Here is a 144,179-nt window from a genome sequence, read left to right as displayed (position 1 = left end):
AAATAGAAGGAAACCACAAACCATGTGTGGGGTCCCCTTTTCCCTCATGGTCTGTTGGCCACCAGTCCATGAAGACAAAGGGGCAGAAATGGCAGCAGAGAGCTTTGTATAGCCTGTGAGCATGATGGAAATAGCCTTCTGGGATATAGCTTCAGTGAAGTAGCTTTATTCCAGAGTATACAGGGGACATATAGGATTTGGGATGGTAGCTGTGGAATCACCTAATTTGTATTAAGTGTCATGCTCCTATCATATAGCTGGATTAGTAGCAGCACAGCCCTATAAAAATAGCTAGAGCATGTCACCTAATTACCATGTGGGTATCAGGAGAAAAGAATTTGCAGGGAACTGTGTCAAGGGTCATGCTAGAGAAAAGTAGGCATCTAGGCCTAGAGACATTCTTCAAATAAGGTCAGCTAGAGATTAGGAAGCCATCTACCACAACATGGAAGGAGTCCTCTTTGTTACTTGGGCAGGTTCTTACTGTGTACATAACATTTGAGAAAACTTGTGTTTTCCTACATTTTGTTTTCTCTTAGGCCCATAGTGGACTTCTTACAAGCCTATGAGGGTAATGTGAGAAAACAGATTTTGTAGGTTTGTAAATGGCATAGAGGTGAAGAGAGGAGCACACTGGCAGGCGGGAGTTCTGGACTGAGGGGGTCTTCAAAGATGTCTGGTGAAGGGAGACAAACTTAAGAAAAAGAAACTTTTGCTCTACTCTGAATGGAAAACACACAGCTCTCCCACCAGTCTACGATCACGGATCACGGCATTAGCATTTTAAAAATGGCGATGCTAATAGTTTCCTGTTGTGCTTTAGATGAGACTTGCAGGCGACTTTTCTCCTCTGTTACTGTCATTTTCCACACTAGGGCCTCATGACTGCTCCAGCACTGAACATACTAAAGAGCAACTCCCTGGATTCTTGGTCTCTGCCGAGGTGTTGTCTGCCTTAGCTCTTTTTACTATGTTGCTTACCCTAATTTATTTACTAATTTATTCTTTCAAAAGTTATTTTGCCTGTGTTTAAAATGTAGATGGGATGAACTGCAATGCTTTTCACCTCCTACCAATTGATAATCCAATTACTTGCAGCCAAGTGAGAGAGAAAGACCTTGGCTGCCTGGTGCAGTTATAATCTTTGCAAATGCTATTTTGAGGCCCAGTTTGACGCAGAAGCTGACAAGCTGGAACTCCAAAGGCAATATTAATGTTAACGTGCTGTCACCTAGAAGACTCAATTTGCATATATCTAAGCAAACACAGGGTCTGTCCTGAGATTTTATTTTATTCTATTAACATCTGAAGACTAAGTTAGCTCACTAAACCCACTGAGCAGCTTTTCATTCTGTTCCAAAGTGTTTTTATTGGGCACTTAATGTAGCTGTCTTTTGAGAGATAGATGAAAATATGACTTGCAGTGTTTTAAAGGAACTTGTAAGTACTACATGTCCAGGCTCTGAATTGAATCTGAATTACTAATGTTAATTTTACACTTCTGCACGAGTTGGAGAGTTGTGTGAATTCATTTAGTTTCTTTTAATCTGTGCTGTCTCTGCAAGCAGAAATATTAATATTTGAGATGTATCAAGAGGGCTGAAAGACTTAGTCAGTGTCAGTGCTTGCACACAGTAATTTCTCAGCAGATATTAACTCCATGTGCTTACATTTACACAAGAGCTGTATATGTCCGCATTGAACTGTCCTCAATCCAATTATTTTTATATACTCTATACGTGGCAGATATGTGTGTATACACAAGTTAATGCATTTATTTATGTGTCATACATGCCTAGAATATAGAAAAGATAATACAATAACATTTATTTGCAAGAAAATTGTGCAGATCCAAAGGGAGATAGATAGTGTGATATAAATACACAGAAAGAAGTTCTTGTTCATTTATAAGTTTTACTAAGACTTAAGAATAAAATGTAGAAGAAATTCCTGATACAGACACTAGGAATGCATTAGATGAAGAATAATGATAAGAAATGAATTTGGATCTCTTTTGATTTAAAAGAATGGCCTTTATACCTTACAATGTTAATACAAGCAAAACCCTGTCATGGAGTACTTGCCTAGTATGTAAAATGTTCAAATTTCATCACCATCATTTCAAAACATATAGACATACCTTGGATTATAACACCAGTTTCAAAGACGACTATCCCCAAGGTGGCATATATGCATCATAGGATACTATTTTGCCACAAAAAGAAAGAAATCCTGTCAGTTGTGGCAAAGCAGATGAACAAAGATATCACTTTAAGTGAACAGAAGGATAAATTCCACATGTTCCTAGTTATAAATGTCAGTTAAAGAAAAACAAAGATCTCTTAGACATATGAGTAGAATAGTAGTTACCAATGGCTATGAATTGTAGAAAAGATGGGAATAGATAGGGGTAGTTAACGAATATAAAAATACAGTAAGAAAGGACTATTATTAGGCCGGGTGTTAGTGGTGCACGCCTTTAATCCCAGCACTCGAGAGGCAGAGGCAGGCAGATCTCTGTGAGTTTGAGGCCAGCCTGGTCTACAGAGCGAGTTCCAGGACAGCATCCAAAACAATACAGAGAAACCCTGTGTCGAAAAATCAAAAAAAAAAAAAAAGAAAGAAAGAAAGAAAAAGAAAGGACTATTATTGCTTTGTAGCATAGTAGGGTAGAAATTTGTGTAGCCAGAAATAATTTATTGGGTATTTCAAAATATCTAGAAGAAACAACTTTTAATATACTCAACCAAAAGCAATAAAATTGCTTGAAGTGATAGCTAAGCTATTTGATTATGGCCTACTACATTCATGTGCTGAAATACCATGCTACATTTTATGAAAATGAATATTTACTATGTGCCAACAAATGATTGGTAAAATGAAATATTTCTCAATATTGTGCTGAAATCTAAAAAATAAATTATCTTTAAGCAGTGGAATATTTTCTATCCCAAACATTAAGGTACATGAATAAAACAACAATAAAACACCACATTTCCAACCTGTTTTTAAAGACCAAATGTGATTACTGAAAACTCACAGAACTAGTAATATAAAATGCATATATTTTACATTTCATTAAGAACATTAAAGACATTTTCATATGACTTTCTGAATTTTCTTTGGCTTTTGAGATATTAGAAATACTTTTAAATGAACCTCATTTTCAGAGTGGTTTTGAAAAATATGATGATAAAATAAAGATGTTTCTTTGGGGAATGTCTGGATTCAAACTTAGATTTTCATTCTAGCCCTCATGAGAAATGATGGTGAGACCTCAATGGGTGAGTAGGTCAAGAAGGTGGATCCCTCTAAAATGTGATGAGTCTTCATAATGAGGGCTTATGTCACTGAGGACACAAGGATTTTGTGACCTGTGGCCCCAGAACTGTTCCTTTGATGTCTTACTTTTCAACCTCCAGAACCATAAAAGAAGATTTGATAGTCATATAAACTTTCATTGTTTAAAAACTGTCCAGTCTATGGAATCCTATAATAGCACCATTAAGATTAGGAAATTGAATGCCCATTCCTGATAATGAACTTGATGTCTATAAACATCCTGGAGCCTTCATCCAGTGTCTGATGGAAGTAGAGGCAAACACCCACAGTTAAACACTGAACTGACCCCTTGGAACCCAGTGACAGAGAAAGAAGAGCGATGAGCAAATTGGCAAAGAATGGGCTGGCAAAACCAGCAGAGACAGCTGATCTGAACAGGGGAGAGCTTTTGGACCCCAGACTGACATCTGGGAGGCCAGCATGGGACTGATCCAGACCTCCTGAGTGTGAGAGTCAGTGAGGAGGCCTGGGCAACCTATGGGGCCCTGGGCAGTAGATCAGTGTCTATCCCTGGCATACAAACGGACTTCGTGTGTCTATAACACAAAGAGGGATGCTCTCTCAGCCTTGACTCTTAGAGGAGTGCCTGGACCCTGCCCTCAGTGAAATGGCAGACTCTAGATATCCCCCATGTGGAAGGAAGTGACAATAGGGTGGGAGGCTGGGGGGATTGTACGGGAGTGAGGGAGGAGGGGAGGGAGAGGGACCTGGGATTGACATGTGAAGCAAGCTATTTAAAATTAAAATAATAAAATAAAAAAATCTCAAAACCAAAAAAAAAGAAACTGCATAGTTTATTTCCTAGTAATTATCCAAGTTTCTTAGGATCAATTCCTCTAAGTAAATTTCTTTTTGTTCTGTGTCTCCTTAGAGCATGTTCATACATGTGTACATTTATTTAATTTACCAACCAGTTATTGCATTTTGATTGCCACATCAAAGAATTAATTGAATATATGTATTCCCAGCACTGAGAACAGTAGACGGGGTTGGACGAACTCAATAAATTCCACTGCAATCTTTTTTTTTAATTTTATTTTCCAGTTTAAATTTGGATAAGAAACAAGGTTGCTTCACAAGTCAGTTCAAGGTCCCTCTCCCATTCCCTCCCTTCCTCCCGAGCCCCCCCCCCGTTATCCCCTCATTTCCCCAGGGAGGGTGAGGCCCTCCATGGGGGTGTGCATAGTCTGTCATTTCATATAGGGCACTGCAATCTTTTTAACCATGCTGTTTTAATATTAGCTAGAGACAGCTAGCAGTTCCATCTGGTAAAGAATTTCCTTGTATATGTTATGAGTCAGTCCCTCTCACTGGCTGTCTAGGAAAGACCTACTCTCTGTCATTTCAAGAAACTGCTAGTAGATGAAATAATAGAGTGGTTTTGAAAAGTGAGAAGATTCATTAAATGTGTTTCTTTCAAGAATGTCTGAACTCCAGCTTATATATTCTTCATTCAAGCCCTCTTCCAGAGAAACAAGATGGTATTAAACTTGACTTTGAGTTCTTGAATTAGTTTTATGAGAATTACTTCAGTCAAGTTTCTGCTTCAAACACTTGGTATCATGTTGAGAGTATACTCTCTTGGAGGGGTTGTCTCCTGATGGGAATCAGAAGACAAGAACCAACCACAGGGTTTATGGTAATGGGTCTGCTTTAGAGGAACAGCTGCTCTCTTATCTCTATCTTACTTTTAAGGAATAGCTGTAGCTTAGCAGTCATTCCCTCACATTCCCAAATTGAATCTACAGATGACATATTGCTTTTGTCCTTACTGTATTGTTTACTGTCTTCTGGACTTTTGTATCCATTAATCTTTATTATTCTAACTCATTTGTCTAATTATCACCATGTCATCTGAAGAATCTATTATAAAGGGCATGCATTTAAACACTGTGATTCTTTTAAATTAACCTTTGAAGTGAATTATCCTTCTAGTAACATTAGCCTCCTTGCCTGTCCATTAGATGGTAAGACGAGTCTTACAAAAGCACTCTTCTGTCTGCTTTGCTTCAGCATTTAGTGATTCTTCTACTTAATCCATATATCACATTCCTCTGTCTGACTTTCAATGTCATCTATTACCTGTCACCACTCTGTCTACCAAGTCAGCTTCCTCCCAGCCCCAGGCTATCATGCTTACACAGACCCACTATCCAAGTCCTGACAGCTACTCACTGCTTATGTATGCCCCATTCTGCTCCTTTTTACTTCAATGATTCATATGGTTAACAGCTTGGAAAAACCTTTCTTACTTTTTATGATGTATGTGTATTATAAATCAGTGTGAGTCCAATTCAGACAGTGGACAATTCACCTGTAACAGAGCCTCCTCAACTACAAACGCATGGCCTGATTTCTTTCTTTGTGAAATTAGTTTCCAAAATCAACTAACTCAAGCTTTTATTATATTTAGATCTTGCATGAGTATTATTGAATTCTGCTTTCTATTGTATAACACAATACTGTGCATACAGGTTTTATTTTGAGAATAGCATTTAGGTTTTTGACAATCATTCTCACTCTAACATAACTTGTCTAAAAGACATTCTGTGAGAAAATTGTAAGACTAGTGTAATACCTTCAGGAGAGGTACCTTTCAGTATGGGTCTCCAATCCATTGCACTGTTTAAAGAGTTGTTCATGGAAAACTCAGAAGAGAAGGCTTTAATCATACATAATAACAATATTCGCTACCATTGTCCCAATGTTATGAGTATATCTGTGCTGAAGAGACCAGACAGACCATAAGTAGAGAAAGTCCTGAAGGCAGAAGCTGTGAATGCTAAACAAAAGGCAATGTAAAGCAGTAAGAAAGGACTGTGGGACTGTATAATGATCACTTGAATCATATTTTTATGACAGCAGACTAATTCATACTCACTGATTTCTTATATGGAAAATACTCACCATAAAGATAATTTAGGGTTCAGAAAACGAAACTCTAAAATTAAATACAGGAATAAATAAGAGATGTACATATAAAACATATGTGTAAACATATACTGTATACATGATATGTAGAGGTCAATTAATACAAGTTAATATGTCTCAGAACATGCACTGTGTTGGAAAATTGACATACTTAAAACACAGCAATCCTAAAGAGCAAACTCATTTTTTCTCATGTTAAAGAGATGTAGAAAAATCTTACCCACCCAAGGATACCCAATAAGTAGTGCAGTGTATAATTGACAGGAGTCCAATTCTGACTGAATTCAAGTCCCTATCAGATATTGCTTCTATGAATAACATAAAAATTTGTTAATCCACTCTGAAATTATAAGGAAATATCCAAAAAACATGTGATTATCAAATTATTGAAGGAACAGCTTTGGCTGACGAAGGCAGGCATAGAAGAAATGCTATGGGGTTTCTAAGCTGGGGGACAGAGTTTAAAGGAGGGAATTCACAAAATATTGCAATCTAACAACTGAGTTTCCAAGTATTATCAAAGTCAGGGGACATGTCAAAGAACACACAATGGTTTAAACTTACAGAAGATGTCATGTCACACCATTTATTGATCAAAGGGTAGACATTACTCTGTAGATTATGATGAGCCACTGGGATGCCAAGCATGGGAATGTAATCAGATTTGCATTTCTGGAAGGGAGAGAGGATGGTTACGAATAGGTCAAGAAGATGGATGTGGAAATATTTAGAATGTGAGATGATGTCATCCTTAACTAGAGTCACACAGAAAGAAATATTTTCTGAGGGAGATTATTTGAGTCTAGTAACTAGCTACTTATGGTAAAACAAGGAGTTGATAGTATTGAAATTGTTGTAAATTAATTCCACGGTGACATATCAGTAACCTAGTCCCAATCTGGAACTTTTCTGCAGCTGGTCTTGTCCCTCTTCCTCAGTCTACAGAGCTGAAAGACACACCAAGTTTTAATTCCCTTTCTGAACCACACTTTGAGTACCTGTAATCACAGAGTTCTTTCCTGGTTCAAACTATTTCACATCATCCACCTAAGCAGTGACTTTAACCCCCTCCCCCCTCTGTATAGTGAATCAGAGACTGGCAACATTTTTGCCTTATAGATGAACAGTTAGTTCTTCAAGGATAGGTAAGGAGTTTGAACCTATGATCAAACATATTAGGGCTGAACTTTGATGCTACTACCTGGGGAATTGGCAGAGATCATTAAAGAACATTGTAAATGCAAGAGAAACAAGTTTTATGGAACAAATATAAATTTTGAGAGACCATGGCACCCAATGGTAGCATATAGGCATTAGAAAAGAAGAAATTGACTTGTAAATGGATTGGAGAAATATGTGGACACAATTCTCAGATACCACAAAAACATGGCCCACGGAATCAACTAAGCATAGCTCATAGGGGCTTACAGAGACTGAAGTAACAATCAGGGAACCTATATGGGTCTGAACTTGGTCCTCTGCATATATGTTATGGTTGTACAGCTTGGTGTGCCTGCGGGACTTCTAACAGTGGGAGTGGGATGTGTCTCTACCTCTTCTTGGGAAACTTTTCCTCCTGCTGGGTTGGCTTATCCAGCCTTGATATGAGGGTCTCTGCCTAGTTGTATTGTAAAATTTTCTGCTTTGTCCATTTGATATCCCTGGGAGGATTGCTCTTTTCTGAAGGGAAACAGAGGAGAGGTGGATCTAGGGTAGAGGGGAGATGGTAGGGAGTAACTCGGAGTAGTGAAGGAAGGGGAAACTATGGCCAGGATATAATAATATATGAAAGAAGAATAAGTAATCAATTATGCAAATAAATAAGTAAATAAATAAAATAACGGAACTGTCTTTTATTGTAAAAATCTCTTTGTGTATCATTATATTTTATTTTAATTAATTATATAAAAATTAAAAAGACAAAAATGTAAAGTAGTTTTTCCAGCCTTCATCTCAAGAAGAAAAGATATTCAAGTGTTTTAGTAAACACTTATGTTTTTTGGATGATCAAACATTAAGAAAAAACTTGAGTGAATAGGAAAATCATAACAGGAAGGCCTTGAACAATGCTTCAAAAGGTCATTTGTCAATATTTCCTTCCTAGAGCACAAAATAGCAAATAGTGGACTGTTCCATAAAGTTTGTTTTGTGTGTTCACGTGTGTGTGTGTGTGTGTGTGTGTGTGTGTGTCCTTTTAGGTTATTTCTATAAGTATTTATTCTCTTATTTTACATTTTAATTATAACATAATTACAAGACTTCTCCCTTTCCCTTTCCTCCCCCAGTGTTTCCCTTGTTCCCCTATTCCAACTCCTTTCGTGGTTTCCATTCTCAAATTGATAGCCTGTTTTTCTTTGGTTAACATATATATATATACACACAAATATATGTGTATATATGTGCATTACTATGCATATATATGTAACTAGTATATATGTATGCACTAATATATAAATACAACCTGTTTAATACATTATTGTTTGTTGTTCTTCATAAATAGCTTATAATTTAGCACTTATTAATAAAAGTAAAACATTCTCTTAATTTCATCCAAAACACTGCCTGAAGAAAATTATAACATCTTGCTACTAACATTCTGTTCTTTTGTGAATTATCTTATTCACCATAGAGTTCCCCAGACAAGTTACTAGATGAATGAAAAGAACAAAATCCCAGGTTAGTAGTATCCAAGATTTCAATCTGTTTTGCATTGATCAAACAGCCCTTTCCAAGTATCCCAATGAAACAGAACTGTAGATAGAGTGCCCCCTTTTACTGATGTGTATTTTATTAGTGTAGTTACCTAATATAAAATACACACACACACACACAAACACACACACCACACACACACCAAAAAAATCTATTTGTGGATTTAGGTAATTTTCTCCTTTCCTTTCCTTCCTTCGTTCCTTCCTTTGTTCCTTCCTTAGTTCCTTCATTCCTTCCTTCATTCTTTCCCTCCCTCAATCTATCCTTCCCCTTCCTTCCTTCCTTCTTTTTTTCTTTTTGAATTCTCTTGCCACTTTATACTCAAGACAGTCTTCTAGAAAAGTCTGTACCATCAGGAAGATAAATGCCCTTCTCCCAGCCTCAACAGAAGCCTAACTTTGGACACATTTCTCCAAGTTAGAAAATAGTCTTCTGTCTGATAGACAGGAGAAAATTTGGATAAAGTCAATTACTAAGCACCAATGGCTTTCATCTCCTCACGTTATTGCCTCCTGTTTCAGCTGGACTGAATATGCAGAAAAGGTCTATGTTGTCTCCTTTATTGCTGCAATAGAATGAGACCAGTCTGAGTTTATGAGACTCTGCTTCGAAACAACAATGAAACCCAAACAACAACAGAACAACAAATGTAAACAGCACTGAATTAAAGGATAATTATGAATTAAGCATCTTGAGGCAGTAAGATTGTTGACTTGCTCTAGCTAGTCAGTTTTGAAACTCTAACACTTTAAAACAATCACGTGTGAATTAGTACGACAAACTTGGAATTCCTTCACTGTAGAGATCATGTCCTACCATGCTGCTGCATCCAGTTCTCTAATGAAATCTTGTTACACTCGTTATGCCTGTTTCCCTCAGTGATTGTAAAAATCAAATGTTTGTAAAAATTCAAGTTATGATGCAATAATCATCTCCATCTTTTCTTAGCAATGCCACACCAAAGATTTAATAAGTTGCAAGAAGAAGAGGTTTATTTTGGTTCACAATTCTTGTTCGAGATTGAAGGACCACTTATGGTTTTGACCTTCCAGACAGAGTTCCAGATCAGCTAAACGTCACATGACAAAAAATGGGGACACACCATTGTATATGTCTTCTTTTGTCTTTCCTTATTATAAAGTAAAATTAAAGAAATTAGAAGCCATTAAAAGATTAATGTCTTAATATTTATTCAAATATGATGCATGAAGCCTTTTCAAATGAAGAAGAAGGAAAGCTATAGAGGAATGGGAATTAAAAATTAAGCCAACAACTGCCATCATGTGATTCCACTCTATGACCTGATCTCCTTCCAATTGTGGATGAGCATCCTCAGTTCTAAACCCATAATCAGATTAAGTTTCTACTCTGTAAATAACTTATAATGAAGATTAAACTTGAATTTGAAGATCCTATAGGGGCCACAGCCACACCCAAGTCTTACCAAATTTAGGCAGAGCCATAATCAGTTTTTAATTCAAAAGGTGTTGTAGCATCAACACATTTAGAAAGAAAAGGATATGACTGAAATTGTAGCTTTTGTTTTTAATCTTTTATTTTCTTGATTCTTCATAATATTAGTCATATTGTCCCAGTAAAGAAATCACAGGTGTTCCAGAAGCAGTATAATCACGTTGAATTTTCAGATAATATACCTTTTGTTAATATGTTACCTAGATTTAGAATTGTTCTTTGCTTATAATCACTATCATCATCATCATATTATTATTATTATTATGGTTCTCAATAATGAATCTTGAGCAATATGTGAATGCTCTACCCTTGAACTATATCTCAGCTAGAAAAATCTGCACACCCCTAAGCTAAAAATAAGGGGAAAGTTCAATTGTTTTTCATAGGAAACACAATGTTCCAAAAAGACAAATTTTAAAATAATGATAATTTTCTTTTTCCTTTATTACGTTAAAACAAAAGAATAATAGTACTTTAAAAGCAAATAATGGTCACATACCCGTCTGTTCTGCACACTCCAAGTGCATTTATCAGCAACAAAGTGGGTAGAATGTCAGTAGATTATCTGTTTGCAAATTACATGCATTCTCCCCTTAAAGTTCTCAAGATTTAAAAATGCTGCTTGCATTTCCAGACAGTATATTTAATTTGCAAATTGATAACATTGAAGAACAGCAGGATCTTTGTAGTTTGAGTAAATCGTGTACTTTTTCAAATGATGCTATCCCAATCTGCTAAATTCTTGATGAAGTAAAATTAAAGAAACAGAAGCCATTAAAAGATTAATGACTTAATATTTAATCAAAATGATACATGAAGTCTTTTCAAATGAAGAAGAGGGAAAGCTATTGAGGAATGTGAATTAAAAATCCTCAATGGGAATCAGGTAGAACATGGAGAGCATAGAGGCATTTTACAAGATGAAACTCCTGTCTGATACTATGGTGAAGGTTATGGGACATTCTGCATATATCAAAATGTTGAGTGTCATGGCACACAATGTAAACCTGAATTTATGCCCAAAAAATTCATGGAGAAGATGAAGGGATCACAGAATGCCTGTGGCAACAAAGGAGTCACCTGTATGACAAGCACAGGAAAGATTTCACTGAAGGGGTTTTCTGTTTATGGCAGGGTACTGCCTTAGGCCATTATTTTAAATGAAAAAGATATGCAGAGTCTTATTGTAATTCAAAATATAAACAATATTACTGTACAATCCATGCTGGTGTAACAAATGTGTTGGGAATAATAAAGAAAGTGTCCGTAAAGAAATTAAAAATAATTTGTGTAGACATTCTGCTCTTAAGAAGTGGAACCTCCCTAGCCCTTCTCTTCCTGAGCTGCAGTTAGTGTCATCTGAAAGTAAACCGTGGAGATGAGACTAAAAGACGAAACCTGACAGATGAGAAACCTTACAAACAGTGTGCCAGTGAGCCGACAGAGATTTGTGCTAACAGAGCTGTGGAGCTAGCTCCGCCTCTAACATGCTTGCTGTGCAATCGAAGATTGAATTAGATCCCCAGGACACACAAAGGCCAGGTCTGGTGGTCCGCAATAGTCATCCCATGGCTAGGAAGGTAGAGACAGAAGGATTCCTGGAATGCCTTGTGGTGTAGTCCATTTGGCATCTACTCCTGACCTGATGCAGTAAGAATTACAGCTCACCACTTTGGTCTCTAAGCTCCAGTCACCACAAGTCTGCCTAATCATTTGGGAAAGCATCATGCATATCTCTAGTAAGGGACACTCTAGAAAAGATCTCGCCATTCTTCCTTACATTTGTTGATCATTAACAATGGAAATTTCACATCCAAGATGAGCCTTAATCACTGTCATGAATGAAACATTTGAAAAGGAATATTAATGGTTTATCAAGGTTTACATCTAAGTAAAACATGGTCTTTATTTAACAGTCTGCTTAAAAACATGGCTCAAATTTGTCATGTTTCCATAGTACTCTGTTAACATATGTTTATTTGTGCTTACAAAGATGTCAGCAGTGGGAGAACTGGGTTTTGGGTTTACAATTGTTTTTACTTTTCACTATTTTTCTGTGAATGTGAAATTACCCTTAAAATCAGTTATAAAAATAATATTCAGAAACCAATTTCATGAAATATTGGTTTGATATCTTCCTAAATACCTCTCTAAATAGAGTCAGAAGTCCAAATGGATAGAATATGGAAGAATGGCTTCAGAAAACATAACTACATTAAAACTATGATACTATAATATTAATTTTGCCTGAATTTTAACAAAATAGTAAAACTGAACAGAAACCTAAAATAAAGATGAACTCACTCACACACACACACACACACACACACATGTCATTAATAACATTTGTATCTGGAAACTGTGTGTTAAAGATGTGATCCCCAGCACATGCCACTATTGGAAGTATTGAAACCATTCTTAGGTGGGAGCAAGTGAAAAGACATTAGATCACTAGAGACATGCTTTGATAGGGCTATTGAAAGTCCAGAAACTGCCTACTACTTTTCTTATTTGCCTTCAGGTTGTCATGAGGTAATCAGACATTTTCACCTTGTATTCCTGCCATGAGGTCCTCCGGTACCACAAACACAAAGCAACAGGGGTAACTTGCTTATCATGGACTGAGAACTCTATAACTACACTATAAAATAAAAGTTTTCTCTTAGTAAGTAGTTTTATCAAGTATTCCGTCATAGTCAAAGCATGCAGATCAGTGCAGCCATGAAATGTGTTAACTTACAATCTCCTGAAGTTAAAGTAATCATAACAAAACTACACTAACTACAGAACTTTTTTTTATTTTCCAGTTTAAATTTAGATAAGAAATGAGGTTGCTTCACAAGTCAGTTCCAGGTCCCTCTCCCATTCCCTCCCCTCCTCCTGTGCCCTCCCCCCAACCCCCCCGCGTTATCCCCTCATTCCACCAGGGAGGGTGAGGCCCTCCATGGGGGTGTCCATAGTCTGTCATTTCATATAGGGCAGGGACTAGACCCTTCCCCAAGAGTTCAGGGTGAGAGTGCACCTCACATTGTCCTATGGGAGTCGAAAGTCCGTGTGTAAACTTAGGATGGGTACTGATCTGCTGCCCAAGGCTCAATAGATTCCCTAAGCCTCCTCACTGACACCCAGATTCAGGGGGTCTTTATCAGTCCCATGCTGGATTCCCAGGCTGATGCCTGGGATTCAAGAGTTAACCTTTGTCTGGTCAGCTGTTTCTGGGGGTTAAACCAGCCCAGTCTTAATCCCTTTGGTCATTAGTCCTCCCTCTCTGTTACTGGCTTTCTTGAGTTCAGCTCTGTACTTAACCAAGGGAGTCTGCCTCTTCTTCGATCAGCCACTAACTTAAGTTTCTGTTTCCCAGACTCTCTGGCCATAGGATTGTAGGCTGGCACTCCCCAGATCTATGTCTAAAATCCATATATGAGAGAGTACATGCCATGTTTCTCTTTTTGTGACTGGGTTACCTCACTCAGGATGGTTTCTTCTAGTGTCATCCATTTGCCTGCGAATCTCATGATTCCATTATTTTTTTCTGCTGAATAGTACTCCATTGCGTAGATGTACCACATTTTTTCTACCCACTCTTCGGGTGAGGGACATCTAGGTGGCTTCCAAGTTCTGGCTATTACAAATAGAGCTGCTATGAACATAGTGGAACAGACATCTTTGTTGTATGAATGGGCATCTTTTGGATATATGCCTAAGAGTGGAGTTGCTGGGTCTTGTGGTAGGTTTATTTCCATTTTTCTGAGGAATCTCCATACTGATTTCCAAAGTGGCTGAACCAGTTGGCACTCCCACCAGCATTGGAGGAGTGTCCCCCTTTCGCCACATCCTCTCCAGCATAAATTGTCATTGGTGTTTTTGATTTTAGCCATTCTGACAGGAGTGAGATGGTATCTGAGAGTTGTTTTGATTTGCATTTCCCGGATGGCTAAGGATGTTGAGCACTTTCTCAAGTGCCTCTCAGCCATTTTAGACTCCTCTATTGAAAACTCTCTATTTAGTTCTGCAGCCCACTTTTTAATAGGGTCCTTTGGTGTTTTGGAGACTTGCTTCTTGAGTTCTTTGTAAATTTTGGAGATCAACCCTCTGTCAGATGTGGGATTAGTGAATAATTTTTCCCATTCTGTGGGCTGCCTTTTTGTCCTGCTGACTGTGTCCTTTGCCTTACAGAAGCTTCTCAGTTTCAGTAGGTCCCATTTATTAATTGTTGATCTCACTGTCTGTGCTACTGGTGTTATGTTCAGGAAGCTGTCTCCTGTACCAATTCATTCAAAGGTACCACCCACTTTCTCTTCTAAGAGGTTCAGTGTGGCTTGATTTATGTTGAGGTCTTTGATCCATTTGGACTTAAGTTTTGTGCATGGCGATAAACATGGATCGATCCGCATTCTTCTACATGCCAGTCTCCAATTATGCCAGCACCATTTGTTGAAGATGCTTTCTTTATTCCATTGTATATTTTTAGCTTCTTTGTCAAAGATCAGATGTTCGTACGTGTATGGGTTAATACCCGGGTTTTCAATTCGATTCCATTGGTCTACCTGTCTATTTTTGTGCCAATACCAAGCTGTTTTCAGGACTATAGCTCTATAATAGAGCTTGAGGTCAGGGATGGTGATGCCTCCGGACGTTGCCTTGTTGAACAGGGTTGTTTGGGCTATCCTGGGTCTTTTGTTTTTCCATACAAAATTGATTATTGTTCTTTCAAGGTCTGTGAAGAATTGTGCTGGGATTTTAATGGGGATTGCATTGAATCTGTAGATTGCTTTTGGCAGGATTGCCATTTTCACTTCATTGATCCTACCTATCCAAGAGCATGGGAGATCTTTCCATTTTCTGAGGGCTTCTTTAATTTCTTTCTTTAAAGATTCAAAGTTCTTCTAATACAGGTCTTTCACTTGTTTGTTTAGCGTTACCCCAAGGTATTTTATATAGTTTGTGGCAATTGTAAAGGGTGATGTTTCTCTGATTTTTTTTCAGCCCTTTTATTATCTGTATATAGTACGGCTACTGATTTTCTTGAGTTGATCTTGTAGCCTGCCACTTTGCTGAAGGTGTTAATCAGCTGTAAGAGTTCCCTGGTAGAGTTCTTTGGGTCATTGATGTAAACTATCATATCGTCCGCAAACAGTGAATGTTTGACCTCTTCCTTCCCAATTTGTATCCCCTTGATCCCCCTTTGTTGTCGTATGGCTATAGCTAGAACTTCAAGTACCATGTTGAAAAGGTGTGGAGAGAGTGGACAGCCTTGTTTTGTTCCTGATTTTAGAGGAATTGCGTTGAGTTTCTGTCCATTTAGTTTGATGTTGGTTGTTGGTTTACTGTATATAGCTTTTATTATGTTTAGGTATGTCCCTGTTATCCCAGCTCTCTCCAAGACCTTTATCATGAAGGGGTGTTGGATTTTGTCAAAGGCTTTTTCAGCATCTAGTGAGATGATCATGTGATTTTTGTTTTTCAGCTTGTTTATATGGTGGATTACGTTGATGGATTTTCGTATGTTTAACCATCCCTGCCTCCCTGGGATGAAACCTACTTGATCGTGGTGAATGATTGTTTTGATGTGTTCTTGGATCCGATTTGCCAGTATTTTATTGAGTATTTTTGCAACAATGTTCATGAGGGATATTGGTCTGAAGTTCTCTTTCTTAGTTGTATCTTTGTGTGGCTTGGGGATCAAGGTTATTGAAGCCTCATAGAAAGAGTTTGGCAAAGACCCTTCTACTTCTATTGTGTGGAACACTTTGAGAAGAATTGGTATAAGCTGTTCTTTGAATTTCTGGTAGAATTCTGCACTGAGGCCATCTGGACCTGGACTTTTTTTGGTTGGGAGACTTTTGATGACAGCTTCTATTTCCATAGGGGTTATAGGTCTATTTAAATTGCTTATCTGTTCTTGATTTAGTTTTCGAAAATGATAGCTGTCCAGGAAGTCATCCATTTCCTTTAAATTTTCGAATTTTGTGGAGTACAGGTTTTCCAAGTATGACCTAATGATTCTCTGGATTTCCTCAGAGTCTGTTGATATGTCCCCCTTTTCATTTCTGATTTTGTTAATTTGCGTGTTCACTCTCTGCTGTTTGGTAAGTTTGGACAAAGGTTTGTCTATCTTGTTGATTTTCTCAAAGAACCAACTCTTCGTTGCATTGATTCTTTGTATTGTTTTCCTGGTTTCTACTTTATTGATTTCAGCCCTCAATTTGATTATTTCCTGGCGTCTACTCCTCCTGGGGGTGTTTGCTTCTTTGTGTTCTAGAGCTTTCAGCTGTGATGTTAATTCTCTGGTATAACTGTTCTCCTGTTTCTTCATGTGAGCACTTAGTGCTGTGAACTTCCCCCGTAGCACTGCTTTCAAAGTGTCCCATAGGTTTGGGTATGTTGTGTCTTCATTCTCATTGAATTCGAGGAAGTCTTTAATTTCTTTTTTTATTTCCTCTTTGACCCAGGGATGGTGCAGTTGAGCATTATTCAATTTCCATGAGTTTGTAGGTTTTCTGCAATTTGTGTTGTTGTTGAATTCTAATTTTAAGGCATGGTGGCCTGATAAGATGCATGGAGTTATTCCAATTTTTTTGTAGCTGCTGAGGTTTGATATGTTGCCAAGTATGTGGTCGATTTTTGAGAAGGTTCCATGTGGTGGTGAGAAGAAGGTATATTCTTTTTTATGTGGATGAAATGTTCTATAGGTATCTGTTAATCCCAGTTGGGTCATTACTTCTATTAGACCCTTTGCTTCTTTGTTGAGTTTCTGTCTGGTATTCCTGTCTAGTCGTGAGAGTCGTGTGTTGAAATCTCCCACTATAACTGTGTGGGGCTTTAGATGAGATTTAAGTTCTAATAAGTTTTCTTTAATGAATGTGGATGCCTTTGCATTTGGGGCATAGATGTTCAGGATAGACACTTCATCTTGGTGGGTTTCACCTGTGATGAGTATGTAATGACCTCCTTCATCTCTTTTGATTGATTTTATTTTAAAGTCTAGTTTGTTAGATATTAGGATTGCTACCCCTGCTTGTTTCTTGGGTCCATTTGATTGAAAAAATTTTCCCAACCTTTAACTCTGAGGTAATGTCTGTCTTTGAGGGTGAGGTGTGTTTCTTGTATGCAGCAGAAGGAAGGGTTCTATCTTCAAATCCATTCTGCTAGTCTGTGTCTTTTTATGGGTGAGTTAAGGCCATTAATATTGAGGGATATTAATGACCATTGATTGCTCATCCTTCTTCGATTTGCGATGGTTGTTGTTGGTGGAATTATGTGTGGAATTTCACCCCTTTGTTCTTTTGGCTGTTGGTAGAGAGGGATTCTCTAATGCTTATGTTTTTCTGGTTGTAGTTAGCTTCCTTGGGTTGGAGTTTTCCTTCCAAAATTTTCTGTAGGGCTGGGTTAGTGGACACATATTGCTTGAATCTAGTTTTGTCATGGAATATCTTGTTTTCTCCGTCTATAGTGATTGAGAGCTTTGCCGGGTATAGTAGTCTGGGCTGGCATCCGTGGTCTCTTAGTGTAGGTAGAATATCTATCCAGGACCTTCTGGCTTTCAGAGTTTCCATGGAGAAATCAGGTGTAATTCTGATAGGTCTGCCTTTATATGTTACTTGACCTTTTTCCTTAGCTGCTCTTAATATTCTTTCTTTATTCTGTATGTTTGGGGTCTTGATTATTATGTTGCGAGGGGATTTTCTTTGTGGTCCACTCTATTTGGTGTTCTGTAGGCTACTTGTACCTTCATTGGCATGTCTTTCTTAAGGTTGGGAAAGTTTTCTTCTATGATTTTGTTGAATATGCCTTCTGCCCCTTGAGGTGGATTTCTTCTCCTTCTTCTATACCTATTATTCTTAGGTTTGGTCTTTTCATGGTGTCCCATATTTCCTGGATGTTTTGTGTTAAGGATTTGTTGGATTTAAGGTTTTCTTTGGTTGATAAATCCATTTCTTCTAGTGTATCTTCAACACTTGAGATTCTCTCTTCCATCTCTTCTATTCTGTTGGTAATGCTTGTATTGGTAGTGCCTGATTGTTTGTCCAGCTTTTCTATTTTCTGACTTTCTTCAGATTGTGTTTTTTTTAAATGTCTCTATTTCAGTTTTCAACCCTTGCAGTGTTTGCATTGCTTCTTGCAATTTTCTGTTTATCTTTTCATCCGTTTGTTGCCTTTTATGAATTTTTTGGTTTGTTCTTTCTTCCATTTCTTGCATTTTTTGGTTTGCTTTTTGTTCCATTTCTCGCATTTTGTGCTTTGTTTCTTCTTCCATTTCCTGCCTTTTTTGGTTTGTTTCTTCTTCCATTTTTTTTCATTTTTTGCTTTGTTTTTTTCTACCATTTCTTGCATTTTTTGCTTTGTTTCTTCTTCCATTTCCTGCCTTTTTTGGTATGTTTCTTCTTCCAATTCTTGCATTTTTTGCTTCATTTCTTCTTCCATTTCCTGCCTTTTTTGGTTTGTTTTTTCTTCCAATTCTTGCATTTTTTGGTTTATTTTTCTTCCATTTCTTGCATTTTTGGTTTGTTTTATCTTCCATTTCTTTGAGGGATTTTCCTATATCCTCTTTTAGGGCCTCTATCATTTTCATGAAAGTGCTTTTAAGGTGGTTCTTCCGCTTCATTCGCATTGGAATGTTGGGGTCTTGCTGGTGTGGAGTCTCTAGAATCTGGCGGTGTCATATTTGTTTTTCTGTTGCTGACTGTGCTTTTGTATTGTCTCTTTCCCATCTCTTCTTCTAGTGGGTGTAGAAAGAGCCCCTTACTGGTCTGGGGACCAGAGTTCCCTTTTGGTGGGTGCTAGCAAGTCCAATAATCTGGTGGTTCTTCTATTCCTTGTCGAAATGCTGGTCCCGTGGGTGGAGAAGTAGAACAGGAATCTGGGGCGCTTAGCCTCCTACCTGGTCCCCTGGACCCTATGCTGCGTCCTGTTGTACCTGATCCAGAACAGCTACTCCCCTGGTCTCCCTGCCTCCTCTGGTTTCCTGGTCTCTTTGGTGAGAGAGAAGATCTGGAGTCTGGGGTGCTTGGCTCCTGCTGGGATGGGGAGCTCTGTGCAGTTCCCAGGCGATCTGCAGGCACTGGAACACAGGCCAGGAAGCCGGCCTGTTTACCTGATGCTGCCAGAGGAACAGGTGCTTCCCTGGACTCCCTAACTACAGAACTTAAATGATATTTATTCACAATTTGCAAAGGAAACTAAGGAAAAGAGAACCTTTATTTCTCATCCTTCTCCCTCCAAGTTTTTATTATAAATAATTCCATCTCGTTCTTTATTCATATCCAGGTTTTAACTTCTAAACGTTTATAACATACAGATTGTTCTCTGTGGTGGGTTCTTTTTATTTTTAAATTATATTGTGACTAGAATCCTCTGTGTATGAAAATCTTATTTTTATGTTTAAACTATGTTAGTTTATGTAGTGTCCTACTAGTTTCCTCTCATCGCCTTCCTTAGTTTTTCATCCGTGGGCTAAATTTTGCAGTGTCACAGTTTTTTAAAGAATGATTATGTTTGCATGTTCTCTAATTTTATCTTGCTTGAAAAATGCTTGTTTTCTGCTTTCATACCTGAAGAGAGCTTGGCTGAGAACACACACCTTGGCCTGTTGGCATGCATCCCTGCATAATGTTCTAGCTGTTGTACCTCTCTTCTGGCACTGTATTTGTTCTGGAGATGGGTGAAGCCATCTTTCTCCACTGAACGTACTTTATTTCATCTTCCATAATGCTCCATTGACTGTTGCTTTATCCTTGAAAACCAATAGCATCATCAGAACAGAATGAAGATGGGTTGAGATTTATTATTTTTTGGATATAAGCCTCATTTTCTTCCAATTTTTACTCAAAAAATTTCAGACATATGCAGCTGGAGTTTTCCTGTCCCATTCACCAGTTCTTAAATAACTGTAATGGAGTCTTGGCCAATAGCTCAGGCTTGTTACTAGCAAGCTTTTACATTTTAAATTAACCTGTATTTTTATCTATGATTTGCAACATCACTCGGTACCTTCTTAGTGTGGCATGCCCATCTTCTCCTACATCTGCTGACTCTGCCCTTCCTCCTCACAGCATTCTGTTACTCTGGCTCTCCTGCTAATCTCCTCCTGCCTAGCTATTGGCCAATCAGCTTCTTTACTAAACAATCACAGTGACATGTGTGAATTCACAGTGTAAATTAATATTCCAAAGCAAACATATATATACATAATCCTTATCTTTTGCACATATCTTCTTCATTATTGTCATCTTTCTGCTTTTGCCTCCTTCTTTTAGATCTAATGCAGAATCTGACTCTGTTGTCTACAGCTTGACTTCTTTCAGGACCATCACTGTAACTTCTCTTATGTTTCCAGGTCTATACATGGTAACTATAAACACAGGTGTTCTTTGCTTTGGCAGAAGAAAAATCATCTCTGAATCCCATACTGATAGTAAGGAAACTGTTAGGAGAGACCCCTCTTATCGTCATTAGAATATACTCTAATTATCCATCTCTGCTCCCTCTCAAGTCACTTAAGGAGCTTCTCTAACCTGACCTTCTCTAGGATAGAGAAAACTGTTCTGAATGACTGATTGTAGCTGTGTTAATCTTTTGCCTTCCTTCTCTCTCTGCTCCATTCACAGGACAATGGTTACAACTTCCATTATCTAATTGCTTTGTTAATTTAGCATTAAACATCTGCTTAAAAAGTGAAATTTTTTTAATGTGTGCAGAGGCATGGGATAGTTATCATAAACATGATAGTGAATTTATGGATCATTGTTCACAGTTTCTTCCTATTCCTTTAGAATTCTCTATTCTTTTATGTTTCCCTGCCTTCTTGCTCAAGTAACTATTGATCTCTTTTTATCGATTAGTTTTAAGTTTCTTGAGTGAATTTGCTTGAATATACTGTGATGGCTGTTCTTGACTGTCAACTTGACTACATCTGGAATGAACTATAATGCAGAAATGGAGGACACACCTGTGAAAGATTACTTTGCATGGTCTGAAATAGGTGACTCCACTTCTAGTCTGGACCTTTGAGATATGAATACACATGTTTTTGATCTGGATCTTGAGTGAAGAAACACCTTTAATCTGGGCCATAACTTCTGGATATAAAAGAACAAAGCTTTTGTTCTACACACACACACACACACACATACACACACATTCTATTGGGATCTGTTATTCTAGAAACACTGACTAATACATATTCATATGCTATACTATACCATACCATACTATGTGAGTTTCTGTTTGTGTCTATCATTCTATGATTATGAAGTTTGTGCATGAGGTAAGATGTATAGGTAGTTGATTATTTCAGAGTTATATTTGTGTTTTGGAATAACTTTTGCTTAATAGGGCCCTAGAATACAGCTTACCAGGCTCCTGTATATATATATGAATCTGCTCTAAGCAACATGTGGAAGAAACAGAACAGATATGTTCTGTTCAGTAATGACTAGAAAATGCTCATGTTTGTCAAAATGTATAAATTGTCCATCTTGGAGCTTAGAAAATTCTAGATAGAATAAACCAACTTCATCAAACAAACATCCCAGTTTAAAAAATACCCAAAGTTAAAGATATGTACATCTTGAAAACAGCAAATAAACAACTCACAGGGGAACATCATGAAGATAAACAATTATGGGAGCTAGAATGTAGTGGGGTAACATATTTATCATGCTAAAAAATAAAAAGAAACCATAAATATTGTCAACTAGGAATCTTACATACAAAAAAGTTACTTTTAAAAAGAGAGAAAATTATATTCCCAGACAAATAAAAGACATTTTTTTAGCAGATGTGCCTCATAAACACACAAAAAAACGTTTTTTAGAAATAACTAACATCACATGATAGTTTGACTCTGCACAAAGAAATGCAAGAAGGGCCAGTGGAAACTCTATGTATTATAAAATCGTAAATGAATGTTTTTCTCTATTCTCCTATCAACTGGTCTGAAAAGAAATGCATGGCATATATTTCAGAGCCTATGAGGTATATGGATGTAGTGTTTGGAACAAAGACAGCATCAAGAAGTTTTGTTAGTGCAACATTGTAGGAAGAGACTATAGATAATAAATTAATAACTGCAACTGTGCGTTGTTGGACTTCTGCCATTACCTGATGCATAGCACTAGGACCACAAAACCAGGGAAAAGGGAAGAGGGATGCCAAATAGAAATGTTGGAATATCAAACTATTATAAATATGAAACCAATTGTGATCCATTATGTATGTTTTGTAATCTATATAGCAGCCATTAAACAACATGACACCCACAAAATGTAATTAAAAATCACTTAGAAATTTTAATGATACCTAGAAATATTTCAATCTGTTATCGAAAAAGAATAATAAGGATGAATATATATATATATATATATATATATATGACATGAGAAATGTAGAAAACCAAAGGTAGTTGTGGAGTCAACTATATCAATACTGATTGTGAATGGACTGAATAATCTATTAAGAGACAGATTACCAAACTAGAAAATAATGTTAGGCTGCATCATACTTCCATGTGAATGCAATGCCACCCCAAATGTCTTTCCCATGTTCCTGACTAAGGTGCATTGAATGTGAACATGTCTGAACACCGGGGCCCAAGTTGTCAGTTTGGGAAAGACTGTGTAACACACAGAGGGTGGAACTTTCTGGAGGAAGGGTCAATGGCAGTAGGCCCTCAGGTGTTATAGACTAGGCCTGCTTTCTGTTCACTGTTTTCTGAGCAGTATGGGTGCAATGTGATCAGGCAACCTTCTGTTCCTGCCACCGATCTTCCCTGCCTGCTGCAGTGTCTTATTTTCTACAATAATGGACTCTATCCTTTTGGAATTGTAAGCCAATATAAAACACATGTCCACCTTAAGTTTCTCTCATACTGGTGCTTTTTATCATGCTAACAGAAAAGAAACTACGATAGATGCTTCATCAGTTAAGAACAATGGCTGATCTTGAAGAGGACCTGAGTTTGATCCCAGCCATCCATGTGGGTGGCTCAAAATAGCTTAAAGGGAATAAATTTCTCCTTCTGGCCTCCATGGGCACCTACACACACACACATACACACACACACTGGGAGAGAGAACTAAATAAAATAACACTGTAAAACATAAGAGAAAAATTAATTTAAAATATTAAAATTACAGACCACTTACAGAAACTGTTAAGATATGGTTAATCTTCTAATTTTCATGGCAACCTTGAACTGGAAACTAAAATTCTGGGATTCTCACAGTTTCATTAGAGTGCCACATCAATGTTCTACATCCTGATTCCTGATTCTGGCTCAATGTCATTGTTCATGCTCTCTCTCTCTCCACCTTCTTGTCACAACATGTGTGCACCTATCTTGAGTCCAGTGATTGTGGCTAACTACTACCTTCCCATAAAACTTGTGTTCTTCCTGGGGTCCTAAAACTGTGATAACAACTCTCTGGAAGATGGGACAATAAACAATAAAGAATAGGCATTCTGGCTCTAAAATGGACCAGATAATATTTGGTCAACTTTCACTTTCAGAAGTAACAGCTATGACATTTACATTGCATGTTTATTGGTTATTAATGAAGTTATGTCCTCCCAAATTATGGATTTTCAGAAATAAAATCCTTAGTCCCAATCATGAACTTATGTTTTATGAATCCAATTAGATATCCCAGAAAAAATTTCAATAGACTAACCACCTGTTTTAGAGCTTTTGGGGCCTTTAATCATTGAGTGAGAATTTATGAGATGATAAGTTTTTTATTCTAATATTCCAAGCTATTATTATCTTATGGTTTAAATGGTCATTCAAGGACAGACACAATTCTATTTCTTAAACTTATTGTCATGCTAACCATATTCTCCAGCCCTAAAGTGGAAATAATGTGACTTGATATAGAATCCTCTGGTTTCACTTTCAACGAAACATATTTAATAAAGTAGAATTTAAGAGACCCAGATTGAAGAGTTCCAGACTGTTTCAAAATGTCTCATATTTCCTGTTCTTAAAACGCTTATGTGAGGTTTGAGAGATAGCTCAGCAGGTACAGGTACTTGTAGCACTAATCCGATGACCTGAGATTAATCTCAGGATCTCATATGGAAAGAAAGAAATGACTCCTAGAATTGTCTTTAGACAGCTACATACAAACCATTGCACAAGTGGCCTCCTCAGCAGCAATGAAGCAGTTTACCGTGAAGTCAGGGTGTGGCACCTCATGCTTAAAATCAGCATTCGCCAGGGTAAGGCAGGAGGATCACTGCAGGCCAGAGTGACATACAGAGTTGTATCAAAAATAAATGAATGAATAATTAAAGCAAAAACTTGTCCTAGTGTTAACTTTATTGGTTGTCAAGAAATATTAAAAATAATAGCTTGAACTTAGTCAGTAGCTATTAAAATTTTAAGAACAGTACTCTTAGCTGCTAAGAGCACTTAATGTTCTTGCAGAGGAGCCAGGTTCGGTTCCTAGCATCCACATGGTGGCTCACAGAGATTTATAACTCCAATTATACAATATCTGATGCCTTCTTTTACCTTCTGTGGGCAATAGTACACTTCTGAGTGGTTCCCAGATTTAGAGACTTCAAAGGACCTTGGCATCTTTCTGTTTTTGTGACTCATAGCTGAGTTGAGTTCTCCAACTTAGGCTTTACACCAGACTTCGAAGTGTCAGACAGGAATCCAGAGAGCACCACAGGTACCTGCTTTGTTCACAAACCTTCCATTTTTTTTGCTAGAACTTAATTCACTGGAGAATATTGGACTATGTACCTTTAAAAGTCTGTATATTTGTAACCAATATAGGTTCTTGTATCATTAGACATTTTCACACTTATTAATGTGTGAAATGTATGTTTGTCTGACATATGCACACCATGACACATATGTGGCGGTCAGGGTCAGGAAAAGCCTGTGGGAGTTGGTTCTGTAATTTTGTCATGTGACTTCTGGTGTTTGGACTGAGTCCATCAGGCTTGATTACAAGTGTCTTTAACTTCTGAGTCTTCTTGTCAGGCCAAAGCCCTTACAGATGATAGATGCTATGTTTATAATAATCTTTGAGTGTTTTATGGTCTTTGAGAAAATTTAGAACTGTCTATTGAAGTGTGATGTTAATTAGTCTTATCAATAAAAACACGGAGTCAGATATTGGGATGAAAGCTGACAGACCACAGAAGCAGAGCTGCCAGCCGCTAGAGTTCTTGCCTCTATGGGATCCTCATACTAAAAGGAACAAGATCCTGCTTATACCCCACCTTATCACTTACTCTCTCTGTCCAGCCTTATTTCCTTTCTGTCTGTACAGAGCTCTAAACCTCTATGGTTAACTAGGGTCTAGCTCTACCCTCTGATCTCTAGGAAAGCTTTATTTGTCAAAATACAAGCAAAATATCACAACAGTTTACAGCACTTATTTTTCTCCAGAATCAGTCTTATCCCCCGTTTAAGAGACTTCATTTAGCATGGAAAAATGTCTATGGAATAATACAAAACATTGTGTGTGTTTGGGAGAGGACACAGAGTTAGCCGAAGACAGCATGGCATGTTTGAGCAGCCTGATGTATCTTCCAATAACCAGCCTCTGGGTTATATTCAGTGACTTTATCTTTTCCCCAGTATTGAAGCTCACATCACAGACTGATAGGAACAGAACCATCGACAGAGGTCACTTTACAGCAAACTAACGTTGGAACATCAAAAACGGAAGGCAAGCTGCTATGAATCACACATTGAATGACATTAGAAACTGTGGATTGAGCATCTGTTAATGGTAGATAACCAGTGCTAAGTGATCTACACAAATTGCTTGACAACAAGGCACATGGTAAAACGTGAGATTTATCATACTTTATTTCTTCCTGAATTTGTCCCAAATGAATACTAAATTCAAGAAGACAAAATTCTTTCAGAAGTGCCTCCATAATCATGGCTTATTTCTCCAAGAAAGGCAGATACCAAAAAAAGAGAAAGAAACAAAGAAAGAAAGAAAAAGAAACATATTTTTAGGAAAATAGAATGTTATCTGCATAGTTTGTTAGACTGCATCTTAATATTGTAGTAGAAACAGCAAGAATCTTTCAGCTGGATGGTAGTGCTAGGCCTTCAAATCATTTGGTTTTGAAGAAATATTTTCAAAATCAGAAATTAGGGCACACAGAGTCTGAAGCTTCAAGTATAGAGCCTGCATGGATCTGCACCATGTCCTCTAAATGTATGCTATGGTGGTTAGCTTGGTGTTTTTGTGAGACTCATAATGGTAGGGTGGATGAATCTCTGACTCTTTTGCCTGCACTTGAGACTCTTTTACTCCTTTTGAATTGCCTTACGCAGCATCAATATGAGGACTTGTGCCTTGTCTTACTCTTTTGTCATGTTTGGCTACAGTCTTTTGGAGGCCTACTTATTTTTCTGAAAAAAGGAGAGGTAGTAGACCTGGAAGAGAGGAGACATGGGGCTAACTAGGAGGAATGGGAGGAGGGGAAACTTTGGTTGGGATGTATATAAGAGAAGAATAACTTTTCAATTTAAAAATAAAAAATAAGAAAAAAATCCTTGAACAGAATCTCCTGGATAACCTCACCTACCAGGAGTTTTTTGCATTTTTCTTGTTTGGCTTTATTGTACCATCCTATGACATTCCCTAACCCCTACCTTTGTATGCAATTCACAATATTTTTTGTACTTGGGTCTTTAAAGTTCCACCATTCAGCCCAGATCCCTGTTAGCACTATTTTTTGTTTGGGTGTTTTTACCTTAGTGGACATGGCTCAGTAGATGTTGCCTCAACCTCCAAACTTTTCCTTGCCTCCTTGTTCCCACTTTCTAAGCTAGACTATCCACTCTACCATCCATATTCCATCAAGAGATTCATATTAGCTTTCTGAAGGACCCTCGGTGTTCATTGCAAATCCTTTTATTTGCGTTCCAGTGAAATTGTTGTGCCCTACTGAAGACTATTGCCATCCACTTACTTTCCCAAGTATTCTTTCCCAAGTATTCAATAAGATTCCTAAAAATTGTTCTACACTTTGCCTTCCTTCGTAAAAATGATTTCAACCCGTAATACATTCTAAAAAGTTTTTAAAGTTTTGTTTATTTTCATTTACATGATATATGTATGATTGTTTCAGTTCAGGTGTATCTTTTGCACATGAGTGCCTACAGAGAAGAGGGAATAAGATCCATAAAAATGGAATTGCAGAGGGTTGTAAGCAACAACACTGGCTCTAGAAACCAAGCTAGGGTTCTCTGGAAAAGCAGTAGACGCTTTAGTAAAGTAAGTGTATTTATATTTTGTGTACATGTATATCTGTGTATCATGTGCATGCCTAGTGCCCATGGAGGCCAGATGAGGCTGTTGTATCATTGGAATGTAGAGCTACAGACAGTTGTAAGCCACTATCTTGGTTCTTGGAATCCAATCCTCTTCCTCTGAGAGAGCAACAAGTACTCTTAATCACTGAGAAATCACTCCAGAAACTGCTAATATTAATTTCAGTAGTAATATTTTCCTAGCTCTTTACAATATCATTGTTCTAAAAAGCAAAGTGCTAAAAATATGAGTTCATTGTTATTCCATGTATTTGCAAGATTCAAACTCTGTTTATGGCAATCTTAGAATCAAATTGAAGACCCAGACATAAATTCACACACCTGATATTTGATAAAGAAACCAGAAATGCATAATTGAAAAAAGAAAGCATATTCAACAAATAGTGCTGGTTAAACTGGATGTTTGCATTTAGAAGAATGCAAATAGATTCATATCCCCCTACACAAAAGTCAAGTTAAATAGATCAGTGACCTCAATATAAAACCATATACACTGAACTTCATAAAAGAGAGTGGGAACTCTCCTTGAACACATTGCCACAGATGACAACGTTATTAACAGAACACAAATAGCAAATTCATTAAGATAAACAATTAATGCCCCTCAACAGAAGAATAGATAAAGGAAATGTGGTACATTTGTACAATGAAGACTATTCACCTTCAACGACCTTGTGTTGTTGAGACATGGTTTATTCCAATGCCCTTGCCAGTCTCTGAGTCCTTTATGTCTTGCACTATAACAAGTTCTGTGTAAAAAATAGTTCAGATTTGTTGTTTATAGTTATGGATTTTATTGTTCTGAGTCTCCTAAAGATTGCATATTATATTTAATATCTGGATGACAGTTATTCTGGAACGCTGTCTAACCTTCTTAGATGCTCTTTAATCTTAAATGATAGAACTTGTAGGCCTAAACAATATATTGAATGGTTCAAATGGTTAGCAAGCAATAAGCTATAAAGGAGTAATATCAAAAGTATGTTCAGAAAAGATAGTCAAGCATGAATAATCAACAACAGGAAGAAGCCAAAGTCAAAGTTAATATAGTAATACACTTCCTAGAAATAGTTGTTAAATAAGAATAGCATTGTAATAGACAGTGGGGATAAGTAACAGTATGCATCTGTGTCATTTGGGTACCTGTATGTGGTCTGTAATCACTGAATCCTTAATTTCCATAATGAAAAATAAATATTTTTTGTCCTAAAATTTTATCTTTCCAATTATGCAGTCTGCTTTAATACTGTAGACTTGGTAAACTTTCCATAATACTAAAGAACCAATATCATGGGTCATTCATTTGATGCCTGTAGCTGTGGCTTTGAAAACACTCTCCAAAAAGATAAATGGAATTTATTTTCATTTTTGTCATTTTTAATTTTTTAATTTAATTAATTAATTTATTTAATTTTTAAAATTATTTTATGTATAAGTACATAAAAATATATTTGATAATGAAATATAAAGCTCAACATGAAGCTTTGCAACGTGAATGGCTACTCTGACTATAAAGATCATCGTTGAGTTGTATAAACTTTGGGTCTGATTAATTTTGATGCATAGTTTTCTTATTTGAAAGTTCATTTTCATAACGTTTTAATAAAACTAAAAAGAAAAAAGAAATGTAAACATCATAGATACTTGTTTTCCTTACAATTTCATTAGAATAGGTAAGCCATTTTCTTATTCCTTCTAGTGCTCAGTATTCTGTAAAATGAAGGTAGTATGCCAAGATTCTCTCCTTTCTTAACCATGTAATGGTCATTTCCCTAATAGCATGTCTCTTTTTTACCTATTTCTTTTCTCTAAAGGTATACTTCTAGTCCTGTATGTAAAACTATATAAGCAAAATAAATTGATAATTGATCTAGACAAAATAGCCTAAGAGAAGGTAGCATTTTTATCTATCATTAGAAACATGTTTAAATGCAGTTGTTTATATATGTGTATGATCTCCCTCTGCCATAACAAACTTCTCAGTTGATGTACAGTGTAAGGTCCCTATAATTATATTTCTATAATTAAATGTAAAATGTGTCTTAAGGATGGAGATAATGGGGAAGATTAGTTCCTGATTCACACTGGAACGGTGTTCTCTAATCAACCCAGTCAGCTAGTGATCTAACCATTAGCTAAGGTAAGGATTATCTGTATGGCTACCACACTAGGATTCTTGAATTGCCTTGCTCATTAGAACACCAAAGCCAATCAGAAAATTATGCCCTATCTTGCTTTCTAATTTGCCATTATTATCACATGTAAAATGACTGGTAGTGTTTGTTTTCCTGAGTTACAAAGTGGAAAAGTAAGGAATCAAGAAGTGTGAGTTTACTAGAAGTTCATAGGTACTGATCTACCATGTCACCTCTATCATATATGCCCAGACATTCTAGAGTGAAATGATTATAAGTAGAATTAAAAGATTAACTATTGCATTCTTCCCAGAGGGCCATAGCTCTGCTGAAGATTTGTGCAGGGTTGCAAACACCTGACTCTAGATATGTCCCTAAGACTCAGCACCACAAGTGTAGGCTTGGACTAGTATCTTCATAAATAACTTATCATCCCTATAAAGAAAGAGTAGACTCCAGCTAAAGTGATGGCATTTCTAAAACTAAGTTATTAAATGAGACAGAAAACTAAGGTATTATAAAGGAAACTAATGTGATCACTTTTATACTATTTCCTGACAAAAATTATTGTACTCCATTCAGTATCCAGTGTGAACTTTTTTACGAACAAATATACGTTTTAATTTTGGGAAATTCAGGCTTCAGTAATTGTAGAATTATTTTAGTTAACTTTAAACAAAAATTTTGTATATTATTTTGTAGGAGTTTGTGGAGCCACTCTTCCTTAAAAATGATTATGTTGAGGTCACTTATCAAAGTGCACTATAGCACTCCAATAGTGCTCTTAAGATTGACTTATCCAGATGGAAGCTGTTTAACTAAAATTGATTCTCAAAGAATAAATGCTTGTGTGAAAAACATCCCATATGTTTTATGTTCTCAGAAAATTAATTATCACAGTTTCTGTCGATCTTTGGAACTTACTCATTTATGATAAAACATTACTGTACCATAGTAAACTTAACAAGACCAGCAAAATGATATATACTAAGAACAATATTTGTTGTAGCTGAATTATCCTACTTATTCATAATGTTGTTACTTTCCAGTCTGGAAATTTTCTCAGTTACTTACATTGATAATAGATCCGGAACTCCATGTCTTTTCATGGTTCTATAAGCTGAGTAGATAGTCTCTTACCTAGTGTGTAATACACACACAAACACACACACACACACATACACACACACAAAATACATATATATATATAGTTATACATATATATTGAAATATGCATGTGTCCAGATGTTTATTTTGTTATTTTTTTTAAAAATCTCAAATTTATCTTCGAGTAAAATTATCAAAATTGCTTTAGAGTACAATCCAATGGGTACTTTTTAGCCTTATTTCTCCTTTATTAAAAATATGAACAAAGTAGTATATAAATTAATTGCAACACCATATTCTTTTGGGGACCCCCTTATTATCTTCAAGTTTACTTTCCACATAGACCTCTATTATATCCTAGTTGCTTTACTTATGTTCATTGGCTTCCTTCTCCTCTTTGTTAGGGGGCTTCTGAGTTGTTGCTTCTAGGAACTCTTAGCTCTGTTATGATTCAGTTGAATGACTCCTCCGACTTACTCTGTCTTCCTGATGAACCACACTGTGCCACACAATTTGCTTAATCTGCTGGCTGTGAAAATTTTGGCTCATATGTTCCGTTATCACAGAAACTTTGAGGCAGAAATAATTATAAGTTATGCAGACTGAGGTAATGAGAGCTTAACATAGAATGGCAGTCAAAACTCTTTTCACCTTGAGGAAGAGTCCTATTTTCTCTTTCCTTCTTGGTGTTATGACACTCTTGGCACTCAGTCCTCAGCTCCATTCACACCTTCTCAGACTTGCTCATCTGAACTGACCTTGTTCTTTCTACAAGCCTGTTGTAAGTACTCAGTAAATATTTATTGAATGAATGAAAAGTTAATAATCATGGGAATTTCAAATCTCCAAGTACGGGAAAGTAAATCACAGATGAAAGTTTTGACCTACATTTTTGGCAACTTAGAAAGTTGTATTCTTCAATGATAAAAATATGAAGAATGCAGTCACAAAAAGGAAGAAATCTCTGAGCATTGCTATAACAGGATATCATAATATCATTCATAAAATGAGAACAACATTTTTCCTGCTATACTACAGAAACTTCTTGAACACCAAGCCAGCTATGGTAAAAAGAAAACATTGAAACTGAAGTTTTAAGATGACAACATGGCAAGTAAGATTTTTGGAAAAGACATTTTGATTTTTCAGAAACATAATAGTACTAATCAAACTAAGTGAAGGAATTCTAAAAATATAAATCAAGGAGACTGATAAAATTTATTTTAGCTTTGAAATAGTGACTTCTAATTGTAGAAAAAACTTACAATTATTATATAAAGGAATTAAATTAGAATAGGATTAATACTTTCACATACATAATTACAGTAACTTGGGTGCCGTCATTTTCAACAATTTCTCAATAGCTTGATATTTAAAAATTGATACTTAGAAAATTGATAATGTATACTGAAATTCTTTCATAATCTATCTTTAATGTATTTATTAGGCAAAAGGCATTTTAATGAAAAATTGTGCATTCATTCTTATATCTGTCCACTGATTCTATGGTTGTCTATTTTTAATTAACAATATTAAAACTACTGTATATTGTCTGGGGAAAATCATGGTTAAGATAGAAAGATGATCAAGCATCACTCTATTAAACAAATAGCTCCAATACTAATAACTTTGAGATGTAGATGCTACAAGTGCATTCAATAGAGCAACTGTGTAATTAGGAAAGGTGAAATCTGAGAATGGCTTTGAAAGATAGGAGGGAATTTACTTAGCACACAGGCCCAAAGCTGGCATATGCAAAAACTTTAATATAGGAATTTTAAGTCAAATGGAACAAATGGAATTCTAATATAGGAATTTGAAATCAAATGGGATTTTATAAAATGAAATTCTTCACTCACTCTAAGAAATAGCTTGGGATAAGAAAAACTAGAGATAGGAGAGTATTAAATAAACTGAGAACAGAACATCACTCCTAAGGAAATTTGTGAAAAATACTTGATATTTTGTGGAAAGAGGTTCAGAACAAAAAAGTCAATTCAGTTCTACCAGAAATTCAAAGAATAGCTAATAACAGTTCTCCTCAAAGTATGCCACACAATAGAAGCAGAAGGGTCATTGCCAAACTCTTTTTGTGTGGCTTCAATAACCTTGGTACTCAAGCCACACAAAGGCATGACTAAGAAAGAGAACTACAGTTCAATATCCTTCATGAACATTGATGCAAAAATACTCAATAAAATGCTGGCAAATCAAATCCAAGAACACATCAGAAAAATCACCCACCATGATCAAGTAGGCTTCCTCACAGGGACGCAGGATGGTACTTTATAAGAAAATCCATCAATGTAATTGGCCATGTAAACAAACTGAGAAAGAAAAATCACATGATCATCTCACTAGATGTTCAAAAAGCCTTTGACAAAATCCAACACCCCTTCATGATAAAGGTTTGGAGATATCAGGAATAACAGGAACACACCTAAACATAATAAAAGCTATATATAGCAAACCAACAGCCAACATCAAACTACATTGAGAGAAACTCAACACCAGGAACACGACAAGGCTGTCTACTCTCTCCAAACCTCTTCAATATTGTACTTGAAGTTCTAGCTAGAACAATAAGACAACAAAAGGAGATCAAGGAGATACAAATTGGAAAAGAAGAAGTCAAACTTTCACTATTTGCAGATGATATGATAGTTTACATAAATGATCCAAAAAAATTCTACCAGAGAACTCCTATATCTGATAAACACCTTCAGCAAAGTATCAGAATACAATATTAACTAAAAAAAATCAGTATCCCTATTATCTACAGAAGATAAATGGGTTGAGAAAGAAATCAGAGAAATATCACCCTTTGCAATAGCCCCAAGCAACATAAAATACCTTGGGGTAATGCTAATCAAACACGTGAAAGACCTATAGAACAAGAGTCTTTAAAGAAAGATATCATAAAATGGAAAGATCCCCCATGGTCTTGGATAGGTAAGATCAACATAGTAAAAATGGCCATCTTGCCAAAAGCAATCTACAGATTCAATGCAATCCTCATCAAAATCCCAGCACAATTCTTCACAGACCTTGAAAGAACAATACTCAACGTTATATGGAAAAACAAAAGACCCAGGATAGCAAAACAACCCTGTACAGTAAAGTGACTTCTGGAGGCATTATCGTCCCTGACTTCAAGCTCTATTATAGATCCATAGACCTGAAAACAGCTTGTTATTGTCACAAATATAGACAGGCAAATGGATGGAATCAAATTGAAAACCCTGATGTGGATCCTCACACCTAGGAACACCTGATTTTTGACAAAGAAGCTAGAATACAATACTAAAAGAAAGCATCTTCAACAAATGGTGCTGGCATAACAGGATGCAGGTGTGTAGAAGACTGCATATAGATCCATGTCTTTCAACATGAACAAAACTTAAGTCCAAATGGATCAAAGTCCTTAACAAATTTGGCCACACTGAACCTCTTAGAGTGAAACTAGGCGGTATCCTCGAAGGAATTGGTACAGGAGATTACTTCCTGAACATAACACCAGTAGTACACACACTGAGATTGGCAATTAATAAATGGAATCTCCTGAAACTGCCAAGCTTCTTTAAGGCAAAGGACACAGTCAACAAGACAAAATGGCAGGCCACAGAATGGGACAAGATCTTCACCAACCCCATTTCTGACATAGGACTGATTTCCAAAATATACAAAGAACTCAAGAAGCTAGTGGTCAAAACACCACATAATCCAGTTAAAAAGTAGGATACAGAACTAAACAGAGAATGTTAAATAGAGGAATCTAAAATGGCTGAAAGACACATAAGAAAGTGCTCAACATCCTTAGCCATTAGGGAAATGCAAATCAAAACAATTCTGAGACACTGTCTTGTTCCTATCAGAATTACTGAAGTAAAACACAACAATGACAGCTTATGCTGGGGAGGATGTGGAGAAAGGGGAACACCCCTTCACTGCTGGTGCCAACTTGTACAGTCACTTTGCAAATCAGTATGGAGATTCCTCAGCAAAATGGGTATCAGTCTACCACAAGACGCAGCAATTCCACTCTTAGGCATCTACCCAGAAGATGCCCATTGATATAACAAGGACGTCTGTTCAACCATGTTCATTGCAGCATCATTTTTTTTTGGTTTTTCGAGACAGGGTTTATCTGTGGCTTTGGAGGCTGTCCTGGAACTCACTTTTTAGACCAGGCTGGCCTCGAACTCACAGAGATCCGCCTGCCTCTGCCTCCTAGTGCTGGGATTAAAGGCGTGCGCCACCAACGCCCGGCCTGCAGCGTCATTTTTAATAGCCAGAACATGGAAGAAACTTAGATGCACCTCAACTGAAGAATGGATGGAGAAAATGTGGTACATTCACACAATGGAGTACTACTCAGAGGAAAAAAATGGTATCTTGAAATTCAAAGTCAAATGGATGGAATGAGAAGAAACCATCCTGAATGAATAACCCAGTCACAAAACGACAAACATGATATGTACTCACTCCCCAGGAGAAGGGGAAAGGGAAAAGATCTCCTGAGCTAATTGGGAGCATGGGGGGGATTGGAGAAAGAGAAAGGGAAAGAAGGATAAAGGAGGACATGAAGGAGCAGGAAGATCGAGGCAGGGAAGAATAGAGGAGAGCAAGAGAAAAGAAGAGAAGAATGCCTTTTATCAAGATTTATTTTGTATATGTGTGAAAATTTCAGAGTAAATCACAATGCTATTAAGAAGAAATAATGTAGCAATACTGCATAAATTGTTGCTTAAAAGGAAATGTTTCATTTCTTATGATAAAGAGGTAGAAACTCAAGAAAATATTGAGGTGTCTGTATATATGTACTACATAAAACACAGATTTTTCTTTAACTTCTAGTCTGTTAGCAATTTTATTCTTTAATTCTTCATTAAACACAACTTATTTGGGCTGAACTTCATGCCATAGACTGGACAAAGTTCTGGGGGTAAGACAAAGACACAAGATATTACAAATTTGAGTATTGTACAGGTGTTAATCAGAAAATTCAAGCAAGAATAGAAGCTCAGAGCAGTTACTATTGTGCTAGAAGTATTTTGAGAGAGTACTGTGAGTTCAAATAGGACTTAATAATAAAAACCCCGAGCCAGCTATAGAGATGTTAGATACCTGCGCCTCTAGCCACACCCATGCCACAGCCATACTTTACCTTGCTAACTTCTCAGCTCTCCTCTCATGTTATCACCTGCTCTCTCTAAATAGCCAACTCACTTCCTGACTGTCTGTACAGACCTCCAGACCTTTATGGTTAAATAGTGACTAGCTCCATCCTCTGACCTTCAGGCAAGCCTTATTTGTTAGCGTATAAACAAGGTATCACCACAAACAGTATATTACAAAGACATTTAGAAGGAAGCTACATGAAGAAAATACATTGACTTGAACTAAATATGAACATCAGCTAGAAAGCCCAGGATGGTTTAGGAGCAGGGTGAGGAGCTGAGGCAGCATATAAGAAGATGTGCAGTTATAGAGTAAAGCAGGGATACTTTGACTAAAGCATACATCAGTGGGATGATAAGAGATGACACAGTAAAAGCAAAGGGATGCTAGAGTGTCTCACAAACCGTTCTCAAGAGGGCTTATGGAAATCTGCAATGAACTGTTAAAAATGTTCAGCACATTACTGCTATCTAGAGACACAGTTTTGGCAAGATCATTTCTTGATTTAGGTTTAATTTTTTAAAATAAATATATATCTTTCTACCACTTTATTGATTATTGGACCTGCTTCAGTTAATCTTACTGAATGAAGACACTTTCTCTCATAATGTGCATGCTATATCTATCATAGATTTGGGGACTCAACTTTTAAAAGTTTTTTAATATTTTGAGATTATATTTGCATCATTTTCCCTTTTCTTTCCTCTTTCCAAACCCTCCCATGCAACCCTCAAACTATAGTTTCTTTGAATTTAATTGTTACACAAATACACACACCACACACCACACACATACACACATACACATTTCTAAGTACACAAATACAAACTGCTCAGTCTGTGTAATGTACTTATATGTATACACAGATTCTAAAACACTTCATAGACATTTCTTAATGAATTTACCTAGGAGCTTTGTATTTATTATGTAAATATCAAAGCTAGAGAAACACAATAATCTTCAAAGTAAAAGGACTCTAGGGGAAGAGACAAAAAATAAAGGTACCAACTAATTTGCCCTAATTGCATGTGTCCTCTGAGGATGATGAGTGTAACAGGTCAGCCATCTAGGAGGAAACCACAATGGCTCTCTAAGGATCAGAAGCTGCAGTCCAAGCGTGTTTCATGCCTCAGAAGACAGAATCGGAGTAAAAGCCTGTTAACTAATTTTAAAAAACAAGAACATAGCTCAGGATTTTGCCTCTGCTGTTTTGTCGAAGAGGTTGAGGTATGCAGTCTTCAGGGATTGTCGTTGTCGCAATTCACTCTCAATTCTGGTTGTCAGAGCCATATAGAATGCTTCGAGTTGCATGAGGAGCAGGTCTAGTAAGACATAGGAATGAGCACTCAATTTTGACTGCTCATTTCTGGGCTAACCTCATCTTCATCATCACCTACTACTCTTCTGATTCTCAGCTTGCTTTTGTATTGCTGGTCATATCGTCAGCATTTGCTAATTGTATGAAATAATATTTTAATATGACTTTTTTAATGTTTCCAGAAGAATGTTTTTCTCTGAATTTTTATTCTTTATCCTTAACTAGCTAACCTTTCATGGTTAAAATCTCTCTTTCTTCATAAAATAATGGTTATAAGAAAATGTTCAGTTTTAAAAGTGCTTCCACTTGATATTGACAATGCAATGCTGACCTCTGGAAACATGACTTTAGATATTCTAGATGAAACACTGCAGTCTAGTAATCACTGACTGGAATTATGGCCACGCAAATACAGAATGGGCAGAGCAGTGTGCTGAGCCACAGCAAGCGTCACTCTCAAAGGCCTAACCAGAGTCCATAGCAGGCAGGAATTTTCTGGCACCATAAATTTATGATGAAATGAATCCTCCCTTCCGTATTCATCCGTATGGTACTGAAGAAACTAACTACAAAAGCCCAGTGTGTATTTGGACAGCAACTCCAGTGGTGTTAACAGCCACCAATGTTGTGACTAAAGCCATAAGATAAACATGAACGTGGGAGCAAACTGGTGTCTCTCAGCCATTTTAGACTCCTCTATTAAGAATTCTCTATTTAGTTCTGTAGCCCACCTTTTTAATTGGATCCTTTGGTGTTTTGGAGACTTGCTTCTTGATTTCTTTGTAAATTTTGGAGATCAGCCCTCTTTTGGATGTGGTGATAGTGAATATCTTTTCCCATTCTGTGGGCTGCCTTTTTGTCTTGCTGACTGGGTTGTTTGCCTTACAGAAGCTTCTCAGTTTCAGGAGGCCCCATTTATTAATTGTTGACCTCACTGTCTGTGCTGGTGTTATGTTCAGGAAGTTGTCTCCTGTACCAATTCATTCAAGTGTACCACCTACTTTATCTTCTAAGAGGTTCAGTGTGCCTGGATTTATGTTGAGGTCTTTGATCCACTTGGACTTAAGTTTTGTGCATGGTGATAGACATGGATCTATCCACATTCTTCTACATGCCAGCATCCAGTTATGCCAGCACCATTTGTTGAAGATGCTTTCTTTTTTCCATTGTATATTTTTTGCTTCTTTGTCGAAGATCAGATGTTCATACATGTATGGGTTAATATCAGGGTGTTCAATTCGATTCCATTGGTCTACTGTCTATTTTTGCGTGAATACCAAACTGTTTTCAGGTTACAGCTCTATAATAGAGCTTGTGGTCGGGGATGGTGATGACTCCAGATGTTGCTTTGTTGAGTAAGATTGTTTTGTCTATCCTGGGTCTTGTTTTCATACAAAATTGATTATTGTTCTTTCAAGGTCTGTGAAGAATTGTGATGGTATTTTAATGGGGATTGCATTGAATCTGTATATTGCTTTTGGCAGGATTGCCATTTTTACTACATTGATCCTACCTATCCAAGGGCATGGGCGATCTTTCTATTATCTGAGGGCGTCTTTAAATTTTTCTTTAAAGACTCAAAGTTCTTGCAATACAGGTCTTTCAATTGTTTGGTTAGTATTACCCCAAGGTATTTTATGTTGTTTGTGGCAATTTTAAAGGATGATGTTTCTCTGATTTCTTTTTCAGCCCTCTTATCTTCTGTATGTAGTAGGGCTACTGATTTCCTTGAGTTGATCTTGTAGCCTGCCACTTTGCTGAAGGTGTTAATCAGCTGTAAGAGTTCTCTGATAGAGTTCTTTGGATCATTTATCTAAACTATCATATCATCTGCAAATAGTGAAAATTTGACCTCTTCCTTTACAATTTGTATCCCCTCAATCTCCTTTTGTTGTTGTATGGCACTGGCTAGATCTTGAAGTACAATATCGAAAACGATGGAGAGTGTCGAGAGCCTTGTCTTGTTCCTGATTTTAGAGGAATTGGTTTGCGTTTCTGTCCATTTAGTTTGATGTTGGCTGTTGGTTTACTTCACAAAGCTTTTATTATGTTTAGGTATGTTCCTGTTATCCCAGATCGCTCCAAGACCTTTATCGTGAAGGGATGTTGGATTTTGTCAAAGGCTTTTTCTGCATCTAGTGAGATAATCATGTGGATTTTGTTTTTCAGCTTGTTTGTTTATATGGTGGATTACATTGATGTTGAAACATCCCTGCATTGCTGGGATGAAACCTACTTGATCATGGGGAATGATTGCTTTGATGTGTTCTTGGATCCGATTTGCCAGTATTTAATTGAGTATTTCTGCATCAATCATCATGAGGGATATTGGTCTGAAGTTCTCTCTCTTAGTTGTGTCTTTGTGGGGCTTGGGGATCAAGATTATTGAAGCCGCATAGAAAGAGTTTGGCAAAGACCCTTCTGCTTTTGCATGGAATACTTTGAGAAGAATTGATATAAGCTGCTCTTTGAATTTCTGATAGAATTCTGCACTGATGCCAACTGGACCTGAGCTGTTTTGGTTGGGAGACTTTTGATGACTGCTTCTATTTCCACAGGAGTTATAGGTCTATTTAAATTGCTTATCTTCTCTTGATTTAATTTTGGCAAGTGATAGCTATCCAGAAAATTGTCCATTTCATTTAAATTTTCAAATTTTGTGGAGTACAGCTTTTCAAAGTATGACCTGATGATGCTCTGAATTTCTTCAGAGTCCATTGTTATGTCCCCCTTTTCATTTCTGATTTTGTTAATTTACATGTACACACTCTGCTGTTTGGTAAGTTTGGACAAAGGTTTGTCTATCTTGTTGATTTTCTTAAAGAACCAACTCTTGGTTTCACTGATTCTTTGTATTGTTTTCCTAGTTTCTAGTTTATTGATTTCAGCCCTCAATTTGATTATTTCCTGGCGTATACTCCTCCTGGGGAGTTTGCTTCTTTGTGTTCTAGAGCTTTTGCCTGTGCTGTTAATACTCTAGTATAACTATTCTCCAATTTCTTCATGTGGGCACTTAGTGCTATGACCTTCCCCCGTAGCACTGCTTTCAAAGTGTCCCATAGGTTTGGGTATGTTGTGTCTTCATTCTCATTGAATTCTAGGAAGTTTTAATCTCTTTTTTTAATTTCTTCTTTGACCCAGGAAAGGTGCAGTTGTATATTATTCAATTTCCATGAGTTTGTAGGTTTTCTGCAATTTGTATTGTTGTTGAATTCTAATTTTAACACATGGTGGTCTGATAAGATGCATGGAGTTATTCCAATATTTTTGTAGCTGCTGAGGTTTGATATGTTGACAAGTATGTGGTCAGTTTTTGAGAAGGTATCATGTGGTGATGAGAAGAAGGAATATTCTTTTTTATGTGGATGGAATGTTGTATAGATGTCTTTTAATCCCAATTGGGTCATAACTTCTATTAGACCCTTTGCTTCTTTGTTGAGTTTCTGTCTGGTATTCCTGTCTAGTGGTGAGAGTGGGGTGTTGAAGTCTCCCACTATAAGTGTGTGGGGTTTGTATGTGATTTAAGTTTTAGTAATATTTCTTTTATGAACATGGATGCCTTTGTATTGGGGGCATAGATGTTCAGAATTGAAACTTCATCTTGGTGGATTTCACCTGTGATGAGTATGTAATGACCTCCTTCATCTCTTTTAATTGATTTTAATTTAAAGTCTTATTTGTTAGATAATAGGATTTCTACCCCTGCTTGTTTCTTGGGTCCATTGGGTTGGAAAATCTTTTCCCAACCTTTAACTCTGAGGTAATGTCTGTCTTTGAGGGTGAGGTGTGTTTCTTGTATGTGTCAGAAGGGTTGGTGTTGTCTTCCAATCCATTCTGTTAGCCTGTGTCTTTTTATGGGTGAGTTAAGGCCATTAATATTGAGGGATATTAATGACCATTGATTGCTCATTCATCTTTGATATGGAATGGTTGTTGGTGGTGGAATTATGTGTGGAATTCCACCCCTTTTTTCTTTTGGCTGTTGGTAAAGTAGGATTATCTAATACCTGTGTTTTTCTGGTTGTAGTTTACTTCCTTGGTTTGGGGATTTTGTTCCAGAACTTTCTGTAGGGCTAGGTCAGTGGATACGTATTGCTTGAATATAGTTTTGTCATGCAATATATTGTTTTCTCCCTCTATTTTGATTGAGAGCTTTGCTGGGTATTGTAGTCTGGGCTGGCATCCATGGTCTCTTAGTGTTGGTTGAATATCTATCCAGGACCTTCTGGCTTTCAGAGTTTCCATGGAGAAGTCAGATGTAATTCTGTTGGTTTGCCTTTATATGTTACTTGGCCTTTTTCTTTAGTTTCTCTTAATATTCTTTCTTTATTCTGTATATTTGGGGTCTTGATTATTATGTGGCAAGGGGACTTTTTTGTGATCCATTCTATTTGATTTTCTGTAAGCTTCTTGTACCTTCATTTTCATGTCTTTCTTTAGGTTGGGAAGGCTTTCTTCTATGATTGTGTTGAATATGTTTTCTGCTCCTTTGAGGTGGTTTTGTTCACCTTCTTCTATACCTATTATTCTTAGGCTTGGTCTTTTCATGGTGTCCCATATTTCCTGGATGTTTTGTATCAGGAATTTGTTGGTTGATGAATCCATTTCTCCAAGTGTATCTTCAACACCTGAGATTCTCTCTTCCATCTGTTGTATTCTGTGAGTACTGCTTGTATCTGTAGTACTTGACCATTTGACAAGCTTTTCTAATTCCAGCCTTCATTCAGATAGTGTTTTTTATTGTCTCTATTTCAGTTTTCAACACTTGCACTGTTTGAATTTTTTTCATGCAATTTTCGGTTTATCTTTTAATCCATTTGTTGAATTTCATGAATTTTTTGGTTTGTTTTTTCTTCCATTTCTTGCATTTTTTGGTTTGCTTTTTCTTCCATTACTTGAACTTTTTAGTTTGCTTTTTATTCCATTACTTGCCTTTTTTGGTTTGTTTTTTCTTCCATTATTTCCATTTTTTGGTTTGTTTTTTCTTCCATTTCTTGTATTTTTTGGTTTGTTTTTTCTTCCATTTCTTCCACTTTTTGGTTTGCTTTTACTTCCATTACTTGCCTTTTTTGGTTGTTTTTTTCTTCCATTTCTTTCATTTTTTTGGTTTGCTTTCTCTCCCATTACTTCCACTTTTTGGTTTGTTTTTTCTTCCATTTCCTGCATTTTTTGGTTTGTTTTTTCTTCTTTTTCTTTGAGGGATTTTCCTATATCCTCTTTTAGGGCCTCCATCATTTTCATGAAAGTGGTTTTAAGGTCATTCTCTTCTGCTTCATTTGCATTGGAGTGTTGGAGTCTTGCTGGTGTGGTGTGTCTAGAATCTTGTGGTGTCATATCTGTTTGTCTGTTGTTGAGTGTGTTTTTGTATTTTCTCTTTCCGATTCATTCTTTTAGTGGGTGCCAAAAGAGCCCCTTACTGGTCTGGTGTTTAGGGGACCAGAGTTCCCTTTCAGTGGATGCAAGCAAGTCAATACTCTGGTAGTTTTCCTCTTCCTGGTCCTAATTCTGGTCCCATGGTTGGTGAAGAAGACCAGGAATCTGGGGTGCATAGTCTTCCATCTAGTCCTCTAGTCTAGTTGGAAGAGAAGACCTGGGATCTGGGGTGCTTGGCTTTTGCCGGGATGGGAAATTCTGTGGCAGTCCCCAGGCAATCCCCAGGCACTAGAATGAGCGCCTGGCTGCAAGGCCTGTTTTACCTGGTCCTGCCGGACCCCTGGTCCAGCTGTTCCCTTGCACCTGCTGGTCCCCTGGTGTCGTTGGTGGAAGAGAAGATCTAGGGTGCTTGGCTCCCGCAGGGATGGGAGGCTCTGTATGAGGCCCCAAGCACTGGAAGGCAAGTCTGGATGCAGGGCCTTGTTTACCTGGACCTGCTGGTTTCCTGGTCTCACAAGTTTTTTTAAATCTGTGTATTTTATATAAAGGTGTAGACTCCCCTTTGGTGATGTAGTATTTATGATTTAATAAAGCTTGCCTGAAGTATCAGAATGCAAGTCTAGCCACAGTCATAGGAGCTGGGCAGTTATAGCATGCACTTTTAATCCCAGGACTCTGGAGACAAAGGTAGATAGATCTCTGTGGGTTCTAGGCCACCTCGGGTTACATGAGAGTGAATAATTTTAACGAAGTGGCAGAGCTCACACCTTTAATCCCAGAATTAGAGAAGAGCATAATACTTAGTATTAGGCATTCAGTCTCAACCTTACTGAGGATTTGTGTAGCCAGGATCACCCATTAAGTCTGAGGTAGAGCTAAGAACTAGTGGCTAGCTACTTTGATTTCCTGATCTTCAGCTTGAATCCAGTATCTGTCTCTGGGTTTTTAATTATTCGTGGTACACTCCCCCATCCTCCTCTCCAAGTCCCTGTTCCCCAATTCTTCCTTACCAGTGCCCAATCTGCTCCTCTTCTGTCTCCACCCAGGAAAGGGCAGGTCTCCTTTGAGTATCAATAAAACATGGCCTTATCACACTGCTGTAAGATTTATCACCTCCCCATGTATCAAGCCTGGGCCAGAAGACCCAGAATGATAAGGAAGTTCCTAAAAACCATTAAAAGAAACAGATATAGCCTCTGTTCCTGATGTTAGGAGTCACATAAGAGGAAGAAACTACACAACTATAACATGTATTCAGACTGCCTAGGGCAGTCTCACAGAAGCTCCCTATTTGTCCATTCAGTCTCTGTGAGTGCTCAGGTTAGTTGATTGTGTGAGCCTTCCCAAGGTGTTTGCCTCCTCTGGCTCCTACACTCATTTCTTCTCCCTAACTAAGCAAGTGGAAGACCCATATGACAATAACTTCAAGTTCTTAAAGGAAAAAATTTAAGTTGTGAAGCAACCTTGTTTCTTATCTAAATTTAAAATGGAAAATAAAAAAAATATTAATAATAAAAAAAATAAAAAAATGAAAAAAATAAAAAAAGAAGATAACAGAAGACAGAAAGATCTCCCTTGGTCATGAATCAGTAGGATTCACATAGTAAAAAATGGTCATCCTAGCAAACGCAACCTACACTTTCAAAGCAATTCCCATTTGAATCCCAAACTCATTCTTTACAGACCTTGAAAGAACAATACTCAACTTCTAATGGGAAAAAAAAACAAAACAAAAATCTAAGTTAGCTAAAACAATCCCGTATAATAAAAGAACTTTCAGAGGTATCACCATCTCTGATTTTAAACTCTACTACAGAGCTAAAGTAATAAAAACTGCTTGGTTTTGGCATAAAAACAAACCTATGAATCAATGGAATCAAATGAAAGACCCAGATGTAAACACACACACTTATCGACACCTGATCTTTGACAAAATATCCAAAATTATACAACTGAAAATAGAAAACATCTAATTAAATGTCAGCATGTAGAAGAATGAAAATAGATCCATATGTATCACCTTGCACCAAACTCAAGTCCAAGTGTATCAAAGATGGAAACATAATTCCAAATATACTGAACATGATAGTTGAGAAAGTGGGAAATAATCTTGAACACATTGGCACAGAAGACAACTTCCTGAACAGAACATCAATAACACAGGCATTAAGGTCCGCAATTAATAAATGGAACCTCATGAAACTGAAAAGGTTTTGTAAGGCAAAGGACATCATGAATAGGACAAAACAGCAGCTTACAGAATGGGAAAAAATCTTCAGCAACCCCACATCTGGCGGAGAGCTGATTTCCAACACACATAAAAAACCCAAGAAAGTAGACATCAACAAACCAAATAATCCAATTAAAAATGAGCTGCAGATCTAAACAGAGAATTCTCAACACAAATATCTCAAATGGCCCAGAAAGATTTAATGAGATGTTCAACATCCTTTAGCCATCAGGGAAATGCAAGTTAAAATGAGTCTGAGATTCAGACTAAAATCAAAGACACAAGTGACAGATAGTGGTGGAGAGGATGTGGAGTCAGGGGAACACTTCTCCATTGCTGGTGAAAGTACAAACTTGTATAGTCACTTTGGAAGCCAGTGTGGGGGTTTCTCAGAAAACCTACCTACCACAAGACATATACCCAAACGATGCTCAGTCATACCACATGGACACTTGCTCAATAACAACTTTTTTTTTTAAATAGCCAGAACCTGGAAACAACCTAGTTGTCCTTCTGCTGAGGAATGCATAAAGAAAATATGGTACATTTACACAATGGGGTATTACTCAGCTGTTAAAAATAAAGACATTTGGAAACCAGAAGACAAATAGATGGAACTAGAAAAAAATCCTGAGTGAGGTAACCCAGACTGATAGGGAATGACACGGTATATACTCACACATAAGTACATATTAGCTGTGAAATAAAGAAACAGTAAGATAAAATCCATAGACCCAGAGAGACAAAGTAACAAGGAGACTTCATGGTGGGACACCCAGTTCTCTCCGGGAAAGGAAAATACAAGAGATTCCGTGAGTGGACTGAGGACAGATGGGGACAGGAGCATGAGTGGTCAGGTTGGAGGTGGGAAGTAGAGGCAAAGTGCTGAGGGGTATTACTGGGACAGGGAAAGCTAGGGTTGAGCTGAAGAGTTGCCCCAGGAAATCTCCCAGGAGTCTACTGGGAAAGATTTAGCTTACACTCCTCACAATAGTGGATAAGTAGCTTTTACTGATCGTCTCCTGTAACATTTCTATGCAAGCATGTATATGTCCTATTGAATACAGAATATTTTTGAAGCAGGGTCTCACTACGTAGTATAGTCTCACCTCCAACGAATCCTGTATCACCTGCCTCTGTTGTTCAGGGATTACAGGAATGTTTTGTTAAAACTTGCCCAGATCTTGGAAACACTGTTCAAGTGTGCTTACAACCTGGTAATTTGGAACTATGGTTTCACATTTCCTTCTGTCACTGTGTACTGGATTAGGATGAAGCAGCAGCCTCTTCTAAAATATTAAGTTTCTCATTAGTTGATTAAAAATTAAATTAATTCTAAAATAGTAATGAAAAAGAAAATATCTTTTGTACAAAATAGATAATTTCAATAGTTTTTTTCCTAGGGATGGACAGAGAAAAGTGTTTTAAAAACAACTTAATAATTCAAAAATCTTTAAAGTTTTCTTTTTATTATATTTTTAAAAGAAATGAACCTAAAATCTTTCTGTATACACCTCTATACTCATGTCAACTTAAGTCTTCATATGGAATTTTGGCACAGACTTAAACAATACTAAATATGCTTTCTAGACAAAGGCATCTTGCAATCAAATAGCCACATGTGCTAATAGAAAAATATTTATTTAAGATTATAATGCACCACCAAGCAACCGTACAAACAAGTCATATAAAACCTGTGCAAATTAATGATTTGCAAAACAATATAGAATAAGTCATTTTAGTATACCTGGGGAGTTAATATCTTACCACCATCCATGCTGTTAGCAAGCCTATCACCAGAATGTGTATCTAGGTTCTGAAGACCTACGTAAGTGTTGTTTTTCTTATAGTATAGAACAATTAACTTATCTCCCATTAGGCAATATTCCATATAGAAAACCCTTTTTTCTCACTCAATACCTAAGTTTTGAGTTAGATCAATGTACTTATATTTAGCACCTGTGCAAAGGTACCGGGAGGATGTCCTTGAGGAAGCTTCACAGAATCTTTTAGACTTCAAGGCAAATAGTTCCACAATATGACTACACTCTTGGAGCTAAAATACCTTTCTCTGTCAGAGATGGTTGGAGAAAAGGAATAATATGTTGTCAAAATTACAAGTGTGCAGCATTGACTTTTCAGTATGACATCCACTTTGTTTATTGTTTTTTTAATTTGGACCCACTTATGATATTAAAAGAAGTTAGTTAATTGATGTGTGGATGCTGCTCTGCAGGCTTTGGCATAATCAGAAATTCTAATCTTATGGGGCTGAGAGAGCCTTATACTTGCAGAAGAGGGAAGGCAACGAAGTGTCGAGCTCTCAAGAGAAATGGAGATTTATCACCCCATTGGTCAGGCAGGTGAAAGATGGATGGGGCAGTTTAGTGTCATTCCAGTGAATTCCGTGAAGTAAATGACAGCCTCTGGGTTGTGGGTCAAAAAATATCTGAGATTTATCCACTAAAATATGAGCTATAATGGGATGGAATTCCAGAGTTGTAATCTTTCAGTTACAGACATAGCACTGTGGATGAGTCCAAGATGTATTCTATTGTAGTTTTTCAAACCAGCTGAATGCACTCTATGAACTCCATGCTCCTATAAACTGAACAGACTCCCATCTCAGGCTCATGCCTTAGCACTGTGTGCTGCCTCAGCTGTTATACTCTGAAGTGTCCCTCGGGTCATTAGAGGCATTTGCTTAACTATATGCTAGTAAAACCAGAGTGGCCCATCTTCTGCTTCCTGAAGCTGGACCTCTCTTAGTGTGTTTAGTTATGGGCTGTGTCTGAAATCCATGAAGAGCAACAAACCCCAAGGGGAAGCCAAGAAGAAGCAAGGAGCCTGTTTGCTGCTGCATTCTCTTGTCAGTAGTGTTTGTTATTGGGTTATAAACACGGACTTTAAAGTCCTCCTTGCTCTCAAATTCCATAAAATCAACCGGGGATGATGATTCTGTTCCACACTCATCCTGCAGAATGACCTCAGAATTCCTCAATGAGAAAACACCAAATAAATAGAATGACAACAGTAACAAAATACCTAACTTAAAGATGCAAAGACATTAGCTTGCAATTTATATAAATCGACAAATATCTATATGTCTTTACCCATATTAAGAATGTTTTGGTATCTGTCCACTAGCCATGCTAAATGGTAACAGAAATACAAATTTCTGTCCACAGAGAGTGCATAAATATATGTGCTGCAAAGTTTTGAAGATGTCTTAAGGAAGGCTTTGTTTCTTACTCTGTTATGAAGGTTGCTTTTTTATTTTATTTTTTCTTTTAGCTCACTATCAACATCAAACAGCTAATTCCACCTGTCATTTAGAAACATTGTGCAAAATATGATGAACTATTCCTTCACAGACCTGGAAAGGCTAGGTCTTGTTTATGTTTTTCTTGGCAGTTATTTATCTTCAAAGCTACTAGAACATTCAATTTTCCTCTTTGCTCTCACACATTTTATTCTTTACAAAACAAAGTCAAACAGTATACATAGACTACTAAAGTGCTATGTGTATACAATAGAATACTATTCAAATGTTTAAAAAGAATGAAGGGTTGACACTTTTTAAACTGTGGATGAACACTGAATACATGCTAAGTATAATAAACCAGTCACAAAGGCACAGCTATTGTTTCTTCTCATATGTGGTACCTGGCGTAAGACTGAGATATATAGAGATAGAAAGTAGATTGGTTGGCTGCAGAATGATGAACTAATATGTTATTCGGGTTTGGTGAGTAAAGCTTAAGTTGGTAAAGAAGGAAAAGTTATAGAGCCCTATGGCAGCAATACCTGCATGAAAATAAATACACTGAAAATTTCTAAGACGGTATGTTTGTGATATATATATACATATAAATATACATACATACATACATACACGCATACATTGCCACAAGAAAATATTATGCTCCTATAAAGTTTTATAGAAGCTCTAATTCAACCTTGGAAATATTTTTTAGTTTTAATTTGTATTTTTATTTTAGCTTCATAAAAAGGGCTATTTCAAGAAAATTGGGGGAAAGGATACTGACCAAGAAAATATATGAAAAGCATTTTGCACCATGAGTAAAATGCCGAATATGGTGTTGTGGTTGGAAAAATCTACAAAAGACAAGTCAGGAAGTTAGGGTTCTAGCTTCAAACGTAGAGAGGATTTGGAGTTGAGAACAAAGGAAGTAGCCTTTGTGAAGGGCTTATAGAGCTAAGGAAAAGCACTGGGGAGGGGTGCTTTGTCATTTAGGGACACTAGAGCTCAGGAGAACTCTGGAGGGGTGCCTTGGGAGTGAAGGCTTCTGCAGAGGAAGAGCACAGGCTATGGTGCCTTAGGAGTGAGGGGTTCTGGAGCTGAAGACATGGGCAATGGTGCCTTGGGAGTAAGGGGTTCTGGTTTTGTATTTCCTATATCTACTCATGGAAATGATAATTCACCAGTTATCTCACTTTCTGCAATACTTTCATAATCACTCATTTATTTTCCTTCTTTAGTTTGGTTCAAAATTTTTGCTTTTCCTATTGTAAGAGCCTTAGGAACAAGTGATACTTCACATGTTTCTGAATTCCTTATCAGTCACGACTGACACTTTCTGAATAATAAACACATAAATGCTAGCTCAGCAATGCAGGTGTCATGCTGTTGGAACATAGAGTTTGGAGAAATAGTAATTTGTTCACTAAATAGAAAATTGAAATGTATAGTAGTTGTTTAGTTGAATTATATAATTATTCTAGGAAAGTGTTTGAACGATTTTTATGTGTACATGCTGAATATAATATAAATTTTATAAATTGAGCCTATCACAAAGTAACAGATGAAGAGCAGAGAAATACAATTTAAAATAAAAAACAAACAGCTACAATGTAGTTAATCATTTCCTAAATGTCAGCCTGTATTAAATACTTTTCATGAACATTGGCAAATTTTCACAACAAATTCAGAGGTTTTCATTTTTCAGCTAGAAAAATTCAAAGATATAATGTAAAATACTTTGTCCAAATCCAAAATGAGGGTTGGGTTATTTTTTACCCCTCTCCCCAGAACCTACACAGCTTGAAAAACCAATGCATGTTTCCTGACATGGGGTGTGACAATCACACAGAAGTCTCTGAGTATTTACTTTGCATCACATATGACTTCTCAACTCAAAAGATGTGATGATGGCATCATGGCTGTCTGTGACTGTCTTGGTTATGGATTTCAACTTTTTTTAAGGAGTGAATATTTTAGGTGTTGTCAGTAGTGGAATTATCATTTATGATTCTTTGACTATGTACAAGCTGAAGGGTTTTTGTGAAATACAATGAAGGCACAAAGATATTTAAAATGAAAACACCCAACCGTCTATGGAAAAGAAGAGCCCTTAAGATCCCTTATGAAAATCCTGCAGAAGGACCTGAAATGTCTGATTTAAAAAAGAAATGGGTAAATATAAATATGTGTAAATAAAGGAACTGAATAGCCTTTATACTATGCTACTTATATAGTTATGCTAGAGAAAAAAGGAATCTTCAGATCAGGTCCAAGGGGCTCATTTGACAGGATTTTTATTATGACACAAGTTCAGCCCTTTATACAATAGTTCATACTCCAGACATGTCACTTACCTGACAGATGTGCATGCACTGATGATAAGTGTCTAGACTGTTTTACTTCTCTGGGTTTGTTGTATAGGTTTAACAACATTTAGCCCATGGTTCATTCCTGCTGTGGCCTCCAGCTCCACACAAACATAGCAGTTGCATGGATCCTTCTCTGAATGGTGAGCCAATCAAAGTGTGGCATGTGCTGGGCTCCACAGTCTGAGTAAAACAAATAAGGGCTACTTCTCTACCTCTTACTCAGCAACTTAAAAATAAATAGGCCTTGGCTCATCAGTAAGGTTTTATGAGGAAATAGAGTGAAATCTTGTTTGTCTGTCATATAAGCTAGCTGGTAAAAATCCATTTATATATTTGTCATCTAAATATTTACCTTTTTTGATTTACAAATAATTTAACTCATATTCTTATGCCATTAATAATGATATTTATGCCTGTGTATCATCAGTAAGAGCAGTTTTGCTAGACAGAGGAAAATAAATGTATCAGAGGATTTCAAGTATTTGCTGATGAATGCCTTTTAAAGTGTGAAAGAAACTCATTCTAAAAAAATTCAAAAGACTGTTAATAACATAAATGCCAGTGCTAATAATATCCGATGTGACTGTAATCTTATTTCTTAAAGACTTTTGGCCTCATAGTCTTCAATTGGTTAATAAAAATATCTTCTTATAGATTTAGAGGCATCTTTTGTAAAGTGTCACTTTCTAAAACATTGAGGATTATTAAAACTAGGATTATTATTTAAATAAAATACTATTTTTAAAACTATACATATATATGGAAATTGTCTCCAGTGTTATTATTTTATCCTCAAATTTAGTCACTTTGCTATTTGGAAAATATATATTACAGTATATTTATTTTTCACAATGATGTGTTTCATACTGACATTTTACACAAATGTGTCATATATGACCATATTTCTCCCCATCATTCTATCATGCCCTTTCCAACACCTAAACAGCCCCTCATAATTTTCTGTGTGTGATGCTGGGAATGGGCCTAATGCATGCTGGACAAACATTGTCCCACTGAGCCTGCTTCTACTTTAATGTCACACATGCATAGCTATACGCATATATGTACATATACACACAGACTCATACAAGACTCATACATAAATGTGTGTTCCAAATATGAGATAAACCACACAGTACCTGCCTTCCCTTCCCTTTTCTGTAAATGATGTGATTTTTTTCTTCTTCATAGATGAATGATTATATGTGTGTGTGTGTGTATGTGTGTGTGTGTGTGTGTGTGTGTGGTGTGTTTCTTTATCTCTTTGACTCTCTGATCCCAAAACTTTCCTATTGTCAGCAACACAGCAATAAACATAGACATCTACATATCTTTATGGCACAGTGACTCAGATTCTTTTGTGTATGCTCCTGGGAAAGGTGTAGCTAAATATTACAGAATCTCTACTTTTAAGTATTGTGAGAAATTGCCAGGCTAATTTCCATATTTATTTAATATCCTCTGCATTATCACTAGAATTTGTCATTCTTATGACTGAAGTGAGACAGAATCTCAGCAAAGTTTGGACTTGCATTTCTCTGATACCCAATGATGTTGAATTTTATTATAAATTTATTAGCCATTAGGTTAAACATTATTTTTTTAATTTTTGAGAATTCTACTATATTTTGATCATATTCACGATCAGCTCTTCTCCCTAGGTTCCCCTGTATCCACCCTCACCTGTTCTCAGACTCCAGCTGGTGCTGTCTGCATTCCTCTGAATGCGAAGCCGTATACTCGGGAATGTTCTTTTCTTCTTCCTTATTGATGAGGTTTCATTATGTGGTCCAAACTAGCATCAGACGCTCAGTCCTTGTGACTCCCATTCCTGAATGCTGGCATCAGAAGCATGTCACTGTTTATATGTGTAATTTTAAAGTAAAATATATTTAGGAAGCGAATGAACTTATTCAAAAACTGGAATTAGTTATTAGAAATAGAATTTTATCTGAGTGGGCATGTATTTATGAACATGTAGCAAAAGATGGGTTTGTATGTATTTGCATGATTTAAATGTGCAATTTTGAACATAAACTTCCAACAAATTTGCCTAAATGACTTTTAGGCATCCACAGGGAAAGACACAGAGTTGTGGTTGGAAATATGACCCAGTTTTTCAAATTAGCGTGCATGGAGTCTGGCAGCTGAATCTTAGCAAGGCACATTGAAAATGTAGCTCTAATTGTTTACAACTAGTTCTGTTCCTATGTTTTTTTATAATATTAACATTTAGAAAGCCCCCAAGGACATATTTGTCTAAATTGAAGGACTTAGATCCACATGGTTAGGTGACAGTCTTTTCCTTGCTCTGAAGATGTTATTGTCATAAAAACAAACTTCTGTTTTGTTGCTTATTTAAGTGATAAAATTAATGCATAGTCATTTCTTAAAAGTTGAGAATACCCAAAGATTTAAAGAAGAAAAATATTCACACATTGTCCCACTTAATCAAAATAAAGTCACAAATAACATTTTGATGAATTTTGAATCCATTTATGTTTAAACTACTGAAATTAAAATTCACATAAATTATCCAACTGACATTTTAAAGTTAAGAGTATGCCATAATTATCTTCAAACATTTCATGCAGGGTGCATAAACACCATTGTATCACTTAGATTTCAATTAGAGTAGAATCACGTATATGTTAAGCAACATTTCCATAGTGCATACAAATGTAATATGTATATATATATATATATATATATATATATATTGCTGAGAAGGAGTAGAAATGGTCTTTGTGCTCATGTGCTCTTGCATGTGTATATGCATGTGCTACTTTGTGTGCATTAAAGGTATATGTCAATGTCTGGTGTCCTCCTCTGTTGTTCACCATATTTTTGAGTTGGGGTCTTTCACTAAACCTGGATCTACCAATAGACTAGAGTCAGGTTGGGGAGCTCAGGAAATCTGCTTCCCTCAGGGGTTGCAGATGTGCATCACCATAGAAGGTTTTCCAAAATCATTGCTAATTAAGTATGGTTTTAAGACAATTTCAGACATGTATGCAATGCATACAGACCACTATCACCAGTTTTTAATGAGGTGCTGGGATTTTGAGGTCAGGTTTTATGCTTACAAATTTTGTGCTTTATGCACTAAATCCTCTCTCTAGCCCTGAATGGAAAATGGTCTTTAAGAAGCTCTTCTATATTGATACAGAGCTCCAGGTCAGATTGACAGTAATATAGAAGCAAAAACATTGATTAGTAGCCAGGGAATAGAGATAAGCTATAGCCTTTGAAGTAGAGCAGCACTTAGGAAGCTTCTCTAGATAACTCCATTGGTCTCCCATGGTCTCTAAGCTTCCAACCTTGGTAATGCAAATACCTGCATACAAATGCTGGTGTCTACCTCAAAAGTAAAGCACACACTTGGTCCAGGAATTGAAAGAAATGCTCTGGGCACTGCAGAAGACATGACATGGAGGCAGAACCAGATATGGGGGACCTGGTATTTTTAACAGAAGGAACATTTGCTTCTCCATGGAGGGTATCCTGCCTGGCACTAGTCCTATGCCCATCAGGGGCTCAATGTGTCTTCTAAACATCACAAAAGGTATCCTCTCATGGCACTCCAAAGTTAGAGTCACACAGAATGGCATTCTTGGAAAATAAAGCCATTTTTAAATGGGCACATTCCACAACAAAGTACTTTTCATTTTAATGTCAGTAAGTCACTTTATGAAGTGCATATGCTCTTCATTACAATGCTCACACACTTACTGAGTTTGGGAACCTAGATGTTCAGTGGTATGCTGGTATATACTCCATTGCATCCTAACTTGCCTTTGGACGTCTTGGTGCTTGACATTTTTTAGTTGTCAAAATCTATTAATTTTCCTGCCTTGGAAACTATTTTTAACTTGTCTTCCCCTCAGAGCTCTGATAAAGTGTGAAGGTCAGATAAAAAGTGTCCCTGGATACATGAAATTCATTGGTGGCACTCTGCTGTGATCTGTGAGCTGGCTGGGTAGTCACTATCCTATGTGCCTCTCTGTATCTTTCACATCTCTGATCTTGAGAGAAGACAAATCATTATACTTATTGTATCAGATCTGCAAAAAGACATTGGGACACAGTAGGTGAGCAAAAAAAAGCTTCTTGGAATTAATGAAATTATGCCACTCTGTAAACCCAAAAGATGGATTGTTTTTCTTATGTTACTTTCCTTATTTAAAAGATATACTCTGAGTGTGGTGCTACAAATTCCTCCCCCAAATTGACCAGATAAAATATTTAGCCAGTTTGATGGAAGAAACGCATTAGAAAATATTTTCCAATAGAGTCAAACAATTGACTGGTATATATTCAAATAAAATCCATTTCATCTGAAATAGAATATCTCAAAATTTTCTTATTTGTCTTGAAGATTTTTTTGAGACAGAATATCACTCTGTAGTCTAGGTTGAGCCAAAACTCAATATGTAGCCCAGACTGTCCTTACACTCACAGCAATCCTCTTGCCACAGCCTTGATCATGCTGGGATTATGATTGACGATTAAAAGTTCAACAAACAATTTTTATACAGTGTACTTGTACAAAAACTGAAAAACTTTATACAATTCATTATGGTATTTTGGAAATGCTTCATATGAGATAAATATCAGTACTGTTGTTCATTCCAGTGTCTCAGATTCACATTGAATTGTTGTTCAGGACATTTTTTCAAACACCAATTTCAACCTAAAAGCTATGAATAAAAGCCCAGAATATGAAAAACTTTAAGCTTAAATATTTTGTTTATTGTCACTACTATTTGTGTAATTAAAATGCTCAGTTTGTGCAGTTCTAAGATGTCAGTTTTAGGAACCTGAAAACGTGAGGTGTTTGTGAAGAGGTGAGAACGAACTTCTTACAAGCTGGAGAGACAATGTCTGGTCTGCCTGACATTTTGGCAACATTGCTTCCACATACTTTCAGATTGGTTTTCTACTAAAATAAATGAGCTTTAAATTTGTGTTTCATTGGTCATTTTTAGTTTGCAAGCTCTTTATAATAAATTTTAATTACAGAAATAAAAGAGTTACGTAAATGTTGCTTTCTTTGTTAGTATTTTAGATGCTAATAACTCACTTTTTTCATCAGCCAAAATATCAATTCTAAATTTCTTTTTTCTTTAATAATACTTTTTAGTGCTAACACCAGTTTTGTAAAAGTATAATCACTCGTTTTTAAGTTTACTGTTCCTTTGTTCTATTTTAAAGCAACCAGGAGGAATGAATCTCAAAAACAGTAAGTACTCATACACCATTGAGAAAAATTGGACACACCCATTATAAGCAAATGCCTTCTTCAGGGTCCATCCAGGAAAGAATAACTTAGCATCTGCCTTTCCTCAGCGGAATTTGGAGACGAAGAGCCTTAAGTATTTTCTTTCTTAGCTTTTCCCAGCAGTTAAACTTCACAGTTTACTTCTGGCAGTGAGATTCTGGTATAATTTATCTATGCCAAAGCCTCTTCCCCAAGAAGGGAGACAGGAGATGATGCTCTAGCCAAGAGGAGATAATTCCCAGCAGGAGAGATGGGCTGTGCTTAGAAATACCTACAAAATTCTAGCACATCTTCTTACACTACTCTGATGATTTTTTTCTTAAGGGGCATTTATGCATGACTGCTTTGGCTATTAACTTAAAATCAACAATGCATATTTCCCTAACAGTAAATAGCAAACCCTAATTCTTGATTTTATACATCCATATGATATGATCTTGGTTATCAGAATTAAGAGATAGCTAAAATATGGCTTCTAGCATTATTGGTCTTCAAAACATTGCCTCCCATTCCCATACTCAGAACGAATATTCTGTGTTCCTCCTTATTCCTGGTTTTCCTGTCTCTTATCTTGAGATTGTAATTTAATGGTATGGATTCCTATTTCCTAATATCATATCATGTTCTTTCCCCTAGACTTCGGGACAACGTCATTGCCAGGTTCATTTCATTTTGATTGTTTGGATCCCCTTTTACTTGGTACCCCAGAGGACTGATTGTCACTCATAGACTAGCAGGCTGATAGACATAGTACAAAAGAACTAAGAGGAAGGGAGTATGACAAATGATGCTTATTACTATTTTAGCATCAGACACTCTCTCTCTAGATACATTCTTGTTTACTGTTTTCCCTAGAATATGCAGCCATGCCAGGAACATAGACAGCAATCAATACATTTCCCGAGAAAGTACAGGCAGTCCTGCCTGAAACAGAAAGAGGCTCTGCATCAGAAGTCAGCCTCCAGCTGAGTTCTCCTAAAATGAGCCAGGTGTCTTATTCTTGAATTGTGTAGCCGTTTGGGCTGGGAGATCAACAAAACACAACAGAGAAAGATGTTATTTACTGTACTCTGCATCACTCCTTCTGCCAGGTGAAATGTAGAAGCTACAGGGACAGTGTCATCTTGGTGCTCCCTGCCTGTGTAAATGGTGTGGCAGTTCTTTATATACATTTTCCTCTGATTACAGAATGACAGCTTCAATTCTCTTAAAGTCTCATCCAGTTGCCTTTAACTTCAGTGGCTCTGATCGGATTCTGAGGTGTCATATCAGAGTCACCTCCTATTGTATGTTCAAAATGCCACTTCTCCATGCACTGAAGATATGAAAGGAATGGGGTCAGTTAAAGAGACGAGGAGAAAAGTACCAACCATTCCAATATGTAATAGAATCCACTAAACTCTCATTTTGCTACTTATGCAGTTTGCAGGAAATAGGAGGGAAGGTACATAATTCCTGTTAGATATTTTATAAACGACAACCCAAAGCAAGTGCAATTATTCTCCATTGTGAAACCTGCATCCACGTAAATGTTGAATGCAACACCTTATTTAGGTCCTGAACTATTATACATAGGAGTTGATACTGATTTATATGCCATCCAATTGTCATCTGGAAAATGTGAATTTTGTATGCTCCAAGATCTGAAAGTTTTTTAACACCACTGTGATACAACACATGGAGAATTCATACCAGGGAGCTTTGTTTCTTGTGCCAAGTGAAAAATGCTATATAATGTTACACACAAGGTTTGTTTTTAATATTCTGTCTATCATCCATCTGTTTATACATTATTCATCTATCAAACAATATATATGTACATCTGGATTCATAGAAACTGAGAAATAATCAGCAATATTTGGAATGAAAACGAGGTCTTAGGAATGTGTAAACCTGAGGGCCAGAGAGTTATCAGAAAGGATTGTGGTCCCACTCTAAAGGACTGGGGATCGGGAAGTACAGTGCTTAGGGTAAAGGAGGTTACCTCCCAGACTAACTATCCAGTCAGAGTGTGGGATTGTCCTTTCCTCTGATATCCTCTGCTATCCAGGCCCTCAATGGGCTGAGGGGTACATGCTCAGATTGCATAGCACAGGACACTTTGCTCACTTTGGTAACTTAAATGTTGATCCCTTCTGAAACTTCCTCACTGACTCATTCTAAATGATTCTTAGGTGTAGACAGCCCACAATCTATTCAATTTTATCCTTAATATTGACTATCTGATCTTTCATGCTACAGAGAGTGAATCTGGTCAGATTCTAAATCCCCGTAACATGAATGCATTTGAGTTTCTGAGAAGATGAATCATTCTTTCCAGCACTGAAATTTGGAAAGCATTCTTCCTGTTTCATATAAAGGCAAAATAGTACAAGGTAGCATAATAAATTTCCCATAATAAATATAACAGTAAGTTTCAGATAGCTTTTGGATGAAGGTCAACATCATTGCCAAAGAATGGTTTAGTTGACAAGATCTCAGCAGGCCTCAAGAAACCTTGTCTCTAAATGGAGTTTCAGTATCTAAATTTAACCAAGAAGAAATCTAGTCTACAGGAGAATGGTTTCCAATAGTTGTATTAATTGGCTAGTTAGAAATTAGCAGGCTTGAAGGTCTTTGAGGATGGACCCCTCCCTCATAATCACTTCAGGGTTACACCTACTGTGTTCCTAGTCACACAGATTTTTAAGAAAGGAAAAGTATCACAATTACCCATCCATAAGATTTATATTTGGAATTATCAAGTGTATGTTGGGATCCATTAAGTGAAGTAGTTTTCTTATGGGGAAGCATAGCTATATTGTTTCTGACTTGCTTTAACTCTTTTGTTAATGTGCATCTATGATTTCTGAACTGTCAGAAATATTATAAGATTACTACCTAGCAAAAGTCTTAGTAGTAAAGAATACAGACACATAACTATTCCCTCCCTCAAGAATTAACCTAAATGAATATGCCAGTTACTTAATAGGAATATGTTCCTTAGTATAGCTGCCTCTTCCAATAACTTCAAAACACAGTCTGTACCCCACCAAAACATGTAGACCAGCAAAATGATTAATTTATCCTGTGTCCATTCTCACTCTTTGAGAGTCTTTTCTTCCACAATAGTTCATTTGGTCACTGCCCACTCTCATTAGTTAGGATTCCTCATATTAATTTGTAGTCCATTCCGACTGTTCCTCACACTATACTTTGTTAAGTTTCATCTGATTTCATTCAATAGAGAACACATGAACTGGTGTAAACAAGATGAAGATAGAGGTCCACTGGTATCATATTTCATAGGATAGACAAACAGATCAATCGAATATTAAAGATTACGCTATTAGCCACACATTCATATTGTCAATAGATTTTTAAAATTTTTATGTGCATTAATGTCTTGCCAGCACTTTTGGATCCCCTGGAACTGGAGTTACAGACAGTTGTGAGCTGCCATATGGATGCTGGAAATTGAACCTGGATACTCTGGAAGAGCATCAGTGCTCTTAACTGCCGAGGCATCTTTCCAGGTCCTAGTCAATTGATTTTTAATAGACGTGTCAATGAGGAAGTAATCCTTTTGAACAAGTAGATATGTATTCAGAGACAATGAACTTCAACTGCTCCCTCATATGATATACAATAATAGTTTGAGAGCTAACACAATAACGTTTCTGTAAGAAAATACAGTAAAATATCTTAGTGACACAGAAATATTTTACATATTTTATAGACTAAGAAATGACCTTAAATGAACAAAAGATACTGTAATTTCACCATCCACAATTTTTCCTCACCAAAAGATGGATAGAATATGCAGAATCCAGGGCTACAATCATCTCAACTTTTTCATTACCCAGACAGAGAACTGCTGTCATCCTAGGAGCAAACTTATAAATGTAGGTGAGAAAATATGCAACTTCTTTTCAAGGGTCAATCACCCAAGTGTCTAACTACTTTAATATCTGCTCTAGTGGATTCAAATATTTCTAAGCATTCACCCAGTCATGCTACTCCACAGTTTCTTTAAGTAATTTCTACAAACAAACCTATTCATGAACCTTTATCAGCATTGCTAAATGATCCTAAGCCAGTCATAATTGAAGTCAGCCTTTTAATTATGAACTTTTTCCTTTATGCCAACCACGTTGCAGGAGAGTACTTAACACATGAACTTACTGGGTAACCCAAAGAAATACAGAGAACTACTTCTACTGTTTAGAGGAGTTTAATGCTTCAAGATGAAACATTTCTTTCAAACAGAATTAGTTTCCTGTGTAGATAAAAATAGAGACAGTGACAAATGTCTCTGACTGCCAGAATCAAGGGCTGACCTTCAGAGTACATTTTACAATCCTACAGCTGCCTATGCGGAAAATAATTATTGAACTATTGGTTTTGGCAAGAGAAGAGTAAACTTTGAGTCTAAGCTCCATTTCTTAATTGTACTTTGTCTAAGGTATGTATGTATTTTAGCCTCTGTCACATAAAATAAAACAGAGGTAGCAATTTTATTGGCCTTAGACTAAATTGGAAATTAAATAAGTTAATAGTGATAGGAACAATTTATAAGACAAAAGTAACAGAAAATATTTACTAAGTTTGATAGCAGACCCTCAGGGGGAACCTCTCTTCATTGCCACCCCCAATACCAAGGAGACAAAATAAGCAGATTCATGTTGAATGCTTTTCTTTCCTTCCTCCTGAAGACCCCCTCAGACTACCCTACCTTAATCCCATTAGTAAGTGTAAGTTCCCAATACACAAGAAACGCATTTAACCACAATACCAGGTCCAAAAAACAGTTTCCGACCAGACAATCAACAGGCATCACATTCTCTGAGAATCCAGAGAAGAAACAAAAATCAAAGAAGAAAATACACACCCCATGTCTTACAAAACCAGAAATCAGCACTTAAGCCTACAATCAACACAATCCCAGACGCCCAGACTCAATCAAACACCACAGTAACAGCCAGAGCATTACGCATTCACTGGAGCCAAGCTATGCTACTACAGCAGACCCTGAGTATTCTAACACAGCTGAAGCGCTAGAAAAAGACCTTAATGTTCATGAGGGATATAGGCCCTGCTCTGGATGAAATGACAGACTATGGACACCCCAATGGAGGGCCTCACCCTCCCTGGGGAAATGAGGGGGTAATGGGGGGATTGGAGGGAGGGCACGGGAGGAGGGGAGGGAAAGGGAGACGGACCTGGAACTGACTTGTGAAGCAACCTTGTTTCTAATCTAAATTTAAACTTAAAAATTAAAAAAAAGAATAATAAAATAAAAAAGACCTTAAAACTGCCTGTATGAAGATGATAGAAGGAAATTAATAAATCCCTTTTAAAATCCAGGAAAACACAATTGGTAAAAGGAAATCAACAAAATGCTTCAAGACATGATAATATAAATAGAATGAATGAAGAAAACCCAAACTGAGGGAATTCTGAAAATGAATAACTTAGGAAGTCAAACAGAAACCACAGAGGCAAGCTTCACGGATAGAATACATGGGCTGGGAGAGACCGTCTTAGGCATTGAAGATACGATAGATAGAAGAAAGAAATAGAGTCACTCCTGCCTGTTGCTTAACTACTCAGATAGGGGCTAGCCAACCAGGGTCACCAAGGCCCAGGCTGGGGGTAAGACAACCTGGGGCAACCTGGCACCTTGGGGTGCCAGGCATGCGGACCTAGTTTCTATAAGGAAAGATGTGGTGGAGAAACGGAAGAGATACAGAAACGGAATTATTCGTGCGCCATGGAAGGAAGCCCAAGGAAGAAACGAAGATGGTGAGGCATGGACAGATGTTAGAGGCCGACTTGCCGCCTGGATCCATGGTGAAGGCTGTATGTAGTAGGTTAAGGGGCATGTCTGCTTGCGACCTGGGGCCATGATGATGTCCAGAATCAGTTGCTGCCCAAGGGCCACATCGGGGACACTGGTCCTACAGTTTTCAGGGTCTGGCTTGATGTCCATGGACCCTGTGCCCTACGGGACTCTACAGTACCACGCTGATTCCAGTGGGTTGGGCTGCCTCCTGGTTCTGTCATGCTGCTACTGGGGCCTTACTGATCTGGGCAGCTTTTGCTATCACCTGGGGCCATGGTGACAACCAGGCCTAGGCTGATGCCAAGGATTATGTCTGGCTCTGTGATCCTTCCGCAGTCAACGTCTACGTTGATGCCCTTGTCCCATGGTGCCACTAAAGGCCACATGAAGCTTAGGGTCTGGGCCACAACCTGTGGCCTTGTTGGTGTCCAGGGGCCATAATGCTACCAGAGCCATCCTGATGTGAGTGGCCAAGGCTACCACTTGGAGACAAGCTGCTGCCTGAAGTTGTGTCTGGGTCTGTGGTCCAGCTGTAGTTTTTATCTGTGTTGAAGTCTGTGACACAGGTTGCCACTAGGGCCAAGACAAAGGCCTGGGTCAGAGCCTGAGACTTGGATGAATTAAGGAGGGCCACACCACAACAAGGGACTTACAGATACAGGTGGTGTGTGCTGCCACCCAGCCATCAGGGCCCAGGATGCTCTCAAGGGCCATATCTGGTTCCATGGTTCTATAGCAGCCAGGGTCCAGATTGACATATCTGGCTGTTGTTGCTACCAAGCACCATGAGGATGCCAAGGGTCAGAGTCCAGGTAGATGCCCAAGGGCCAGGATACATCCAGAAGACCGTGAGAACCTTGCAAGATGAAATTAGAGGGCCATACTGAGCTGACCACACCCTTTCCTGGCCCTGGGAAATCTGACATTGCCTGTCACTGGACACTACAGCAAGATAGTTGACTCCTACACACTGGAGTGATGACCTTTACCTCTCACCACAGGGTAAACAGATCTTAAGGGTATGCAGGTAGGAGAGCTGACTCCACCCCCTCACCTGAGGCAGGTAGCCCCAGGGGGCTGAACTGACCATCTTGGCTACCATTGAGGCCCACTGCCAGACCTTGGGTTGACCCACCCTACTTCTACAGCATGGAGCACTTGGTGGATCTGGTGAAGGGACTGGTCCTCAGGAATGATACCAACAAGATCTCTAAGACTCCCAGAGGAGTTCTAGTGAGGATCCAGTGATGATGGTGTACCAGAAACCAGAGGCCTTTAAACAGACCAGGGACTCATTTCAATTGAACATTTGCTAGTAAAATTGATGAGACAATTTTACTCTATGGCATACTGAAACCTCTAATGCTACCAGGACGAATGAAGATGTGGTGGAGAAGCAGGAAAGGAAAAGCAGGGAGATTTTTCTGTTGTTGTGTTTTTTGTTTTGTTTTGTTTTTGTTTTAGGTTTTCTTTTTGTTTTGCATTTGCTTTTGCTTGTTTGCTTGCCTGCTTACTTTGATTTGTTTCCTTTTATGGGTGGTATGGCAGGGCTGAACAGATGATATGGGAAAACTGGAGATGAGCAGAATTGGGGTACATGATGTGAAATTCCCAGAGTCAAGAAAGTTTTAAAAAGAAGAAGAATAAATACACTGATAAGAAAATGTTAAATCCAAAAGTCTCCAGACACAAAATATACAGACAATTTGGTACAATATGAAAAGATCAAACATATGAATAATAGGAAAGAAGAAGAAGAAACCCAGTTTAAAGGCATAGAATGTTTTCTACAATATCATAGAATAAAAACTTACTAATTTAAAGAAAGAGATGCCTATAAAGATACAAGAAGGATACAGAACACTAAATTGATTGGAACAGAAAAGAAAGTCGCCTTACCACAGAATAACAAAAACAATTAATATAATGAACAAAGACAGAATATTTAAAGCTGCAAGGGAAAAGGTCAAATGACATATAAAGGCAGATCTAATAGAATTATACTTGGCTTATCAATGGAGACTCTAAAAGTCAGAAGGACATGTGGTCAAAAGAGACCACAAATGCTAGTCCAGACTTCTACACCCAGCAAAACTTTCAATCAGCAAAGGTGGAGAAAATAAAATATTGCATGATGAAGCCAATTAAAATAATATCTATCTATAGATCCAGGCCTATAGTAAGTGTTAGAAGGAAAACCATCATTCAAGAACATTAACTAAACCCATGAAAAATGTGGAATGAATAACTTCTCATGAGCAAATTCAAAAGAAGGGAAACGCACACACACACACACACACACACACACACACACACTACCACCACCACCATCACCACCATCACCACCACCACCACCACCACCACCACCACCACCACCACCACTACCATTACTACCACCACCAACAACAAAATAACAGGATTCAACAGTCATTAGTCTTTGATCAATGGACTCAATACACCAGATTTAACAGAATGGATACAAAAGCAGTATACATCCTTCTGTTGCATTCAAGAAACACACCTCAGACTCAAGGGTAGACATTACCTCAGGATAAATGGTAAGAAAAATTATATTGCAAGGAAATTAACCTAAGAAGCAAACTGGTTTAGCCATTTTAATAACCAATCAAATAAACTTTAAAATAAAATGAATCAAAAGAGATAGGGAAGGACACCACAACACTACATACTCATCAAAGGAATAATCCACCAAGATGACAGTTATGTTCTTAACATCTATCCACCAAACACAAGGGCACTGTCATTTGTTTTTTAAAGACTACTACATCATAAGAAAGACAGTTTGCAACAGACCTGTAGTCAACATCAAGTTAAATAAAGAAAACTCAAAGTAATTCCACTAAAATCAGTAACAAGACAAGGCTGTCTGCTCTCACAATGTCTATTCCATATAGGACTCGCATCACTAGCTAGAGCAATAAGACAACAGAAGGTGATCCAGGGAATGCAAACTGGAAAAACAGAAGTTCAAGTATCATTGTTTGCAGATGATATGATAGCATACATAAGCAACCCTAAAATTTTCATCAGTTAACTACTCCTCACCATTCCTGATTTCAAGCTATACTGCAGAGTTATAGTAATAAAAACTGCATGGCAATGCCATAAAAGGAAAAAAAGACACGTTGATCAATGGCATCAAAACCTGTAACTAAATCCACACACCTATGGACACCTGACTTTTGATAACGAAGAAAGAAACACACAGTGGGAAAAAAAAGCATCTTCAATACATGTTGCTGGTCTAACTCATTATCTAAATGAAGAAGAATGCAAATAGATCTATACTTATCAAATTTGCACAAAGCTCAAGTCCAAATGTATCAAATCGTCAATAAAACTAGATACACTGAAACTGATAGAAGAGAAAGTGGGAGAACAGCTGTGAATGCATTGTCACAGCAGAAGACTTTCTAACCAGAACCTAATTTATAAATGACACATCATAAAGCTGAAAAGTTTCTGTAAGGCAAAAGTCACTTTCATTTGGACAAAACTTCAGTGCATAGAATGGAAAAGTATTTTTACCAACTCCACATCTGGGAGGACTAATATCCAAAATATATGAAGAACTCAATAAACTAGGTATTTAAAAAACCCAATTGAAATATGGATGCACATCTAAACAGAATTTTCAATATAGGAAACTCAAGTGGTTACTGATGAGCAAAGGGGTTAAGACTGGGCTGGTTTAACCCCTAGAAACAGCTGACCTGACAAGGGTTAGTTCGTGAATCCCAGACTGATGGCTGTGGACTGATCAAGACCCCCTGAATGTGGGTGTCAGTGAGGAGGCCTAGGTAATCTATTGAGCCTTGGGTAGTAGATCAGTATTTATCCTGGGTATACAAATGGATTTTGGGCACCCATCCAACAATGAGAGATGTACTTTCACCCTGGACTCTTGGGGGAGGGTCTAGGCCCTGCCCTGGATGAAATGACAGACTATGGACACCCCCATGGTGGGCCTCACCCTCCCTGGGGAAATGAGGGGATATTGGAAGGGTTGGTGGGAGGGCATGGGAGGAGGGGAGGGAAAGGGAGAGAAACCTGGAATTGACATGTGAAGCAACCTTGTTTCTAATTTAAATTTAAATTAAAAAAGAATAAAAAAGAAACATTTACAGAAATGTTTACATCCTTAGTAATCAGAGAAATGCAAATCAAAAGTACTTTGAGATTCCATCTTACACCTGTCAGAATAACTAAGATCAATAACACAAAAGCCAGATCCCACTGCTAAGAAGGTGGAGCAAGAGAAACATTCTTCCATTCCTGGTGGGAGTGCCAGCTTTTACAGTCACTGTGAAAATCAGTGTTGTAGTTTGGTCTACCTCAAGAACAAGATAAACCACTTTTGGACATAATACCCAAAGGATGCTTCATCATAATACAGAGATACTTGGCTCAGCCATGTTCTTTGTTGCTCTATTACTAATAGCTAGCAACTGGAAAGAATCTCGATGTCCCTCAATAGAATAATAGATTTTTTTAAAGTAGTACATTTATACAATGAAGTGTTACTAATCTGTTAATAAAATTGTACCATATAATTTTCAGACTAGAAAAATAATCATACATACTGAGTGAGGTAAACGAGATATTATTATCCATTAAATAAATGATACACAAGCTATAATCCATAAACCCAGAGAGGTTAGGCATAGAAAAAGGGACAGGGGAGGGCATACATGGATCTCCCTGAGAGGAAGAAATATATTAGATTTTTTGTGTGGACTGTAGAAGGGCAGGTTGGAATCAGAGGATCAGATGGGGACTGGAGGGAAGATAAAGTTGAAGGAGTGAATTCAGGAAGAGACAGCTAAAACTGAGGGACAATTTAGGTGTGGTATGAAAACCCAGTGCAGTGGAAAATTCCTAAAATCTACTAAGGGAATCCTAAAGACGTTTCTTAATAATGGGGATGACAGAGCCCAAACTAGCCAACTCTTGTCACCAAAAGAGTCTTCCTGAACCAAAACTGGGTTGCATTCAATTGAGTTGTAGACCAAAGGGATTACATGTAAATCTCTAAATAATCTAGACTGTTAATTGGACAATGCATTGAATTTCACAAACTGATTGTGGAGCCCCATTGCTGAGAAAATGCCCATAAAACTCATTGAACATGGAGAAGTTGAGCTGGAGCCATCATCTCTATTTTCTGGAGTCTTCAGTGCAAGCAATACTCTGCATGCTACCAAAAAAGAAACATAAACACAACCAAGCCACAAAACATTTGACCTACAACATGTCTTGCCTAAAAGATATACTAAGGCAATGGTGACACAGAACTTTTAGGATTAGCCAACCAATGTCTGATTTGACTCTTAGGCCCACTTCATATGACAGAACTCATATATGAAACTGTTTGGGTGATCAAGAACCAGAGACTAGATATCTCAGAGACCGTGGGTAAAATCAAATACTACTGGTCTAGAAAATTAAAAATAAGAATAAAAGTCACTAATGAGTCCTAAGGATATTCTACTATACTTGTAAAACAGTGCCTTATTTGCCCATTGTCAGAGAGGGTTCCTTCTGTAGCATATGGGAAAAAATAGAGAGACACACAGTAGACATTATGCAGAAAAAGAATCCTTGGAATACACAGCTCTAAATGGGATGTCTCCATCAAATGTCCCCTCAGTGCTAGAGAACCCCAAAGAAGAAGGGGCAGAAAGAGTGTAAAAAAACAGAGGAGATGGAGGAAATAAGGAAAACAAGGCCTCTGAATCAACAGAGCAAAGCACATATAAATTCACATAGACTGAAGAAACAAGAATCAAGTCTACTAGGGTCTACTCTAGATCCTCTGTGTATATATTATAGCTTTTAGCTTAGTATTTTATGTTTAGTCCTGACTGTGAGAAAAGGGGGATGGTCTTTAATTCTTCTGCCTATTCTTGGGGATCTTTTCCTTCTGTTGGGTTGCCTTGTCCATCCTCAATGTGATAGTTTCTGTTTATCTTATGTTTTTTTATTTTGTCATATGCCAATTGCTGTGTCAAAGGAGCAGCAGGTGGCAATGATTGGGTGAATCTTGTATAGGCAAGTTCCCAATGGCTTTGGCACCAGAACATCTGTTGTTGCTGCTGCAGTGCCTTTACATGTTTGCAGGTTCAATTTTCCTCTGGTATCTGACATAGTGTGAAAAGGTGTGAGTGGATTTCCCACTGCCTTTACATCTCATGGAAATATCCTGTTCTAAGTAATTTTACCTGTGGGTTATTTTGAAGATGATTTCCTCTTAAATTGTACTGTTTAAAGTGTTGATCCCACCCTTGAAAAAGCAAGGACAACAGATGATAGAAAATAAAAACAAAGAAGTGTCATATAGCTAGGACTTGTGAGTTTCTCTTGACCGTGGTTTAGGTTAATGATTAAGAAAAGCAATTGAATCTCAGAAGTTAGGTATTGGGAAACGTGTTCATGGGTGTCAGTGTGCATTATAGCAGAAATACAGCTTTAACTCATGACTTCAGGTTAGGTTAAGATGTTTTTGTCAATCACTTTGAGGTAGAAGATGTTGGGGAACAATTAAAAGTGTAGAAAGCCACACTTTAATAGTTGAGTGAGGGACTCATTGAGGTCAGGTAACAGAAACAATGACAGCCTGGCTATTGCTGGCTAACATACCTTTATTGTTAGGATGGGTTGGTGATCAAAGGTAATGATTAATTCCTTGTATCCATTTCTGCACTCAGCTTCATGATATAAAAATATGTTATCAAATGAGTGTTCACCCTGAGGATTTAAGTAGATATGTTTTTCATGTATAAAAGTTTATATTTGTGATTCTTTTAGGATTTTTATAAGATTATATCTTGAGATAAATAATAAAATGATTGATCCATTCTTTGTAACTGCAAAATTCAGCTTACCAGTTAACAATCTGGCTGAGAAAAATATCTTGCTTGCTTACACATTGTTAATCTACAACAAGTTGCTTGGACATGCATGTATGTGGGTTCTTGAGAATGATTTATTTTTCACATTTAATAAGTAAAATGTTTAATGATGTCAGGGAAATGGGAAAGATGTTATTTTTTTACTTGTATTCATTACAGTCATTCACATAAAAATAGAATATAGCCACATTGCAATTTTTATATTGGCTGAAAGATTCTGCTGGGATATATAAATTATAAGAAAAAAAATAAAGACACAACAAGGATACAGCTTGATAGGGGTTAAAAAAGGAAGTAAAGAGGTGTGTGAGAGTTATTATAGAAAGACCCTAAAGTGTGTGTGTGTGTGTGTGTGTGTGTGTGTGTGTGTGTGTGTGCATGCGTTTCCCTTTATTGCTCTCCCTAGAGAGTCAAGTGTTGCCCTGCTCACTGGTCCCAGAGAACTAAGTTTTATTCTCTCACATAAAAAAGTCAATTGAGTGATCTCCTTCTCAATTTCTGAGTGGCTGAAAGCTGGTCCTCACAGCAGCAACCATGTTTGGTTGTTATTTCTTGGAAGCCATTCGTCAATAATGACACACAGAAAATGAGTGGATCCGGGCAAGATGGGAGCGCCTGGGAGGAATAGAGGGAGAGGAAAGTGTCATCATGATGAATTGCATACATGAGAAAAATATCTTTTTAAATAAATGACAAATATTTAAAAATATTTTATTAAGAGCCAAAGCACAAATACATCAGTGACACAGTAACATGATCCTGTGTGTTTATCATCCAACTTTAATTACATCAACATTTTATTACATCTATTGACAACTCATTTATTTCATCATTTTAAAACAAAATTAAGGTCTTAATTGAACATGAAAATATTTCAGTGTGTTGTTCCATTTATGACGAAATATTTTAAATGTATCTACATAGCATGGCATTACACATATAAAGTAAATTGAGTCAGGATCTCCTTATTTCCACCAATTATTTCATCACAGTGCTTTAAAGCTTTGCCTATTTGAATTGGGTTTCATTAAAATCCTGCCATAAGAAATTAGCTGATAATGTAATGTATAAAACAAATTGTCCTTTCTTTTTCATGCTATTTAGATTTATAGCACTTTAATAAATTGTTTGATAGCATTACCTGGACTCTAGAGTTGGCTTTGAATGAATAATGGAATTAGACAACAAGCAGCAGCAAACCTAAAACTGTAGATGAAAACTCACTGGGAAATAAGAACAAATAGCTATCCCTTGAACCATGTGCTTACCATAAATTGTCCTATTAGTGGTATAAAAATAAATGCTTATAATAAGTGTTATAACAATTTGAAGATGTGTCAAAACATATTTTTGTTACAATTAAACAAAAGAACGAGACAATTCACAATCATTGTTACCCAATAATTATAATTATGCATCACCATACATTATAGATTCAATACAAATAAATATAAAACCAAGAAGTTTGTCAACATTTCTTTTAAGGTGCAATGAGATATACTAGTCGATAATCTTGAAGGAAACAAAGAGTCTAAATCATGGTTTGAAGTATATGATATTGTCAACTTGACAGCATCCAGAATAATCTGCTAGATTGGGCCCTGGGCATGTTTGGTGACATTTGTCTTGATTATGCTAATTAATCTTGGAAGAATTGCTTAATGTGGATGGCACTATTCCTTACATAGAAGATCCTGGACTGCATGAGGGGGAGAAAGTGACTTTAGCACTAGCATGCGTATTTGTTGCTGTATAATCCAGATTACAGATGTGATGTGAACAATTGTCTCCAGTTGCTGTTACTATGATTTCCCACTATAATGAAACTATGAACAAAAACAAGGCCTTTCTACCTTAAGTTGTTTTGCCGAGATTTTTATCACAGCAATATGAAAACTAAAGCAATGCATAATTTTATGTCTGTCTTGCATGTCTCTGTCATATGTCTGTGTATCATCCTACCACATATATAGCTCTACCATCTATTGGCATGTATATGTCTCTTCCAGACATACTCATATGATCCAGAATATAATTTGAAAAATTTAGGCGAATTACATGTTGTGGAATATTTGATTACTTTCTGAAACCTGAGACTGTGTTAATAAAGTCAGCGTTGAATGGAATCAGCCGCTGGTTGACAGGAATTATGAATAGAGAGTACAGAGAAGCCAGAAAAATACTGTGATGTACAAGAAGGAGGGGGGAGGGATCTGGAGTTTCTTTTTGGGTCTTTTGACTGGAGAGATGCACTCTTCATGGGTTTCTGGCAAAAAAAAGTTCAGTTCAGCCGGTTGGGTCTCAACCTCTGTGAGCTAGCAGGTTTTCACCACAGTCCATTTAATTTATATCCAACATTGACTAAATCCTTTATAATTTATAATCCTTATGAGTGTCTAAAGCATTTTCACAATCTCTAGCATACAATAAATGCTTTTATATATATATACATACATATATATATATATAATAAACACTAGGGTTCATAACTGAATATTGTTTTATCCAAATTCTGCTGTATAGTTATCTTTTTTCCTTTTAAACTGCCATAATTCTTATTTTTATTAGAAAAACTATTTTGACTGAGGTACCTTTTTATAGACATGCTCATCTCATCTTCACAGTGTTCCAACCATTTCATTTTCCATAATTATAACGTTTACATTTGATTGTTTCCCTAATTTAAAGCCTAATTTCTAGAATTTATTTCAATTAATATTATCAAGTCATATTAGAGAAGGTTGCATTTACCTCTGAAATCAGATATAAGTTTAAAATTATTGCATTTATTGGGTCAATAATATGGATCAGTAGGTAAGAGTGTTTTGTTGCAAAAGCCCGAAGACCTGAGTTTGATTCATAGAAATTCCGAAAAAGTGTAAGTGGAAACAATCCACAAAATTATCCTCTGATTTCCACCTTCACACCAAAGTAAATGAGTCATTGCACATACATCTTGCATACATGCTAATAAATACGTAATGTAACTTCTCCCACATAGATTATAGTCTGTGTGAAGTTAGTGGTTTGTCTGCTTAATTTAAATATCAATCAATTCAATAAAATTTGAAGGAATGTAAACAGAAGAATAGTTAAAATGTATTTGTGGACAGTTCAACAATTTTGTGGTAATAGTGACAGTTCTTCAAGTCCCTTAAAATACACTGTCATATTATATTTTTGGAAAGTATTGTTTCTTCTCTGCTCTCCATTTTTGACCCCATTTCTCTCTGCCTAACCTCTCCCTCTTCCTCTAACATTTATTTTTCTCAACAACAAACACTTTCAACTTGATTTTGCTTTCTATAGGCCACCCTTGAGGCTAGGAAGGTCAGCAGTTCACACTGTGCTTCAGATTTTGAAAGTCAAGAACTAAGTAAACCAGAGGACATTTTTCTTTCAGACAGAAACAGTTTAGTCAGTTTTAGTTTGTATTGTGGCAAAAAATATATACCCATGATGCATCCATGCATCCATGCATCCATCCATCCACCCATCCTAAGAGTCACATATTGAATATACAATGTTAATTGTCTCCATATTGCTAGAAAATGGACCTGTAGAACATTTCCAACATGCATAACAAACTCTATATTTGTTTTCAATATACAGAACTCCTTATCTCATCCTACCTTTTAACTGGGGGCCAGGAACATCATATATACATATCTATATTAGTAACATGAAAGTTTTGGAAAGATTTGTAGCATTTCAGAAAAAATAGGTTGCAATAAATAAATTGATACTTTAGTCATTTACAAAAAATCCATATACTAAACCAGAAATTGAGTATTTATTTAGCATGTATATATTAATCATTTAAAATATTTCTAGAATATCACCTGTTTGAGATATGCAGTGAAAGTAATTTGATGAGCAATACTCAAATTCAATAACTGTTGGCCATAATCAAATTCTTCATGGAGTTTTGTAGTTTGGATTTGGGATATTCTCCATTGGCGTAGTGTTCCAGGCTTAGTTCTTAGGTTGACATTTTGTGAAGATAGTAGTATCTTTAAGAGGTGGGGCTTAGTCAGAAGTTCTTTGGAGTGTACCTTTGAAGAGAATTATGGGACTTGTGCCATTTCCTTTTTTGTCTATTTGCTTGTGTTTTTGACATGGGTGGACCACTTTTCCTCCCTGATCTTCAAGAGACAGCTCTCATAGACTAAGATCATGCTGAAGAAGCTGATTCATTGAAGCAAATTGTGTAGGAAACATTGGATACTCATTGATTGCAGAACATAATGAAGTTAAGTTACAAAATGTTAAGTAGTTTGAAATGACAACATGCTTGCTTTTGTACTTTGTTCTATCTATTATTTGTGAAGAGATTGCTATAAACTATTACCATGTCTAAGAATGATGAAAAATAATATAAATTTTAAGTCTTGTTTATTGACCGCTGTGGTGATTCATATTTTTTAAAACATTTATTTATTTATTATGTATATAGTGTTCTGTCTGCATGTATGCCTCTAGGCCAGAAGAGGGCACCAGATCTCATTATAGATGGTTGTGAGCCACCATGTGGTTGCTGGGAATTGAACTCAGAACCTCTGGAAGAACAAACAGTGCTCTTAACCTCTGAGCCATCTCTCCAGCCCTGATGATTCACATTTTTAATCCCAACATTCCAGAGGCAGAGGCTGGAGGATCTCTGAGTTCAAGGTCAGCCTGTTTTTCAGAGCAGGTTCCAAAATATCCGAGGCTGTACAGAAAAACCCTGTCTTGAAAGCAAAAAGGGTCTTATTTATAATACCTTTTTTTCTAAATTATTATGTAACTAAATTATTTCCTCCTAAACCAGTGGTTCTCAACCTGTGGTTTTCACCCATTTGGGGGATGAACAACCCTTTCACAGGACTCAAATGTCAGATATCCTGAATATCAAGTATTCACATTATTATCATAGGAGTAGCAAAATTATAATTATGATACATCAATGAAAATAATTTTATGGTTGGAGTCACCACAACATGAGGAACTATACTAATGGGTCACAGTGTTAGGAAGGTTGAGAATCACTGTCCGTTTGCTCCCTCCAATTCCTTCCATGTAACTCCTTTGTTCTGTCTCGAATTCATTAACTCTGTCTTTGTCACACACACACACACACACACACACACACACACACACACACACGCACACACACGCACACGCACACACACAGAGGCATGAATGCATGTGCATGTCTTTCTAAATATATAAATAAGACATACTTGTCAACATGAGCTGCCTGAGCAAGACCTGAACAGCAGTGATACCAGTGAACATGCCACTGTGGGAGGGGGAAAGCTTGTGGGACCTCAACCGTAGATGAAGAACTATGGGAAACTGGGGAACTGTCAAAGCAGGAGAAATGGTCTTCCCGATGGAAGAGGCCCCACCCCACCTCCAAGTGGTCAGTTTTAACATCATATACATACAGCTAAGAAGTCTTTAAATTCTTTTGTTGTGCCCGCGGGTGTGTGCATGTTTTGTATATGTACAACTGCCTGCAGAAGCAGCACCCTGGAATTGGAGTTAAGGCACTGCCAGGTACCCAGTGTGGGTATGAAAACTGAACTAGGATCCTGTGCAACAGTAATAAGAACTCAAATCTCTGATTCATTCCTCTAGTCCTAGAAAATATTCTAAATATATCTGAGCAATGTCCTTGATCCTATATTATAAGATTATTTTGACAAGAAAAATGGATTTACATTGAGAGTTACAAGTGATTATCTAATGGTATTTCTTTAAGTATATAGTTTATATTTGGGCTTCCTTCAGATAATCCAGGTTTTTCTAGTTTGTGGCATCAAACCCAAAGTCTTAAGACAGTGTTTTTCCATTGAGATACTGCATTTTTAATATAGGTAGTCCTATGTGGGTTATTTTTTAAGTAACTATTGTTTAAAAGATGTCTCCATCCTTTCAGGCTTACATGTCTTATAATTCTTGCTGATGGTTGGAGAATTAAATTATTATGCAATAACTTCCAAGTTTATTTATTTCTGAGTAGTAATAAAGCTCCTCTTTCAGTTGTTCCTTCAGTCCTTGACAAACCAAAGGCAACAAGGTATGTTGTCAGGGGCTTGTAAACCCAGTTCTCAAGAGGCTGAGGCAGGAGGATGGTGAGTTTAAACCCAGCTTAGCTGCTAAAAAGATAAAAGAAGCATAAGACAAAGTTATTGTATAGGTCAAATAAATAGTGTGGATGACAGGTGCTTAGGCATTCCTCTTTAGGAAAACTATCAATTGGCTGCCTAAATCTGGAAGAGAAGTCTTCAGGACACAGAGCTGGGGACAGGCTGGATGCTTTTCAGCAGCAAAACAGGTGAATCTTTTCATCTTCAAGAATAGTTTCCCAGTTCTCACAGCATGGGAGAGTTTCAGAATATCCAGTGTCCAAGTCTAGCTCCACACTAATTAGTTAAGAACATTGTAAGGTAGAAACCAGGTATCAAGTAGCTTATAATAGTGCTAAACTACTCTAAGGTTAAGCAAAATCTGCAAATGCTTTGATGAAATAAGACCTAGATTTTTTTTTGGATCCAAATAAAGACAAAACAGTTTTTGCTTCTATGGATTCCTTCCCAGGTTGAGAGTTCAGTACCAGTCTTGTTACACCAACGTCATCTCAAGGTTGCATCAATGAGAAGACCAAACCATGCCTGCTGTTCTATCATCTCCTTCAGACCTTATCATGTAGGCTTTCATGGGCATCTATCATCTCTCTCTATCCTTATCCTATAGACTTCTTTGGCCATTTGAGTTAGTTTTCCTATGTGAAAGTTTTTGCATTTTTTCCCATTTTTTGGGGGGCAGAGGTGGTTGACTCTGTCTTTTGAGCTCAAAGCAAGAGTAACTAGACTGAGACCATGCTTGCTGAATCATTATGTCTACTTAGTCTCATTTAATTAGGAAAAGGTTACCACAACAACTCCTTCTATCCCCTGCAATTTAATCATAGTTGCTGCCACATCAGTGATTCATTTACACGACATTATTTGTTTACTAACCTCTGGCGTGGGTCAATAAGCCTCTCTGAATAATTGTGTCTCAGATAGACAAAACAACTTCTATATGGAGTTTCCTTCTTTAGTACTGTACAATGATGCCACTTGAAGAATTCTTATGGAAGAATTTTATATGTGGATAGCCATTATATTTTCCAGTTTTCATAGATTACTCAGTATACACACACACACACACACACACAGAGAGAGAGAGAGAGAGAGAGAGAGAGAGAGTTTTATTTTTGACCTACATTATGGTGTAAGAATCAAGTGTATTAATTCAAAGAAAACTCAGTCTATACTAAATAACTATAATAAGGCTTATATTTATATATATTTGAAATATTTAAATAATACTTAACATATATACTTGTTTCAAAAACAGAGGTAAAGGATAATTAAAAATCCAAAATTCTAAAATTCTCTCAAACTGCTGGAACATTGAAAATAAAATATTTAACTGAGACAGACTGAGGGTTGCAAATCTGTAACCTGGTTACTAGGAGGCTAAGAGCAGGAGGACCACAAGATCCACCGGGGCTTTACAATGAATTTGAGGCCAACTTGGAGACATTTGTAAGACTTTACATCGAAATAAAAAGTAAAAACAGAGCTGCGGATGCAGTTCAAGAGGAGAACACTTGTCTGGAATATGCAAAGCTCAAGGCAAAAGCTCTATTATCATAAAAATATTAATTTATAAATTAGCAGGTGCCCCACATCTTGTTTCTTTATGCACATTTCTTGGAGCATTTACTGCAACTTGCAATTTGTTAGCCTGTTTGTTTATTGTCCACCGCTTTCATCACACACATGCCTGAGAGATGGCATTTGGTGTCACTTGTTCAGATGTCTACCAATACCACTTCATAAGCGCAATACTGTTCATTTGATATTGAATCAATGTGCTTGCAGAACCTAAAATTTCAACAAACTGAAGCAACAGACAGAGCTACACACTTAGCAGTGTGTGGTGTTGGGGTTCGGACCCAGAGCTGTCTGTATGTAAGCAAACACTAGCACCAAGCTGTGACTCCAGCCAGCAGTATGGGTATTACAGAAAATAGCCACCTATAAGTTCTTGATTGAGGAGCTCTTACCTCTAGACACAAGCCAATCTAGCTTTTAAAAATTAACTTTGATATGCACAGGCTGTGCTGAGTTTAGGGGAAAGGCTTGCATGAAGTTTCCTTGTTCACCACGGTGCACCCTTGAAAAGGCCATGCTAGGATGTCTACGGAGCCCAAGCTGCTGCCAAGGTCCATATTTGAGTCCATGGTCCAGCTACAACTTGGGACTATGTGGATGTCTGTGGCATGTGTCACTCCAGGAGGCCTTAGGAACAATGCGAAATGAAATAAGGGGCCATACTGATCCGTCCACACCTTTTGCTGGCCCTGGGAAAACTGGCCTCCTCTCGCTGGACACTGCAACAAGAGCCCTGGCCACTGCATGCTGGAGAGATGGCTCCCACAGCTCACCACAGGAGAGAAAGAACCAACCCCGAGGGCATGCACGTAAGGGAGCTGACTCTACCCACTCGCCTAAGGTGGTTGTCCCTAGGGGCCCGACTGACTAGCTTGACTGCTATTCAGGCCCACACCTAGGCTTTGGGTTGACCCACCCTAGCGTAAACCCCATGTAGGACCTGGTGGATCTGGTGAAGGGGCTCGTCCTGTGGAACAATAACCACAAGGTCTCCAAGAGAATCTGGTGAAGGGTTCTCCAAGACTTGTGGCAGCCACAGGATATGCCAGAGGAGTTCTGGTGAGACTGCAATGATGATGGTATACCAGAAACCAGTGGCCTTGAACCAGATTAGTGACTCATTGCAATAGACATTTGCCAGAAAAATTGATGGGACAAAGAGGTGTGCTGTATGGCTCACTGGCGCCTCCCTTACCACCAGGATGAATGAAGAGGTGTTGGAGAAGCAGGAAAGAAGGAGAAGCAAAGAGATTTTTCTGTTGTTGTGGGTTTTGTTTTGTTTTTGTTTTTGTTTTCTCGGTTATTTTAATTTTTTCCTGAGGGGGGAGGATGCATGGCAGGGATGAGGAGATACTGGGGAAACCAGGAGGTGAGTGGAATTGGGATGTATGATTTGAACCTCCCAAAGAGTCAATTAAGAAGTAATTTAAAGAAAGAAAGGAAAAGACCCTGCTCATTTGCTATCCTTCTCATGCTCATCACAAAACACCAGCAATCATGCCTCCTAGAGACACTCATCACCACTGCTGCTGACATCGCTCTCCTTATTCCATTTACTAGTTTTATTTCTGTAGTAGTTTACAATTTTATGTACTATCTCATCTATATTATATGCAAGATAAGTTATTATTGTGTTATTATAATGTATGTATAAATCTATCTGGTAAAAGCAATATATTATCTTGTATTATAATATAAAATGCTACCTTGTATAAATTACTTTGCATTATTATTTCTGGCCACCTTATCTATTTAACTACAACTTAAATTATTTGAGTGCAGTGAGTGTCTAGATGTTGTTTTATATTCCCAGTGAAGTTTACTTTATTTTTTATTTTTATTTTTAAATTTAAATTAGAAACAAGATTGCTTCACATGTCAATTCCAGGTCCCTCTCCCTTTCCCTCCCTTCTCTCATGCGCTCCTACCAACCCCTCCAGTATCCCCTCATTTCCCCAGGGAGGGTGAGGCCCTCCATGGGGGTGTCCATAGTCTGTCGTTTCACCAAGGACAGGGCCTGGACCCTCCCCCAAGAGTTCAGGGTGAGAGTGTATCTCTCATTGTTGGATGAGTCCCCAAAGTCCATTTGTATATCCGAGATAAATACTGATCTACCACCCAAGGCCCAGTAGATTACCTAGACCTCCTCACTGACACCCACATTCATGGGGTCTTGATAAGTTCCATGCTGGATTCCCAGCCATCAGTCTGGGATTCAAGAGCTAACCCTTGTCAGGTTAGCTGTTTCTGGGGGTTAAACCAGCCCAGTCTTAATGCCTTTGATCATCAGTCCTCCCTCTCTGTCACTGGATTCCTTGAGTTCAGCTCAATGTTTAGCTGTGGGAGTCTGCTTCTGTTTCCATCAGCCATTGAATAAAGGTTCTGGCCATGGGATTGTAGGCTGGAACTCCCCAGATCAATATCTAAAATCCATATATGGGAGAGTACATGCCATGTTTCTCTTTTTGTGACTGTGTTACCTCACTCAGGATGGTTTCTTCTAGTGCCATCCATTTGCCTGCAAATTTCAGGATTCCATTGTTTTTGCCTGCTGAACAGTAATCTATTGTGTAAATGTACCACATTTTCTCTATCCACTCTTCATTAGAGGGGCATCTAGGTTGTTTCCAAGTTCTGGCTATTACAAATAATGCTACTATGAACATAGTGGAACAGATGTCCTTGTTGTATGAATGTGAATCTTCTAATATTAAGCACATAGGAAGTTGTTTGGTTCTGTTACTAATTTTATGATTCCATGGTTGATTCTCATATTATAAATATTAATACGACTTTTGTTTGGTACACATTCATTTGATTTAATTGAATGCAAGGAACAAAGACAAAGGAAAGATTTAGATCAATAATATCATAATGAAAGTGACATGAAGTGGGGTAGGTGTGTCTTGTGACTTGTTAGACTTCACAAATGACAAACGGACAAAAATAAATTCAGCCTTTACTATGTAAGGAACTCATAATTGTTTTATTTTATGTACAGTGATAGCAATGTCATATTTTTGCCTTACTCTGTGCTTTTCCATGTATCTTGACAAAGTACCTTCTGTTTTAGCTCTCTGATAAATTGCTTATTGAGATATGACGTAAAGTCACCATATTGAAAAGATCAATGGGATCATGAGTTCAAACATTAGCTGGTGATACTGTGTAATCCTCTTCATTTCATAAAATTGCTTAGAAATGTCAGCAGAGCTTTAGTTCAGTGTTAAAGATGATATTGGAGGTGTGTGTGTGTGTGTGTGTGTATCCTTGTCTGTGTGTCTGTCTGTTTTTGTGAATGTCTGTGTTTCCATATATGTGTGCTATATCAATTTGTTCTGCCTCTCATGAGTCATTTAGTTCAATGGTTCTTTAAACAGCAATGGTGAAACTCTGGAGGATTAAAGTGTTAGCACAGACTTTTATGACTACATCTGTGCTTTGTGCATTGCATAAACTCTAAGTTAATATCTTTTTATATATTATTGTTCAATTATGTACAGTTGATATTTTAATAGAACCCATTCTAGAAATGATACATAATTCATAACACCATCTTGCTATATATTTCTTAGTAAATATTTAATTCACAAGTTTGATGCTGTAGGAGCCCAAGGAAATTACAAAATTTAAAAGAAGTCCTTACAGCTTTGCCTCTAAAGAGAAATTTTAAATAAAGAATCATCACATTTTTGTTTTAAGAAGCTGCAGGGTCCTGAAGAAAACACAATAAACAGTTGACACCTGTTGTAATGTTTTCTGTATGGTATTTCAATATTTAAATAGTGTTATATGAATTTACAAAATATATTAGCATACTTGAAAGCATGGATACATTCATTAAATCTGTTTCAGCAATTCTCAAAATACTGCCTAGGTTACCCTGAGATTCCTGCATATCTAACTACGTGAAGGCTGAGGTCAAACTATTTTCCTAGTAATACTAAGATGTTATTCACCTTTCCCATTGTCTTGCCTGAGGTTTTAGATAACACAATTATTTACACAAATGTAACTTCTAATATAGTGACTTTATCATGTATAAACAGAGACCTCTGTGGTTCTTGATAATTTTTACCATGGTCAAAGGAATCTAAGACTATGAAGTTATGGGATTGCCATTTCAGTTTATGTAGATAATATGTTCTCTAACTTATTTATAGAATTAATATTTATTTGAAGATCTTAGCTTCAAGGATACAACTTTGTAGGTTTCAAATGAATTACTTATGGTGTATTTTGCTTTTTCACTTCTTTTGGTAACTCAAGAAAGTAAAAGATTGGTAAGATATATTCTCTTTTTTTTTTTCAGAAGAAGTAGCTTCATAAGCAATCCAAAGTTTATTTCTAGCTGTGAATTTTTATTTGCCAAATATAACAGGGTCTAAAAAGAAGTTATTACATGGTCAAGTATTTTCTTCATTCTGTCCTTATAGCTGCCTGACTGTAACTTATTTATCAGGCTAATAATAGTTAACACTAGGATTCATGGTCATGCACATGGTTTCAGGATAGTCTTCTAGACATCGATGTTATTTAGTCTGGAATTTATTATTATGACATATTAATTTCATGAAACTTAATGACCAAAATACCCTGAATCAAGTAAGTTAGACTACCCTGTTTCCCACGAAATATAGTGCTTACTAAGTATGATAACACCTACTTTCAGCATGAGAATAACAGAAGCAGGAGAATGAGCTCCATCTTACAGAAACTTCTCTGTTGTAGGTCCTTTGAACAAAGAAAACATGAATATATATTTAGCAGCTCCACTTTTATCATAATTTTAACAATATTCATTCCAGAACATGAATGGAAACTGCAAGATGTGTAGATCAGATAAGATGTAGGCTCCAACAAGAAAGTTAGTGAAGACATTCAAGAGCTACTTACACACATGAGAACAGCCTCTAATAGAATCCTGCAGACCTTACCATGTGTTTAATTACTATGCTGATATGTGATTATGTGGTGAATAGTCTTTCCAGAACTTTCCTGGAAAAGAGTAAAGAGGAAATAGCAAGATAAAATGTAACAGGTGTCAAATAACCCTTTCAGGATTTTAGGATGGAAGTCAGAAACCTACAGAATAGAAGTGAGAGAGGATGGGGAAAATGGAAGGATAATGGACCTCAAAGAGTTTTCATAGTTTCAAACACACAAAAGTCAAAATTTTAAATGTGTTGTAACTTAGAGATGCTCTGCGTCTTTCCGTGATTCGGGGGATGTAATTTTCCACGTCTCTTCTGTGATTTGCTCACTTGTGTCAGTGCAATGTGAGTCACAGACATCAGAGACCTGATCTGTGTCAGTTCTGTATTCTTGTGGCATTTACTAATGCCATTTATCACATAAACAGGAAGTGAGTTTTCTCTCTCTGAACTTTACTTTCCTTTATTTTAAGGCTTCAAAGTAGAGAGAGGAACCCAGCTCTTTTTCTCTGTTATTATCTGTAAATATACAACTTCAGGGGTTTCAAAAGAAGGAGAAATGACAGATAAAGAGAAAGGGAGGGGTAAGGGATTCATTTGCATAGTTTACTTTACACACCCAGTGTCTTGTTAGCACCTTGAAGCAACTGGGATATTTACCAGTATGTTTATTTTGCATGATTTACTAGATACCAAAAAATTAATTGTATAAAACTTTTAATTGACAAAGATGCACTATTATCTCTCAAAGTTCACATGAATTAATTTGGTCTGTCTGAATCCCAGTGCTTTGGTGACACCAAGGGTATCTCAGTGTAAGGGTAAGGGTCCTGACTCATGTATTACTCATTCTTCATATAATCCCCTTGGAGTTTTTCTTTCTTATCTTAATCATTCTTTGCCCAAACACAGTTTTGAGCAGAGAGGTGAAGTCATATGTGTAAGTGTACTTTGTTGGAGGTTCACAAAATATGGTTGCTAAACACTCATTTAAAATTACTTCTGTTCGATATTACATATTTTCTCTGCTTATTTTGAACACAATTTCTATCCTTATAAAGTTCATATTTACCTGTGTTGCTTGCTCTTTTCATATAATTCAGCTCATATGCCTTAATTTTTCTTTTTTTTGTTTTTTTAATCAATAATGATTTTTTTATTCTTTTTTTTAAATTTAGATAAATAAACAAGGTTGCTTCACAAGTCAGTTCCAGGTCCCTCTGCTTTTCCCTCCCCTCCTCCCGTCCCCTCCCCTATCCCCCCCCCGTTATCCCCTCATTCCACCAGGGAGGGTGAGGCCCTCCATGGGGGTGTCCATAGTCTGTCATTTCATATAGGGCAGGGCCTAGACCCTTCCCCAAGAGTTCAGGGTGAGAGTGCACCTCACATTGTTCTATGGGAGTCCAAAGTCCGTGTGTATACTTGGTATAGGTACTGATCTGCTGCCCAAGGCTCAATAGATTACCTAGGCCTCCTCACTGACACCCAGATTCAGGGGGTCTTGATCAGTCCCATGCTGGATTCCCAGGCTGATGCCTGGGATTCAAGAGTTAACCTTTGTCTGGTCAGCTGTTTCTGGGGGTTAAACCAGCCCAGTCTTAATCCCTTTGATCATCAGTCCTCCCTCTCTGATACTGGCTTTCTTGAGTTCAGCTCAGTACTTAACCAACCACTAAATGTAGTTTCTGTTTCCCAGACTCTCTGGCCATAGGATTGTAGGCTGGCACTCCCCAGATCTATGTCTAAAATCCATATATGAGAGAGTACATGCCATGTTTCTCTTTTTGTGACTGGGTTACCTCACTCAGGATGGTTTCTTCTAGTGTCATCCATTTGCCTGCGAATCTCATGATTCCATTATTTTTTTCTGCTGAATAGTACTCCATTGTGTAGATGTACCACATTTTCTCTATCCACTCTTCGGGTGAGAGACATCTAGGTTGCTTCCAAGTTCTGGCTATTACAAATAAACCTGCTATGAACATAGTGGAACAGACATCTTTGTTGTATGAATGGGCATCTTTTGGGTATATGCCTAAGAGTGGAGTTGCTGGGTCTTGTGGTAGGTTTATTCCCATTTTTCTGAGGAATCTCCATACTGATTTCCAAAGTGGCTGAACCAGTTGGCACTCCCACCAGCAATGGAGGAGTGTCCCCCTTTCACTACATCCTCTCCAGCATAAATTGTCATTGGTGTTTTTGATTTTAGCCATTCTGACAGGAGTGAGATGGTATCTCAGAGTTGTTTTGATTTGCATTTCCCGGATGGCTAAGGATGTTGAGCACTTTCTCAAGTGCCTCTCGGCCATTTTAGACTCCTCTATTGAAAACTATTTAGTTCTGCAGCCCACTTTTTAATTGGGTCCTTTGCTGTTTTGGAGACTTGCTTCTTGAGTTCTTTGTAAATTTTGGAGATCAACCCTCTGTCAGATGTGGGATTAGTGAATATTTTTTCCCATTCTGTGGGCTGCCTTTGTGTCTTGCTGACTGTGTCCTTTGCCTTACAGAAGCTTCTCAGTTTCAGTAGGTCCCATTTATTAATTGTTGATCTCACTGTCTGTGCTACTGGTGTTATGTTCAGGAAGCTGTCTCCTGTACCAATTCGTTCAAGGGTACCACCTACTTTCTCTTCTATGAGGTTCAGTGTGGCTGGATTTATGTTGAGGTCTTTGATCCATTTGGACTTAAGTTTTGTGCATGGCGATAAACATGGATCAATCCGCATTCTTCTACATGCCAGTCTCCAATTATGCCAGCACCATTTGTTGAAGATGCTTTCTTTATTCCATTGTATACTTTTAGCTTCTTTGTCAAAGATCAGATGTTCGTACGTGTGTGGGTTAATACCCGGATTCTCAATTCGATTCCATTGGTCTACCTGTGTATTTTTGTGCCAATACCAAGCTGTTTTCAGGACTATAGCTCTATAATAGAGCTTGAGGTCAGGGATGGTGATGCCTCCGGACGTTGCCTTGTTGAACAGGGTTGTTTTGGCTATCCTGGGTCTTTTGTTTTTCCATACAAAATTGATTATTGTTCTTTCAAGGTCTGTGAAGAATTGTGCTGGGATTTTAATGGGGATAGCATTGAATCTGTAGATTGCTTTTGGCAGGATTGCCATTTTTACTACATTGATCCTACCTATCCAAGAGCATGGGAGATCTTTCCATTTTCTGAGGGCTTCTTTAATTTCTTTCTTTAAAGATTCAAAGTTCTTACGATACAGGTCTTTCACTTGTTTGGTTAGTGTTACCCCAAGGTATTTTATGTTGTTTGTGGCAATTGTAAAGGGTGATGTTTCTCTGATTTCTCTTTCAGCCCTTTTATCATCTGTATATAATAGGGCTACTGACTTTCTTGAGTTGATCTTGTAGCCTGCCACTTTGCTGAAGGTGTTAATCAGCTGTAAGAGTTCCCTGGTAGAGTTCTTTGGGTCATTGATGTAAACTATCATATTGTCTGCAAACAGTGAAAGTTTTACCTCTTCCTTCCCAATTTGTATCCCCTTGATCCCCCTTTGTTGTCGTATGGCAATAGCTAGAACTTCAAGTACCATGTTGAAAAGGTATGGAGAGAGTGAACAGCCCTCAATTTGATTATTTCCTGGCGTCTACTCCTCCTGGGGGAGTTTGCTTCTTTGTGTTCTGGAGCTTTTAGCTGTGATGTTAATTCTCTGGTATAACTGTTTTCCTGTTTCTTCATGTGAGCACTTAGTGCTATGAACTTCCCCCGTAGCACTGCTTTCAAGGTGTCCCATAGGTTTGGGTATGTTGTGTCTTCATTCTCATTGAATCCGAGGAAGTCTTTAATTTCTTTTTTTATTTCCTCTTTGACCCAGGGATGGTGCAGTTGAGCATTAATCAATTTCCATGAGTTTGTAGGTTTTCTGCAATTTGTGTTGTTGAATTCTAATTTTAAGGCATGGTGGTCTGATAAGATGCATGGAGTTATTCCAATTTTTTTGTAGCTGCTGAGGTTTGATATGTTGCCAAGTATGTGGTCGATTTTTGAGAAGGTTCCATGTGGTGGTGAGAAGAAGGTATATTCTTTTTTATGTGGATGAAATGTTCTATAGATATCTGTTAATCCCAGTTGGGTCATTACTTCTATTAGACCCTTTGCTTCTTTGTTGAGTTTCTGTCTGGTATTCCTGTCTAGTTGTGAGAGTCGTGTGTTGAAATCTCCCACTATAACTGTGTGGGGCTTTAGATGAGATTTAAGTTCTAATAATGTTTCTTTAACGAATGTGGATGCCTTTGTATTGGGGGCATAGATGTTCAGGATAGACACTTCATCTTGGTGGGTTTCACCTGTGATGAGTATGTAATGACCTCCTTTATTTCTTTTGATTGATTTTATTTTAAACTCTAGTTTGTTAGATATTAGGATTGCTACCCCTGCTTGTTTCTTGGGTCCATTTGATTGAAAAATTTTTCCCAACCTTTACTCTCAGGTAATGTCTGTGTTTGAGGGTGAGGTGTGTTTCTTGTATGCAGCAGAAGGAAGGGTTCTGTCTTCGAATCCATTCTGCTAGTCTGTGTCTTTTTATGGGTGAGTTAAGGCCATTAATATTGAGGGATATTAATGACCATTGATTGCTCATCCTTCTTCGATTTGCGATGGTTGTTGTTGGTGGCATTATGGGTGGAATTTCACCCCTTTGTTCTTTTGGCTGTTGGTAGAGAGGGATTCTCTAATGCTTATGTTTTTCTGGTTGTAGTTAGCTTCCTTGGGTTGGAGTTTTCCTTCCAAAATTTTCTGTAGGACTGGGTTAGTGGACACATATTGCTTGAATCTAGTTTTGTCATGGAATATCTTGTTTTCTCTGTCTATAGTGATTGAGAGCTTTGCCGGGTATAGTAGTCTGGGCTGGCACCCATGGTCTCTTAGTGTAGGTAGAATATCTATCCAGGACCTTCTGGCTTTCAGAGTTTCCATGGAGAAATCAGGTGTAATTCTGATAGGTCTGCCTTTATATGTTACTTGACCTTTTTCCTTAGCTGCTCTTAATATTCTTTCTTTATTCTGTATGTTTGGGGTCTTGATTATTTATGGGGCAAGGGGATTTTTTTTGTGGTCCACTCTATTTGGTGTTCTGTAGGCTTCTTGTACCTTCATTGACATGTCTTTCTTAAGGTTGGGAAAGTTTTCTTCTATGATTTTGTTGAATATGCCTTCTGCCCCTTTGAGGTGGATTTCTTCTCCTTCTTCTATACCTATTATTCTTAGGTTTGGTCTTTTCATGGTGTCCCATAATTCCTGGATGTTTTGTGTTAAGGATTTGTTGGATTTAAGGTTTTCTTTGGTTGATAAATCCATTTCTCCTAGTCTATCTTCAACACTTGAGATTCTCTCTTCCATCTCTTCTATTCTGTTGGTAATGCTTGTATTGGTAGTGCCTGACTGTTTGTCCAGCTTTTCTATTTTCTGCCTTTCTTCAGATTGTGTTTTTTTTTAATGTCTCTATTTCAGTTTTCAACCCTTGCAGCGTTTGCATTGCTTCTTGCAATTTTCTGTTTATCTGTTCGTCCATTTGTTGCCTTTTATGAACTTTTTGGTTTGTTCTTTCTTCCATTTCTTGCATTTTTTGGTTTGCTTTATGTTCCATTTCTTGGATTTTGTGCTTTGTTTCTTCTTCCATTTCCTGCCTTTTTTGGTTCGTTTCTTCTTCCATTTTTTTCATTTTTTGCTGTGTTTTTTCTACCATTTCTTGCATTTTTTGCTTTGTTTCTTCTTCCATTTCCTGCCTTTTTTGGTATGTTTCTTCTTCTAATTCTTGCATTTTTTGCTTTGTTTTTTCTTCCATTTCTTGCATTTTTTGCTTCATTTCTTCTTCCATTTCATGCCTTTTTTGGTTCGTTTTTTCTTCCAATTCTTGCATTTTTTGGTTTGTTTTTTCTTCCATTTCTTTGAGGGATTTTCCAATATCCTCTTTTAGGGCCTCTATCATTTTCATGAAAGTGCTTTTAAGGTCGTTCTCTTCTGCTTCCTTCGCATTGGAATGTTGGGGTCTTGCTGGTGTGGAGTCATATTTGTTTTTCTGTTGCTGACTGTGTTTTTGTATTGTCTCTTTCCAATCTCTTCTTCTAGTGGGTGCAGTAAGAGCCCCTTACTGGTCTGGGGACCAGAGTTCCCTTTTGATGGGTGCTAGCAAGTCAGTCTGGGGTGCTTGGCTCCCGCCGGGATTGGGAGCTCTGTGCAGTTCCCAGGCGATCTGCAGGCTTGGAACACAGGCCGGGAAGCCGGCCTGTTTACCTGATGCAGCTGGAGGGACCTAATTTTTCTTTTTATAATCTCTTAATTCTGTAACTAACACATAAGTTATTTGACTTAGTACATCACTAAATTTACAAGATCACAGTGATTCCATCTGAAATGGCATTGATGAGTAACAGGAAAGTAAAAATCAACATCCAGAAAATTTTTGGAAATTAACATTGTTTGTGTGTGTGTGTGTGTGTGTGTGTGTGTGTGTGTGTGTGTGTCTTAGCTCATGGCGATCCCACCAGTTATGAACCCAAACAACAACTAATAATTACTCTTTGTTTTTTTCCATTTTTTCCATACACCCATCATGAGAAATGCTTACAAGTAAAATGTTAATGTGTATGTTTACTCTCTCTACAGTATGCCTCCAGGGTTATTGAACCCTGAATAACAGGTAGCCTTGCACAGCTGGATCTTGTCATCTTGACATCAGAAGCAGAGGAATTATGGAATGTGGGAGTATATATACCACAGGGGAAAAGATTTATGCATCAAAAGTTTTGCTATTAGTCTCTATCAAGAGACAAATGAAATCAATCCCCAGTTTAGCATTCACAGCCCTTTTATGAACATGTTTGTACCTTCCATTACATGATTTAGACACTTTAAAGGACAGAAACAATCGTTTATTGTGCATTATTTGACAGAAAAATTCTGTAATACTATTTTTATCAAAATTATTTACTTTTACTTGATCAAAAGTTATATTTTCATTATATGCAATATAATATTTGAAATATGCACACATAATGGAATGGGTAAATTGAGCTGATGTGCACATATACTAGGTAATATAGCTATTTTTGTGGTGAGAACATTTAAAATCTACTGAGCAATTCTCACGAATTGTAATTGTTTTTAATGCAATCATTATGTTGAGCCATAGATCATCCTATAAAACTAAAATGTACTGTTTGTCCAACAATTCACCCAAAACATCTTTCAGCTTTTATAAACATGAATGATGTTAGAATGATATTTTAACACATGTATACACTGTAAAGTATTTATGTTTCAATCATGTTAAATATGCTTAGGTCCTCAAATGTTTATCATTTCTTTATAGCAAAGCACAAAGTATTTTCTTTTAGCTTTTTGAAAGTTGCATCACAGTGTTGTTATATATTGTCACCCCCACTGTACAAAATCACATCATGCCCTTATCAAACTGTAATATCCATTTATTAACTTTTCCTTTTGTTGTGCTGTAATAGTAGTAGACTCACCAGTGGAACTTATGTACCCTCTATACATGGATTCTTGGCTAGAGTTAATGTACCAGGCATGGATTTCCCCCTGTGGGGCATACCTTACATTCAGTCAGAGGGTAGTTGACTATTCCTACAGTATCTATGCCACTAATGTACCAATAGCCAGATATTGCTGGCCTAGTCATAATTGTAGCTTGTGAGTTTCAAATGATTAAGACTGTTGATGAATTTTCTTCCCCAACAGCCTTCATAGTTCAGTATAATGAAAGCTGCCCAGCACGAAACAAACTTCCATCTCAGTAGAAGTGTAATTTATTTAACTCCAACAGCAAAGGTGTATGATGTATTCACGAATATGGCCTTACCAACAAGTTCTGGTGGGAAATCAAGAACAATGTCAATATCCTGCATTATTTTGAAGGATCTCTAGGATCTCCCCTGACCAATAACTCAGGAGAAGTTGTCACACAGCTGTCATTGAACCTTTTGTTAGACATTCCATGTTTTCTCGTATTAGCATTATACCCCTGTTGGGTATCTCTAAACTTTTTATATGTGTATGTCTATATACATATATTTGTGTATCACCATTTATTTTCCTAACACTGCATTTTTGACTGGGGTAAGATAAATTTTCAAAGCAATTTATTTCTCATTTATCTGAAGACTAATGAGGTTAGACACTTAAAATATTTCTTAGTCATTTTTATTTATTCGTTTGAAAATTTTCTGTTCAGTTCCATAACACACTTTTAAAATTAGATCACTTTTTTATTTCTGTTCAGTTTTCTTCTGTTCAGTTTTTGTTTTAGTACTTTGTATATTCTATATACTAATCCTTTTCCAGACATACTGTTGTCAATTTTTTCTTCATTCCTTAGGCTATCTTTCTGGTTAATGAACAAAAAGCTTCAGTACAACATCTTTTGTTTACTTTTGAGTACTCCATACATGTATACAATGGATATAAATATGATCAGTTCTATTTCTGATTACATCCTCCAACTGCTTCTATATAATCTGTTATGCCTTCTCCCAACTTTTTCCAGTTTTTAATATAACCTACTAATATAATAAGTACTGCCCATATGAGCATGTGTATGTGACTACCAATTGGAACATAGGGTCTACAGTGGCCATAAAAAGTGGTTATCCTTCCACAGCTACTATAAACTTGTAATATATCCTCAATATGGGGTTGGGTGTGGACATTATTTATCCCATATATGCCAGGATTTAACTGTCTTGATCTTGTGTAGGTCTTCTGGAGGTAAACAAAATAGCTGTGAGTTCATGAGTGCAGCATCCATGTCATGCCCAGATGACATTTCATGGTACTTCTCTCTGTCCTTCAGATCTTACATTCTTTCTGTCATTACTTAAGCTATGGTGGTGTTGGTGACTAATACTGATGCCCTGTTTATGTCTCTTATTTTTAGCACTCTTACCAGTTATGCATCTCACCAATGACTCTTTTCTAGACCTTAATGTAGCTTCTCTGACCAAGTTGAGAGTATCCCAAACCTATGGGAATAAACATACATGTTTAGAAGTTAACTAGATTGCACAGTCATTTAATAAAACAATAATATCAGGTTCCAGTCTAGGCTCAATGACCTCACCATTCATGGGTTGAACAATATTACAGTAGCAAGCAGAAAATTCCACCCTGTGGAACATATCCTACTTGTTGATTTTTGCTTCTACTTCCTCATGACCAGGTTCTTATTTAGAATGTCTTTACACAAGCCTGTTTCCTGAAGAGTACTCTATTCTTTAAAACTTTTATGGTTTTAACTCTAACATGAGATCTGTAATCCATTTGGAGGGTTTTTTTTGTTTTTTGTTTTTTGGTTTTTTTTTGGTTCAAGGTGAAAGAAAAGGATTAAATCTCATTTTTCTAAGTGTATCTGTCAGCTGTCTAGAATTTCCATTACCATTATTGAAGATGTTGTCTTTATACCATTATATATTTTTGGTATCTTTGTCCAAAATCAGATGGCTACAGATGTACAGATATTTATCTGGGTTCTCAATTCTATTAAACTGATAATTCCCTTTATGTGGTAGCAACATGCCATTTTAATTACTAGGCTCTGACAGTACTTGAAAAGGAATGTTGATACCTCTAGTAGTGTTTGTTTTACTTAGGATTATTTTGGTCATCCAAGGTTATTTGCATGTATTAATTTTAAGATCAAGACAGAAAAGGTCACAATGCTGAGAGAAGGAAGTCATCATGGCTCCTATCCCCCGTCAAGAAGCTATCTCCAACTGATACTCACTTGCAAAAGAAAAATTAGATTTTTTCCAAAGTACTTACACTTGGTATATCAGCAACACTGAAGTGTAGATTCCATGATGAGTAGTAGATGGTCAACACAAAACGAATTCAATAGTATTTTCATAGACTTTTTGTTTCATTTTGCTTTATTTGAGCATTTTTTCTCTTAATGGCTTCTTGTATAGTGTGGTTTCAGATTTTGTGTATTTATGGGTTTCATTTTCTGTGTGTGTCTGTGCATTTCTGTGTTTCATGTGCTTTACTTTTCTTCTTTTAAAAATTCTGGATTTTGGTGGTTTGAATAGGAATGCCCCCCCATAGCCTCATGTGTTTGAATGCTTGGCTCATAGGGAGTGGCACTATTAGGAGGTGTGGCCTCTTTGGAGCAGGTGTCACCTTCTTGAAGGAAGTATGCCACTCTGGAAGTGGGCTTAAATGTCTTATAAACTCAAGTTTGACTAGTATGACACAGATTTATTTTCTGTTGCCTGTGGATCAAGATATTGAACTCTCACCACCATGCCTGCATGCCTCCAGGCTCTCTTCCATAATGATAATGAACTAAACCTCTGAAACTGTAAACCAATCTCAATTAAATGTTTTCTTAATAAGCATGGTCATGGTCATAGTGTCTGTTTAAAGCAATATTTAAAGGAAGGTTTGTTCAATATTTTGTTAGCCTGTTTTTGTTTTTTTTTTCTATTTCCTAAAGAGACAGAGAATAAAAGGACATGGAGTTAGGTAGGGGAGGAAAAACCATGCTTGAAAAATATCATATATTTTTTCAATTAAGCAATCATTTAATTGAGCAAAAAAATTGTTCTCTCAACTTTTGTGTAGAATTGTGTTGGAATTTGATAAGGATTCCTTTGATGTAATACTAATCTTATTAATCTATGTACATGAGGGATATCTCCATATTTTGACCCCTCTTTTTGTAGGTCTTTAACTTTCTCAGTTAACCTAATTTAATATTTATTTGTTTGCTTGTTTTGGGGCTATTGTGAATAATATTGTTTCAATGATTTCTTTCTCAGTATGTTTTGCTGTGGTATACTAAATAGACTTTTTAAGAGCAAGCCATAGTTTATTTCAGTGGTTGGAGAGCGAGAGGAGGGAGACAGACATGAGAGAGAGGGGAGGTAAGAAGAGGAAGAAGAAACAGGAGAGAGTGTAAAAGAGTGGAGAGAGCACTACATAGATTTTATGTTATTTATTTTATTTTAGAAACAATCTTATTTTACACAGCAATCCCCACCATTCCCTCACTCTCCCATCCTCCCATGCACCCTACCAACCCCCAACCCAACTTCACCTACTCCCCAAGGATGGTGAAACCCTCCACAGGAGATCATCAAATCTGTCACATCATTTGCGGGAGGACCTAGGCACTCTTTCTTGTAACTGGGCTGCAATAGTATCCCTCCATAGAGAATGGGCTCCCAAGGTCCATTTGTGCACTAGGGACAAACGCTGACTCCACTGTTAGATGTCCAATAGACTTCCCAGTCCTCCTTACTTGCACCCACATTCAGAGGGCTTAGTTCTGTCCAATGCTGGTTCCCCAGCTTTATGACTAGGGTCTCTGTGCTCTCATTCACTCAGGTCAACTGTTTATTCAGGTTTCTCCAGCATGGCCTTTGCTCCTTTGCTCATCCCTCCTCCCTCTCCACAACTGGATTCCAGGAGTATGGCTCAGTCAGTGTTTAGTTGTGTGTGCCTGCTTCTGTTTCGATCAGCTACTGGATGAAGGCTTTAGGAATGGCAACCAAGGTAGTCATCAGTCTCATTATAGGAGAGGCGCATCAAAGGCAGCCTCTCTACCACTGACTAAATTCTTAATTGAGGTCATCCTGGTGGGTCACCGAACATTTCTTCAGTGCCAGACCTCTCTTGAAACCTATACTGGCTACCTCTATCAAGGCATCTCCTTTCCTACCCTCCACTATTCCTCCCCTGTCTCAGTCATCCTGATCTTTCTTGTTGTACCCTTCTCCTCTTCTAACCTTCCCACCTCCCTCCTTTCTCCCCTCCCCAACCCCATGCTCCTTATTTTCCCAGGGGTACTTGTCTCTCTCCCCTTCTTTGGGGGACCATGAATTTTTCTCTTGGGGTCCTCCTTCTTTCCTAGTTTCTCTGTTGGTGTGGATTGTAGGCTGGTAGTCTTTTGCTCTGTGTCTAATATCCACATATGAGTGAGTACATACTATGCTTGTCTTTCTGTGATTGGGTTACCTACTCAGGATGTTTTCTTTCAGTTCTATCCATTTGCCTGCGAATTTCAAAATTTCATTGTTTCTTTTTTTCCTCTGAGTAACATTCCATTGTGTAAATGTACCACATTTTCACCATTCATTCTTCTAATGAGGAGCATCTAGGTTGCTTTCAGGTTCCGGATACTACCAACAAAGATGCTATGAAAATAGCTGAACATATATCATTGTATGAATGTGCATTCTTTGGGTATATGCCCAAGAGTGGAACTGCAGGATCTTGAGGTAGACTGATTCCCATTTTTCTATAGAAACCATCATAGTGATTTCCAAAGTGGTCATACAAGTTTGCACTCCCACTAGCAATGCAGGAGTGTTCCTCTTTCTCCACATCCTCTCTAGCATAGCCTTTTTCCTTTACTTTTATTAATATTTTTTCTTTATTTTGTATGTTTGGTGTTTTGATTATTATGTGGCGAGGAGACTTCATTTTTGTGGCCCAGTCTATTTGTTGTTCTGTAAACTTCTTGTACTTTCATAGGCATATCCTTCTTTAGATTGGGGAAGCTTTCTTCTATTATTTTGAATATGTTTTTCTGTATCCTTGATCTGTATTTCTTCACCTTATTCTATACCTAGTATTTGGCCCTTTCAAGGTGTCCCATATTTCCTGTATATTTTGTGTTAGGGATTTGTTGAACTAGACATTTTCTTTGGTCGATAACTGTATTTCCTCTAGTGAGTCTTCAATCCCTGAGATTCTCTCTTCCATCTCTTGTATTCTATTGGTTATACTTAGTTCCTGATAATTTACCCAGCTTTTCTATTTCCAGCATTCCTTCATTCTGTGCTTTCTTCACTTTTTCTATTTCAGCTTTCAAGCCTTGAATGTTTGAATTGTTTCCTTCACTTGTTTTTTCCCTTGGCTTTCTTTGCATTCTTTAAGAGATTTGTTCAGTTCTTGAATTATGTGGTTTGTCTTTTCCTCCATTTCCTGGAAATTTTTGTTTGTTTTTCTTCCATTTCTTTAAGGTATTTTCCTTTTTGACGGTCTCTAATATTATCACAAAAAATGTTAAGGTCTTTCATCTGAGTTGTGATGTTCAGGTCTTTCTGGTATAGAGTCCCTAGATTCTGATGGTGTGGAATTGGTCTTTCTGTTGTTGTGTTTTTATACTGTTGTCTTCCCATCCCTTCTTCTAGTGGGTACAGATGGAGTCTTTCCCTCTCCTCTCTAGTGATGAAGGTGGGTCAAGACTTCAGTGTCTGAAACTCTGGATCAGGCCTCTCCTGGTGTTCTCCTCACTCTAGTAGAGGGTATATGGGGGCCAAGATTCAAGTGGAGAGCAGAGGGCAGATGGTACAGGAGGGGCCAAGACTAAGGTGTGGCCAGACTCCATTTGGTCCATCCTGCCTGAGCAGGTCCTCTACATGTGGAGCAAGCCCAGGAAGTTCCAAGGGAGGGATGGCAGCAGTTTGGACCAAGCAGAGCCCACACTCACCTCAAGTACAGGACAGAGGGTGGAGGAAGTGGGGGGGGGCAAGACTGAGGTATGGCCAGTCTCCTGGGTGTCCATACATTTGGGGTGGGTCCACTAGACGTGCAGCAGGCCAGGATGTTTTATGTTAATTTTGTGATCTACCAATTTGTTAAAAGTGTTTACCAGCTCTAGGAGTTTCCTGTTGGATTGTCTCTCATATATACAATTATATCATTTGAGAATAGGATTACTTTATCTTGTTTCCTATTTATATTCTTTCAGTTCCTTCTTTTGTTATATCACTTTAGCTAGGACTTCTAGATAAAATTGGCAAGAATAGACACTATCTTTTTCCTGATACTAATACCAGATAACAACAGAATGAAAAATTATACACCAAACACCAACATTGTATTGAATAGTCTCAATAAGATACTTAGAAATAGAATTTGAGAACATATCCAAAAGATCAGTCACTATAATGAAGCAGTCTTTTTGCTTTGTTTTGTTTTTTTCGAGACAGGGTTTCTCTGTATTGCTATGGAGGTTGTCCTGGAACTCTCTGTGTGTACCAGGTTAGCCTGGAACTCATAGAGATCTGCCTGCCTCTGCCTTGATAGTGCTGGGATTAAAGGCATGGGCCACCCATGCCCAGCAATGAAGCAGTCTTAATTCCAGGAATACATGGATGGTTTGATGCAAGTAAATTAGTAAGTGTAATTCACCACATACGAGAACTCAAAGACAGATATCACATGATCATCTAATTGATGATGAAATGGTCTTTGATAAAAATCCAGCATCTCTTCATGTTAGCCCTTTCCTCCTATTTCAAAATCTTCTGGCTTTATCTCTAACTTGGATTCCCTATACACTGACATATCACCTGGTGAATTGTAATGGTTATGATTCTAACTGCCTATTTCTTCAAGAGTAATTTTTCTGTAGTTTCAAACTCTCATTTTATTCTCAGATGGTCTCTCCATTTATTCATGTTCAACACAACTTTAGAGCCAAAGTTATTTATGGCATGTCCTATGACACAAACACAACGACTTGAATTCAGTCTGTGTTGTGGGTATGTAGGAGCTGTAAGGCTCAAAGGGAGGCAGGGCAAGTATGATCAAAGAAGATACCTGATGAGAAGTTTGGGAAACTTCTGCACATACCAGAAAATATTCAAGTATTCACTATAATGATTTTAATAAGCTAAATGAATTAGTGGCCTTTAACACAGCATAAGCCTGCTAGAAAACTGCTTCCTGGCTTTACTTTTAGATATTCTATGGGTTATATAGAGAATGTTGTGTGGAAAACATAATGTTGTGTTTTAGATGTGTCAGTTTCGGCTGGGCACCAAACAGCTACTTGTTCTCTTCATTTTGATTGGTTCAAGGTTTCTGAAAAGGTCTCCATCTAAAAAAACATTGTATTTACTTATTCATTCATCCATTTATTTATTTATTTATATGGACTTATTTTTGGTGAGGTGTGAGAGCTACACTTCAGTGGGCATGGGACTAAGTATTTACAATGGAGCTAGGAATGATGCTCATTTAGCAGAACAGCACTAGTAAGCTGTCCTTCAAGATCTACGACATCACTAACCACAAGAAGTTAGCTAGCATTCCTACTAGGTGCCAGACCCGATTTCCTTCTTGTTAAGTGGTTCTTTAGTCCTATTAGAAAGATGGTGGTTACCACCAATTTATGGGTACACATTTATGGTTTGTGTGATGTGCTGGTCATTGTAATTCATAGACATCATAGCTGAATAGGGCTATTGGTCCCTTCCCTAATTATCTGGCACTATGGAAGCTAGTGCCCAGGAAGGAGATTTCCAGATCAGATCAAGCTCAGAATCTATGGGCTTTGTGTCTTAACTGCATGGTGTCTTCAGCAATAATGGGTTACATTCTACGTCTAGGAGGCAGTCAATGGCAGCAGCTATAGCCTATGATATTTGTGAAGTCTCTCTGATTTCACTGACTAAGAACTTAAAAGAACTTTACGATAATTTTTCTCTATTTCTGTAAGGAATTTTATGGTGATTTTGATGGAATCATACTGAATCTGTAAATGCCCTTTCATAGAATGAAAATTTCATGAAAATAATCCAACCTGTATGGGGAAGGTAATTTGGTATCCTGCCACTTTGCAGAAATCAATTCTTTCTAGAAGTTTTTTGGTAGAATTTTGGGGATATTTTATATTTTATATATATGAGGAAGAAGAAATGGGGACTTCTTTTCCTATTGTATCCTTTTAATTTCTGTATCTTGTCTTATTGATCCAGCTAGTAGCACAATATTGAAATGATATATAGAGAATAAACAGTACTGTATTCTTCCTGATTTCAGTGGGATTGCTTCAGATTTCCTCTATTTACTATGATGTTGGCTATTGGTTTTTCATGTATAGATTTTTTTGAGATATGTTTTCTCTCGTACTATTCTCTAGGACTTTTATCATGAGGTCATGTTGTAACTTGTAAAGGGCCTTTTCTGGATGTATTGATGTGATAGTGTAGAGTGTCCTTCAAACCACTTATATGACTTATGACATTTATTGATTTGTATTGTACTAATATTGCATTTCTGGGTTAAAGTCATCTTGGTCATGGTGAAAAACTTTTGTGATGTATGTGTATATACATTTTGCAAATATTTTTATTAAGGATCTTTGAATCTATGATTAACAGGGTTGTTGGCATGTAGTTGGCCTGAAATTTTGAAATTGTGTGTGTGTGTATGTGTGTGTGTGTGTGTGTGTGTGTGTGTGTGTGTGTGCGTGCGTGCGTGTGCATGTGCCTTTACATGGTTCTAGTATAGTGGTATTAACTTCATAGAAGGACTTTAGGAATGCTCCTTCTATTTCTTCCCTTCCTCTGTCTCTTCCTCCCTCCATCCCTCCCTCTGTCCCTCCTTCTCTCCATCTCTCAATCTGTCTTTCTTTTAAAATAGTTTAAGTATTGGTGGTAGATCTCTGAATGTTTGAGTGTCTGCAAGAATTCTGCTGTAAATTCATCTGATCCTAGACTTTTTTTCCCCGAGAAAGGTTTTTATTACTTTTTAAATGAGGGCATTTTTTCTATTTTTTTTTATTTAAAGTAGAAGCAAGCTTGTTTTACATGTCAATCACAGTTCCATCTCCCTTCTCTCCTTCCCTGCCCCCCATTCGACCCCCTATCCCATTCCCTTCCTGCTCCCCAGGGAGGGTGAGATTTCCATGGGGGATCTTCAAAGTCTGTCACATCATTTGGAGCAGGGCCTAGGTCCTCCCCCATGTGTCTAGGCTGAGAGAGTATCCTTCTATGTGGAATGGGCTCTCAACATCCATTTGTGTACTAGAGATAAATACTGATCCACTACTAGAGGCCCCATGGATTGCTGAGGCCACCTCACTGATACCCAACTTCAGGGGGTCTGTATCAGTCCTATTTGTATGAGTCTATTCATATTGTTAGTGTCTTGTTTGTTCTGCTTTGGTGGTTTTGATGCATTTAGAAATTTATTCATTTCTTTTAGATTTGCCAGATTAAGGAGATATGGGTTTTTAAAGTATTACCATCTTAAACTCAGTTTGTTTTTATAAGTTTTTCCTGTATTCCTCATTCTGTTATTTGCATCATTTCTTTCTTTTGATCATTGATCACAAGTCTGTTATTCTTGCTCAAAGAACCCGCTCTTAGATTTGTTGGTATTGTTTTCTTTACTTCCAGTTTGTTCATTTCTACTCTGATTTTTATTATTCCTTGGCTTCACCTGGTTTGGCTTTGTTTATTACTGTTTTGCCATATTTTTGAACTGTATAGCTAGGTATTTTATTTGTTGCCATTCTTATTTCTTAATGCAAGCACTGAAAAACTATAAATTTCCTTCACAAGAATGCTTTCAATGTCTGCCAGAGTTTTTATTGTGCTGCATGTCTATTCTCATTTAATTTCAGAATTTCTGTATTTCATTTTTGATTTCTTCTTTGACCCTTTCGTCATTCAGTAAAAAGTTGCTTAATCTTAATCTCCGTGTAGTTACCAATTATTTGCTTGCTTTGAGTTTTAAAATTTATTGTGCATCATACACAGATAGATTACACAGTGTTATTTAAATCTTTCTAAAGTTCATAAGAGTTGCTTTGTGACACAGGATGTATGATCCAATTTTCCAAATTGGTCAGTCACAGTCTTGTAAGGGATGCATCAAAATGTGTGTAATTATAGTAGTGATTCCAAACATGCTGGGAACATGACGGCCACACGCATATTTAGGAATGCTACCCCTTGCACCCATTCCTAAATCTAGTATATTATAAAACTGTCATGAATGGTACTCATTAAAAGAAAATCCTGCACTGAACAGTTTTAAATATTCAGGTGGATTGAATGGGGAAAATAAAAAGGAGGTTTATTTTTTTTCCTTTTTGATTTTTCCAAGGATAGGATGTGAAGTTGGATATGGCTTAGCATTGTGTCCCTTGGTTGTACACTTGAGAATACTGGCACCTGGAGCTAATACAATTTTAATGGCGGATACTTCCCTCCCCCCATCATTTAAGGTTCCTTAAAAGGTATCCCTTAATGTCTGGATGTTTCCACATAATCTTTCAGCTTGTCCTCTGAGAAAGAATTCTCTCTGACATCCGTGACCTAATTTCAGTTTTGTCAGACAGACACAGGCAACCAACAGCCCAGGTTTACCTACTTAGCATATTAATCACCCAAGCTTTCAGTGTGAAGCTATGAATGACTTGCCAGCTTCTCTAAAATCAGGCTGATAGCACATGATACCCTCCTAGACCTCATATTTTCCGTGCACATTTTCTCTTCTCCAGGCTTTCATAGTTTCAATGGTTTCTGCTTATGTTTAAATTTGAACATATGATATATTTAATGGGAAATGACTGGATTCTAGAAGATGCCAGCATTTTCTAGCTCAGAAGATGTTGAGTGTGTTGTCTGAGCAGGCCTTTTGGCAGATGTCCTTCTCTTTAATTTCTGTCTTTACTTGTTCCTGAAACCCATGGAGGGGTGTTTATTTATAGCAGACCTACATGCTTAGGCTGAGCCAATGTATTGATGCAGTCTGCTAGTCATGGACATTATCACTGACAGAATAAGGGAAATCCTACTGATTTAACATTCAGAATTTTACAGTATTGAAAGCTTTACACACTTCACGTTGAAAATCCTAAAGAAACTGTGGTGTGAAAAAATGGTGGGCTTCCCCTAAAGTATTTTTTATGTTTTAATTTTTTGTGACTATTGAAGTTATTGCCATTATCTGTTTATTATAGATGAGAAATAATATAAACATGTTATTTTCAAGTAAATACTGATGTTATATTCTTCTCACTTTCTACTAATTTTCTTTGCTTTATTTGCCTATATTTTTATTTTATTTTTAAAAAAGTTCTCACTATATAAACCCTGTTGACCTCAACCTCACAATCTTACAGTATCAATGTTCTGGGTGTTTAGGTTGCAAGTATGTGACAGCATGACCAGCTCTTAAGGACATGATTTTCTTGTCTTGACAAGTTATCTCATAAAAGTAGCAATTAGTCTACGAGTGATATCCAATTGAAATCTTGGTATTAACTATATTGGTGTTATTATGGGTCAAGTTGGAGTTTTCTTTATCTTTAAGACATTAGGTAAAGGTAAGGGTTGAGAACAATGGAAAGGCAAAGGACAGCTCTGAGTAAAAAATGCATTATTTCCTGAATACAACTTCAGTTAACTTTTGGCTAAGTGTCTGTTTTAAAATAGAGATATTAACAGAATCAATGAATGTTCCTGAAGGGGTGTTTTAATCATTTGTTTTAAATTTTATTATAGTCATCACAAATTTAAAAATGTGTGATTTTTAAGAGAGAGACAGTTGACATATTAGAAAGAAGGCAGAAGAACTATCAGCTCACAAAAGAGTTGCTGAAGGTAATATGAAGACAGGATTAAGATGAAAGAATAGGTACATACAAAAATGGTCTCCTAACAAATACTAGGTCAAACTGGTGATTTCATTCTCTTGTGCCCTAAGACCATTTACCATTTATATACAAGCAAAAATTACTTTCAGGCTTATTCAGATATAGACTGAATTAGTCTATCACAGAATGACAAGCAATGACAGATAGGTGCCCCATAATGAGAAGTCTAGCAGACCCCACATTTCTGTAAAAGACAGTATGGGGAAAACAAGCAGAAATATCTTTCATTCATACTCTTATACATGGGTGACAGTGTTGTCAATCTCTGTTACATTACTCTGTCACCTGTGAGTTCCTATATTTATCAGGGCAAGGCAAGATTTAGGGTAATTTTTCTAACTAGTAACCCAAGGCCACAGCAGCACATTAGAAAAGATAAATTGCATTACAAGAAATGCTCATGTAACATACACGAGTTTTTCCTACTTGTCAACATGAGTAGAGAAATTCATGTTCAAATGAGGATGATGACAGAATTCCATATCCAACTACACTTAATGTAGCAATGGCAAAACACCGAAGTGATGAGTTTTGCTCTTTATTCTTGTTCACAAAACAGGCCATATTGAAAATGCTGTAAATCCAGGTTGATTTTATAAATAGGTAAATAGCCTGGAGACTAGGTAGAGATTGGATGGGGTTTGCAAGACCATGGGATGGAGTTCTTTTGCAATCTCACTTGTCAGTTGTGGTGGTGTACATCTGTAGCCCTGTCACTCAAAAGGTGAAATTGGATAACCGTGAATTTGAGTCCATTCTGAGCTATGTAGGGAGATCCTGTTTTAAAAGGATAATAGCAGGGCCTGGAGAGGTGGCTTGGTGTGTAAGAGCATTAGCTGATTTTGGCAGGGGACTGGTTTTGGTTCCCTGCATCCATGCCAAGAGGTCCAAAATTACCTGTAACTCCAGTTTCAGGGATCTGTACAGACTCATGTTCATATACAAAAATAAAAATAAAATAAGTATTAAAAACATAGTGATAAGGCTAGGGATGTTGCTTAGTGGTAGAGTTGTTGCACAGTGTGTATAAGAGCATGGTTTTGCACCCCAATGCCACAAAAACAAGCAAAAGGAAAGGGGATAGATGCTTAGGTGAGTACATTTGCACACTTATGCGTAAGAAGTTTTGCTTTCTCTGAAGAGGAGGGTTAGAGACTCAGGTGCTCTAAGTGGTAGCTATCATTTCTGTAACTGAGGAGCTTAGATGTGGTGGATTGAGCATGAAGTAACAGACATGTTTTACTAAATTTAAATAGTGCCATTATATAATATTTTCCATTTAGAATTTAAAAAAAAGAATGACATTTTCTGCCAAAGAGGCAAGTGTTAAGTCTAATTTTTCCCTACCATATGCCGAAGGGAAAAAATAATCACAGATGTCAAAGAGAACTCAAGCTGGGAGAAGTAGACCAACAATAATGACCAATAAATGAATAAAAATGTATTCCCAACTCAACTATTAAGTAAAGAGTAAAACCCAGAGTTTTGTAATCACGTTAAAAAGTAGAAGGGTTCTAAAATGTGTGTGCCAAATGATTGCTACTGTGTTTACTTATGTAACATTTACTAATATGCACCTATATGTGATAACTTCTAACTTTTAAATAATGAAACAATTATGTTTAGTGTACCCTCTTTATAGTTCCACCATGAGATCTTCTATTTTATTTATTTTCAATACAGTCAACTTTTATTTTGTATTTCATTGTATAACGGTTATCTATTAAGTCTATATTTTCTTAATTTCATAGTTGCCATCGTTTTTCATAAATTTCAGCCTTTTATTCATCGGCATATAACTTTTAAGTAGAATTTTTCCAACAGCATAGATAGGTGCGTCCCTACATGTCTCAATTTTCAGCTTGCTACAAGACCTGTGACCTACAACAGAGGCTTGCCTACCAGATGTGCTATTTCCTTTTTAATCCACATGTACCTGCCAGTGTACCTTAAATTCTAAACTATTTGCTACTTTATAAGTTCAGTGATTTTGAGGTTAAGTCTACTGTATTCAGAGAAGGCATAATTTTATTCTTAGAGAGCAATTGATGCTTGACACTTTTGTTTGCAAATGTTCAGATACAGTTGGGCTTTCTTGAAGAGGTGGGATGGTGTCCCATTGTAGACTATAAGGTTCAAACCACCTGATTAGATTAAAGTCTGAATTATAGCAGGAATTTATACCCTTATTGATCTATTCTTATCTGATTGTAAAGTCAGCTACTGAGACACAATTGTTGTCACTTTTCTTTTGATTGTGATCCTGGTTGTTTTTCATATTAACCTCTTTCATACTTGTATTTCAACAGGAGATGTGTTACTTTCTTGTAAACTGATGATATTAACATTAAGCAATATATTTATTGTAGTAAATATTCCTACTTTGAAGCCTCAGATATGCTAGGATATCTGGGTCAGTATTTTCTAGTGGTGTGTGTGTGTGTGTGTGTGTGTGTGTGTGTGTGTGTGTTTGGTTTATATTTGCATACCTGATTATTCCTAGTCTTTCTATACTCTTATTTATTTTTATTGCTTCTTATATCCTGACTACAGTTTTCCCTCCCTCCGCTATTCCCAGACCCTCCCCATTATCTTCCCTTTTCTCCCCCATCTGCTCTTCTTCTGCCATTTCTCTTGAGAAAAGGGCAAGGCTCCCATGAATATCAACCAAACATGCCATATTAAGTTGCAGTAAGACTAGGAACCTCCCTTTATATTAAGGCTGGATGAGGTAACCCAGTAGGAGGAAATGGTCCTAAAAGTAGGCAAAAAAGTCAGAGACAGCTCCTATTCCAACTGTTAGGAGTCCCACAAGAAGACAAAGACATACAACTGTCACATATAAGCAGAGTGCCTAGGTCAGTCCCATGCAGGCTCCCTGGTTGATGGTTCAGTCTCTGTGAGCCCCTATGATTCCAGATTAGTTGATTCTGTGGGTTTTCTTAGGATGTCCCCTTCTGGCTCCTACACAACTTCCGCAGAGTTCCTCAAGCTCTGCCTAATGTTTTGCTGTGGGCCTCTTCATTTTACTCCCTTTTATTATATACATATTCTTTTATCTTTGATACATTTTAATGTACCAAGCACATCCAATAAAATGTAGAAGGGATAATGCCTCAGAACCAAACAGGAATTAACCCAGAAATGCATTTAAAAATTAACTACATCTCACCACATTAATAAGAAAGAATGCCCATATAATGCCTCAGAATAGGCAGAAAGAAACTGGGACAAATTTAATTCCTAATCATGTATGGGAAAAGAAAAAAGGCTAAAGGAAACTGACAATGTGATGGAACCTACATACAGTTGACTTCTTCATGTCAAAAGACTGAATGCTTCCCAGTGCCAGGGAGATGAGAAGGCTTATCATGTTTATATAATACTGTGTATACACATTCTTATGAGTAGTATTTCTTTATTTTCTTTTAATATCTTTGCCTTTGTTAAAAACCGCATTGTCTTCTAAAATTTATTTTGTCATTCTAACTCCAAACTATTGTTTGGAGCTTTTTTTTAAAAGATAACTTCATTAACATTAAATCATTACCATTCAACCAAGGTGAACTCTGATGTGATAGAACTTATATTCCAATGGAAAAAACTTGGATGCCAACAAATACAGGGGGATGGCCACATGTAACCCAAAGAGAAGATAATTATCTATGAACCAAGGAGGGAAGCCTCAGAAGAAATCAACTTAGCTAGCAAGTTAATCGTGGGCTTCCACCCTTCAGCACTAGGAGAAATAAATTCCTCTTGTTCAAACTATCTCTGGTGGCATACTTTATGACAGTGCTAGTAGGCTGATACAGCTCTCTAATATTTTTCTTTATCTAATTTACATCTTAAGTGTATAGACAAGATTTTCTCCTTCTTCCTTTGGCTCCATACAGGCATGTTTTAGGATAGGAATCAAAATGATCCTCATAAAATCTGGAACTATGTCACTCTTCATCCTCTTCCCTTGGAGTGAAAAGTCAAGTTCCCCTTTGACATGAGTGCCTCTCGTTGTTCTAGCTTTCTTTATTAACTGTAAGCCTATCTTCTGTTACTCCCCTTTCTGAGTCATTGGTCACCATTGCATGTCTGAGTCACCTTTCTACTTTAGGGTGTCTGCTCTTGCAGGAGATGCTTTCCCTTAGCTAACCTGCAAAGCTGTCACGTTCTCCGTGTACATCTTAGGACAAGTCCAGATATAATTGTAAGCCATATATGACTTCTAACTCCTCAGATTCCTGAAGAGCCGTGCATTTCCTTTTTCTCATAGTGTTTCTTGCTTTCTAGTTACTGACCCAATGGGAAATGCACAACACTGGTAGGCAGCTACATTTTGGGTGGTTTATCCACTGACTTATCCCAAATGCTTTGAAGACCATCTATCACAAACTAGTTTCCAATAAATACTTGTCAGATGAATTAATGAATCCTGTCCTCTAAAGGAGCCACCTGTACTCAATTGAGACTACAGTGAAGCAGATATCAGGATACTATATGTGACATTTGTGCTGGTGTGTTAGAGGATTAGATTTCTTATATTCTTATTTTTCAGTTAGTCATTTATTATATTTTTATCAAAATAAAGATAAAGAATTAAAAAATGTCATAAGGATCACAGACTTAAAAATATTGTTTGAAAATAATGTTTGGTGGAAGAAACAAACACAGAAACAACCAACCAATCAAAAAAGTAAGCAAGAAAATGAAGCCCCCTGGCAGAATCTGCCTAAGTAAGCTTGCTTTATTCTTGGGATCAATTGCCAGTGTAATTAAGACAAAGGATAATTATTGGGCTTTATGCATAAGCCAGATACTGAACCAAGTTTCTAAGTTTGCTTATTTTTAGTAATTTCTATGACCTTCTAAAGATTTATTCCTTTTTGCATATGCTGCCCATAGTTTATAGATGAGACATTCTGACCCTGTAGTAAAATTGCTATGTTTTCTGACATGTCCACATTTATTTTACTATTTTATAATGAATATTGGTCTTTGACTGCTCATATTTTGAATTCAAGGGATTTAAAAAATCAAATGTGTGCCATAAATATAACTTTGACCTGGTCACTTTATCAAAATCTTTTTAATTTTAAAACAATTTTCCTTATCTGTAAACATGAAAGATGATAATAGCTGTGATTTTTAGACTAAAGGTTCTTGATTTTAGTGAACTATGCCATCAGATGAAAAACTGCTAAGAGCTTATTTTCAGTCCTTCATTGAGCCTTGCTTTTCTCTTTGCCAACTCTCTTGGCTGCCTCTAGCCTTCTCTCTTCCCATAAAGGCCCGAGAAAAGCCTTGGTGGCTTCTGAGCAACAAATGGTCATATTCTGAGTTCTCTGTACTAAGTTGGCCGTTTTCATTCAGAAGTCATCATTTTATTGAGTCTAACGTCTGAGGACTAAAAAACCCTAGCAAACAAATACTATCATTTCCAACATTTAAGATAACTTTATTTTACTACACAATACTTTGTTTTTACCTTTTAAGCAATTCTGGCTGGACCGACAGGCCGGGCTGGACTGACAGCCTCCAAAACAATACAGAGAAACCCTGTCTCGTAAAAACCAAAAACAAACAAACAAACAAACAAACAAAAAACAACAAAAAAGCAATTCTGTGAGGTGTAAATAATGTTCATGTTGAGAAGACAGGTCCCTAAAATGTTCTGTGATCCCAACATGTGACTAGCATAGAACACTCTAAATCTATCCCCCCCGACTCACTGGGTGTATGTTTGTGTGTGTGTTGTTTCTCCACCCTCCTCTCTGTGTATATGGTGTTTATCTCTTTCTGTGGGTATGTGTACTGCTTGTCTTTTGCTGTGTGTGTATGTTTGTCTGTATGTGTGCGCGGTATGTGAATTTATTTATTCACATAAGTATGCACGTGTATATGCAGATGCATGAGTTTGATCTGGAAGGCAGAAGTCAACTCAGACTGTTTTCTTCAACCACTTTCCTCCTTGGTTTTGAGATGTGATTGCTCTTTGAACCTGAAGTTCACAGATTTGGTTAGTCTGGCTGGCCACGGGGCTACAGGGATCCATCTGTCCAGGCCCCAAGCACCGACAATTATGGACTTATACAGCTTTAAAGAGGGTTTGAGAATAGGAACTCAGGTTCTTATACTTTTTCCACAAATGCTTTATTAACTGAGAGATCTTCCTACCTCTCTCTCTCTCTCTCTCTCTCTTTCTCTACATATATATATATATATATATATATACATATATATATATCTTATGTAATGCCATGTAGCTATACAAAAAAAACCAGCATTGATTTGTCTGATTGAAATTGCAGTTGTCGTAGGAAAAAGAAGCACATACTAAACAATGTGACTACTGTCTTTCTAGAACTTACAGACTTTGACTGAGCTTTCCTCATCTCAACACTGAAAAGCTCTCTGTGTGATATGAATTTTATATCAAGAAAAAACAGCTCGCTCATTTTACTTCAGAAGCAACATGATTGGGAGGTTGGAAACACTACTTTTTTGATGAATCCGTTACTGTTTTCTTTAGTCAATTGTACCTTTAATCTAAACATCAAAGACATTTCCTGTTACACACAGACACACAGACACTCACACACACACACACCCCTCAATATTTTTGTTTTTGTTTTAAATGTGAGGATTTCTTTTCTATAGCCTCTTTATAGATAACAGTACAATTGGAGAAAAGATCCTTAAAAATTAAGCTCAGTATATCTAGCTGTGTTGCCTTAGGTAGCTGTAACAGATGCTGAAGTTTTTGGGGCTTCTATGGTGAACATTTGCCTCTCTTGTTCCTGGGGAAGCCAGGGTTGAGGCTCTGGCTCATCATGTGTCTCATGAAGGCAGCTTCCCATCTTACAGGGCAGTTCTCTTTGTTGTGCCCTCACATGGTGCAAAACATAAAAAGCAGCAAGACCTCTCATGTGTGACCTCGTACCAGAGCACTGATTCTACTATGTGGCCTTCCTTTTTGTATAATAAGTATCCTATGAAACCCTGCTATCCAGGCACACTGGGATTAGAGCTTCCACACACGTGTTTTGGAGACAAAAATATTCAGTCTATAGCACTACTTGTACACTGATATTAGTGTCATTTCCACTTAACACACTTTGTGAATATTTTAACAGAATAGATTCACTTCCTTACCATGAATTTATATTTCTTATGCAAATCTTTTAAAAATACATTTGAACAAAATTATAAAATATTTGCACTTATGTCAAGTAAGAACTATTATTATTCTGATGGATATTTTATCTAAAATATACTTTGTTATATACAATTTGCTTTTCAATTTAATTTTATTTAAAAATTAATTGAATTAAATCACCTGCCCCTTCTCTGTCCTTCCTCCAACTACTCTCATGCCTCCTTCATTATCTATTAAGTTGATAATTCTTTTGTTATTGATACACATTTACAAATGTATAAACACAGTCCGAATCTGTTTTGTGTAACTTGTGTGCATATAAATTCAGGGCTCACCACTTTGTATTGGATAACTAATGAGAAACAATGATAATATCAATTTCCATTTTAATTTTTTAAAAATGAGAATTTCAAACATGAGCAGCATATATACACGTTTACCACCTCTTCCTTGCTCTACTATAATACTTCCTGTGCCCTGCCACTCCCTCTCAAGTTATCAACATCTTCCTATTTAATTGTTATTTAAAAATAATAATATCACACACACACAAACACAAACACAAACACACACACACATAGCCTGTTGGTTTAGTCCACTTAGTGTTTCTGGTGTGTGTATATTTAGGACTGACTATTTGGGGTTGGATAACCCATTATGGGGCTAGTCCCTGGAAAAGACTGCTTTTTTACCTTTTTCAGTGACCATTAATTACCTATAGTTTTGTCTAGGCTTGGAGATTTGTGATGATTGCCCTACCAATATTCGAAAGTCATCTGGTGTTTGTCGTTATGCAGATCTTATTTAGGTGGTCATATTTTTGTTATTTCACTAGTGCAGATTCACTGTTATATATAAAAGGCACAATCTTGAAGCAAACTTGCTGGTCCTCTTTTCTTCTAAATTTATTTTCTCTCTCATACAATACATCCTGACCACAGTCTTCCCTCTCTCTACTCCACCCAGATGTACTAATCCTATGTTTCCCTTCAGAAAAGCACAGTCCTCCTGAGGATATCAACTGAGTACTGCATATGAAGTAGTAGGAGTAGGCACAAATCCTCATATCAAGGTTGAGGAACCAACCCAGAAGTAAGAAAAGTTTCCAAAGATTAGACAAACACTTCAGAGATTCCCCATGCTCTACTGTTTGGAGTCCCACAAAACCCTCCAGCCAAACAACAGCATGTATACAGAGGACTTGGTAAGGCCCATGCAGGCTCTGTGGTTGCCTTTAGTCTGTATAAAGCCCTATGAGCCCTATGTGGCTGATTCTGTGGGCTGCGCTCTCCTGGTGTCTTTGAACCTGAAGACTGCCTTCTTCTTCTCTTCCTTGAGATTCCCTGAATACTGCCTAATGTTTGGCTGGGGACCTCAGTATCTATTCCCATCAGCTTCTGGGATAAGCCTAATTGATGATGACAGAGCTAGGCACAAATATATGAATATAACAGAATTTCATTAGGTATCTTTCCATTGATACATGTGTGTGTGTGTGTGTGTGTGTGTGTGTGTGTGTGTGTGTGTGTCAGTGGGGACCCACACAACCTTCCACAGCTGAGCAGAGCTGAATGGACTAAAATAGGCGTCTTTAAATATAAATACCAGTGGAATGCATAAGCTGATTTAATTTTTTTATTCTTTTCATATTGTGCTTAGGTGAGGTTTTGTCTATGGAGAAGATGTGCCCATGGAGATAAGAAGAGGACCTCCGATCCTCTGGATCCTCAGTTATAGATGGATGAAAAGTCCCCAGTGTGTGCTGGAAGCTGAACAAGGGTCCTTTGTAAGAGTAACAATGGCTTTTGCCAACTGAGTCATCTCTCCAGTCCCCACAAGTTGAGTTTGGAAAAAAGCATGCCTTCTTTCCCTTCCTCTTCTCCTGTAAGCAAACATTCATGTCTGACTTCTCCTTTGTTCTGAGTCCTTAGTCATATGTTCTGTTCAGTCCAATCCAGACAGGTTTCTGCAAAGAAACCCTGTCTGTAGGTGCTTGGGTCCAGCAAATAAACTGAATCCTAGTTTCCAAATCATAAGAATAAAAATCAAACCAGTACAGCAACAGGGTAGAAGTTGGGTAGAGTATACCGCGGTCCAGCGCTCCCACTCCCCCAATCTGCCCTTCAACTTATTTACAGCTGTGTTACAGCCTGAGCCACCATGCTGCCTTTCCCCAGACTCACTGTAAATGTTCCATACATCCCATAGTCTAGCCAGATGTCATTGGTAACAACAATGGCTGCTGCTTCTGGGAGACACAGGTAGATCACAGCTGATTAGGTCCTAGGATCACTTCTGGCTTTTGAGAGGGGGCTCCAGGAAAGGGCAGTGAGCAGAAACCAGGGTGCAGTATGCTTCAGGCACCAAGTCCGGGTAAGAGCCCATCATTATCTTCCAGCTTGAGTTCTCAGAGACCTCGGAAGCATGAGCTTTAATGAAATCCAGTACCTGAGTTTTCAGCTGCCCTGCAAGGAAGAGTATGGGCAGCATCTCCACAGAGAGGTCCCTGCAGATAGCACCCTCCCATACGACCTTCAAACTCTCCAGGCTGTGAAGGCAAAACGAATCACACTAAGGATGCCGGGAAAAGGCAGTTGGATATTTATTAAGATAGAGGGAAGTAACTTACATGAAAAGCTGAGAATTAGTTCAGTGCTCTATGGTCTCCGAACCTCAGCAGGGATCCAAGAGAGAGCTTTCCCTTTCTTTTTCCCCCTACATCCCTCGAATTTCCTACATCCCTCTGTCCACGCCACAAACGGGTGTGTTCAGTACCTCAGGTATGTGAGATCTACCCTACACCAGGCGATACCTGTCAGCACAGCATCTGCCATGCTTTGGAGATCTGGTGCCTTCCCGGTATAAATGAAGTCCATAATTGCCTTGAAGACCTGGGGCTCCTGGTTATGGATCTCAACAAGGTTCCTTTTGTTCTCTGCCATGTCATGTTCAAACATGGCTCTGAAAACTGAAGAGCGAGCTAAGATGGCCTGGAATTCCTGGCCAGCTACCACCAGGTAGTACTTTGTGAAGCATGGATTCTCCCACAGCTCCCCTACCTCATCTGCCAGTGTGTACCTCAGAACCTGGATCCCTGACATCCTGTTCTAGTCACAGATGCTGAAGGAGTCCTGAACCACGCTCACCTTACAGAGGAGGGTGAGTTCCTCATTCGGGACAAGCCAATGTGCACTGGACAAGGGGAAAATCTAGTTGGATGAACAGTTTGAATCTCCAGTGGTAGCCTGGCAGGAACCTAAAGACCCTTGTGCTTCTCATGCTTTGGGTTTTCTCTCCTTAGGCGCTTAAGATCCAGAACTGGAACTTTGTCCATAGGCAACTCATTGAACAACTGAGCAACTGATAGGTAATCTGAGCTTTCATGTATATTCTCAAGCACCATTTGTCATTTGCTCCTGTTGAAAAATTTGGACTTCTAATGCATTCCCGCATTTCCTCCAGAATAAAACGGAAGCTTCTGAGGGTCCACCTGTAGGAGAAATGCTGAATGCTGACTTGTGTGTAGTTCTAGCTCCGCGCTACCCCTTCCAGTGACATTTCTGCTAGAGGTAGTTTGAAGGTTAAACTGGATCCAAAATGAAGAACTTGGGTTTGCATTCTCTTCACTTCATCCAGGAAGTAAGATGCTGGTCTTCAGTATATGTTGGAATTCCAAAGAAGTATTCTCAAAAGCCAGTGAAGGAATGGACTCGATGCAAAGTGAGGGCAATCAGGGAAAGAGCAACAGCTTCCTTCTTTCCTGTCCTTTTATATGCTTCCAGCAGGAGGTGTGGCACTATTTAGGGTGTGTCTTCCAACCTGAAGATCTGGATTAAAGGTGTGTGTCGTCATGTCTTGAGATCCGGATGAGATGCTTGTGTCTTCTTCCAAAGCCTATATTTGAAGTGGAGCTATCTGCTTCAACTAACAGTTGTGCCTTCCATTATAGGATTTTAGTTAATACCATGTCAAGTTAAGTTGGGAACCAAGACTAACCATCACAAATGTATTTTGGTCACTCTTGTTTATCTTCCGTAAGAGAAGGAATGGTATCCATTTCCACATGACTGTGTGTTTACAATTGGGTGCTACCCTAATTTTTCTGACAAACATGATCTGGGAAGAGGTGTTTTCCTTACCCCGTCTGGGATCTCAGGTTCAAAGCATGGAGGGCAGGGTGAAAAATCCCTTTATGGTAGTCAGGAAACACAGCCAGGTAAGAACCTGTGAAAGTAGCTGTCCTCTTTCCTGCCTTTTTTTTCCATCCAGACTCATAGTCTCAGATATGACATCACCGACTTTCATTGGTGGTCTTGCCCATTTCCCTCAGATAACCCTTCTTGAATAAACTCTCTTCCACATCCATGAAAGGGTGTGCTATGAGAAGAGCCGAAGCACTTCTCAATTCCATCATTTTGACTGGTCCTCTGACTCTTACAATCGTTCCTTCTTATCCTCTGCAGTGTTTTCTGAACCTTAGGTATAAGACTTAGGTATCATTTTTAGGGGTTCTTCCACGGTCTCTTAAACTTTTTACTCTGTGATTACAGATTTCTCCATTGTTAATTTCACACCCATAGGTAAGTTATCTACATTATCTTCCACTCTTCAATCTTATGCAATTATTCTTGTATATTTGGTTTTATTCTCTTTGGCGTTTAAAAACATTTTATGCTAATACATAAAATGCATGGAATAAAAAAGACTCATTATGCTCTTTTTTTAAAGTATTTTCATATAAAAATATGACATTCAAACTCCAAGCTGATCTACCTCTGATCAAAGTCTGGCATCCAACAGAACAGAGATTACAAACACTCATCCAAGGTAATTTGTCACAGTTCCAGAGAAGAGACAGCTTTAAAGGATCTGGCATTTAATAGAAGACTTGAGAGAGAAGATAGGGTCAGGGCAACACCATCGTATACAACAGACTAAAACTACAAGACAGAGAAAAAGGCAACCTTAAATTCCTCAAAAACATCTTTCAAGAAGTTCTTAGTGCCAGGGTTAAGAATGATCGGGCATTTGTGACATCTTTTGAAGGCATTTTGGTAGAGTAAACAAGGGGATGAAATGTAGGAAATAGAAAGCAATCAGCTTGTCTCTTAAGAATCTCACCAGCTGAAGAAAGAAACTGAGGATGCTGTTGAAAAGGAAGATTTAGCTGCTCACAGACTTTTGGGGACTTTGGTTTGTAAGGAATAAAATTGCCTCTACACTTGAGAAGCTCTCACGTAGGGAAGTGGTGCAGGAGCATGGTGTTGGAGGATGCAGGACATAAGCTGAGCTGTGCAGTGAGTGGATGTCTCATGACAGAGGAAAAGGATCATTAATCCATGCAGTGCAAAGCTCCATTTGAAACCGAGAGCATTTTCTCTCTAGCTTCTCTTTGTTCGGTGAAGAAGCATGGAGGACATTTCCTTAGATTGACAAAAGAAGCCTCAACATTTTGGAATATTTTAGGGAAAGAGAAAGAAGAACAATAAAAAAAAATAGGATGGGGAGAAAGACTGAGATCTAGTGACATAGAAAGCATGATGGTATTTGCTCTGGTCTGAAGTTGTGTGACTTTTTTCTGCTATGGTATTTAAACAAACAAAGGTAGTGAATATGGTTATGTAAGCCAAGCGGGCAAGGGAACCATAATCAGGGTGTTCTCTTAGTTTCCAGTATCAGTAAGGGACTCTACAGAGCGAAGAGGAGGATGTGAAGCTAGACCGACAATTGGAATAGCAAAAGGCCAAGGACAGAAGCAAGGAAGCAGCCTGGGACAGGTGATAGCAGGAAACAGAGAAGTCTGCATCAGATTTTCACATATATTGAGGCTGACACCTACCTGAGGATGGGAATATTCGTTTGCATTTCAGTTCATTCAGTCAGCTATAAGAAAACACCAGTTGGTAGACTGTTAACAGAGAGCAGCAGTTTGCTTCTGTTGGTCCTAGAGGCTGCGGAGTGGGTGACCTTCTGTCTCATTCCTTGCTGAATTCTCATCCAGAAGGGACAGGAGACTTACATGGCATCTCTTTTTTATAACTGTATTAATCCAGCCCACAAGGACTCAGACATCATGAAGACTCCGTACAAAGGCAGCATTCCCAATGTCATAGTTTCAGCATAAAAATTCTGCCTGTGTTTTTGCTTGTTTATTGAGACAGGATGCAGCCTGACCTGAAACTTGTAGACTGGTTATGATTTGAACACCTGGGCAACTTATCTGTTTGTTCCTGTCAATGGTCAGGATTAGAGATATGGACCATCACACCTTTTTAATATATGCATTTGTAGGGGATGTAAAGCATTTTTATCCTTACATTGTAACCAAATAAATAAAGTCATATTATAATCATCAAATACTGTTTTAAGACAAGCTCTGAAGAGGAAGTAGATTAAGCTTATTAAAAAATGGATAATAATTGATACTTATGAATTTATGACCATTTATTTTAAAATTAGTAAGTTTGGGGGCTGAAGAAGATGGGTCAGTGGTTAAGAGCCCTGACTGTTCTACCTGGGTTAGATTCCTAGCACCCATATGGTAGCACACAATCATGTGTTAACTCTAGTTCCAGGGCATCAGACACATCCTTGGAGACCAGGCACACACATGGTATACAAAGATGCATTCACTAAAATAAACATAAACAAAAATAAATACTTTTTTAAAGTAGTAAGTTACACTCTCATCAGAAGTTTTTAGTGAGTTTATAAAATGATATCACCATGAAGCAAGAAGTCTTGACTTCTGAATACTAAAGAATACAAAAAATTAGGAAAATTTAAATAGGTCAGTTGATATTTCTGTCCTATTAACTTCAGGAATCGCCTTCTAAATCAGTGGTTCTCAACATGTGGGTCATGACCTTTTTGAGGGACTGAATGACCTTTCCACCTGAGTCACATATCAGATACCCTACATTTCAGATAATTACATTGCAATTTGGAAGAATAGCAAAATTACAGTTACAAATTAGCAATGAAATAATTTTTATGTTTGGGGGTCACCACAACATGAGGAGATGTATTAAAGGGTTGAAGCATTAAGAAGGTTGAGAAACACTGTTCTAGACTAACTTTCTAACAATCTATGGCATTGTCTTATGGGAAGCTGTGTGTCACTACTGTATAGATGTAGTGTGTGTCACTATTGTTTAGCTGTAGTGTTGGAAATGCTAATTCAAATTGAACACAAAGTATTCACTGACCTGGCACCAACCTGTCAAGTTTCTTCTCAGTTCCTGGGTTGCTGGTGATGCACGCACTCTAAATGGATGGGCAGAAACTGTTAGTAACCTGTCATGAAAAGAAATTGATTTTTTTTATTTTAAAAATGCATCTTCCCCAAGAGCTCTCTGGCACTTTACAGAGATGGAAAGGTTCAATGATTTACTTACAGAGAGTTCAGAAGTTCAATTATTTCTTGCATGCTACAAGATTTAAAGATAGGAAAATAGAATTCTAGGAATGGATATCACATGAAAATCCTCTTAGTTGTCCATATAATTAAGCCCTTTAACCTAATTTGGTGGCTAATTATCCAGGTATTTGCTTCAGTCACTTTACAACATCAAGAGGTACTATGCATATGTATTGTTATGAATTATAAAGGGGACAGTTTCTATGTCTAAGATCAAATACATATTTTTCCTTAAATCCCAACAGGAAGTTTTACATATATAAGCATTTCAACACTTTAATTTATTCAGTGTCTTTTCAGCCTTTGTAATGCTGAAGAGACAGATGCAATCTTGACATTTTAATAGTTAAAGTCTACATTGAAAATTTATAGTGTGGACTCTTGCCTGACTGCTGGTTTTATTTTATTCTTCTTCCCGTTTGCTGTGAATAATTTAGCCTAAATGTCAGATAATGAGGTTTAGGTCAATAGTCTTCAACATCATAGAGGTGGTGACCCTCCTCTGGTAGTTAGTGCCCAAGCAAGGATGGCTAATAAGTTTAAAGTCCAGGTGAGAAAAGTGCTAACTGGAATGGTGGCTTAGTGGGCTCAAGAGATCAGATACACAAAAGATGACCAAAAAAAAGAACATGTTCAGAACAGAAAGTTCTCACCACAACAAAAGTATGAAATAGATAAAAAGTACAATATACAATTGTGTGGTGAATTGGAACAAGAAGTTTAAGGATGAACATTTTATTTCATTCATATCAAATTTTAGAAATGCTGTGTGTGTGTGTGTGTGTGTGTGTGTGTGTGTGTGTGTGTATGTGTGTGTTTATAGTCTGATGCATTGACAGAGCCCAGCAACATTAAATCACAACAAGCACAGACAACAACAGATTTTGGCATTTCAGCACATTATCAGTCCAAAGAAGTCAGAGATGCTTTTGAGAACAGACTGAGTTCGGGAGAATACAGGACAAATAGAAAAAGCAAAACCCTAGAATCTAATTACTGGAAAGTAAGATAATAACCTAATAATGATATAGATAGGCTAAAAGGACATGAATCCATCTTGAAATGAGCCCTGAGCAAATGGGTATATTCTCAGCATAAAAAGTGGTAATAGGACATGTTTATAACTTATTAAAAGTATAGAAACCTGTGAATCAGTACTGATAAAAATGAAATTAATGAATTGAGTAGAAACATCCCTTTGTTATAGGATAATGACAGATAACATATGGTCAAGGAATAGTAGAATCAGAATTTATTATTTCATACTACTCTTGCTGTGTTTTGTAAGAGAATGTCCTCAATTATTGGAAAACCAAACCAAGATAACCAGAGTTAACTGGGCATAATGTTAGCAAATTGACCTCATAGCTGCAGGAACAAGATCGCTTGTGATTTTATTGCAAGAACCTATTATGGAAGGTTTAAAATTATTTTTAAACCCGAGACTTAAAATACTGTATTGATCATGTTCTCTAGAAACACAAAATGAATATTTCTAGCTATAAAATTTTATATTATTCAAGCAGAAGGGAATGTTGCTTTTTCTTGTGTTCTACATGCTTCCTCCAGAACTAACGAGTGATCAGTGGTGTGTAGTGGTGCTTATTCAAGCATCAGTTTAGGCTGAGACTATAAATTATAAGATTGCTTCAGTCAATGGTACAGAAGAATGATATGTCATTTACGATATGACATAAACAGTGTTTATTTAAATGATGTTCCCTGTATCCCCTAGTCACTTATATGTCCTTTTAATTTTCAACTTAGACTCAACTGGAAAAATAAAATGTCAGGAAAAAAAAACTGTTGCTCTGAGAAGTGCACCCCAGAATTGTTCAAGATATGTGGGTAACAGAGGGAGCAAAGTAGGCCAGTAATAACGTGAGGCCATCAGAAACACATGGCAGTTCAGTACCTGTTCGGGAATGTGAGGTTCAGGGTTCTAATCGCCAAGATGGCTGATAGCAGTTTACAAACGTTGGCTGGCTGTCAGTCTTGCATAAATTTGAAACATTCCTCAGGTATTTTCTTGGCTTTACCGGTTTCTCTTGAAACTGTTGAGAATTTAAAAAATTAGAGTTTCATTAGATTGTGTTAACAATTTGAGGTTGTGATAAATTCTCTAACATACAGGAAACCTTTCCCCGGTGCCCCAACTGTTTAACAGTATTTGTAGAATGACATTGAGTAGCTTTAATTAAGGCATTATAATTTTTTCTTTAGTAATAAACTAAGTCATAAAATGCCTTTTTGTTTAAATGAGGCTCATTTTCCCTTATATATTATACTTTTATTTTCCCATATCATTAAATATTTTCAAAATATCACTTTTTCTTTAAATTGTGTAAAAATATCACAGTTATTCTTTTTCTTATTATTATCTGCATTCACTAAGAGTTACTTCTACTTTTTTAAAGAGTTACTTGTACTTTTAAGGTTTATCTAAAAATAAAATCTTCCCTTGATATGAAGCTTATTTTCTTGTCAGGAAAATATAATGTGAAATAGATCTTTTTGTTTTTAAAGATAGGCAAACCCCAGACTGCTGTGATTTAATACAATGTAATATAATATTATGATTCTCAGAAAACCTGTGTGACAAAAAAACAAATATGGTATGTACTCACTCATACATGGATTTTAGACATGGAGCAGGGGATTGCCAGCCTACAATTCCACCTCCAGAGAGTCTGGAAAACAGGGAGGACCCTAAGAGAGATATGCATGGTACCCCAGAGAAGGGGAATGTGACAGGATCTCCTGAACGGATTGGGAGCTTGGGGGTGGGGAGAGGGAGCAGGGAGAAAGAGAAGGGGAGAAGAGGAGGGGAGAGGAGGACATGGGAGAGCAGGGAGGTTGAGTTGGAAGAAGAATAGGGGAGAGCTGGATGAGAGGTACCATAATAGAGGTAGTCATTATAGATCTGAGGAGAGATCTGGCACTAGTGAGATTTCCAGAGATCTACAAGGATGACACCAACTGGCAATCTAAGCAACAGTGGAGAGGCTACATTAAATGCCCTTCTCCAGTAATAAGATTGATGACTACCTTATATGCCATCTTGGAGCCTTCATCCAGTGGCTGATAGAAACAGAGGCAGATACCCACAGCTAAACAGTAAACTGAACTCCTAGAACCCAGTGGCAGAGAAGGAGGAGTGATGAGCAAAGTGGTCAAGACCAGACTAGTGAAACCCACAGAGACAGCTGACCTGAACAAGGGGGAACGTATGGACCCCAGACTGATGGTTAAGAGGCCAGCATAGGACTGATAGAGACAGTGAGGAGGCTTCGGCAATCTATGGGGCCTCAGGTTGTACATCAGTATTTATCCCTGGTGTACAAATGGACTTGGGGAGCCCATTCCACATGGAGAGATGCTCTCTCAGCCTGGAAATATGGGGAAGGGTCTAGATCCTGCCCTGGATGATATAACAGATTTTGGAGATTCCCCATGGAGTGCCACACCCTCCATGGGGAGGGGACAGGAATGGGGTGAGGGATTGGAGGTTTGGGGAGTGAAGGAGAAGGGGAGGGAGCTAGAATTGACATTTGAGGCCAACTTGTTTCTAATTTAAATTAAAAAAAAGAAAATCTGTGAGAAATAACTGCAAAGTATCTTTTAGAAAAATTTAGAGGTGGGAATGGTGAGCAAAAAGTGACACTTTTGCAACAATAAGAACAATGAGGACCCTTCCTCTCAGTGAGTGATGAGGGAAGATTTGCCATGCTAGGTACAGGTTATGCTCAGTGTGACTGTATCTTGTTGCTTTAGGTTTTCATTGAACAACATTTGGTAACATATTCATGTGCATGTTATAACCATCCTCCAACATGGTTCCTGAAAACTCTTTCCTCCTGAATTCCAGTCTTAGATTGTCCATTATGTACCAAGTGGGATGATCAATATGCTATTTATTTTCTTTTTCTTTTTTTGAGATTATGACATAATTACATTTTCCCTTCCCTTTTCTCCTTCTGTTGTCTCAAATTGGAGAATCTACAACCATTACTTTACCAAATTAGCATAATTCCTTACAAGGATGTAAGCCAGTAGTTCTCAACCTGTGTTTTCCAACCCTCATGGGATTCAATGACCCTTTCCTAGGGGCTGCTTAAGCCCACTTGAAAACAGATGTTTATATTATATGTTGTAGCAGTAGAAAATTACAGTTATGAAGTAACAATGACATAATTTTATGGATGGGGTTACCACATGAGGAACTGTATTAAAGGGTCACAGAATCAGGAAGGTTGAGAACCACTGATCTCAACATTAGTCTGTTAAGTGTTGTCTCCACTCCTCACCAACAGAACTTCTTTTTGTGGCAGGTGAAGATCACTACAGAAAACTAAAACTAATCAAAATATTGAGTTGAGGGGTCCAATCCTAGAGAATACATCTACAAAACCCCTTACTTAAGACTCAGGGAACACTGTGGAGGAGGAGTTGGAAAGATTTTAAGAATCAGAAGATCAGGAAGCCTGCTGTGAGATTGTGATTCCTAGTAATGCCAGAAATGACATCAATGAGCTATTAAAGCAGAGTTGAAGATACATGGCCTCCTAATTTAAGTATTGCATGTTTTCAGTTTCTGCTGAGGCCCTGAGGTTAGCTTCTCAAAGGAAAGCTAGCCATCAAATTCCAGAGACATGTAGGTTTCAGTCCTGTGTAGGTGTGGTTGGTCTATGATGCCAGATCGTGCTTATGACTGCTTTCCTTGGGCCAGTGACTCCTCTCTAGAAGACAGAAGCCTCTAGCAACATGAATATCCCTTGTGATGGTATCATTTGTACATCCATATATCATATCATAAGCGTCAACTGCAGATACTCTACAGAGTGTAGTACTTTGATGTTAAATAGGATGAATATTATCATGGCATTTTTGCCTGATATCTTCAGATAACCTTGAGATGATTCCCCATCATCTATCAAGGAACATCTGTAATCCACAAAAGAAAAGAAAATTGTGGTTCAGAATGGATTTTGTCCATTGTTACAGGAAGAAGGGCAATGGCTATAACGTGTGTGTGTGTGTGTGTGTGTGTGTGTGTGTGTGTGTGTGTGTGTGTGTGTGTGTGTGTAGGGGGTTGAATTGTGGTGGGAGAATGTGACCACACAGGTAGCATGTAGCTTAGCCAGGGTGAAATAGTTAGCATATGTCCCTGAGTTCATGTTCTCAGCCACTTCACTATGGTACCGATAATATCTTTTTAAAACAATTGTTAAATAAACCTTATTGTAAAGGAACCTTACAGAGACTCACTTTGGTGACTTAACTTTGCCAAATAATTTGTTTCCTCTGATTAAAAGACAGTGGACTTTCATATAATTACCTTTTATCTTTCTGAGTGAGTTCAATGGAGCCTGAATCTCTGCTGTGGAGTTGTAGCTCTACTGCCTCTCCAACACTTAGTGGTCTCAAATCTAGTTATTTCTCATCAATTCATTATGTTAGGAATCTACAAGGTCAACACCCACCTAGTTACCTTCAAGGCTTTATCAAGTGTGCTAAAGGTCAGCTTTTGTGGGGGCCATCCTAGTCAACTTTTCTTCAGTGTCTTAACCTTTGTTAAAAACACACTCTTTCTAAAAAATCTTTCTTTTTAGATTATATCATGCAATTTTTTTCTGCATCTCTTCCCAGTTGCTTCTTGGTGACAAAAGAGCTGTGTGTTACAGGCCTTCATCCTTAGTCCTACAGCACCAACTGTCAATTATATACTAAGGCTCTCTCACTCCGCAACTCCAGTGTCAGCATTTCCACTGGGCAGGCCCACAGATCAAACTGCCTCATAAACACCTCTGGCTGTTTGTCTCATAAGATCTCAGGGTGACCTGATATCTAAATCACTCCCCATCCTGCTCGATGAAATGTGTGTTGCCACGACCCAGATCCTCACGCTTGCTGATAGGTGGTCCTATCAGAACAAGGTTTCTATAAAGATAAAGTGCAAACTTACTAACTGAATATTAAAAATAATATTAATTTTATAGCCAGAATATGATAAAATTTTCAATAATTCTGGTTAGAAAAGAATGAACGATCCTTCAGTTGTTTTCCTCCTGTAGGTGTAGAGTGTCATTATGGTCCACTGTTAGGCTCTAAAATGAACAAAAGGACTTGTCTGCAGAGGAAACTGGCAACCGTTCTCTTTCTATGTGATTGCAACTTTTGTAGGCTGTTTGAAGGCAGCTTGTGCGCACACCCCTTCCTCTCCGGAACACGAGAGCAGGAAGCAGTACACTCAGGCCCACCAATAAGTGGAAAACCGGCACACCCTGAGGACACAGGTTTTTCACACAGTGGTCCCTTTTATAACACAGCAGTAGGGTGTGTGTGCAGGAATGGTCTCAAGTATAAAATGGGCACCTTCGAGATGTGTCTACCTATAAGTGGGCTCCACAGAGAGCTGTCCGGGGTCCAGGTAAAGAAGCCAACATGCACAGTAAACAGACTAGAAGCATTTGCTCCCAACTGACCTCAAACATCAGGGAAAGGCAAATGTCAGGAAATGTTTCTTTCAGGGTTCAGTAAAGTCTAGAATTCTTTTTGGTTGTCATCAAGGAAGACTCAATGGAGATATTTTTTTATTAAATAGGCACAGTGATTCCCAAGGGAGAGCAGATGAACCTAAGTAAGAAAATAATATATAAAATTACTTAAAGGAATTTTTAAAAAGTTACAAGGAAAATAAAATGACAAGAGCAGAATTTCAAAATTGACTTCAGAGGTTTACATTCATTTTAGCACTAAGAGTTAGGATTTGAAGATCGCCTCTTAAAACATGAGAGAAGAAATTCCAAAGACAAAATTTAGAAGAGAAAACAAAGGAGGCAAGCAGACAAAAGCTGCAGCTAAGCATTATATAGTGACGTAAAGAAGGAGTTTGAATAACAGAAATTTTACAAAAATATACACAGTTTTAATGCAAAATATGAATACCAAAACCCAAAGACAATATACTAAAAGGCATCTTAACATGCCTTTTTAAACATATTTAATTCTAAGGTTTAAAAAAATCACTTGGAATCTTCTATTAGCTTAGAGGATACATACACACTATTTTCTTTTTCTATAATGTATATATTATGTATATAGGATACAGCTACAAACCTTGTAGCTTAATAATTTTCTGGTCAAGTCACTGTCTTAGATGGGCAGAAACTAAGAAATATATCATCTGTATGGTCTTTTAAATAGATTTCTGAATATTTGCCTCTGAAACTTGGTTCTAGTTAACCCTCCCCACACAAACACATGCATACACACACAATCACTCACAAGCTCCCATATGCACACATGCAAATATACCTTAAAATATGTGTTTTGTAATTACAAAAACAAAACTATTGAGACTCTCACTGGAAATAAGAGCAAACTGGTGAGCTGGCTGGACAATGGGTAAGAGAATGTAAGAACAGCTGGAATAAGTGCAGAATTAACAAAATGACCCTGGGGATGTGAGACCTCGTGTCTATATCTGTCAGTTTCTGTCCTCATAGACTTTCAATGCTAGTCTCAACACTTTGTCTTCCTAAGAGATGATACCATTGTAAAATATATAGGGTTGTCATTACAAACACAGGAGCAGATAACCATCATATAAACCTGTAGTTTGCATTGATAACAAATCCCAGAGAAACTCTCTGGAGCAATTACACCATGTCTGATACCCTCAATCACTTAGTAATCAAATGAAACAACAGGTACCCGTGTTATCCCTTCCTTAGAAAATGTCATTGCACTAGTCAAAGCCATGACCTTGTAAATCATCTTTTCAGCTGCATTTGGAGGCTTTAGATCTTGCTTTTAGAATAGTGACGAAGTCATGATTTTAGTATTTTATAGCACTGTTTGCTCTCCTGAAATGAAGTTTATAAATAGTGCAGTGTAATTGACATATATGGATTATTTTTTAGTAATAAAGGGAATTTTCTGAGTTGAGCTCAGAAATCTTTGTGTTATATGTGGAAGGAGTCACTTCCCTGGTAAATACAACTGGGATGAAACTTTCCCTACACTTTAGTGCTTAGTGAGATATTCCAAGTTTGTGTGCTGCTGTTGGTGTGTGATAAATATATACTTTTTAAAAATCTGTGCCATTCAGGCTGTCTAGTAACTTTAGCATTTTTGCATTAATTAAGCCATGCTTCCCCAAATCACCGCAATATCAAACAATAAAATATTTAAATAAATAAACAAATGAATAAACCTACGCACTTCTCATCACAAAATCCCCAAATTCCCCTAGGGGGGCGGCACCACCTTGCTGACTTGACTTATTTCTCCCACATAAAAAAAAAAAAAAAAAAAAAAAAGACTTGCAACTGCCTTTGATTTGACTGGCACAGATATGAAAATACTGATAATGAAAAGTAATCTGAAAACCCCTGGAGAGGGGGGCAACTACTTGAGTATTTCGTTTCTACTCTTAGTTTTACTGTGCTTAAACTCAACCTTTAAAGTCACCCCAATCCTTCTGCTAACGTTCGGTAAGGACTGTTTGAAATGTCAGCGGTTTTCCGATGATCGAAGATCCCCCTCATTTTATTCAGACCACTTACAAAAAAAGTATTTTAGGATATGCTAAAGAAAGAAAGTGATCTGAATAGAGTAGAATTAACTGGGGTGATACTTTATGTTGGTGATTCTTAAACTAAGCTGGAAAGCACAGATATGTCTTCAAATTGCATTTGGAAAGAACTCGAGGAAGGTGCAGACAGTTAATGAGGTTTTCTGGGTTGTGAAGGGGACAGGGCTTCAATTACCGAGTTTTAAAGATCGGGTCAAGTCAATTATGTCTGGTTTTTATAAGGCTGCCTTTCCCTTTGCTTTGATATTTTTGACTTAATTGGGCTCTCCAAAATGGAGGATCTGGATGGTAGTTAGTGGATTTTTTTGTGGAAAGTCATCGATCTCACTTTTCTATATATTTTTCTACTTCACAGCAACTTTGAACACACTATTTCCTCTGGAAATTCCTTGTACATCATCTTCCAGCTATTGCTCTATCAAACACACCGCATTGCCCTGACCCCACACAAGCTATTTGTCTCTGGAAACATATGCCATTCTAATCCATAGTTTGAGACAAATAACAGAGATATAAGAAGCTCACAGATAATATTCTTGTTATGGGCTTTGTGGTGCAAACTTCATGTATTTGAAACTCACGACTTAGGCCCAACTATTTACTTTCTATACCTCTGTGGATTCTTAAGTGCAACAGACTAGTTAAACACATGTGTGAATGTGTCTGTGTGCAAATACCTACAGATATCATATGTATACATTGGTGTACATTAGTAATACATGTATGGTCTACATATGTGCATGCATGAACTAAATAACTACATTAATATATTAAGTAAGATATTTTCTATTAGAATTGCAAATTTTTCTTTTAATTAATCTGATTTCTTCTTAAGAATAATGTGACCCAAAGGAATGTAAAAGAAATTATTAATGCTCAGTTTTCAATTGCTTATGCTATCTCATGGAAAGGGAATCCTAATTCACTGTTGCTGGAAATGTAAAACAGTGCAGTCATTATGGAAATTTATGTGGAGTTTTCTTATAAAAACTAAAAATGGAATTATCACACAATCCAGATATGCCACTCCTAGGCACAGACCCAAGGGACTCTATATCTTACCACAGAGATATATGCACATCCATGTTTATTGCCGCTTGATTCACAATAGGAAGGAAATGAAATCAGCCCCGATGTCCATCACCTGCTGACCAGATTATGAAATGTTTTGTGTTCACACAATGGAATTTTATTCAACATTAGAGTAAAAAACGAGATTATGAAACTTGAAGGAAAATAGATGGAAATGGAAAACATCATATTAAGTGAAGTGATTCAAGATCAGAAAGACGAGACCACGTTTGCTCTCATGCAGATCCTTGATTCTCATTTCTATAAATGTGTGCAATTGTGTGGGAGCAAATATGAATAGAGGTCAGGAAACTGAAGAGGCCCACATGAAGGGAATGAAGATGCTTTAAGGGAGGGAGGAAAAGGATAAAAGAGCCATGTGACACGAAACTTTAAGCATAGGCTTAAAGCAGAAGACTACAATTGAGAGTGGGGACAAATCTATGAGAAGGTCAAGCAGTGCCTGGACCAATCAGTCAAAACTAAGTGTTGTCTTTTTTTAAAGGCAACACTTTATGAAATTGCAAATGAAATTTTCAGAGGTGGAGCAACAAAGTAGTCAAATTCAACCCAACTACTTCAAGAACAAACTTAATTATGTATATCATCCAGCAAGTTTGGTGGTCTTATTGTGAGGGCCACCTGCTTTTCCTTTGGCTTGTCACTCTGACTGTTTACTCTTTTACCCATCCTGGCACTGACCATGCTATTGTTTGTGAGAGTTGAGATTTTAAAAGGATGTGTGTGGGGTCATGCCTAGGCCATGGTCAGCTGCTGTAATAATTACAGTGGTTGTTATCTAGTGAAAGCTTTTTTGGCTGATGGCCATCAGGAGGCTGCAACTTGCATCCAAGTTTATTTTCATTAAGCTATTGGGGTTTGCCATTCTGTTTAAAATGAGATTTAAATCCAGCTTATAAAACTAATGTCAGCATTAGAGAATCCCACAAATACAGAACACTTTACAGAATTCATTTAGAAGAATCAATTAGCTGATTGTCTTAAACACTGGCACAAACTGAGGCATTGGCTCACGAGTATTTGTGATGGTAATTACTAACATACATCTATACACAAAATACAGTATATTTTCCTTTTTGTAGAATTTGTATTTATTTTTATGTATTTATTTGTGTGCGCGTTTGTGTGTGGTTTTGTGTGTCTTTGTCAGTATGTTGTGCATGTGTGTAGTGTCAATGAACACCAGAGGGTATCAGATCCTCTGGCTCTGGAGTTAAGGCCATTGAGAGCCACCAAGAATGGGTGCTGGGAAATAAACTGTATCCTTTGGAAGAGCACCAAGTGCTTTTAGTTGCTGAACCATTTCTCAGTCCCAAATAAAGCACATTTCAGAGACAGATATTTTTATGAGTGGAAAATTTATAATACTATACATCATCTAATCTTTCTTTTGATATAGAAATAAAGACAAAATAAAAAGAATGAGCAGTAAAAAGAATGTTTCCTTATGATAGCAACACTTTCTTGATTTTGTTCTGAACTTAAATCTGTTATAGAATGTTTTCAATAAAAACAGTCATTTTTAATAACTCTGACTATATTTTAAAAGCTTCTTTCATGAAGTCTAGTAGTTTTGTTCTTTAAAATATTTTTGGTAAAATAGATTTCATCATATTCTTTCTTTCACTTACTCCTCCCAGATCTTCTCTACCTACATACCTTATAATCAGTTAAAACTACTCCTGGGTCATATCTATGTAGACATCTGGCTACAAATCAATATGAGAAACTTTGCTTACTGTTGATGATATACAATATTTGCTAGGAAGATATTTAGTCATCAATTTAGAAAAAAATATGTATATAATATGAGTGTTATAGTTAGTCAACAATCCTTAAATGATCTGAGAATTTTGTTTAATCTAGTTATTATAATTTATTTTTTAAATTTCATTTTACAATCCAACCACAGTTATCCCTCCCCTTCACCTCCCCCCCCAGCTCACTCCCAGTCTACTCTTCCTCACTGTTAAGGGCTCCCATGAGGAGTCTACAAAGTCTGACACAATACGTTGGGGCAGGGCCAAGCCCCTTTCACAAGCCTTGAGGCTGAGCATGGCATCCTACCATAGGGAATGGACTCTAACAAGCTAGATTATGTACCAGGTTTGTATTATGGTCCTACTGTCAGGGGCCTCGCTGATTGTCCAAGTTTCACAACTGTTTCTCACATATGGAAGGCTAGTTTAGTTCCCTGGTGTCTCTACAGCTGTTAGTCTAGAATTTCAACGAGCTTGGTTCAGCTGTCTCTGTAGATTTCTCTGTTATGAATCCCTTTCATTAATGTGCGTACCTTGTCATAGACATAAAAGAGGACCTATAAAAGGACACCAGCAATCTGAGCAAGAAAATGTTGCTTATGTGAAATCCTAGGGTACTATAAAATTTTGGATTAAATGTATGTATTTACTGTACTTTAAGAGGTTGTTATTAGAAAAGATGAGAGTGGAATGTTCTTTATCTGATACCAGGTTGATGAGATGATTATTATATATTAAGTTAGGTTAATTTAGGACAAACATCCCACTATTCTAGTCTGATTATAGCTCATAGTGATCTCATATATTTCAAATAACTAGAAGACATAGTTATCAGTGTTCTTACAACAAAAATGAAAAATATTTAAGGTTATGGATATACTAATTACCCTAATTTGATCTTCATGATAAACACTACCTACTTGCTATATTGTACCCCACACATAAGTAGAGTAAACATGTATCAACAAAGAGAAATTGCATTAGATAATTCTACTTTAAAACACCAATTAATACCATGGACCTGCATCTTATTGCTGGCAAAATAACTGTAACAAGCAAACAAACAAACGAAAAACAAGGCTTTTATTTTCTTGTATCTAAAACTCTTACACACACCCTGTATTGTTTGCTTGTAGGAGTCTAACATTTTACAATAAAAATAGCTTTCAACTAAATGAAACCTATTTTGTGTAGACACATGGGTGTACACGTTTAACGTTTCATATGAGATCTATACAACAGTATGAAACTCCGGAATTTGACTGACCTCACCGAAGCAGCTTCTTTGTTTGCTTCTTTGTTTGGTGCTGATACAAGCTAAGCTGAGCTGACAGTTTTGAGGCTTTCACAAGGAATCATGAAGGTCCAAGAATGAGCAAAACTAGTATCTATGAACTGTCTAGACGTCCAAGCATCTCATGCATGCATAGCAACACCTTTTGCAATAAAAGTCCATGAGTTAGTGATAACAGATTCTCGTACAGATTGTTGATGACTTCTATTTTAGGCTGTCTGACTCTGGTGAATCTGAAGTATTTCCTCAGTAAAAAACAGTGTAATTCTATTTGCTTACTAATGAACAAGATATAAAGAAGAAAAGTAGACAAATACCTATGTTTTATGGTTTGAGGACAATTTTTTTTAGACTTCAAAAGAAATATCTCATTGCAGTTGGTGTGCTCTTCCCTAGAAAAGATTATTTCTCTCTACTCTCTGCACTTCTTTGTTGCCCAAGTTCTTTATTGAGGGTTGAGTAAGGCCTTGTGGGATTCCCCCATCCTATTTGGCATGTCCATTGTTGTCTTTGTTCACTTCGTTCTTAGGCAGTCATGTTAGTGAAAGTTTATGGGTATAGCTTCTGACATTGCCAAGAGACATAATCACATAACAAACCTGCTGATTCTCTAGCGCTCACAATTTTTCCATCACCCTCTTCCATAATGTTCCCTGAGCCTTAGTCATGGGAGTTGTTTTCTAGGTCTATCCACTGGGTGTGACTGGGGTCCACAACTCTACATTTTGATTGGTCATGGTTTTCTATATTGGTCTTTCTTGCAAAAAGAAGCTTCCTTGATGAAGGGTATAGATTGCCCTTTTCTGTGTGTGTAAGGACAAATATTTAGGATGCGGTTAGGGATTATTCTAGTTTTGCAAAAGTGGTGTTTGTAGGTTCTTCTCTAAGATCTACAACTTTTCTAACTCTGGGAAGTTGGCTAGGTTACCAGTACTAGACATGATCTCCTTCTTGTTGAGTGAGTCTTAAATCCAATTACAGAGCTCTTGTCACAAGGATATGTGTGTCACTAAATATGCTGCCTATTCTTGTGGCTCCTAAGTGTTGTAGCTGGACCCTTACAAGTTTTTTAATGCATAAAAATTAGCAATTCTGTGTTTTAGGATTTTCCCACTTTTTTCAGAAAAAATACATTTAAAAACTGAAGTTGGTCTTTAAGGTGGTCTCTCCACTTGTTTATCCCTGGCATACAAATGGACTTTGTGTCCATATCACAAAGAGGGATGCTCTCTCAGCCTGTACTCTTAGGGGAGTGCCTGGACCCTGCCCTGAATGAAATGACAGACTCTATATATCCCCTATGTGGAAGGAAGTGGGGATAGGGTGGGAGACTTGGGGGGATGGTGGGAGGAGAGGAGGGAGAGGGAACTGGGATTGACATGTGAAGCAAGCTATTTAAAATTAAAGTAATAAAAATTATTTTTAAAAACTGAAGTTTCCAATGAAAAGTTCAGAAAGTATAATACTTTAAAAAGCAATTAAATTATTTACAAAAGTGTATTGCTCTGGGAGTTTTTTCTTCACTTGGGATGACAACATAATGAAACACAGTCACCATGTCTTATACCCACTAGCACTTGTCAAATATTAGAATGTAATGACAGTCACTGTCACTCAAGTGGCAGAGCATCCATCCCTACAGCCTGAAATTCTAAGAAATGAGAATGAAGTTTCTCCAAAATTTAATCTAATTTATAGTCACTCTAATGACATCAACAAATAAAAAAGGACATTTGGGCAATGTCTTTCAGAGTCATAGACATGCAGCTTTGTAGTTCTGCCCAGTTTTCTGGAATGTTCAGGAAAGCATAGCTTTTTCTTTTTTTACTTTATATTCCTTCTTGGGCTTCTCTAATACTCGGTTTTTCTTATTCTTTCTTTTCTGGCCACCTGGATGCCTGCCCCAGGTAGCTGACATTCCTGGTAGCTTAACATATACAGCATATTTACAGGAACTGGTTTGGTGATACGCTTGTTCCCCAGCTATCAGACTGGGGTCCAAGAACTTCTGTTTTCTCAGGTAAGCTGTTTCTGTGGGTTTCCCCGGCATGGTCTTCAGCCCTTTGCTCACCACTCCTCCCTTACTACAACTGGATTCCTAGAGTTCAGCTCAGTGCTTCATTGTAGATCTCTGCTTCTGCTTCTATTAGCTAATGGGTGAAGGCTCTAGGATGACATTTAAGGTAGTCATCAATCTCATTATAAATGAAGGGCATTTAAAGTAGCCTCTCCACTATTGCTTAGTTTCTATGGTTGGGGTTATCCTTGTGGATCCCTGGACATTTCTTTAGTGCCATATTTCTCTTTAGACCTATAATGACTTCTTCTTTTGAGGTATCTCTTTTCTTGCTCTCCTTCCCTTGCTTTGCTCTTCTTGATCCCTCATGATCTCCTCCCTCTCCTTCCTCCTACCTCTCTCCCCCCTCCACCTTTGCTCCCAATATTCTCCAGACATCTTGTCCCTTTTGCCTTCTACAGGGAACCATGTGTGTCTCTCTTAGGGTCCTCCTTGCTTCCTACCTTCTCTGGGATTGTAGATTATTGGCTGGTAATCTTGGCTCTATGTCTAACATCCACTTATGAGTGAGTACATACCATGTTTGTCTTTATGTGTCTGGGTTACGTCAGGATGGTTTCTTCTAGTTCCAATCATTTGCCTGTAAATTTCAAGATTTCATTGTTTTTTCCCACGCTGAGTAATACTCCATTGTGCAAATACACCACATTTTCTTTATCCATTCTTCAGTTGAGTGGCATCTAGGTTGCCTCCAGATCCTTGCTATTACAAATAGTGCTGCTATGAACATAGTTGAATCTCATCCTAAAATCGTCATGTTCTGATAATTCATACTAGTAGGTGAAATAGTTGAAAATCGTTGGAAGAATCAAGGTCAAGTTCATTGTGTGCTTGTAATAATCTAACTAAAGGTGTATTACAGATGCAATGATAGTACTGGAGGGCAAAGGCACATGGCAGAAAAGGAACCCCTGAGTTGGTGAAGTCCTAAGTGAATGTTGACAGTGGCATGACCATGTCAAGGAATTGAAGTGCCTCAGCTCTATCGGTGTTGGAAAGTCTTCTCCAGTTAAGGCTTAGAGGGATGGGAAAGCCTTCCTCTGATCCCCGTGCAACTGTTGACAGCGTGTGCAGATAATGTTCCCCATAAATTTCTCTTCCTGGTTGTTTACCCCATGAAGACTGCTCTCGTATAGAAACTACTCTTTCCTCAGTTAGCTAAACCTGCTTCCTTCTTTATCTGTATGCAATAACCCTGGCTCCTTGTTCAGCTCCTTGCAATAACTCCACCTTGTTGTTCAAATTTTGGGTGCTGTACCTTCTCCATCAGAGACCCCAGACCAACCATGGCAGGCTTTTCTATGTCCATGTGTCTGTCACTTCTTCATTCCTTCACTGGCCTAATTAGGTAAATCCCTGAAGTTGTGGAAAATATGGCAGAGAGAGGAAGGGAGGGAAAGAGAAATGTATTTCAGAATATTTTAAACATACAAATAAATAAAATAAACCTAGGATTCACAAATGAGAGAAAACATTTAATATTTGTTTTTCTGAGTCTTATTTATTTTGATAAATTTGTCTTCTAGTTGTAAGATTTTTCCATTTATAGGACATAATTTAGTTCTTCTGTATAATTTAATAAATCTCGTAGTGTATGTATATGTGTCATATATTTATCCATTCATGTGTTTATAGAAACCCACATCTTTTAAGTTGTTTGATTTATTAATATTTAGATTTTAGAGTTTCTTGTAGATTCAGTATATTAATTCTCTGTCAGATATACAGATAGCAAAGATGTGTATTCATCATTTTTTCAACAAAAGCAGTGAAACATCACTGACAATGAATGGCCTGTTCTCCTGCAGATCTTCTAAGGTTGCCCCTGATTCTAGCTGACGATTAACAACAATGCAAAACATTGATCCCAAGGATGTCTTTTGTTTGATTTGGTCTTGAATTTTTGTTATTGGTATTAATTGCAAGAAATGTAGGTGTTCACAGAATCAAATTATTATGAGTGTGGGAATTATATATATTCTAGATTACAGTCCATTTCTATGTTGCTGTTTCTTTTATATAATGCTGATATATGATTTATTATACATACGGGAGCTTCCAATTTTCAGAAAACAATGTTACAGCACACCTGACAGTGAATATTAAAAGAAGACTGTAATAATTTTAAAGCACAATTTACATCACACATAGTTCAATTCCATGTTAATAGACATAGTTTTCAGACAAGGTCAGTTGCGTTCAGGGTGGTATGACCATAGACTAGACATACTTTTCAGAAATGTACCAATGCTTAATCACATATTTATTTTACATCCTGTTAACTATTGGACATGCTATATAAATACCTCTGTTTTCTAAATATATGGATCCCATTCCATTAATTCAACCTATTGTTAGTATTGGAAAGGGGATATTAGCCCTAGTTTTTCTAGTTACAGAAAATGAAAGTTGCTCGGAATAAAATTGTATTCTATAGGTATTCCATCTGACATGTATTGTATTTCTTGCAGATCTGACCATTAGGTTGTAGAACTTCAAAACTTGAACTGAGAATGGTGTTTATATTTCCTTACCAGGGAAGCATCAGTTTGCTATATTGCATGTGCAAGGATGTGTAAATTATAATAGACAGTGGTAAAAGACAACAACCACAAAAACATTCCACTGATATTGTAATGGCATGCAGTAAGTTCTGCCAAAGTTGTTTTTCAGTTACAGTGTATCTTGCATGCTTAGCATGCTTGTCCTTTCTAACTGTAAATAGCATCGTCTGGGAAAATATATACTGGCGAGACTATGGATAGAGGTGGTAAAAAAAAAAGGTTCTGTTTTTATAGTCGGCACCTGTCAGCACCTTCAAAAAGACAAGTCTGTATTAAGGACTCAAAATATATATGTTTTGTGAAGTTGTACAAGTGTTCAGTTCTCTGGGAGCATGGCCAAGAATGCAATTGCTAAGTCAGACACAAAGTGCGTGTGTTTACATTTAAAATGCTAGGCTGTTTTCCAAAGTAGCTATAACACTTTACATTTCTATCAGCAATGTCTGAGAGGTTTTGTTTCTCACGCAGGCAACAGATAGCATGCACTACATAAAAGTTTCCATAGCACTGAAGAACTGAAGTAATTCTTTATTCTGAGGTTAGCTACTCCTCACACCCGAAATTGTGTGTTCATGAAGGTGCTGGAACTGGTGTATGCCACCTTGAAAAGACCATTTGTGTTTTCTTCTTTACTTTGTGAACACACAAAATATACATTTACATGCTTCTATACACACACATATGTTCACGTGTATGCACACAGAATAGCACACATATTCAATGATCGTTTTTGGATATAGATGGATGATGAAATAAAATACTATCATGAATTTAATAGAATAGTATCCTAAAGTATAGAAAAATATAAAATAACAAGTGAAAAATGATAGATGTATTTGTAAATAAACAGTTCATGTCAATGTAAAAGATTAAAAGAGATTGAACATTGCTTCCAGTTAATATAGTGTTTATTTTAAAGTAGCTGAATTTGAATTGATTGGTGAATAAAGCTGTTTTGGACAATGGACAGGCAGAATATTACCAGGCAGGAAGTATAGGTAGGGTTACAAGACTAGCAGAATTCTGGGAAGAAGGAAGGCAGGGAGCAGTCACCGGAGAGAGACACCATGTAGCTTCTGAGGAACAAAGGGGCTGGGGCATAACCAGTCAGCCAAAAACTCATGGAACTGCATAGATTAATAGAAACAGGTTAATAATTAAGAGAGAGCTAGCCAATACAAAGCCATCAGCCAAACCGTTTATAATTAATATAAGTCTCTGTATATTTATTTGAGACTGAAGGGTGGTGGGACTGTGCTGGAAAGAAATTCCATCTTCACTGAATAATGAGTGAATTTAATTTTTTCTGACTGTTTTATCTAATGATGACAATTTGCCTCAATGATATGTTCTTTTAACAGAATAATACACACTTCCCACTATAAGGATTACAATGGAGGTAGCAGACTGTATGGACAATGGGGGGCAAAGCGAACATGCAAGTGGAGAGAGGGCACATATTAGGGTCAGAAATACTGTAGTTCACTTAAAATAAATACTAAAAGAAAGTCACATGGGTCAGTACAAGGTGGTTCTGGAAAGAATATACTTCAGCGTGAATATCCTGCCTGTCTCCAAAAAATTATCAAGGAGACATCATACATACTCATGTTCATATTTAAGGAAGAAAGGCTGGGAGATACAAGTCCTGGAGCATCATAGCCATGAAGGAAAATCAAGTCAGCTAGGAGGGGATCTGAGTCTGGATTCTCTTCCTTTCTATTTAGTAAAAGGCAAACTCTCAATGCCTTGATTTCTTCAGATTAATAAGCTTCACCATTAGAAAATGTGAGCAAATTGTATGAAAAGGAAAAAATTTTCTGTATTTTCTTCTTCAAAAGTATAGTATGTGACTGAAAGCCTTACACTAGCTTTTGTAGAATAGTGAAATTAGAAATTTCATGGCTGGAACCATTCAGTTTAATGAGCTAGATGATATTTTTGGAAATATAAGTTTTGTGTCTTAAGCTTTGGAGAAATTATACATTATCAAAAGGCTGTATATCACATTTTAAAAACCAGTAGCAGATAGCAAATTTCTTCCTTTTTTGTGCACCATTCATTTTTCTGTTTATTCAACAGATTGTTTAGAGCATAGCTGCACCATGAAAATTAGCATTAATTAAGGACAAATTAACCAGGAAACAATATTCATCCATATATTTTGTGACGTGTGTTTTATCATAGTATATTTGCTGCTTAAAAACATTTGCTTTTCATGCTTCATTTGGTCTATAGTTATTAGTAAAATATTTCAGTTTTTATTGGAAATTATGGAAACAGATCTTTCTGTTATTCATTAATAAATCTAACTCAATGATGAAGATGGATTCAACAAAATAGTATGAATGACAGTTTGACAGACAGAATTATTTATTGTGTATGAATGAATGTAACAAAATGCTGCTGGGCAGGCAGGACTTTAAATTCAGAAACAAAGAAGGGTTTCTTCTTTTCTGTGCTTTGTGCATATTTTATGTACAGAAATTTTGTTGATGAACTTTAAGTTCTTACACGAAATGTTTGGAGTAGAAACAGAGAACAAAGTCGCTAATGCACAGACAGCCAGAGGTCATGTGAGATTTGTTATCTTGACCCTTTGTTCCAAATGCCCCATCCTATTTTACTGTAATAAAACTAAATGTATTTATTTATAATACAAGGTACAGGAACAGATAACTTGATATAACGACATTAACTGTTGAAACCTCAAGATCTGGCTGTAATTTTTGAGCCCAGATCATTTTGGGGCTGCTCTGATACTAACATGAGTCTGTCTCTATGTTGATACCTGGCACTGTTATCAGTACCCCTCTGCTCATTTGCTAAGTACACCTAGCTCCTATTTCATGTTTGTATTCCGGATCAGAAATAATTTTCAATTTGATATAAAGAAAGAAACTTAGTAAGTTAAATAAAGATATGTTATGGAGTTAGTTGATCTTACCAAGGAGCTAAGAATGGAAGGAATAGTTAAAGGGACAGTCTAATGTTATGACATTCTATTTTTTCAATCACCATAGAAAACATTGTTGGTAAATCTATTCTATATGCATATCTTTAAGCAACTGTGTTTTTAAATTTTTTAGTTTGCCATTATTTACCTTTATCTGTTGGTTTTACTAGACATGCAAAAGAACATTTGTTTGAAGTAACTCACTTAGAATTATTTCTCTGAGGTTTTTGAAATTTTATCTCCTTTAAACACCAAACATATATTCAATGTTATATTCAAACTTTCTATTCATAGGGTAAAGGATAATAAGGATATTATTTTCTCCTCATTGATGGAGGATTTAGCAATTCAAGCTTAAGTGGTTCTTTATTTTGGAGATTACTGTCATCTTTTCAAAGTTAATATTCATAAAATTCACTTTTTTTTTTACTCCTTTTACTCCATTCTCAAACTCTGGCCCTTAGAAACTTTGATATCTTGGGAGCAGCCACTCCATTTCCTTAGTTGGTCAAGAAAATGTGGCATCATTTGTGCCTGTGCATGTGTGTGTGTTCACGCTTGTGCAAGAGTGTGTGCGTACACATGTCTGTGTGGTCTGCATGTGCAGGTGTTTGTATGTGTGTATAGAGGCCAAAAGCTGGCATCATTCTTTGATTGCCCTTTCACATGGTGTTTATTGGTTCAGTTTGGCTGACTGATAAGCACCAGGGAATCTCTTATCTCTTCTCCTTACATGTCCACTGCACCCACTGGGACCATGGAAGTTACAGACATGTGCCACCACACTGAGCTTTTACGTGACTGCTGGGAATCTGAACTCAAGTCCTCATGCTTATATGGCAAACACTTTAGCCCTTGATCCAAGTCCCCAGCCCCAAATGTATCATTATTCTTTATTCCATGTTTTCTGGTAACATTCTGCCATCTATAATGAACCCCTAGCACTGATAGCAGTAGATCACACACATAATCAAACTTCTCACTACCTTTTCTCATACCGATGGACCAAGCAATGATCAAAAAAGGAATATTTGGAATTCTGTTCTGATTTCCCATTTAGAGTTTGGGGGTGTGTTGGTAGTAAAGATTTTAAGTCAAATCAACTATAGTTGATGAAGGTCAGAAGTCATGTATATTTAATATTCAGACAAAAAATATATAGGAAAATGATATCACTTGCTTAAATGTTTGAGAGAGCTGTTTTATTTTTACAAGTTTAGATATTGCTGTGGTTTGATACATTGGTACATAAAACTAAACCAATCTGAAACAAAACAAAACACGAAACAGACTAGTATTAAAGAGGTACCTTTCTAGTCAATGAGGGATAAGGATAATTTAAAATATCTCCATCAAAAAAGAAGAGATATTTAGTCGTGGGTAGCTAATGGCTAGGAGTGACTGTTTCCTAGGGACTAGTACACCAGTGAGACCCTTATACAAACTTGTTACTAGGCTTCTCCCCAGAGAACCTTATTGAGTGTGTGAAAGTTCATTGCACATTAGAAGATGGTTAAGAGCCATCTGCATGCACGTTCAGACCCTGAAATCTTAGTAAAATTCAAAGAAATGATCAGAAAATTTAGGGCTAGTTCACCCTCATAATTTTATTGGTAAAGAAACTACTGACATTTCAAAGGCCTTGCCGTTGTCATTAATCATATTTAGAGGAACATCCAAGCCAGCACCGAGCTCTGAAGAAGTTTCAGACCACTCTTCTACCTCCTCTCTTGTTGTTGTGAACTGTCTTTTTTTAGGAATGAGAGCAATCCAAGAATTGGTGGAGTGGAACAGGTACACAGTAATGTCATGTCAACATTTATTTATGACCTGCCAGTTAGGATGAACAAAATCTATCTGGATGATTTTAAAAGCTGCCCTTGTGGAGAACTCCATAGTGAGATGGTATATCTCACTTGTCACACTGGAAATGGAGACAGTACTATCCATATCCACACTGTCCACCTTCCAATGTCTTACATTAATCATTTTATTTCTACATGCCTGCCATGACATTCTCTCTTCAGCATGGAGATTTTACTAATTCTGATAGACCCTATTTGTTTTAAGTAAGGAAAATGTTCCCAAGATTGTGTTTTTAAAGGGATGTGAAACTGTTCAACTATGTGGAATTTGGAGCAACTTGTCATTAACCTCAAAGCTGTGAATGTGTTCAAATCATGTGGCTGATGGTGATATTACACCCATTTCATTACACACCAAAATTGTCATTCCAGATGTGACTCTTTCAAGATAATCATTATTAACAATTTTCTTGCCATCTGAATAAGACTTTCTCCAAGGATCTACTAATCTATGGACTAATAATTTGCTTAAAAATGTTGATCCAGTGTTTAATAAATGACAGACCCTGATATGTACTAATTTAGAAAAATCTATGTCTATTCCCTATAATCTAACGTAAGTGTTGCAGGGTATTCGATCACACTGTGAATCCCCAAGTTTGTGTTATTTACTAGAAAAAACATGTTTCTAGGTGTGGTGTGGCTCAGTCATAGCACACACCATTAATCCAAAAGTTTTCTGCTTGAATATTATAAACAGGATTAAATAAAGTCAACTATAGGTCAAGAGGTGGAGCAGGTAAGTAGTTGACAGGGAGTGAATTTAGGATTATTTAGAAAAAAAACAGAGTAAGAGGGAGTCAGGAGGTTGGACAGACACACACAGGAAGTACAGAGGAGGGACATCTGAGTTTGGGGGCATTGAGATGATGTAGGAAGGGAGAGTGAGGCTGGAAGGTTGACTGAGGAGAAAGGTCAGCAGGCTGCTTTCTCTGCCTCTCTGAGCTAGCAGGCTTTGACCCCAGTATCTGGCTCCAGTGTCTATTGCTAAAAAATCAAACGACTGAGATTTTGTTAGGAACAACATATAAGTAACTGACAAAGTATAAGACACAATACAATAATTTAAGGTCCCATCCCCCTTCATGACAGAGTAATTTGGTTCTGTCTGGCAGGGAAGCAAAGAGACATCAGTGTTCAGGACTGATCAGAAGAAATATGGTGTTGGTGGGGGATGAAAGTGAGGGAATATTAAAGTAATAAAGAAGTTCAAATGGGCAATTGATTGGGAAGACAGTTTGTGCATAGTCCAGCTACATTTTCATGAAAGAAACTTTAGTTGAAGCAGAGCTCAAGGTAACCACGTTTTTTGGGGGGGGAATGTGCCATTTAAAGAAGACATTTATTCAATATGATCCAAATTTCTCCTAAAGCTTCACTAATCCCTTTATTGCCACCATAGCCAAGTATGAAATGAGTATGAAAATTACTTCTAATGGGATATAAGTTACTAGAGCTTGCATTGGCCTCAGTGATTATATTCTTTCTTATGCTTTTCCTATACCAAGGTGTGTTTGTAAAACACCATGCTGTTTGTCTTAGCTCAGCCAGTGGAACAGCAGGCACCTTGACTTCTCTATACAGTTCCAAACATAAATAAATTACACACCCAAAATCCTATTATTTAAGAAAAATTACTATATTGTATTTCTATGGATTTTTTTCTCAAAATGATATTTATTACAAGTAGTTGGCCTGAACATGTAACAATTTGTAGTAAATTATGATGACCTGTTTGTTTGGCAAATGCTCCAATTAATAGTGCACAGATCTCTGCATAAAGATTTGCATTGATCTTTTCAGAATTTTGGCAGACTAAGGCACCTTGGGAAATATGAATTCTTTTTTTGTCTGTTTAACATTTTTATTTAAATTAGAAACAAGTGTTTTTACATGTCAATCCCATTTCCCTCTCCCTCCCCTCCTCCCCTGTGTCCCACTAACCCCCTATCCCATCTACTTTCTGCTCCCCAGGGAGGGTGAGGCCTTCCTTGGGGTAATCTTCAAAGTCTGTCATATCATTAGGCCCTTCCCCATGTGTCTAGGCTGGGAGAGTGTCCTTCTATGTGGAATTCTTTCTTTTATTATGCTGATGTTTATATAGACTTAACACGTTGATTGCTTTACTTTCATGTATGCATTCTGGTGGATCTTATCAATATCATTTCCTGTAAGTCCAGCTTCTACAGCTTCACTCTGATTAACAATCAGAGGTTGCATCCGGTCTCATTTTGGGTGTTACTCTTTTGAAACGAAATTCTGTCTTGAATAACAGTTATTCCCTTGCATATTTGACAACTCACAGGCTCAGACATATAATTCCTTCACTTCCTGGTACTGTTCACCTACCTAATTGTCATTCTAATCCTTGAAGTTCTTTGGAACATATATGTATTTTTACTCATTTTCACATTTTTATGTGATTAAATATTTTGTCAATCGGAATACAACCTCCTGAAATTGTTTATATAATTCAGTTTAGTATTTAACTTCTCTGTATACTCCTCTCATTCTTTTATTAACATATTCTCAGTATATTTATCATTAATACTTCTTTGATATTTGGTTACAGAAAAATAATATTTCTTATATTTATTATCACTTTTCAGCATTGCTAGTTTAAATTAATAATTAACACTCCCAGACAGAAATTTATATTTCGTTAATATTAACAACCTACAAAAAAAGAAGTAAGTTTTGCTTCTTCTGAGGAAAAGAATGAGTGTTGTGACAAAAATTTTTTAATCTACTCTTCATCTTTTCATGGCAGAGTTCAACTCATAGGATTACAATTATGTAGAGAAGATTAAAGCATTTAGAGATGTTGTTTTCAATAGCAACAACAAAAGCACAAAGTACCTATTTTAACCTGTCTGAGATTACTGAATTTGGGAGGAGGGACTTTTGGAGGCACTGGTGAAGCAGGAGGATATTTATTAACCTGGTAAAGACATTATGACATCTAGGGGGCTAAATCATTAATGTTAACAGAAGCCTTTCATTTTCCTGATCCAGAGAGCTGGTTACACTCCACATAAATAGCAGGCTAGCTGTACTGATCTCATATAAAGCAATGAAACAAAATGTTTAAGATTATAGTGCATACGTGGCTACTTTTGTAAGTCCATATTCACCATATTCTAAACAAAAATTATCATCTTAGAGTTCATAAATCAACTTAATTGGTTACTTAAGAAGAGTTAAATGGGAGAGCATAATTTCTGATGATTTGCTTACCTCAAACCAATAGCAAGATCATTTTTGTAGTTAGGCTTATTTCATCTTTAAGATGGAAAGTATGTAATAGTAAAGCCATGGGTATCATTTATAAACTTCTGCCCCCAGAGTAGGATGGAAACTATAATTACAGTGTGAAAATAGCAATGAACTTAGAATGAGGTGTTCAGTTAGAGTGTGTACTTCTCCACATACCAATAGTACAATGGTGTCTTATATGTATACTCCAACATACAATTGTTGGAATAGGAAATGTCCCTAGTGGGCTTATGTATGGAATGTGTGGTTTCTTGGCTGGTGGAGCTATAGAGTTGGGGGCCAACCTAAAAGAATCAGGTCATTTGAGACTGTATTTTGAAATTTTACCTGTTACTTTACCGTTTCTCTTTCTGCTTCTTGGTTACCATTGGGTTAACTATGACCCGTACTATGCCCTTCTCATCATAAGGGGCTGAAACCTTTCAAACAGTGAAAAAAATCAAATGAATAGTTCCTTTAAGTTGTGTTCAGTCAGGTGTTTGAATCTCAGCTAGAGAAAACTTACTCACACAGACCTTGAAACAATGTAAAACCATTCTTTTTCAGTAATGAAAAGGAGTAAATTTCCCCTCTAAAACAAAGGTGTTGGTACAACACCATGCATATGAAAAACATAGAATTTCATGTCATTGTTGTATTTCTATCACCCCTTCTGAATGATGCCACTCACAATGAGAGACTGTCAGTTTTTCTCACAGGGCTTTTTGGAAGCAGTTCTAACAATTGTGATTTTCTTAGTCACCTTAAAACTGAGGATACATTGCTCACAACTGTAAAGTAGAAACTATCATAGAAGAGACCTGACATTGTCTATATCCTTTCAAACTCCTCATATTAATATTCACTATTCATAATTTTGTTTCAAAGTATACAGTTACCATCCCAACCATCCTTCCTCCATCCTTAGCACAGTAACTATTTTAGACTGAGCAACATAATGGAATTCTGGAATCAGTCGAGGAGAGCTATTTCTCGTCAACTCATTTAGTACCTTGCCTTTAATTGATGTTGATGTTATTGTCACAGACTGTGTGACATTGAACAGATGATATTCTCATCAAGTGAAATGGCAAGGCACTATATAGTAAAGATTTTCATTCTGTTTTTTCACTTTCCATTATTCTGCCTTTTCTTGCTTGCCATTGTGACTTTAAAGCTCATCAGCATGTCTATAAAGAGGAAATAACTTATGAGAATGAAATCAGTTATGAGAACGAAGTTAGGCCACAACTTCTTTAAAAGAAGGGCATTGGCACCAAGATCAAGGACACAGATGCAAACAAACTGAATGCCAGTGATACTTATCTGGGTAATAATAAACATTTGCAATGACAAAAAATGGTATTATCCATGGTTACAAAAACAACCACAGCATTTATTTATTTTCATTATAAGCAAAAGTCACTGAAAAACTATTACTGAACTAACTTCAATATATGTTAGGCCAGCTTTTTGAAACGAGGTCTTACAACATATTCAATGTGAATATACAGCCACTCTGACCAAGGCAGAGGTAAGGGCTCCTGGGACCATCTCCATCATCTACCTGAGAGACGGTTAGGGGAATGCCAGAATGCATGATGTTTTGGAAAAGTCTTTCCTGTAATTCTTCTTTTGTAAAACTTTCAAAACTTGAAAATTGAAGTCTGAATTTTCTTTCATAGGAAAGATAAACAAAAGTACCATAAAACAAGTTGTTTTTTTATACTCTGATCCAAGGTATATAAATATTGTTGGCTGACAGCTGGGCAGTTTTATTACACTACTTTAATCTCATCTCTCAGGGCACAGGCAGGCAAATATCTGAATTCAACCTCAACCTGGTCTACAGAGAGAGTTCTAGAACAACCAGGGCTACAAAGAGAAACCCTGTTTCAGAAAAAAATGTGTGACTGAGATGGTCCTTAAACTGCAATTCTTCAGAAATCAAAGAATCATGAAATATTATACTCACTGAATGCAGCATGCATTCAGTACAAATATAACATTTGAATCCCTTAGAAGAGTTAGACCTAAAGACAAGCTGTGCATTGTAGGAACCTAATTATTCTAGTAGATTTTAGCAAACTAATCATAGTAATCTAGAAAAATATCCTTGTAGATCATTTAATTAGAATTTCCCAGTTATTACTATCCTCTGTCAATATTGACATATGTTCTATTCTTAAATGAGCAATAAAATGGCATAAAATCTTTACAAATATGGACTTTTCTATTTCTCTGAAGGTGCGCATTCCTTCAGTAGCCTTGTCAGGGCTGGCCCCACTTGAACAAACAGCTTACTTCCTAAGATGCTCAAAAGGGAGAGGTAGCTCTTTCAAGCACTCAGGAGAAGGAATAAGAAAGTTTGGTCTACCATTCAAAGACACATACCGTATCAGGAACATTCCTTGTTATTTTATGCTTTATGTTAAAGTTATTCTCCATTTAAAGGTAAAGTTTGTGTTTGCTTTTATTGTTAAGGTAAAGGAGTCTTAGGAGGAAGCTCTTTTATGTGCTGTTTGGGATTTTTGTGCTTGTTGCATGAATTGGGGGGGGTATTGTCTTTTGTTTGAATGCTTGGTTAAATTCCAGTCAAGTAGATATTTTTCTTTAGAGAGACAATTGAAACATCAATATATGAAATCCCTTTCCTCTATCATTATTCATTTAGCAACAGTGCATAAGAATCCATCCAGTAACATTTTAAAGTACAATTTAGCCATAGCATTTGCATTTTACTGTTTTCTTAGCGTATCACTATACGTTTGCCATCAGATCATTCAACAAAAACATTTTTGTCATGTGTCCATAGGTAATGGGGTGGAGTGGCCCTCCATTTGGCAAGTACTGGAGTAGAACAGGATGATTAATCTCTCTACAGCTGGCCCACCTTCTTTCGTAAGGTGTAACTGTTCAGCTTGCATTCTAATTCCTTTGTGCAATGAGCAATTTGCATGCGTTAAATGATTCTTGTCATTTCCTATAATTAGAGTGTAATGACATAGTACAGGAAATTATTGAAGTATCCCACACATGAACTAATTAATGCCTTATTGTTAAGACCCGCCCAAATAATAAAGAATGGACAGATGAGAGACTTGCATGCTGCAGACTGGATTCTCTTCTTTCTACTCTGCATTATAAGATCATTTATGCCTGTTTATTCAGAATATATATTCATACAGCATGTAAATGAGAACCAAATTGAATACAGCCAAGTAAGCAGCAGAAAGTGCAGGAATAGTAATTTTGCGATATTAATTCAAT

The sequence above is a fragment of the Mesocricetus auratus genome, unplaced genomic scaffold, assembly GCF_017639785.1.
Source record: "Mesocricetus auratus isolate SY011 unplaced genomic scaffold, BCM_Maur_2.0 Super-Scaffold_100019, whole genome shotgun sequence".
Classification (NCBI taxonomy): Eukaryota; Metazoa; Chordata; class Mammalia; order Rodentia; family Cricetidae; genus Mesocricetus; species Mesocricetus auratus.
The sequence above is the reverse complement of the archived record's forward strand: the minus strand, read 5'-3'. Positions refer to the sequence as shown.